General features: G+C 40.3%; 1 protein-coding gene across 4 annotated transcripts; it reads left to right on the top strand.

Annotated features, from left to right (window-relative positions):
- The first annotated feature begins 76,115 nt into the window (after positions 1-76,115).
- On the top strand, positions 76,116-132,052 carry LOC148009568 (uncharacterized). 4 transcript variants are annotated; one of them, XM_087672433.1, is made up of 6 exons: positions 76,116-76,342; positions 76,483-76,894; positions 77,265-77,339; positions 77,417-77,467; positions 130,842-130,906; positions 131,035-131,308. In XM_087672433.1, exons 1-5 carry the CDS (start codon positions 76,215-76,217, stop codon positions 130,890-130,892), a joined length of 717 nt encoding a protein of 238 aa, XP_087528559.1. In that variant the 5' UTR covers positions 76,116-76,214; the 3' UTR covers positions 130,893-130,906; positions 131,035-131,308. The 4 variants fall into 4 exon arrangements, with proteins under 4 accessions (XP_087528559.1, XP_087528560.1, XP_087528561.1 ...); XM_087672434.1 differs by lacking the exon at positions 130,842-130,906 and adding an exon at positions 129,683-129,765; XM_087672435.1 differs by lacking the exons at positions 130,842-130,906; positions 131,035-131,308 and adding an exon at positions 131,471-132,052 and having other exon boundaries at positions 76,117-76,342.
- Positions 132,053-144,179: the final 12,127 nt, after the last annotated feature.

Here is a 144,179-nt window from a genome sequence, read left to right as displayed (position 1 = left end):
GAATGTACTCGAAAACCAACCATTTCTGGAGCCTTATGTTCATATTGTTTAAGGAAGAACCATACGGAGGATATCAGCTCTCTGAAAGAGATGCAAGAATGAAGAAAGAAAGATGAAGATGCAAGATTCAACTTGCTGGAATCCAAAATGACAATGCAGGACATTGGACCAAAGCTTAGGGAGTTTGGTCCTAATTTCAGTCCAAGGAGGTTTTCCTCTCAGAGTTATAGAGGACGACAGTCTGTTGCTGGCGATGGCCAGAGATCAGAGCTAGAGTGTTACAGATGTGGAGAAAATGGACATATCTCACTGAATTGTCCAAACCCTAGAAGGTTTGTGGATTACAAGCCCTTATGCAATCGATGCAAAGGAGAAGGCCACACTGCAACAAAAGACTGTCCAAGTCCAGCTCCTATGAAATCTACTCCCGATACCCAATAGAAGACCCAAGAACTTGCTTTCAATTTGGTGGAATTGGAAGTTATTGCAATAACATGAGCAAAGAAAGGAGAACCCATAGTTCCAAAAGAGAATCTTTCCTCTGCCAAGACCGTGAAGTTTAACCTTTCTAGGGAGAAACAAAATAGTGAAGTACAAAACAATGTAGTACAGAGCACTATAGAGCCACAGAGAACAACATAGACAGTTGCAAAGATAGGACCAGAAGTCCAGGAGATAGAGGATGCTGAAGTACCTCCTCAAGAAGAAAAAGCACAGATATTGTTGCTCCTAGAAGAAAAAGGACACTTTTAAACCAAATTTAACATTCCGAGAGTTGTTGATGTTGTCTGCTAGTTGTCAAAAGAAATTAAAAAGCATATTGACAAGAAGAAGAGGCCTAAGAATTGCTCCCTCCATGACAACCAAGTCCAACAAACCCTCAGAACCCATAAAGGAAGTAGATGTGGCTAATGCCTTCTTGGATCCTAGAACCCTAGAGGTTGGCATATGGATTGAAGGATGCTGTATTGCAGATGCATTGATTGATGGAGACTCATCAATAAACATAATGATGAATGTGACAATGAAGGATCTAGACTTGCAAGGAATGCAACCTACGCAGTGGATTATTAGATTGGCAAATCAAAGCAGAATCAAACAGTTGGGCATCCTCCCATTGCAGTAAGAGACTATTGACTAACATATCTGGTGGTCAAACCAAATTCCTACGGAACCTCATATCCTTTGCTATTTGGGAAGACCTTGGCTTTTTGAAGCAAGAGCAAGGACGAACTAGTTCAAAGGAACCTAACCCTAGGCAGAGGACCCAACAAAGTGGTGTTAAAGTTGTATGGATTGCAAAAAGGAAATGGATCCATGTCCATCGAAGTCGTAACTGACTCCCCCAATGAAGTAACATATGGTATATCAAGAGATGAAGAGCCTAGTCAAACAGATCTTTCCCAAGAAAATAGAAGCACAGTCCCTAACAATGGGTACTGTAAGCCAACTACCGAAAGAAGCAAAGTCTTTGTCCATGGAAGAATACCTCCTGCCTGAACTCGAATTGACTTCTGAAATCACCTCTGACAGCGAGATAGAAGCATGGATGTATTGTTCTTCCTATTACATGGTAGTCGCAAAGATAGAGCCAGAGACAGAGATAGGAGTAGAGACAAAGACAAACACAAAGACAGAAGTAGAAGCAGAAGCAGAGGACATAATAGAGAGCTTGTTCTTCTCTTACAAAGCCCCCACTAAGGCAAAAATAGAACATGAAGAGGACAAAAGTGATAATGCAGACGAAGATTAAGGAAGCGATGAAACATCATTATAGCTAAAGGAAAGGAAATCAATTGATCTATTAGTAGCGGCAAGTGAACATGGGTTAGGCAAAGAAAAATGAAAAAATTATTTTCTCAAACCCCTAAAGGAAAAAGGGAAGACTGGCAAAAAAGGAAGCATAAGGTGCTTGCTAGGATTTTGAAAGGATTTGAAGATCTAGCCAAAGAGGGTTATAGCCCTGTAGATTTCTATTAGCAAGTCTAATTACTATGATAAAATGTGAATACTTATTTAAATGATGATTGCTTTATATGAAATAAAGGGGGACCACCCCGGTGGCATAAGTATTCCTCAATGATCGATAACGTACTATAAGTACCATGAGGGAAATGTGAAAAGACCCTATCATATACTGGGAGTGCAATAGAAAAATTAAAAATCAATGCAAACCATCAATTGAAGGGGCAAGGTTGAGAGAGCATGATAGCTTTCTCTAATGAAGCCACTAGTGTTCAATATAACACATATGCGAGACTAGGAAGGTATGGTAGCTTTTTTTAGTGAAGGTACTAGGATTCAATAGAACTCTTGAGTAGAGCTTAGTGTTGTCAGCTTTTGCTTAGCATAGTTATGACTTTAATGGTGTATCTTTTGCATAATGGGTCAGCAAGTCAATGGAAACAATGACTTAAACCATTAGGTGCAAGGACAAGGAGACAAAGTTCCTATGTTGTTTTTATTGGACTTGAAACCAATCAATCTAGCAAGTTGAATTGAGCTCTCCATAGAGGCCTTGGAGGACTGAACCCACATATGTGGCAAAATACAAGGATGATTTGTGGCTAGGGGTGAACTAAAGAGCTATAACTTTGTTGAGAGCCTACGACTAGGCATATGTATGCCTTTCAAGCCTTTTGCATCAGAAGCGTGCAAGTGCTTCTTTAATAACTAGCTCATAACAGTGGAACTAGTGAGTTTTTTAAAGAGGAATGGCCATACCATGGGAAGTTGTAGGGGCTTTATTTCTTTTACAATTGAGTACCCCAACTATGATGGAATAAATGGAGGGACACGGGTTTTGTTTTAGTCTTATTTTCTACCCTTTTAGTGGAAAGAGAAGCGCTTTTGGCTAGCATGAGGGATTCTATTTCATTATCTTTCGAGATAAAAAACTAACATGTCCCCTTGTCATAAGGGTTCAAGGTACAACTACCAAGGATCCCACAGCTTTATTTTGTGCTCTTTAACTTCATTCTTAGGAAACCTCTTCCAGGGCTATGAGCTCATCGACCTCGTAGCAATTAATTTGAGAGATGAAAGCATGTTTATTAATGCATGTTAACATGCCAGTTCCCATTTTGATCCCATTTGTTTTGAATTAAAGGTTCTTTGGCCATATGCACGAGTGCATTGAAAGCTTATTCGAAAAAAATACTAGACTCTAGAACATATCTTTACTAAACCTGAAGGAAGCCCTTTATAAACGAAAGAAAAATAGATTTTCTAATAGTCAAATCTCTATGAAAAATATTGTGAATTCCAATGAAGGAAGGTGACCTAACAAGGGTCACCTGTTAAATAAAATGATATAAAGCTTGTTTCTTACTATAGTACCATAGCGCAAAAACTTGAATTGTAACAAATATTTAAGTAAGACCTATGAGGAGTAGGGAAGCTCAGTGGTTACCAACTTGATTTGTTTATGCCTATAAAAGAACCTTTTGAAGATAATTCACAGAAAACTATGCAAAACATGAGAAATAACTGATATATGGAGTGAAAGTGACCAGTGAAAATATGTCAGTTTTTTACTCATGTAAATGAACTGTTTCTTGGCAACTTATATAACCTTTTGAGAGTCTTATTTTGGTTGTGGTAGACCAATAAATTTCTTGTTTGACCGCCAATCCAGAATCACTCATGATAGTCTCATGTTGTATGGCTCCATGCATTCGAGAAAAAATGACCACATGCAGGCTCTTCTTTTTCCTTTAAAAAATGGCGATGTCTATATAGCAATTGCTGCTTGTTGATTATTTGATTGGTTTTGACTTGTCAAACGACGTAAGTTTAGTTAATCTATTTCCACTTAGTGTCCATTGGCCATAAAACAAAGAAACACTGAGCACATCATATACTTTGTGCTTGGATTTCGACCCTAAAAAAGGGGCTTTGGCCCTTGTCCCTGTTCCAGAGATTTTGCAATCGGATGCAAGAACATTTTGGCATATCCTAATTATGACTTTAGGGCTTTCGCATATTGTCCCTTCCTTTTCATGTCCACCCTATGATTAACTTTTTAAGGTGCAATCCCAAGGGTGTATAGGGTTCCCCTATTCTAGAATTCCATATCCTTTGCATCGGCCATAAGTCTTTTGCTCTATGTCAAATGTGCATTTGAAAAATGAAAAGAAACAAACAATCCCTTTTCCTTGGCCTATGTTCCATGTTATGAATACAAGAGCCAAAATATTGTCATGTTTTCTTGTCTCAATGCTTCATATGCTAACCTAGTGGTTCCGTGCTATATCTACTTTAGCTTGGTTTAGCCTTCGGGGTTGTACTATGCAAATTGAGTTTGCTTTGCCTTGTTTGTTGGGCGAATAAATGATAGGTTTGTTTGCTTTGCTATGGTTTAGTTTTTGGCTTTTTGTAATTAACAAGATGTAGTAAAAGAATCGGTTAAGCTTCTATTCATGCTCTAAGTACAATCCATTTGTTATTTGGTTCATTTAGGAGTAAATGAGTTATTTCTTAATTGTTTATCGATTTATTAATTGTTGGATCGGCACTGAAAATAAGCAATTTCCACTACACATAAATAAACTTTATGGACTATCTTGAATTTTTGTACATGATAGTTTGCTACTTCCTATAAGGAAAAGCATGATGGCTTGTAATTTGTCAAAGATGCACGGTGCACTGCTTAAGAGTATTTTAGTGAAACTAGATATAAGAAAATTAGCAGTATCATTATGAGAAATATGGATATGGGAACTAACTATAGGTAAAGAATCATGAGTTTTTCTTTGATTTTTCCTTTCAAAGGGATGTTCAACAAAATGAAATTATGATTTTCACAAAAATTACTTAACAAAAGAAAGCTTAAGACAACAATTAAACAACATAACTTATGAATAATATAAATGTTTAATCCAAAACTTTTAATTCCATTTGTAGCTAAATTAATCCAATTCTTGCCATTGCAAGCCTTACAAGAAATGGGAAATAATGAATGCAAGCTATACAAGAATTGCTTGAAATAAAGGCTACAAGCTATACAAAAAATACAAAAAGCAAGAAACTTCTTAAAGTAATAGCTACAAATAGAAAGACTAGAAAATTGCATAAAATAACGATTTAAGGTAAAAACACTAAAACTAATATAAAAAATACATGATCCTAAACTTACATCGCAATATAACGCATTAGAAAATGGTAATCCTAAGTAATTAAAGCATAAAACAATAACCAATATTAATTGATTTTGTTCCTTTTGTGAAGGTTGTGATAAACCATAGAGTGTGTATTGTTCAAATGGCTATGAATACTAGAAACGCAAGAGAAATGCATAGAGATAGAGATGTTGGCTTCGAGATCTAAAATATGTGATGTTGGTTATCTATTTTTATTTTATTTATTTTTAGCTTATTTCCCTAATCGTCTCTTATTTATACTGAACTTTCTAAAAATAAACAAATAAAATTTTTAGCATTAGATCATTTAGTAATTGGGTGTTTCTTATACTTTTTATAATTATTCTACTCTATAGTTTTAGTGAGGTAGCTATATGCCAAGGAGAGCTTATTAAGCATCCCATTATTGACAAATTACATAGTATGTCATGGCCAACTCCAAAACACAGATTCAATCAAGTTCTGGAATCAAATTGGAGCTCTATGAATGATTTAAAAGAAATCCCAAATACTGAGGAGGGAAAAAACATTTGTTTTTTATACTTAATCCCAAAATGCTTGCTTGGAATTTGGGCATGTGGTGTGATTTGATAGATTTATCTAATGAGCACTATCAATTCTTTTTAGAGAATATGCAGAATATAATCTATTCTTTCATGAAAGAATTTTGTAATTTGGGGTTCTTAGATATTCATCCTTTTAATGATTTTTATGGTTATAAAGGAATATAATACAACAATATGTTTACTTTATGTAGACAAATTACTAATTTACCATATACAAAAAAGAAACTTCAAATATATCTTTAGTACTCCCAAAATAGTAGAGGAACTACTACAATTTTTAGAGAATTTTATAGGGATATAGCTCAAGGAAGGCTGGCTTTGTTTAATAAACTATTGTTTGTGTGATGCTGTAGCTCAAGGGAGGACCCCTTCCCATTGCCAATAAGATCCTTCCACCCACACCAATAGCTTAATAAGGAGAGCACCTCTGATGGTTAATCGTTCGAATCTCTTTTGGTTTGCCTGTTGTTGCAATAACGTCATGTGCAATGGCACTTTATCCTTGCTTTCCACTACGTTAGGCACTTCTTCTTTATTTGTTGATAGCTTTCTAGTTTCAGATAGTTTAGGTTTCATACTAGGCAAGCTGGAAATTGCTTTTGTTTCAGCTCCATCTTTTGTTTTAGTATTGACCTTTTTGTTTATCCCCTAGTCTTTTAGTCCATTTATTAACTTTTCTAGTACAAAAAACTTGTAATTCCTTACTATCTCGCATAATTGTCTTGTTTCATCCTGAATATGAAGTTAGCTGCTACAAGTTGTTGGAGTCTCTTTGGTTTGGCAACCTGTACTATGTTTGCAGCCTAAAGGATTGATAGCAATGATGCTTTAAGTCCATTTATTAGTTTTTTCTAGTTAAAAAAAAACTTGTAATTCCTTACTACTAGCATAATTGTCTTGTTTCATCTTGAATATGAAGTTGGTTGCAACAGGTTGTTGGAGTCTCTTTGGTTTGGGAGTTGTGTGGCAACATGTACTATGTTTGCAGCCTAAAGGATTGATAGCAATGATGCTTTTAGAGGCCTAAGTAATAATGTCATATGCAAAGGCATTTTATCCTACCCGGTTAGTCCCTTTTTTATTAGCTTTTTCTAGTACGGTTAGTCTCCCTTTATTAGTTCTTTCTAGTATGGTTAGTCCTATTATTAGCTTTTTTCTATCTAGAAAACTCATAAATTTTCACCACATTCTTGGCATAATTGTCGTGCTTCCTCCCGAATATGAAGTTAGTTACCACAGGTTGTTGGAGGCAACAAAAATAGTACAGATTGCTAAGTAGCTCCCAAAGAGCCTTTTAAAGGATTGATAGCAACATAGGTAATCTTTGCGCTTTTAAAGGCATAAGTAATAATGTCATATACAAAGACACTTTATCCTTCTTACCTTTCACTTTAGGTTAGGAGGATCACACACCTTAGGATCTTCTTTATTTGCTGATAGCTCTCTAGTCTTGAATAGTTTGGGCTTTGTACGAGGTTGGTTGGAAACTGCTTTTGATTTAGCTTTTGCCTCAACTCGAAGAGCATTAACTGCTCAAGAAGGCCCTTTCCCTACAGTTAAGGTAGATGCTTCCCATTCCACATGTGAATTGGTATTTTTCAAATGTCTTTTATACTAATTAAACTTGAAGATTCGTTCACTTCATTCAAATTTTCTTACTTTGATTTGGCAGGATCGAATGGGTCAAAAACAACTAATTCTTATAAAGGCATTGAACTTGCTTGGCTGGAAACTAGAGCAGGCAGTCTTTGATTCATAGTAGTGTAGCTCTTGACGTATGGGGCTTTCCCTTACTTTGTTTTTGGAGTACAATAGCTAAAGAGTGCAGTATTTGACTATTTATTAGGCATTTCCTTTGACTAGAAAAGTGGCCATTAGTTCACAATATGAATATTGTTTGCCAGGATGTCGCTAACAGTTTCTACGAGATAGAAGTATCGTTTTGAACATGCTGGCTCAGCAACAACTCCTGGTACTCTAGCTGTGGGAAGGATGGTTTGGTACTCGTTACTATGACTAAGCCTAGGGGTTGCCTTTCATAACAATGGCAAGTTCGTAACTGATAGGTGAAAATAGGGTTGTGTTTATAGAAGTTCGACAAAAAAGGAAAAGCAATGAATCCATTGGTTTCCAATTAGATGGAAGATTTGCATGAGTGATATAAGAATTCTTGTATAATAACAATCGAAAAATAAGAACCTATTCTTTTGGCCAATTCAAATGGTGACATAGCAATCTTTATTGTAAAGAAAAATTTGCTCTAAACCCATCAATTGAACTCACCATGACCCCAGTATCTCTTTGTTTTAGTATAGTTGCATTTTTTTGTTTTTAAAGTAAGTTAAGAAATCTCCAACACTCTAATAAGACATGAAACACCCAATGCCATTTTGACCTCAATGTGTGAAAAAGTGCATTTTTCTGCCATATGTATTGGAAATTACTAGGAGATGTGGTTGGATAGTTCGGATTGTTTTTGCATAATGCTGTGATCACATCACATTGATGATTGTAAATCACCGCTATGAGGCTGAATTCTCTTAATGAAAGTGATGACAGCCAAAAAACTCCATTTAAGACCAACACTTCAAGTGCTACAAAAAATAACACATCATAGTAAGACTATAACTAAAATAAGAAGTCTTTTCAAAAGCAATGGCTTTGGTTGTTGTAGGGTCCTGGTCTCCTTATCTTCTAACTAGTTAACTCAGTATCTAGAATGTAAGATGATTCGCCTTGCCTAACTTACCTATTACATTTTGCTTCTAATATGTGCAACAACAAAAGCTAGACAATGTTTAGAACGATAAGTTTATCACTACATTTTACTTTTAATATAAACTTAATGCAGTAGCAAAGGCTAGATAATGTTTAGAATGACATGGCTCTAGTCATTCCAAACAATGACTAGCTAGGATTGATGTGGCTAGCAGCAGACATACCTAATTTTGGTTAATACATGGATGTCGTCTTTAAAAATTACTTTATTACTACATTTTACTTCTAATATAACCATAATGGGGATATCTTTATGGCATTTGTGATCGAACTTAAAAATTACATTGGAAATGGGAAAATGTATAATCTAATCTCAGTTAAAAGATAGAGCAACTTGGAAAGGCCAACCAAATTAGATATAGCTGGTTTTTTGTGAAATTTATTGTAGCAGAGCATACAACATTTATGGTTTGGGATAGAGCACTCAATAGGCTAGGGTGCTCAAGCTTGACCAACCTCAAGGAAACTCCGAATACGTGCCATAGGTTTGTATAGATAGACTTTGGGTATTGAGATTTGAAGTCGAGAGGGAAATGGCCCGGATTGTGTGGTAATGTTCTTAAGCAATCACTTAGTGGAAAAGGAGGTAATCGAGCATTGCCAGTTAGGGAGTGGGCTTGGAAGCAGCCATCTTTTAAAGAAAGCATAATAGCTTTGATTTAGCTTCATAGCACCAAAGATGTATTGGAGCTCAAGGGAGCATCATACCATCTCTTGATTGGAACTTCCTCAAAAAGTAGTTAAAATGTTGGGGACAATCTCAAACCCCACTCCTACATGGGGCTCCCAGATGTAAACTAGCTCTTTATTGCAGCTAAATGATCCTAGAAAACCTTAGTGATGGAGTGCTTGTTAGAGACTAAAACTCCATGCATATTCTCAATACACGTAATAGCTTATCTCCTTTGCTTTGCCTTGAGCTTATGGCTTTTTTGTAGTAGCTAAAGAGGGTTTCTCAAACACAAATTTGTCAGGACAAGCAGAAGCAAAATGGCCACTACCTTTGCAGTGATAACAAGCATCTAAGAAGGTAGAAATTTTGACATTGAGCACCACTTTCATTCCATAGGGGTCATGTGGATGTAAGAACTTGAGGGGCTTGTTACACCTAATCCACAAAACATAAACCCAACTATTTGCCTTGAGGAGGCCCCATGATGTAGTAGTAGCAAGTAAATAGAGGACATTGCCAAGAGTCCAGGAGATAACGGATGGTTTGTCCACAAGTGAGGGTGGTAAATTAGTGAATTCGATCCATAATGGGCATTCATTGAACAAGACTCCATTAGGGAAAAATGAAGAGCACAATGATAAGACATATACACATTTTCCTTTTGAAGCTAATGGACAATGCAAGCACCCAATCACATTCAGCCGCCTTAGAGCCTAGTAAGGCCAGATAAAAGCCCTTTCCAACAAATTTGAACTACACAAGATTCACCTTGCCTTGGTATATTGCATCAAACCTCTTGTAGAAATCATCTTCCATCAATGGGACTAGCCAAGAGAATACATATAAATGCCAATAGACAATAGAGTGGTGGAGCGTTGATGAACTTTTCGAAAGATAGAGCAATAGTAGTAGTATGCACGTGAGCCCCTTCTTGGGCCTTGGCCTTGCATACTACATTGTGCTTCTCTGGATCTTTCTTTAGTGCTTTCTCCACCTCTACCATATCCAAACCATTATGCAAAGCTACCATTTTCTCAGAGGGCATCATCTTGGTTCTTAGGCACTTGCATGCATAGAGCCGGCTACATGCAAGCTTGCTTGTGCCATGTGGCCATAATGAGTTGACATGAGTTTAAGAACCACGTCACCTAGGAGTTACTCAACGTCTAAATTGCCGATTCATTTAATAAAGTATTTCTAGAGCAATAATGTGCTTGAACATATTAACATTTTGCATTCTCTCTCTCTCTCTCTCTCTCTCTCTCTCTCTCCCCACATGCACATGCACACGCACACGCACATGTGCACATGCACATGCACATGTGCGCGCGCACGCACGCACGCACGCACGCCCGCACGCACGCATGCACGCACGCACGCACACACACACACACACACACACACACACACACACACACACACACACACACACACACACACACACATGTCAAGTGACAAGGGCAGGCCTAACATGAAAGTTTGTGCAACTATAGAGGCTAAAGAGGAAAAATGCTATTGCATAAAGACACACTCTCCCTCTTTCCCACACACATACATGCAAGTTATTCCTTTCTTCTGAACTTAATTGTATTTTGCAATGTGGAGGCCATTCAAATGAGATGCAACCTTGGCAAATAACCCATTGATATATGTTGGTCTCTCATACATCTATATCTATACTATATACTATTCAAATTTTGGCTATGGTAATGTTTGAAAGAATCAAAGCTTATGTGTTATTAGCATGAAGCTCATGAATCTAGCTCTCAAGGTTACTGTAAAAAATATATAAACTTGTAAATTGTTTGATATGAAATACATTACAAACTATAGTTTAAAATAGATCTATGAATTCTTGTATATATAAAGATAGAGCAAATATTAGAAAGTCTACCCCTAAATAGAGTGTCGTGCGCGCATGCACGCACGCGCACACACACACACACACACACTCTCTCTCTCTCTCTCATGAATATTGTTGGGATTTACACGTCAATCCCAAAACTATGGCAAAATGTTAAGTTTCTTTCAAGCATTCTCCTCTATACGACTCTCTTGTCTGCCTATCTTGCTCTCTCCTTGCCACCTCTTGCCACCACCACCTCCACAATTGATGAGAGAATAGGAGATGATGAAGTATAAAGGGGATAACAAAGAAGAGAATGGAAGCTTCCTTTCCTTACACATGCATACACATGTGCATGCACACACGCACATGCACACTCACTCACTCACCCACCCACTCACTCACTCACTCACTCACACACACACACACACACACACTCTCTCTCTCTCTCTCTCTCTCTCTCTCTCTCTCTCTCTCTCTCTCTCTCTCATTTTCAACCTCTTTCACCTAGCTATATAGTTGGAAGGAGAAAAAGAAGACAAAACAAGAAGTCTCAAGCTTGCATACACAATAAGAATGAGCTCTTTATTCATTTTTACATAGTATATACATAGAGTTTCCTTTTTTTCTTGGTAACTCAATCCTTTCATCCCTCTCTTGTCCACTTATAATGCCCATCTTTAGCCTAGGTCTTTGCAACTTGCCCATAAAATATGAAAATATATACACAGGATTCTTATATTTAATGTAGGGGATATTCTAATGTATACATGCTTGCATGACAATATAGTTTTACCTACAAATTTATACAATTTGAATGAGAGTGAACTAGGTGCTAAAATTTTACAATAAACATTCTTTGCATGCTCTAGGTTTTCTCAAACTAACTCTAGAATGATTTGGAACAACCATGAGATTACAAGCATGAATATAGATGCAATTTAAAGAGATGTGTCAATCTTAAATATCTCCAAAAAAAAAAATCTAGTATTCTTCTAACTCTTGCCTTGGTGTCTTCTTGCTATTTATAGCTTCTAGATATCATTTTCTACTTTTTGGCTATTATTTTTTTTAGTAGTTGGTATTTTTTGCAACTTTTAAGAATGATAACTTTGGCAACTTTTTGGACTTGGATATTTACTATTTTTTGCAATAGTTGTTTTTAGCAATTGCTATTTTTAATAATTACTAAAACCAATTAACATTTTTCTTCTTAGATGAATATTGGTTCCTAAGCACTCTCTATCAAAAGTAGCATGTTATAGCATACATCATAGATGTGGAATGGTGGGACTTGAGTGCTAAAGTTGAATGGACAAGCAATGGTTGTCATTGATGGGCATGTGGCTCATGTTGTGGGACATGAGGAATGCAATTTATATTTCTTGCTAGATGGAAGTTCAACCATAGCATTGGTGGATGACAAGGCTATGCACAACAAATAGTGCTAATGTTGATGTCAACAGACTTGATTGGTGAGTCCTTACCTGATGAACACCACTTGAAGTGCTAGAAAGGAGGAGTCGCAAGCTACTAAAGGATGAATGACTTATTTTGGTTGAAAAGATGAAGATTTAGGATTCTCTACAAGCTTTAATACCTACAATTGAAACCTCACATGAGGTCACCTCCCCCAAGGGAGTGATAGCCTTTATCTATATAAGGCATATGTTGTTGGATTGGGAGATTGGTATAACACTAAAGATGAATGGAAACTCTCTAGGTATATCTCACACTTAAGGATTAGTATGTACATGCATTGTAGAATAATACATGAGTATATGTGCTAATATATAAGTATAGAACACAACTTCTCTAATTGCTTCTTAATTTTTGTGCAGTAATGGTAATCTCCATCATTAAGGATAGGAAATATTATTAATGTCGAGATAAAGGAAAACCTTGGAGAGACAAGACTTTTGAAAAGAATCTTAGAATTCCATCCAATGAAGTATATGCCTCCATTGTGACTCAACCAAAAGTTGAAATGGTAGTTGGTGCATGATGAATTTGCTCATTGTGAACTACCTTTTTCACCTTATTATTGCGGGTTCATCCTTTTGGAACTTGGGGGACGGGGGGGCTCGAAAGTTATAGGGGAGAGAAGGTGTAATATTTTCATGCAATTAAAAGCTAGTTGGTTAGTTCGAAAGTTAGTTAGTCAATTAATAAGTTAGTAAGGTTACTAACTAAAGGCTAGCTAAAGTAAAAACTAACTAACATTAATAATTAACAATTTTTATTTAATTAAAAATATATTTAAAAAATCGAGAGTCATAATGCAACATTTTTTTAGATTGACAAGGACCATAGCCATCCTTCACGGAAGTTACAATGTGAACGAGAGTTATGAGCCATGTTAATCACTAGTGTTAATGTGTATAGTATGGATGGTCCAAAAATATTAGATTTTGGGCAAAACTAGCATATTTTAGATATTATCCTAAAAAGATATGGAGATTCCTAGAATTGTATGTCATATAAAAAAAAAGCCAAGTGATGTTTTAGCTAGTTTTGGAGATTCAATACAAAAAAAGAGGGATTGGCGAAATCGTGTGCACCGCAATCGCAGTTTGCAGGTAGTAGACATCACTTCGAATAGGAAAAGAAAGAAGGAGAGATCTGAAAGATTTCTAATCAAGTGTCTTTGGGTTTTAAGCCCCTTTTGGAGCCAAGGGAACCATCAGATTTATGGTTTGAGCATCAGATCACTGATTTTTCCAAGATCTACACCCCCCCACAAAGAGCTCTTTTTCTCAGCCACAACCCCTCTTCTCTAATTCACTATAAATATGAGGCATGGGGAGGCACAAGGAAGCAGGAGTCCCCGAGAGGCTACGAGAGAGAGAGGTAGAGGGATACCCCTCCAAGAGATTGAGAGAAGGAGCTTGAGAGAGAGAGAGAGAGAGAGAGAGAGAGAGAGAGAGAGAGAGAGAGAGAGAGAGAGAGAGAGAGAGAGAGAGAGAGAGAGAGAGAGATAGCTCAATTTTCCCCTATCTCGGTCTTTGACTAAGCCATCTTCTCTTACACTCTTCTATCTCGAATCTATTCCACCTTCTTTATTTCTCGAATCTACTTGCGGACGATGGACCCCAAGCGAAGAATGTCATGTGCGGATGGCAATCCCACAACTAGCAACGAAGCTTCGGGTGAGGGTATCACTGTCGATACAACTACGATACTGGATGTAAATAATACATTTCTAAGTTGTTAGTCGCTTGCTTTGATTTCCGCATGAGATACATCAGGCCCCGTACTATGCCACACGAGAATAGGACATCGAAAAGGGTAGATTTCATCTCACATATTCGAAAGATGGAGTTTGTAAAGTGCAGGTATCAAGAGAAGTAAATTGCATCGAGGTGCCATGGGACAAATTTGTACGTAGCATAAATAGCATATAAAATTACAATGTATTGTCGACTTCCTCTTCTTATAAAAATAGATATGTTTTTCGCCACACTAAAGGTATGTTGTAGTTTGCACGCTTGACGGATTGCATGGATGTAATCTAGCCTAAAGGAACTTCATCCTAGAAACTCTAGATCTTTGCCCAAGCTCTTGTTAATAGCACGAACTGATAGCTCATATTTAATAGATTGGATGTTGACGATGTGCATAGTTAGTACACAATGGTCATAAGGATTAAAACTAGGATGCCTTGAGATGTGTCTAATAATAACCACTACTTTTATCAATCCAATTCGGGGATGGACTACATACAAACAAAGTCAAAGTAAAATACCTTTATATTGTTGGAAGAAGGTTGGATTACTTATCAATGTAAGTGATCAATAGAATTTACATCTTGTATAGTTATATGAGACCTTAACATATATCTTAGCCTTGTAGCTAGACTTCTAGGTCAGAGATATTAGCTAAGCTAATGCCATCATTAGTGTGGACCAGCACTTTTTCCATTCCCAACATGTTATACACGTCCCTTTTTGGTCATCTTTCAACGATGTTGTGGTTCTTGTTGAAAGTACAAAGGAACTTCATGCACTTTTCATAATCCACAGCTTGCCCAACTTTCTCTAGGTACTTCTACAAATTACATTGATTCACAACTACTTTATGGTCTGCTCTTCCATCACTACATCTTCCAAATTCATGATGTGTCTGAACTTGAATTGGTTGTAGGCCCTTGTCTCCCAACTGAGGGGCCATACTTTGCTTGCTCTTTCTCTGAGAATGGCAATTTGCTAGTTTTCTCATGTCCTGCCATTGTAGGTGCCTGTCATGAAGCCACAGCTCACCATTAGTGTTCTTTAAATAATTTCTTGCAAAACACACATAGGAAATGGTTGTGTGCTTATGGAAAACTAAAATGCTTAAATATAGAAAGGGAATTTTCCTTCAAACAATCCATGCATTCCCCGAAAAATTTATGACACTTTTCCTCAATCATAAGTTGATTTTTATCCATTCTTTTCTACTTTTGGATGTTGATTGAGGTTTATGGTTTATTGTTTTTATGTTCCACACCTTATCCCCCTTATCCCCTCCTCCCTTGGAAAGGAGAAGAATCCTTCCTAGGATTAGAGGTTGAAGGGTTACGACCATTCAACGCATGCTCACGGTGTTTTACTTTTGCATGAGCCAAGCTTTGAAGTTTGGATTGTACTCCATGTGAGCATAGTGGTCCATGTCGATGGGTCAGATGCTTGGTGAGGACATCCATTAGGAAGTCACCAAAGTTTATTTGGCTAGAAATGTGTAACTCCTCCTCCATCAACATGCGATCTAAATAGGGGTGGATCATGATGCGCTCTTCAAGGGGTCGATTGCAAATGGTGGTCAACACCCTATAGGAGGTCGGAGCGACATAAGTTGGGTCATACTCTGACGTTTTGATGGCACATCTCTGCTCCGCGTTGGTCATGATTTGACAGCCCTCTAGCTCCCATTGAAGTCAAAGATCATACCATTTTTGTAGGAAAGAGGATTCATTGACAGTAAGCTATTTCAACTCTTCAATTTTCTAGTCCGTGTGGGTAGGGATTGTGCTCTTGTCATATGAGGTGATGACTCGTCATTTGTGCGCTTTCTCACGAGAAATCTCAGTGGCAATCACCTCCTCAACTGCCTGGGGAGCCTTAATGAGTACGCATTTTGATTCTTCCCAAGAGCAAGGTGACATATGTACCTCCAAGGCCAAAGGCTCTTCTAAAAGGCCTAGGTCTAGTCCATCATAGCTTTTAGCAAGTGTAGTAAATGTAGCATCCAAGCATCAAAGGCAAGTAACCAAGTCATCTGCCGTATTTTCAGCTAAGTCTAAAGCCAAGGTAAGAATTGAATGTCACTCATAAGAGGGTTTTGGGCCTATGGGAGGTTGAGGTTTGACTAGACTGGACAGGTTTACGAGTGAGGTTTGCGGTTTTGGTTGCTCCTGAGGGAGTGGTTCAATCACTTGTGCACAAGGCATGGCTTGTAATGTAGATGTTGTGCTCCTAGCTACTTGTGAGTCCTTAAGGGCACTAAAAGTGCTAGGCTAAGGTATTTTGTAGGCATCAAGCAATAATTTTGGTCAATCCTCTGCAGGCTTAATGAGTTTGGGCTCCGCACCTTGAGTTGTTCGGGATTTTGGCTTTTCATATGTCATGCGGGCTTGTGTGGGCAAGCTCGAGGGTTGCACTTGAGTAGTGTGCTTGTTGGAAATCTTGGCTTTGGGCACCCATATCCAAGTATTTCTCTCATAATAGCCTTGCGCTTGAAACAAGGTCTTGGAATCCAGCGCGGCTTGATCGTTTGTCGATGCCTATAGTTTCTTCTCTGCCTCCTAGGTTTCGAGGGTGAATTCCTAGCCTTGAGGTCGTGTTTGGTTTCTTTTTTGTGGCAATCCTTGATGTTTAGGTACCCATTTGAACTTGGGTTCATGGGCTTTGGCTTTCATCTCCATGATTTGCTAACATTGAGGCTTGGTGGGTTATGACAAGTCACAACCCCCCTTCTTAGACTTGGTGGTGGATTTCTCTATCAGTGGCTTTGCGATCTTTGATGGAGCTGCGCTGCCCTTGCTAGAAGCTTTCACGATACATACATTGCCAATGGCAAGGTGAATGCACTGTGACTCATAGTTGACATTGCAATGGGCTTGTTTTCTAAAGGTGTGCTTTAACAATGATTCCTTACTGGCATCTTTTGTGTTTGGAAACACATAAAAGATTATGGGTATACTTGTAGACTCAATAGAGGCTACAACTTTACACTTTTCCAAAAGTGCTTATGATTGGCCCCCAAAAGGGCTAATTTTAGCGCCCTGGAATGTAGTTGTAGTTAGCCAATTTGGATCCAATGATCACGAGTTAAGATATTAAAATCAGATCCCTCATTTATCAATGTATGGAAGCTATGTGTTCTGTTGAGTGCTGAAATGATATGTTTTTTTTGGTTGATTTTTTGTTGTTTTTGTTGCTGAATGGTTGTTTTTGGTGATGGATTGTTTGAATTTGAAGATGTTTTGAAGTGTTTGGAATGGTTTGAGTATGTTTGTAGGGTTTTTGATGAGGATATGTAGTTCTATAGGGTTCTTTAATTTTTTCCATTTAGTTCTATAAGGTCCGATTTTCTTCTGTTTTATTTCTATTTTGGTAATTGAGATGGTTGAATGAATGTTTGAGAGTTGTTTGAGGTTTTGTTAAAAGGTTTATGAAAGATTGAATTGGTTTTGGTTTGGTTTTTATGATTTTTATTGTCTCTTTTGATCTTCTGTAAGGCTTTGTAGCTTTTGTAGTTCTATTGTTATGTATTTCTGTTCCTCTGTGGTCTATTCTGTTCGTTTATGTTGAGTGTTATGTTGGATGTATGGATGTTTTGGGAAGTGCTTTTGTTTTATGAAAGGATGAATGGAAGCTCTATTCAAGCTAATTGAAGTGAAGAAGTAGCTACTGAAGATTCACATAAGGTTACAGAAGAATAGTGACAGCAGCCAGATCTCATAGGACACTATGATGTCTCTAGTGCCTTTCATATTAGACATACCTTTTGGGATGTGTATCCACGACCAAGAGAGAATAATTGAGTGCCATTCTTGAGTATTGTAGTGAGGCTATGATATATTATTCAGAGAGTAAGAGTGTGTGAGAAAGAGAAGTGAGAGAAACTCAATTCTATGCCTAAAAACAATGTATCTACTATGAGAGATAGAGAGAGAACTATGAAGACAATGAAGATAAATAATATATGATTATTTCCATTCAACAATGGTGTATTCCTTTGTGTTCTTGTTTGTTACGATGGATTTTATGAAGAAATTAAAGATTATGGTTGATTCTATTAAATCCGTGGGAGATATCTACTATGATTCTGCGTGAAGATTTGTTCTTTTCCTTGTTTTGGTTCTAAAAGGAATGAAATAAAAGCTTATTGATGTTACAAGATAGATTTTCTTGTAGTAGAAACCCCTTTTCCTTGTTGTTCCTCTTGGGGCTCCATGTTTTTGGTATGCAACCAGGGAAACTTGCCATCAACAAGCATTAGAAGAGGCTAAAAATGAAGGAAATGGCATTGCCAAGAATAGGAAAATTCAATGGATGCTTGCAAAATTCCTTCTTTCACTCAAGAGTTAGAGATTATTATTGTCAAAGCCACTTTCTACAAGAAGTTCATCCCACAATGGCGGAAACATATTACCATCATGATGCAAGCTCTATGTGGTGGACTATTTAGCATTCATTGAGAAGTTTCTAGACATCATCAAGTGGGAGATCGCGAAGAAGCTTCAGGAGTCGTGGTATGTAGAGGTTCACAAAAACAAGAAAGAAAAGAGTTGGAATTTGTTCGTGGATGCTCAACAGCAAGATACGTGGGATGCTTTTTGCACTGACAACCTCCTGTTTGTTCAATTAACAACCCACTGGAAGTTGATAGACAGAGTGTTCTTTACAACATACACTATTGAAACCATCACAAGCTGGCATTATTATAATGATGCCACAACAATGATCCTAAGAAGAATGAGTTTTGATACTTTCAGAATGAAATATCTCCCCCTCTGTAGTGATTTGAAAGCTGAATTCAGAGATGTTGAAAAGAAGGAAGTAGAAGAGATGTTGGCCGGAGAATCCTCCAGAGATAGACTGAAGTGCCCCTCTAATTCTATTCTATTGAGTACAGACCAACTGGTTGGAGCCAACCCCCTGATGAATGATGCAATCAAGAGGCAAGTGTTAGAACGAGTCTAGAGGTATGTGAGAAGAGAGAAGGTAAGAATCAAGGCTGAGAACGAGCTTGCAACAGAAGCCTCCTTTGACGCCCTAAAAGCACTCTTTACAGAAGTCCCCATGGTGACTCAAGGTCCCCTTCCTAGTCAAATTTGTCTTGGAAATATTGATGACAGACTAGAAAATATAGTCCCATTGCCAATTTTTAAGGGAGAGTACAATGAAGACCTTGATCTTCATGTAGCAGAATTTATGGTAGCATGTGTAGCTAACAATGCTAGAACCCTTGAGCATTGGTTAGCAATATTCCCCGCCACTTTCAAGGGCGCGGCGTTTCAATGGTATGAAAGACAAGCAGTAAGAACTTTTGGCACATCAGACGACTTAAGTTGGTCTTCCTCACTAAATTCAAGCGTGAAGGTTTTGAAGAGCGGATGCAAGAGGAGTTCATGAACCTAAGTCAGTCCTCTAGAGAAAGAGTAGAAGCTTATATCTCGCGAATGGAATCCATCCTGAAGAGATGGACTAATCATCATTTGGATGAAGGTATCCAGAAAGGAGTGTTCCTCAGAGGTCTACAACCAAAAGTTCACAAGTTCATGGAATTAAGAAGACCAGTTAATCTACTAGCTGCAGTGAAAGGTGTAATATTGTATGACGAAGTTGAAGAAAGGTTCTCAATGACTCCAGGAAGAGGAGTTTTACCTCCTCCCATGCCAAGAATGGTACACCCATCAAATGCAGTCCCATGGATAGTTTCCTACCCCTACTCCCAGATGCAAATAGTGCCGCAGTAGTGGCCACAGTCAACAATGCCTCAAATGATGGTTCAACCACAACAATAGTGGCCTCAAGCAGTTCCTCCAATGGTGTCTCAACAACAATGGAACCCTACCAACTGGAATCAACAACCCCAAGTCTCAAACAAGAGCTCTGAATCAGAACCAAAACAGAGGACCCTTTGGATCAACCCAACCAGTGTATGCAGTAATAACAGAAGCTTCTCAAAACCCTACTATAAGTACTCCAAGAAGTGAAAATCTGAAGGACCACTTATCCAACTCAATCGCAAGTATCAAGAAAGAACTTATGGATGTGATTACAGAGTAGCTACAGATGCTGAAGGTATTACCGCCAATATATCCACTCCTGTGAGAGGTGGGAGAGATGTGATGCATTCTAATGCATGGTGCAGAAAGTGCCATCAAGTGGGACATTTAGCCACTTAATGTGCCCAAAAACCAACCATTCCCTAGAGCCTTCTATTCATACTATTTGAGGAAGAATGATACAGAGGATATCTACTCTTTGAAACAGATGCATGAACGAAGACAGAAAGATGAAAATGTAAGATTCAACTTACTAGAATCCAAAATGACAACATAGGACATTGGACCAAAGCCTAGGGAGTTTGGTCCTAATTTCAGTCCAAGGAGGTTTCCCTCTCAAAGTTATAGAGGACGACAGTTTGGCGATGGTCAGAGATCTGAGGTGGAATGTTACAGATGTGGAGAAAAGGGTCATATCTCACCGAATTGTCCAAACCCTAGAAGATATGTGGATTACAAGCCCTTATGCAGCTGATGCAAAGGAGAAGGCCATACTGCAAAAGATTGTCTAAATCCAATCCCTGTGAAATCTACTTCTGATACCCAACAGAAGACCCAAGAACCTGCTTCCAATTTGGTGGAATTGAAAGTGGCCGCAATAATGCGAGCAAAGAAATGAGAACCCGTAGTTCCAAAAGAGAATGTTCCTTTTGCCAAGACTGTGAAGTTCAACCTCCCTCGGGAAAAATAGAACAATGCAATCCAGAATAAGGAAGTACATAATACTATAGAGCCACAGAGAGCTACATAGACACAAGCAGAGACAAGGCTAGAGGTCTAGGAAATAGATCGTGTCCAATGTGTGTATTGTCATGGAAACCACCTGCCAACTGAGTGTCAGGACCCGAGGTCCTGACTTGCACCAATTGCAGTAGGTTCAGCCATGATACTCTGTATTACAGGCTACCGAGGAGAGTCCTGTCCTCACAACCATATGCATAGCCTTACCTAGCAAATAGGCCGCAAAATTTCTTCAAAATGGGAGCCCCATTGGCTCTCCCGGCACTTAATGATGCCAAACTGGCCATTCCTAGGATGGAGATAAACCCCACATGCATACTAGACCACCTGGACCCTATGTAACCCATCCTCTGAGCGATACTCCAATCCACCATATGGAGAAGTCGAACGACAAAGAGCCTTACATGTACCCCTACATATCGTATGACAAAGAGGGCAATGCAATCCTTATGGATTGCCGACCAGTACTGGTGATGGCGTTAGGAAGGGGTAGAGGCAAAGGCCTATGAAAGCAAACTCATGAACCGATTTCTTATTGGAATTGTGGTCACCCAAAACACATCTCCTCATGCTACCCCTAACAGGAGCAAGCTAATCGGGAAAAGGCCAATCTTAGATGCCCAGAGTGTGGAATCACTCACATGTTTGCCAAATGCCCTAAACGAAAGCCACCTTCTAGAGCGGCAAATGAGCCATGTATACCACTGGGGCTGTTTGGAGTTGAGACATTTAAAGGAGAAGACACACCCATCCCATTCCCTGTCATGACCCACACACAAACACAACAGGTCAGCATATCACTGCCTAGACCCAAAAACTTAGATGCAACCTCAATTGGAAAGAAGAGCTAGGTGAAGGAGAAAGAAAGCTAATGCAAAGGTCATGCTACAAACTGAGAGTGCCATGATGCTACCTGCCGAAAAAAGGGTGACAAATACAAAAGCAAAAACGTCAGCTCCAAAGACGGCTAAGAAGGGGAGTGCAAAGGTTAGGGAATACCCAACCCAAAGCGCCAACTTGAGGCCATCAAAAGGGTCAAGGAGTGGGTAAAAGAAGCCCAGGAGCACCTGAAGGATGTTGAGCCCATATTGGAAGAAGAGATTGATGATCTCTCGAGCGTAAGCACACCAACCTCACCTCCACGACAAAAGTCAAGGGATGTGACCGTACCACAAGCAGTGATGCTTAAACAAAGCCTACACACTACGAGCCAGCAAATCAGTCAAGGCCATTGGCCAAGAAACACAGAATTAAGAGAGAGGCAAGGAGCTAATGACCTCCTCGCCACACTAGTGACCACCCTGGTGACTCTAAGCCTAGGAGATTTGCTTAGGCAACATCCAACACTATGGCAATAATTGAAGTTGTGGATTGAAGGACCAATGGAGCAAGAGACAGTTGATCTACACAATCATAATGCAGTAGCTCAGATACCCAGTCTCACACTGCACTCGGTGCTCAAGTCCTTGCACATCAATGCTTTTTGGGAAGGCACCAATATGCATACAGTCTTATCGGTCCTAGCTCTAGGAGACACCATGAGAAAGGGAATTGTGGATACGAGAGTAGGAGTTAGTGTGTTGAGCCAAGCAGTACTCCAGGATTGGGATAACCTGCCTATTGAGAATACTAGGTCCAATGTCACCCTATCCAATGGAATGAAAGTGCAGCCATTAAAGAACTGGCCATTGAATATCGCATGAATCCAATTCTCTGTTGATTTTATAGTCATGAAGGGAGTGGACTATGACATCCTGTTAGCCCGGCCCTAGATGCGCAATGCATGGGTCATAGAAGACTGGGGTAATAGTCTAATCTTCTTAGGCAATCGAATGAAGGCAGTAAAAGTAGAGATGGATACATGGAAGACCATACCAGATTCGACCTGGATGCCATCTCCACCGTACTAAAGGGTGATGCATAAATTAGAAAATCATACGGGCCACTCACCAAGTACATCCCTTATCTCCAGAATGAGCAAGATTTGATGTATGTGCTAGCCACGATCAATCTACCATTCTCAGACAGTGAGGAGCATGAGCAAGCTGCTAGGACACCTAATAAGCCTAGAAACGCATCCTCAGTGCCAATCTACATGATGGCCAAAAGCTCGAATGGATGATCCAACCCCATTGAACTCCACATCCCAAGTAACAAGCGAGAACTCCTGGAGATCGTAGAATATTTTACAAGCAAGCTAGCTAGCAATCTAGCCGCTAATCTTAAATATATCCAATATCTCTTGGACAACCCTAAGTGGTAATGGACCAAAGTGCACGACTTAAACTTAACATACAATTAGGCCTTAGTCACCGACGAGAAGGAAAGGCTCTATCAAGACCTAGGAGATGACAAGCAATTAGAGAAGGATGGTTCTAGCGAAGAATATGAGGATTGTTGTTCCTTCAATGATGGAAGCAAAGGAGAGATGGATACAGTGGAATATGACACTGAGAGAGGGGTGATAGAGCATATTCGAGCTGATTCCAACCCGCATAGGAAGAGTGCACATATTCGAGATGACTCCAGCCCACGTATGGACAAGCAAGCATTGCCCAGCCAAGTGCCTTGCCAGTGCTTAAGACAGAGTCACCATCCAAACTAGGACCACCAGGTGAGACACCCTCTTCTAGCGAAGATGGAGAGTTTGTTTCTAAGTTAGAGGTGAGTTCAAATAGTGATCTTGAGGTTCCACAACCACCTAAGACCAGATAAACCAAAGGAAACCTGCCACTCCACTTGAGGCACCGAAGGTTGGAGCGACACAAGTATCCTAGGGATATATAGGCTCGAGAGAAAAGGAAGCTGCAAGGCCTGCCAAAGCGATTTACTAACTTTAAGAAAGGTGATAGAATAGTGATCTTGCTAGGAGCCAAACGACAAGGGCAAGCAAGTGAACCAATAGAAGGACCAAGGAGGTTAATCTAGCCAAGGAAGGGGAGACATCCCGACCTGTCTTTATTACGATGACTTGATCGATGAAGAGGAGGCAAGTCTCATTGCTCTCTTGCGAGATGGACGTCTCTGCTTGGTCCCTCGATGTGTTAAAAGGGGTAGATTTGAGTGTCGTAACTCATAATATTCCCATGACCCGCGATGCAACACCGATCAAGTAGTGATCGTACCCTATGAATCGCAAGCATGCTCACACTGTCAAGGAAGAAATTGACAAGCTGCTAAGGGCAGGATCATTTACGAGATTGAGCACATAGACTTGATTTCTCCCATAGTGATCGTATTGAAGAAGAATGGCAAGATCAGAGTGTGTGTCAACTACAAGAATGTAAATGCTGCTACCAAGAGGAACAACCCATTGCCATACACCAAACACATGCTCGAGAGAGTAGCGGAAAAAGAGGTCTACAATTTTATGGACCGCTTCTCAAGATACAATCAGGTGCAAGTGCATCCTAACGATAGGCACAAGATTGCATTCGCCACCGAGTGGGGCATCTTCACCTACGTAGTCATGCCTTTCGGGTTGACTAACACACCTGCCACTTTTCAAAGGCTCATGTGTGCAATATTTAAGGACATGCTTAGGAAAGAGTTAGAGAACTTTGTTGACGACTTATGTGTTCACTCCAATTGGAAGGAACACTTAGGCAAACTTTGAGTAGTATTTGAACAATGCAGACTATATCATCTCTCATTGAACCCCTTAAAGTGCTAGTTCTAGGTAAAGCACAGATGCATCCTAGGGCATGTGGTGTCCAAGAATGGAATTGCCAATGACTTCTCGAAAGGCAGTGTTATTGTTGACCTTCCACCCCCAACCAATTACATGGGAGTTCAGTGCTTCCTCGGCCCTACAGGGTACTATCGATGGTTTATGCTGAACTATGCATCGATTGTTAGACCCTTGTACAAGCTGTTGATAATATTTGAGTGGACTCATGAATGCTAGCATGCATATGAGGAATTGAAAAAGGCTCTAATCACTGCACCAATCTTAAGGGCCCCATACTGGAGTGTAACCTTTCATGCTCATATCGACGCTTCGAAATTTGCAATTGGAGTTGTGTTGTGCCAGCCTAATGACCAGAATCTAGACTATCCAATGAGTTTTGCTAGCAAACAACTCATTGATACACAAATAAATTACTCCACAATTGAATGAGAGGGGTTAGCCATGGTGTTTGTCGTAAAGAAATTTCGGCATTATCTTCTAGCTACGCCTTTATTTTCTTCATTGACCATCAAGCCTTACTGTATCTAGTGAACAAACCATGCACTACAAGATGCATAGCTCGATGGCTACTTTTGCTTCTCAAATTTGACTTCTAAGTTGTCATACACAAGGGAAAGCAACACTATATGGCTAATCGTATGTCTCACATACCAACGGGAGAAGCCACTAGACAAGGCATTGGAGACGATTTGCTCGATGCACATCTATTCTACCAATCTAGCGAAAGAGATCTCTTTAGAGCCAACTGACTCCTCCTGTTTGTAATCTCGTTGGTTTGACAAACACGTCAAGTATTGAGATTTAAAATAGCGAGATCTCTGTAGAGGCATGGCTAAGCACACTGACTCCTCCTGCCCCCGTGTCTACGATTGCTTTTCGTGTAGTGTCTCCTAGTGCTAAAACTGGCAAGATCACATGCATCTCAGTGTCTTCCCAGAAGGTGTTGACATGTAAGGACTTGGGCACTAAGTGCAGTGTCAAGCTCGATATCCATGTCACTATGTCATATTTATGCAAGTCAATTGTCCTTTGTTGAAGCGGTCCTTCCACTTATTGTTTCAAATCTTGCCATAGCATTGGATGTTGCCTAAGCAGGTCTCCTAAGCTCAAAGTCACCAGGGTGGTTATTAGCATCGTAAGAAGATTGCTAGTTGCTTGCTTATCTCCTGATCCTACGCCCCTTGGCCAATGGCCTTGGCTAGCTTATTGCCATGTGGCATTCAACCTCTGTCTATTCCGCATTGCTTACTTAAGGTGCAGCGGCTTCTCTCAACTTTGATCGCATAGATGAAACCAGTGTGCTCACACTTGAGAGATCATCGATTTCATCCTCCAAGATGGGCTTCGTGTCCTTTAAGTGTTCTTAGGCTTCTCTCACCCACTCCTTGACCTTATCTATGGTTTCAAGTTGGTGCTTCAGATTGGGGTCTTAGCACTCCCTTTTTTTGCAGTCTTCGGAGTAAATGTTCCTACCCTTTCATCCATGACTTTCTTCACAAGGGGTAGTGTAGGGGCACTCTTAGTTTTAAGTGTGATCTTTGCTTCGCTTTTTTTCTTTCTTCGCCTACGGATCTTCTTTCAAATTGAGGCTATGTCTAGGTTGCTAGGGCCCTAGTAGTGATATGCCAACCTGCTTTGTTTGTGCTCGAGCCATAACATGCAATGGGATGGGGCATAGCCTCTCCATTGAGGATAGTTTTCATCTAGGGAAATCGACAAATAGGTGGGTGGTTCCACACTCTATGCATCTGAGGTCAGACTTTTCTTAATTTGTGTGCTCCCTCTTGAGGCAGTGCGAGAACATGTGCCATGGGTGACCACAAGTCCAACAAAATATCAGCTCTTGGGTCTACCCCCCTAGGCCTCTACCTCTACCTCTACCTAATGCTATCACCAGCACCGGTCAATAGTCCATAAGAATCAAATTTCCCTCTTCATCATATCAGACGTAAGGGTTTACATATGCCTCTTTGTCACCCACACAATGGATTGTTATCTTGATTTGCGACAACTTTGCTGCTGCAAAGCGGCGCAATAGGGAAGTGAAGCTGTCGCGAGCTATCGCACGGCAGCTTCACTTCCCTATTGCACAATAACTTTGCCATCCTTGAGTGTAAAAACACCTTACAATTCGCTTCCATTGCACAACTATAACATGAACGCATACTCTTCTTTTCCACTCGACCACAAACAAAAGACATATGAAATGCATGTTTTATATCCTTGAGTGCAAGAAATCACATGCTTACTCACTGTCTTCTCTCTATCCTAAATCTCTCTTACCATTTTTTGCCTCTCTCCCTACCCCTTTTCACCCCCTCCTCTCTCTGTGACTCTTCTCTCATATATTTGTTACCCATCTCTCTCTCTCTCTCTCTCTCTCTCTCTCTCTCTCTCTCTCTCTCTCTCTCTCTCTCTCTCTCTCTCTCTCTCTCTCTCTCTCTCTCTCTCTCTCTCTCTCTCTCTCTCTCTCTCTCATATCTTCTTCTCGTTCCCTCCCTCCTCCCTTTTCATCTATCTTCTCCCTCTGCAACCTCTATCTCTTCCTTTTGCCCCCTTTTTCACCTCTCCCCCTCCCTCCCCTTTCTTGTTCCTCTCCTCTAACCCCAACCCCTTTATCTCTCACCCTCTTTACATCTCTCCCCTCTTTGTTCACATATACACACTCTCTCTCTCCCTCTCTCTCTCTCTCGTATATGCATGTATAAAATGCTAAACATGCATTTGTATCTAAGTGTACAGACACTCATATATATGTGCAATGACCATGCACCAAACTTGTAAACTCATATCCTTCTCTACGCAATAGTTAAAAGTACCTCTATATTATCCTTGGATGTCACAATTACAAATCCAAGTGTATTCAAGCATTACAAACAAACTCTTTGTATTAATAATACACATAGGTGAAGTAGAGCCCAAAACCAAAGTTTGTTCCAAAGATTACGCCAATAACTTTGCACCACAAAGTCAAGCATCAACAAACCACAAAGTGCTACTCCTTGATTGTGCCTATGCATCTATATCCAAACGTTACAAAATGAGCCCCAATGTGAACAAAAAAAATAAAAAATTTCACATGGAGACTGACCAAAATAAAACTTTCTTTTCTTCAAGGAATCACTAGCACAATTTCCATTCTTCAACACAATATGGTTAGGTGAAGCAAGTCCCGTTGCCACTCCTTGCCTTGGCAATGATACAAGGGACATGACAATCTTTTCTCTCTTTCTTGCACCTAAAATTTTAGAAAGCCACATTGTAAACGTAAATACATCTAACGATTGACAAAGATTACTTAACTTTAGAATAACAATACATGGCCTAACACCTGCAAACCATTGAGTAGGCATTAGCATAGCTTGATGTACCATCACAAAGCAACTGAGGTCTTTAAATTCATACGTCACCCACCCCCTTGGTATTCTATCAGTGTGAGATCATTGAAACCTCTTGTCCTATTCAAGTTCACCCATATGCACTCGAAAACATTGAGTATATCCACAATGCACTACCTCAATAAAAATTGGTAGTAAAATCTCTATATTGACATCATCATATAAATGCTCGATGACCCTTCCAAGCGTACTTCTTATAATATCATGTGTCGTTACTATACACAAGATACATTAAAGTTCCTTTTGATACTCAAAAGCTAGATAATAGCCCCAACTTGGAGTAGGCATCTGTAAAAGTTGAGTAAACACTTAAATATAATGTAGGAAATAATCAATTACTACTCAATATATGCCAACCAAATGTGGCATAAAGGCCACTTCACATATGAGCCAAGCACTGACTATGAAGCTGTCAAATTTCAATGGATACATCCCTGTAAAAAAGCAAGCATACCATTGCACCCTCCAAAAAACACATCTTAGCATGCATCCTTACAAAAAAGCAATACACCTTATTGCATCTTCTGAGGTATATCCCTTTATACAATGTTGGTTGTGACATTTACAATGCTCCCATTTTCATCTAGCAAGACTCTCACACCACATGAGGATTTCACCCTTGAAAATGCAACATACAACTGTCCATGTGCAAATATCGATGTCTTCCAGTAAAGACCAACAAAAGACAAAGTTTGGCCCTATGACTTATAGATCGTCATAGCAAAGGCCAATCAAACAAGAAATTGCCTCCAGCTCATAGTAAACGGAAATTGCAAAGTGCTAGGAATAAAAGTGATTCTAGGAATGAAAACTCATTCCCCTATATTTGTTTAAGTTATTATCTCAGCATCTATCACCTTTCTATTGAATGCCTTACATATCAACCGTGTACCATTGCAAGACCTTTTCCCAGATTTGAGTTTCTAATCAGAATAATAGGTGCATTCATATTTAACAGCAATAGAGGGGGAGGAAACTCCCCCTCTATTGCTGTTAAGATCTAGTGTATTTAGATACGCTACAGAGTACAAAAATGAGCTACCATTATCCATATCTGCAAAATCGAATCCGCACTATAGTAATGTATAACCTCTCCATGCATCAATTATAATGCATGATGATTCAAAGAAGCCACCTCTATATTATGTACTGCAAGTATACCACACTCGTTGAAATGTGCTCCAAAGTCTCTCGCAATGGATACTTCAATGTACACACTATCAACCAAGGTTTCAATAGAGTGTCCTTTTAATACCATGCCAAATGGAATATGTAACTTATCACAATTCTTTGTAATACCACTCCATCCCCTATCCTTGAATCCAACCAATAAACCCATTATCCATTACATCACCAACTGTTTACATCCGCATATTCCCATACAACCTTAGCACCTTAACACACTATCACAAATGAGAGTAACATAGTGTCACATTAACAATATCTTCACAGGAGCCCTTCATAACGACAGGTAGGATCTATCTAAAATCACCTCCAAGTAAAGTGACATTTCCACCAAATAGTTTATCACAACTCATAATATCCCTCAAAGTTCTATCAACTACCTCAAATGCATACATGTGCATCATGGAAGCCTCATCCCACAAGATAAGGCTTGACCATTTCAATAGTTGAGCAAGATCGCTCTAAACAGGAATATTACAAGTGCACCTTGTAGAAGCAAAGCAACTATGCCAAATGATGCCATTGCCAATGCTATATGATAATCACTGCATAGCCTAGCAACCAAACATTTATAAAGAAATGTCTTCCTAGACCTACCAAGACCATCCAAAAAAAAAATCCCCATAGTTTGCACCAATAGCATCCATAACTACATTATATGCAACTCTTTGTCCATCATTCAACATTACCTACATAGAAAGACAAACTCTACGTTGCTCCAATATGTCATATGCCTATTGATATTCTAAAAGAGGGTTAGCACACAACCAAGAATCTGTTCGATGAGGTTCTAGCAATCCATCAAAGTCAGATTATCTTTGTCCATGCTGCCGTAAAAGGTCTTGAAGATGCAATAAAGCCTTGTTTGATGCCTCTTGGTGTAGAATTCCAAAAGATAAATGCGTATGCTCTAGCTATAATTTATACAAAATATCATCTACCATTGGCACCATAAACCTATCCCAAAGCTGACTAGGCTAAGCAAGCTCAGAAATTACCAAATTTGCAACAAATAAAGCACGTAATTGGGCACCAATTTGCACAAAGGTAGCTTCTTCCAAGCACATAGCACACTCATCATCACCCTCTAACACACCCTTTGCAATGCAAGCTTCCTTAAAAGTATTGTACATCACATTGCCAATAATACACAAATCCTCAAAAGACTTACATCCACAAGACACTGTTAAGAGCATTCGCAAGTAATAACGCTCACCACATGTAGACAGCACAAAGTATATTCGACCACATGTATTTCCACTCTTTCTCTTCATCCACACCTTTCGTTGTGCATTCCACACCCGATACATCTGGAAGTCTTGATAGTGAATAGCTCAAGCCTCTGGATGAACACAATTGCATGCAAACCACTCTGTAAGAGTGGTTTTCTTAATATCTTCAGTTTGCATAACATCTTATATATTGTCTGTACCTCAAAACACCAAACAATTCTCACTAAGTAAGTGCACTTGCAACCACTATATATCAGGCTTCTCATTGTGCAATGCATAGTCATATATTCACCAACATCCTTCTAAAGCAAAAACATATCGTGCATCTAATAACTCTCAATCTCGTCCACTTCACAGATGCTCATACCATTCAACTCTGAGCTTCCAACAGAAAACTTGATGGTTGCACGATCATGTCCCTTGTATATATACTTATACAAATAATTAACGGCTACCACTATTGAGCATACCTCAACATTTATATATGCATTATATTTCTTACTTAAGGATTGTATGGAACAATCCATCGATTATCAATAGTATCATCCTTTATTGTGATCGTGTTTCCATCATCCCATCTTCTACAAACAAGATAGCCACAACTATCAACAATTGTCACATTCACAAACCTCCAATGAATTTTTTTTGTACATTGGCCATCATGCATGCAAGGGCTCTTGGGATTCAGCGCACCACAAGGACCATGGACATTGCACTTTGAGACAGTTTCAAACAAAGCTAAAAACCTTGCTTTATCAGGAAATTCAACACAAAAAAACCTATCATAATGTCATGCTTTGGAGGGTTTAAAAGGGTGCTCCAAAATCAGTAAAGTATTAGAATGCGATAACCCTCACTTTTGAAACTCAATCACACTAACATAGCCTACAACATTTCCAAAAAATTTCCTTTTCAACAATGTATGCATCATATCATCGTATTTTTTATGAAAGACCCGAGAAGTCAAATCAGGACAATCATAAGCAGTTTATCCAAGCAACAAAGCATTAGTTATCTCTGACCACTTGGGATTACATGTCATTGTTATAAAGAGATCTGGTTTTCCCTTACTTCGCACTATAGCCATGGCATCTTAACACAACTAATACATGTGCCTTGGCCCACCAGTAAAAGAAGATGGCAAAACCACCCTTTTACCAACAGAGGCACCAATAACTTGTACTGGCCCATTATCCATCAAATCCCATCATATCTACCAAGCCTTTATAAACTTCCGAGTGTAAGACTAATTGATTCTGACAACACCAAGCCAACCTACATTGCTCCACACTACAATAAGCATCAACAATAAATTCTTGCAACAATCGACCACCACACAACATGCAAACCTCAGTGTCCTCACGCACTTGTAGTCAAAATGCATAAAATTGCATCTGAGTAACACTGTTCTTATTAGATAATCCATGTAGATTAACTAGAATATTAACATTACTATAAGGCACCTTTACATGCCAACCATCATCACCCATAAGAAAAAGAAGAACATATAGCATTGGCATATACATCCTATGCAAGTTTGAAATAGCAATACATCGTCCAATCTCGACTGTGAACATGTATATCTCGATGATCGAGACTATTCTCATCGCCTTATCTCTACATGATAGCTACAACATCAGTTGCCACTGGAGCTGAATTTTGTCTATTAGCTTGCTGAATGCCAAAAATAGTCATTCTTAAATCATGCAAGGGATTGTTTTGCAATTGCATACCCACGAATCTAAAAGCTTGTGCATATACATTGTGTTGATGCATCATATACTAAAGGTCCCCAAGTAAATTAGGTAATAAATTAGGCATAGAACCCAATCGATTAGATAACTCATGCTCAATATCATAAACATAAAGTTGTGCAAATATTGGCCTTTCTTGTCATTGCACATTAGGAAGCAGAGGGCCTATACGATGATAAATGGAGCCATGCACTCTAAAGGTATAAGAATTCCCCGCAATAGACAAAAACTCATCAACATGGGCACCAAGTGACACAAATGCAAGAGCACTATTATACACCTATATATTATTCTTAAATATTCTACTTTGAGGATGCATACCATGCACCAAATCATGCAATGGTTGTGGGGGATGTTGCAATGGTTACAACATTACTTTTCCATTCCGATAACAATGTTTACCAAACAAAACTTATCCTTGCACTTGAGTCTCACATCTCCACAATTTAGCAGAACATCACTCACACATTGCAGAAAGACTTCCCATGGAATGCACAATCGAGTCTTAAAATAACAATATTGTAGTTGCAGGATGACTATCCATTACAGGTAAAGCATGCAAAATGGAACAAAAACCTCCATTTTGAGGGCTAAAAGTTGGAGCCTTATTGACACACGACTCGTTAATCATAAAAATTTTTGGATTTTGGCTATTTCCAATATTGCAATTATATTTCATAGCAAAAGCAAATTGTTGCTCCATCAATTCAAATTCCCATCTAGAATCCCAACGCGAGAAGGCATATTTTACATACTATGCAGCCTACTCCTGAACTCCCTCATGAATCATGCTATCATGATTTAGAGCTTCTCTGCATGAACTGTTTTGGCACCCAACCATAGTAGAACACATCTCTTTATGCCCCCTTGTTCTACATATAATTAGATATCTGATCCAAAGAGAGACAAATAAAAATTATATCTAAGCAACAAGTGATCCCCCAAGCCTATAACTCAAACCCAAATATATCATTCAATAAGAATGCAGAGTATACCCAAAACATCAAGATTCTTAAATTATTCCCAACACCAACAATCACGAAACTATGCCAGTACTTAGCAAAGACCTAATGAAGATTCAAGAATTACATTTGCCATAACGAAAATAGTAGCAAAGTTATCTCTTCACAAATTGCAAGAGATAAGAAATTTCTCTATAAGTTAATCTTTAGACTTGGCACATAAAAAATGATGCATTATTTCTTAGCCCATGAAATGCAACTTCACAAAAAGAAAGCACACAACATTACAAAAAAACATGTGTCGATGCACTTTAAAATTCAAATTTAAAAAGGCCAATAAAGACCATAACTGTATTACATTGCAAAAATCAATTAAGTTTTCTCTCTAAATTGCAAGACTATCCTTTATATAGATTAAACCTTAAGAAAGAGGCTTCACATTGTATGTACCCATTACATTTCAAAATCGATGCAGGCTTCACAAAAAGGAAGCATATATCACCATAAGAAAGTGGTGGCCTAAGCACTTTACAATAAGCAAGACAATAGTAGCTTATAAGTTTTATCCTGAGCAACAAATACATACTCAAAATAAAAAATGTGATCTAATCCAAGTCCTAACACATTGAACCAAACGTTGAAGAGAGAGAGGGGGAGGGAGAGAGAGGGGGAGAGAGGGAGGGAGGGAGGGAGGGAGGGAGGGAGGGAGGGAGGGAGGGAGAGACATGAACATTTAATGTAAATATTATAATTGGACCATACACTAAGCATTCTATAGAGAATATTACATCCATATGCATTACATTGCAAAAATCAACAAAGTTCTATCTAGATTGCAAGACACAATGCCTCTTCTGATAGACAAAACCTCAAGAAAGAGACATCACATCATATTCAAAGTACCCAATACATTTTACTCAGTCTATCTTTGCCACATCAAAACCAATGTAGGCCCCACAAAAAGGAAGCACACATTACCACAAAAAAGTGGTGGCCCAAGCACTTTAAAATAATAAGGAAGATAATAATAGCTTATAAGCTTGATCCTGAGCAAGTCTTCCTCCTTAGCTGTGGCTATTCATTTGACGACTCAATTGCTACAGTAGCAATTAAACCTATTGACATTCATTTGAAATTGCAAGAATGGTAATCGACAACCTCTCTAGCAAATCACAGGCTCATGGTTATCTCCAAGCCCCCAAAGCGATGCCCACATATCATTCACCAATAAATTCATCAATTTGCTTGTCTTAGAGACAATTGTCGAAAGTTCCCTTACTTCACCACCTAGACCACTCGAGACTTGTTGAATAACACTTTGGGTGTGCTTTGTCTCGTACACAACACTATACAAACCCTTAGCCTGTTCATGTAGCTCTGTGGAGTAAATGGCAAGTGCATGATCGACAAGTGTGCATAAACTCATTTGCAATTCCATCAACTCATTCATCTTGGTCTCGAGACGTTTAAAATCCAAAGGACTTGAAGCAGCCTTTGTGTTCCTTTGAACCCTTGCTGTTCTTGTAGATTTAGCAACACGCATTCCCTATTGCCTTGCCACCTCTTTCATTTTTCACACACTAATTTACTAACTCTATTAGACTCCACACTTTGGCTGCAACAATATATACAAATAATTATCTCCGAAAAAAGTACACAACACCTTGATGTAAATACAATTAGAACTATCTCCCATACCCATGCAAACGGTTCCAAGTAGACAAGCATCGAAGAGATGATGTCATGGCCATTCTCTTTAATTACACAATATCAATTGCATTCAATGGCATTGAATGCACTATGTCTAGAACATATGGCATTGCTTTGTTCCATGATGACTACACAAAACTTTCAAAAGAGTATAAGAGTTTGAATGCAAAAATCTCAAAATACTCAAGATACAATCGATAAACACATTTGCAATCAAAAAACCTAAATCAAAGTTGACCCAAACTCATGAGCATAACCACATGCGTAAGTGGCCATGCATTAGCACAAGCATACATGGTGCTTGCCAAAGGCCAACTAATAACCCCTCTCTCTCTAATGGATGTCCATTCATCCACATTTACACACAACTCTTGTCATCGAAGGCCTAGCAAAGCACCACTCAAACTTGAAAATATGCTAGTCTCGAGCATATTCGAGACTCAAAAGCAAATTAATAGACATGCATTAGGTCCAACATGGATAAGTAAATGCATATATGGCTATGCATAAGCACATGTGTACATGGTGCTCGCCAAAGGCCAACTACTAACCCCTCTCTCTAATGGATGTCTGTTCATCCACATTTGCACACAACTCTCATCACCGAAGGCCTAGTAAGCACCACTCAAACTTGAAAATATGCTAGTCTTGACCATATTTGAGACTCAAAAGCAAAAGAATAGACATGCATTAGGTCCAACATACATAAGCAAATGAGTACGTGGCCATGCATGAGCACATGTGTACACAATGCTCAACAAAGGCCAGCCAAGCATTGCCTAATCTCCCCCCACCTCTCTCTCTCCCCAAGCCTTGCCAATGGATTCATACGTAGGGCTTGCCAAAGGATCGAAGGTGCTATAGATCCAAAGGTGTTTGCGGCTCCAAATCAAAAGAATACCAAGGTGAGAGATGGAAAAAGAAACCATTAAAATCATTCTAAAAAATTTTTATAATCCGGAAGAGGTTATATATACACCAAGGAAACCATGGATTCGAGGATGTACTTATGCAGTGATTCATTCAAGTTAACATTGCCAAAAACCTATCAAGATAAACTTTGAAAGAAGCAAGTTGCACATCAAGGGAAATGTTCTCCAATGTAAGGGGATTAGCCTACGTCGTGATTCATATGGGTCAACATCGTTGAAAACCTATTAAGACAAACTTTCAAAGAAGTAAGCTACACATCAAGGGCAATTGTAAGAAAGCAATCAACCATGGAATGAAATCTAACTGAAATTGAAAATTAACTAAGCAACAACAAAGAATTAACAAGTCTATTGCACCAAGACATCCTCATCATGTATTAATGGTTGGGGATTCAAGAATACATGACGGCCATGGCTGAGTGCTTCATAGGCTAAGAAGAAGCTAACTCCAAGAAGATGGTAAAGCCAAGATTATTGAATGATCAAAAGATGTCTTGCCTTTGGCCTCTAGTCCCTTTTGTTCTAACCCTCTTTCCAAACTTAAGGGCTTTTCACACATGTACACATAGGCTAGGGCTGAATTTACAAAGGCTGGAATTAATCCAAGGTGCAAATATTAATGTTGTATTTTCCTTCGTGACAAACCATCCCGTCCTGAAGATGGTTTTGTCCTCAAAACCAAGAAGTAATGGACTAATCCAAGTCAAGGATGATAGTAATCATGCCCATTCATCTTCCAAGTGATAAGAAAGCACTGTCCATGAAAAGAAGACCTTTTTGCATGCCAAACTGTGAGAAAACTGGCTGCTATCCAAACAGGGCTGATTCACTAAAACTGCCATAACTTTTGATATATTGGTCCAAATGAGGCGTATGAGGTGTAGAAACGAAGTATACACTCCCAAGCATCACCCCATAACATCAAAATCAAATTTTGATGAAGTCAGGACAGTTTTATTGTCTGCAGAAATTTCATACAGCAAGCTGTCTCTGCACAGTCACTGCATATTGCATCATATATCATCCTGTAATAACCAAGGAAAGTTACTGACATAAGTGGATGGTTGCCAAGAAGACTCTTCAATGGGCAAATTCTTCCACTTAATGAGATACTCAATGAGAGTACGATTTCTGAGAACTTTCTCTCTCTTTCCAATAATGCTTTCAGGTTCATATATGATCAGTCCTGCCTCATCCAATGGTGGTAACTCTTCCAATACTTGTACATCGGGCCCAACATACTTCTTCAGCTGTGAAACATGGAATACATCATGTATTCTAGTAGAAGATGGTAGCTGAAGTTTATAAGCAAGCTCTCCAATTTTGTCCAAGATCAAGTATGGCCCATAAAACCTATGAGCAAGCTTATTGTTCCCACCCTTTAATGAAGCATAATGCATACCCAATCTCCAACCTTGAAGTCTAAATGTCTTCTTTTCTCATCTGCATAGACCTTCATTACCTCTTGTGCTTTCCTTATGCTGTCCTTGCATTGCCTCATGAGCAACTCCATTCTTTCCAACTCTTCCTTTGCTTGTGGGTTGATGTCTTCATGGAATAAAACTGATGGAAGTTGGACTTTATACCCATAAAGAGCTTCAAACGGAGACATCCCAATGCTCATGTGGTGCGTGTTATTATAGCAAAATTCAGCAAGGTGGATCCAACGATCCCATGAAGCTTGTGTGTCATGACAATAATGCCTAAGGTACACTTCCACCCAATGATTGACTCTCTCCGTTTGCCCATCAGTCTGAGGGTGATAGGCCGTGCTAGGAGTGAGGAAAGTACCCATAGATGAGAATAGACTTTTCCAGAAGTTGCCCATAAACTTCGAATCACGGTCTGATACTATTCTCATAGGCATACCATGTAGTTTGAACACATCTTCCATAAATTGCTCGACGACTTGCCTTGCTGAAAATTGGACTTTAGTTGGCGGTCTGATACTATTCTCATAGGCATACCATGTAGTTTGAACACATCTTCCATAAATTGCTCGACGACTTGCCTTGCTGAAAATTGGACTTTAGTTGGGATAAAGTGGGCTGATTTGGTCAATCTATCAACTACCACATAGATATTGTTCCATCCATGACTGGTAGTAGGCAATCCCGTTATGAAATCCATGGAAATATCTGTCCATTTGCCCGTAGGTATGGGTAAAGGCTGAAGTAAGCCGGCTGGTAATAGAGTGGAATCCTTATTTTGCTGACACTCCAAGCACTGAGATACATACTCTTTAACATCTTTCCATAGACCTTTCCAATAGAAGCTTTGATGAACTCTATCAAACGTCTTGAAAAGGCCCAAGTGACCAGCCATTGGCGATGAATGCATCTCTTGAAGCACCTTCAGCTTGAATTTACTGCTGGGAATCAAGTACACTTTACCCTTAAACCATAAGAGGCCATTATGCACTTTAAAATTAGGAAATTCAGCATCACACCCTTGCTGTAATTTCTGTAAAATATGGGCAGTATGCTCATCAAGCACATATTCCTCTTGAATGTCTTCAATCCAATCCTTATAGATGGTAGACACAGTAGATAGACTGCATGCCCACATTCTTGATAACGCATCAGCCACCACATTATCCTTCTCAGCCATGTATGATATTTCAAAATCATATGATTGCAAAGTGGCCAACCATCTCTTTTGCTTGGGAGAAAGATTGGGCTACGAGAGAAAATATCTCAAGACCCTACGATCGCTTTTGACTTTGAAGTGTGTCCCATAGAGATAGTGGTGCCATTTCTTGATTGCATGTAAGATAGCAAGCATCTCCTGCTCATAAACATGCATCTCTCTCTATTTGTCATCAAATTTTCTGCTCTCAAATGCAATGACACCTTGCTCCTGTACCAAAACTGCCCCCAAACCTCTACCACTGGCATCTGCATAAATGGTAAAAGTCTTGGAGAAGTCAGGGCAAACTAGTATGGGTGCTGAAACAAGCAATTGCTTCAGCTCATTAAAGCTCTTGTCAGCGATCTCATCCCAGAAGAAGGCCTCCTTTTTTAGCTGATCGGTAAGAGAAGCTGCAACATGAGCATAGTTCTTCATAAACCGTCGGTAAAAGGATGACAAACCAAGGAAACCTCTTAATGAAGTGGCATTGGTTGGCGTAGGCCATTCTTTGACGCACTGAACCTTCTTAGGATCCACTTTGATTCCATCTTCTCCCACTATATGACCCAAGTACTCAACTTCCTTTGTCATAAAAGAGCATTTAGTGGCCTTGGCAAACAGTTTGTGTATCCTCAATATGTCAAAGACCTCTTTTACATGCTGCAAATGGTCTTCTTTATTCTTGCTATAGATCAAAATGTCATCAAAGAATACCAAAACTGTTTTAAAGAGCAATGGCTGAAGTATCTTATTCATGAGAGACTGGAATGTGGCTGGAGCATTTGATAACCCAAAAGGCATAACCATAAACTGGTAAAGACCCCTCTCCATCCTGAAGGCTGTTTTAAATTCATCCCCTTCCTTCATGCGTATTTGATGATATCCCGATCTCAAGTCAATTTTGGAGAACACCTTGGCATCCTTCAATTCATCTAAGAGATCATCTATTCTAGGTATTGGATACCTATTCTTGATAGTGACCTTGTTGAGATCGTGGTAATCAATGCACATTCGAAAGGAGCCATCTTTCTTCTTCACAAGAAGGACTGGAGAAGCAAAAGGTGATTGGCTTGCCTTAATGAGACCCATTTCCAAAAGCTCTTTGACTTGGCATTCTACCTCTTCTCTTTCCACTTTGGAGAGGCGATATGGTGGTCTGTTGATGGGCTTTGTATTGGGCAGCAAGTCAATGGGATGATCCACTTCTCTTTTGGGAGGAAGAGAGGTAGGTGGCTGAAAAATATCATCATATTCTTTCAGCAATTTACAAAGACATGGGTCCATATTGTTGGTAGGAGAAGAGGGCTGATCCTCTTCAATCTTGGAAAGAAGAATGGTGAACATACGTGCCTTTGCATTTATCTCTTTCTTAACCTTCTTGGGGCTGATCATCTCCATTCTTTTCTTTTCAACTCCATGTAGTGTTACTTGTTGTCCACACCATTTAAACTCCATTTCCATGTTGTTGAGATCCATGGTAAATCTACCCAAAGATTTCAGCCAATTGCAGCCAAGTATTATATCAATGGGACCCATTTCTAATGCAATTAGGCTCACCGATGTAGTGCACAATGGGGAAAGGGTGATAGGTACATTTGGACAGCATTGATTGCTCTTCTCAAAATTTCCATTTGCCGCTTGGATTTTGAGTGATGTAGGCATTTCATGCGTATTCAATTTCAGCCCATTGAGTGACTTAGCATTAATGAAGCTATGTGTACTTCCCGTATCAGTGAGTATATGAGCGGTCCTTCCCTTGATTTGACCTTTAAGGCGTAGGGTATTATCCCCTCTTGAACCACTCCATGCATCACTTGATATGGCACATAGCGATGGATGTAAATCAGTCCATGAATCATCCAAATAATGACCGCTCGGGTCGAAAGGAAACCCATCCATCGGATCATAGAACTCATCATGGACATTCTCTTCATTTTCATGCGCCTCTTCTTGAGTTGTTGTGACATCAAGCTGAGCCAAGCTTCCTCAATAGATTCAACATCGGAATCATCCTCGATGATCATGTTAATCTTCATATTTTTGGCCTTGCATTTGGACTTATGATCGGGTGACCATTTCTCTCCACATTTGAAGCATAGTCCTTTAGCATACATATCTTTGAGCTTGTCATTCGATACATGTTTGCCTTGAGTAGGGGCTGAAGTTTTGGCACTTATATTTGTCCTCTTTCCATCAAATCTATTTTCAGCATTAGGTCTGAAATTACTGCTTTGTTTTGACCCAAAAACAGTAGGAAAAGTGGGTATCTTGCTGTAGGTATTGCTGAAAGTATTTGATGGATTCCCAATATGCTGAAAATCAGTTTTAGCATGCCCATAATGGCCTGATGTCCTTGGGAACTGCGTAGGCTGAAAAGAATGCCCTGTTTTTGGCTGAAAACCCTTGTATTTCTGCCCATAACGTTCAGCCAATTGAATGGCAGCTTGTAGGGATGTAGGATTCATGGCTCCAACTTCGGAAGAAAGAGTAGGTTCCAAACCAAATATGTATTTATTCAACTTGGCACTATCGGAGATCCCATGAACATACATCGAAAGGTTCAAAAACTGATTTGAGTACTCTCTAACCGAGAGACCATGTTGCTCAAGTGCATACCACTTCTTCTCTAACCGCTCTTTTTCAATAGGGGAAACAAAGACTTCAATCATAGCATTTTTCAATGCATCCCAAGACAAGAAGTCATGTCCCATCCTCGCCATATATCTCCACTAAGTGTGAGCATAGCCTTCTAGATGAAGGGCTGCAAATTTTACTTTGGCATTCTCGGGCCTTGGGTAAAGGGAAAAATACATCTCTAACTTGTCAAACCACTCCTCCAACTCCATGGGTGAAGGGTTCTCTCCCTTGAAGTTTGAGATAACTATTTTCTCCTTGTACTCTCTCTCGTATTGAGGAGGTTGTCCATTATGGTGCTGCTACCCACTATGGTGTTGTGGCCCAAAAGAATTGCCAAAAGATCCTTGCCTAGGATATTCATTATTTCCATGCCCTTGTGCATAAGGAGTTTGCTGTCCATAATGCATACCATGACTTTGTGGCTGGAAATAATGTCCTTGAGGCTGAAAGTATGTGTTGCTCACATTGGGAGGTTGTCCATGGTACCCTTGAGGTTGTCCATGCATAGGTGAGTTGAAAGGTGGTTGCTGCCCATTATTTTGCTGATTCCAACCATGATTTGACATGGGACTTGGCCTATTGGGCTGCACTTGAGTAGAGAAATTATGTTGTGGCTGTCCATAAGCATTTGGGGCTGAATTCACATGTCCATGTGGCTGCCCATAAGAGTTTGGGGCTGAATTAACATGCCCTTGCTCATAGCCACCAACATTTGCTTGAGGGTAAAATTGCTTATAGAAAGAGTTGCACCCATGGATGTCTTCATCATGCTTTGAGTTTGTTTGCACTCTCTCTTGAGGATCTTGCCCTTGTGGCTGAAAGTGACCCTTTTGTTGATGGAATTGTGGCTGAAGTGAAGTGGGCTGAACAAAATCCTTAGCTTTAGATGACTCTCCAACTTCAAATTGACCTACCACCTTAGGAGTAGGTGGTTTAGGTGGTTCTTCAGCCATATGAGGATGTGGGACATTAAGACCAGCTGTAGGCAACATTTTCTCACCAAGAAGTGCTACAAGCTTGTCAATACCCAACCTCATACCCTCAAAGCCTGATTTCATATCCTTTATGTCATTTGACAATTGTTGAAAACTATTTGAATTCATTGAGATATGAGACATCTCTATGGGTTGATTGGTAGGGGAGTGGGTGGAACTTGCATCGACCTCTTCGTTCTCATAGTGCATTCGGTAAATGGCATCTTGAGAAGTGTCATGTTCACCCCTTTCCTGTTGATATTCCCTCAATTCTTCATTGATAGTATCCAAAACAGGGTCTCTCTTCTTATTCCTAGCCATGGGTTGATTTCTGTCCTGAATTTCCTGCAGTAGAAAAACTTGATTATCTTCACTTCTAGAGCTCCAAATTACGAGGTCTTTGGCTTTGTTTGAAGCTTGAAGAGTCCTCTATCCAACGAGCTATCAAGTGCAGAAAATGGATGAGTACAGAAATTTCTGTAAGGGATTTTCTGTTGCTGTCTGAAAATTCCTGCAGGCAGTGAATACCCTGTTCTAGTCAATTAATGACTTGTACCATCAATACCAAGCATGTACCAACTTCATAAACCTGTAGGAGAGTCTCATACATCTGCCCATACTGAAAATGACCTCTGTAATCAGTAAAATGGCTGTCTAACTCAATGTAGACTGCAATCTTTAATGAGGGTATGCATACATACTCTGTCCCAAACTTTAATGCTGAACCATAGTGTCTTTACCATAGGATGCATACATTTTACTGCAGCCATATGTCTTTATACATTTGCCATACATTCTCCCATGCATTTGCCTTCCAAAACTGTCATATATTTGCCTTCCAAAATTGCCATACATTTACCTTCCTTGAATGCATTTGCCTTCATACATTGATACTTTCCATGAGTACCATACATTTGCCAATATCTCAAGAACTCACTGCCCATAAACTCATGTTGTAGGCTGATTTCAAGTGCCTTTGAGATTTGTACCTGCACCTAAACTTGAAAATGTGTGGGATCCGAGACCCGAGGGGTTTGCAAAGTTCCCTCTCGAGCCGGGTTGCGCTCCCCTTCAGGGTCCTCGTCGGTAGGGGAGGGTCACCTCTCTTTTGTCCTACCAACTCGCCCGGCATCCACTTTTCCTCGTGGGCATGTACATGGCAAGTGAATTCTAGCTCTAAAAATCAGTATGATATGCATGGAATAGGAAGGAAATATAATTGCCTTTCATTTGCCCTTTCATGATATGCAAGATTGGAATTGAAAAGGCTGAAATGTAAATGAGAAATGGAGAGGTATTTACCTCAGCAGTGACTCACTGCTTACAAAGCTTTTCTCACTTACCAATTGGGTAATGATTTTCTTATGATCAAGAGGCAAAATAGGCAATCAATTTCATGTCAGGGTTAGGCAATAAAGATTGAGTAATGAAGCTCAAGAAATTACTGATTTCAGTAAATGAAAGTAGATGGGTAATGCTCATTCATTATGGAAGAGTTTGAGACATTTAGAGATGGCCATTTCAGTAAATTGAAGAGGTTTAGTAAAGACAATGACTGACATAACCTATAGGCTTCATGTAATGCATTAGGCTATGAATGAAAGCTTCATTAATCCTCTTATTTCTCTTCAACAATTGGAAATGAGATCAGCAATTGGATGTAAAGAGAAATTAAGAGTGATTAGAGTACCTCATTTGATTGATTGGAGAAGAGCATTGTTGATGGAATGACCTTCAATCCATCATGCTTGACATAGGTGAGTTGAGCTTGATAATCCTTCTAAAATCAGTCCAAGAGATCTTCAATCTTCAAGAATAATCCCTTCCTTGATAAGCTTCAGCTTCATTAATCCCATGAAAGCTCCATGACTCCATGAATGCTCCAAATGAGGGTTGATGAAGACCGATTACCTTCTCTACTTGAAGTAGGTTGCAATAAGTAATAGAGAGGGCTTCAATGTGTCCAAGAGATCCCGAAATTTGAGAGGGAATGCCAAAATTTAATGGCATAAAAGCTTCATGATGTCCATTGAATACCTAGACCTCCATTGGCTTCAATCTCCTTCAATGTCGGTCCAATGTTGATGGATTCTTGAGGGGAAATGGTTGAGAAAGCTTCAGAGATGCTTTGCCCACAAAAGCCCCATGATTTGCTTCAAAATTTTCAGGAATCTTTGATGCTGTCCCAAACTGCCATAGCTAGGGTTTTGAAGAAGAGAGAAAACTCCAAAATGGTAAGAATCTTGAAGTAGCTTGTGAGAGACCTCTTGCCCAGGGTTAGAAAGATCATTAGCAATGCTCAAAGGCCATCATATTTCTGAATTTTCCACGCAGTAGGGGAGTGTGTGTAGGCGGCGCAAACAGCGTGAGGACATATTCATGTATGAAAAGTCCAAGACAATGCTAAGTAGCTATATTAGCTACTCCAAATGAAGCTCCTGAAGCAGGGAAGAAGGTCATGTAATCCATTCTCATGATAGGAGTGAGAGAGAGAAGATTTGATCTTGTCTTGGCCATGGATTCTTGTGGACAGCTTGAAGGAAAAGAGAAGAAACCCTTGTTTCATGAAAAGTAACTCTAACTTTTCCCTCCTCTAAGTCCTGTAACCATTAGTTTGTCCACTTACCCCAATTTTTGGCTCAAATCTTGGTCACGACCTGCTATTTTGGCTGGAGCCCGCCATTTCTTCCATTAGTAATGCCAAGAATCACCATCTTCATCCCTATTTGTTGTAGACCTTCACATGTAACTCCGGTTTGAAGCCTTCATGTCCTGTCAAGTCCTATCACTCAAATTCCTAACTATGGTTTGCTCTCCCTAGCCTAGGAAACTGAATCTAGTACTTGAAAATGACTTTTGCAAGGATCTAAGCTACTGCTCTAATACCAATGTAAGAAAGCAATCAACCATGGAATGAAATCTAACTGAAATTGAAAATTAACTAAGCAACAACAAAGAATTAACAAGTCTATTGCACCAAGACATCCTCATCATGTATTAATGGTTGGGGATTCAAGAATACATGACGGCCATGGCTGAGTGCTTCATAGGCTAAGAAGAAGCTAACTCCAAGAAGATGGTAAAGCCAAGATTATTGAATGATCAAAAGATGTCTTGCCTTTGGCCTCTAGTCCCTTTTGTTCTAACCCTCTTTTCAAACTTAAGGGCTGTTCACACATGTACACATAGGCTAGGGCTTGTTGTATTTTCCTTCATGACAGCAATGTTCCCAAGTGTGACCAAGCTCTCATTCTTATGAGCTACACATCAAGGGCAACGTTCCCAGGTGTGACCAAGCTCTCATTCTTATGAGCAATCAACTCACATACTCCATCCTCTATGTGACCTGCACTGTCAATAAGATCATTCATCTTCTCGTCACGATCATCCAAGGATCTAGCATGTGGCCAATATTTTTGCATATGGTCATATATCTCCCCTATATAGCCCTCGGTTTCTTCTAACTCATCATGTATCCTCACTCCATCACTAAGGTTCCCTTCATATTTCTCCTCCAATATTCTCTCAGTCCTCTGTAAATGGCTACCAATGTCCTCACTAAAAGAAATTGAAGCTCTTTGACGCCAAAATAGTGTTTTCACTTGCTTCTCAATCCCATCCAAGCGATGAACGACTCTCAAGAACTCAATAGAACCGTCATAGTCTCCAATATGCTTGAGTGCACGATGAACTGCCTTCTTTCTTACAACCTCTTTCACCTTGTGCATATTCATTTGCACACTTGGAGTGCATCGCACAACATTTCCTGCTATAGGCACATCTTGGTTTGCTACAAAAGCCTCCATGCTGTGCAAAACATATGCTTTAACATTGAGGTGCATATCAACTATTTTTAATATCCTAGACGGCATTAGATTAGCCTTCAAACACATTAAATTTGAAACATATGTGCTCTAGAGCATTTGATTGATCATGACAGGATTTGCTATAGAAGCCAACATTTGGAGCGAGGTTCCAATCTGTTTATCCCATACACATAACTCAATTGGCTCCTTTACTAATTTACATATAGGTCATATGATTAATTAACAATAGGATTTGCTATAGCAAGCAACATTTGGAGTGAGGTTCCTATCTGTTTATCTCACTCACAGATCTCAAGCGGCTCTTTCACTAACTTACATATAGGTCATGCACATGTCCTGAAGATGCAATTGGAGAATTTCAAGCAAATTCCCATGGCTTCCTAGATGAGAGATTAGAGTTTTTGTGACAAAGGATGTAGTCATTTGAATATCCCTATGAATACATCCATCATGATCCGAAACCCCTCTCTCAACCTTACCTTAATCTTAAGTCCTCTCTTAAGTCTAACAATTTATCTTTGTTCACAATCCATGGACAAATTAAAAGTTTCCTAAAATTATACCCACCTCATGAATAAAATAAACATAGATTTAAATCCCCATATTCTTGAGATCTTAAGACTTCAAGAATATCTTAAAATATTTATCCTAATCTAATGAATCCTCATATTTAAAGTGCATGGGTACGTGATCTCTATATAAATCCAATGTTAAAATATAAAACCCCATTATTTCAAACCCCCCCCCCCCCCGGCACACACACACGTGGTTTTTGTCTAGAACACCAAATCAAAACATTAAGACTTCATACCCCACATGAGACTCAGAGAGAGAGAGAGAGAGAGAGAGAGAGAGAGAGAGAGAGAGAGAGAGAGAGAGAGAGAGAGAGAGAGAGAGAGAGAGAGAGAGATGTGTGCTCCCCCTCTCTCTCCTTCTCTCTAGCCAACTAACAAAACTAACTAATGCAATAAAACTAACCTACTTCATACTGTATATGAGAGAGAGAGAGAGAGAGAGGTGTGCTCTCCCCCTCTCTCTCTCCTTCTCTCTAACCAACCAACAAAACTAACCAACCTACCAATAAAACTAACTTACTTCATACCGTATATAAAACACACAGAGAGAGAGAGAGGGGGGGGGAGGGAGGGAGGGGAGGTATGGGAGAGAAAAAATGATTGATTGATTTGTTATGGACTCAAAGAGAGAGAGAGAGAGAGAGAGAGAGAGAGAGAGAGAGAGAGAGAGAGAGAGAGAGAGAGAGAGAGAGAGAGCTACTTTTCTCACTCAAATGTATGCAATGTGTCACCCTATCCATTTATCGCAGCAAAGCCAACTCAACAACCACATGTTCACCTCTCTTTACTGGCATGTTTGAGCAGCCATGTGTTGGAGAAATCTCACAGGATGGGACATGGAATTTTTTGGCAACACTTCAAGCATCAATCAATGCACAGAATCAAGAAATCACATGCTTGGCTCTCGAGTGTCAAGCATTGGAAATCAAGAGTACACAGTTGGAACAAAGTGTGGAGGAACAGTCCAAGAGAATCACAGACTTGGAAATGAGTATGGTGACATGCACATGCATGGAAACACCAAAAACATGGGCCGGAGTAGTAGCACATACTCCCTCAAATGGAGACATGCATGTACTTCATGCAGAGGGTGGTGATGTAGTGGTAGATGATGTGGGTGCACATGAACATAAAGAAAGAGAAAAGCGAGCCCAAAACCTGGTTATTTGGGGATTGGTCAAAATAGATGATGAGACTACACTGTCTCTTACTACGGACGTCACAGAGTTTTTTGGTAAGCATTTTTCCATGGCAGATGTACCTATCTTTGGTGCTCGACGTATGGGCAAGAAAAAAGACAATGGGAAGGCAAGAGCCATTGTATGCACTCTATTGGATGCACATAAGAGAACTATACTTTTAGACAGTAGTCGAGTATACCTCAAGGGAATAGATTTTTGTGTAAATGAGGATCGCACCCCCATGCAATAGGAGGAACGTCGGAAGCAATACAATAAGTGAAAGAAATCTAGTGATAACACTTCAAAGGATGCATAGGAATACTACATGCATTAAGGTAGTATTCCAATACATGCACGCTTGTGAAGATGTTGTTTTGGAATTGCAGAGGGTTTCATAGCATAAAGGTGAAAGCATTAATGCTATGGTTGGTGATGCTAACATTGTATTCCTCGCCGAGACATGGGAGTGGGAGACATGTAGAATTCCAGATATCCTAGGGCACATAATTCATAGTGCATATCAGCCACATGTAGGAAAAAGAGGGCAAGGAGGAGTTGCATGCATATACAAATGTCATTTGGAAGAAATGATTGATGTATGTAAACTAGAATGACATAAGCGGTGTATATGGATTATGCTCAAGCACACTACACCGATGTACATTGCGGGATGTTACATTCCACACAAGGAGTCCCCCTTCTATGCACAACATGAAGTGGATTCACAATAATCTTTTGAAGATTTGAGTATGGATGCATGCACATATATGCAACAAGGACATGTGATGGTCTTAGGTGACTTAAATGCGTGTATTGGACATATGTAATTTCAGCCCATAGCACGTGATGAGCTAAACAAGGAAGAGGTTGTGGATGTAGATGCACATTGGTATAGACAGTGTGAGGATACATACATTAACACTCATGGATGTGTTTTGATGGATATGGCTAATGGTTTGCACATGTCAATATTGAATGGTGTGAATTGTTTCCCTGATACTGAAGGATACATGTGCTACTCAGCTAGTGGAGGTTCCAATGTGGTAGACTATGCAATGGTACACATGAATGATTTATGCATGATTAGAGAGTTCTGGTTAGGTGAAAAACATCCAAAATTGGATCATATAGCTTTGGGCTTGACACTTGATATTTGCCACCATGGAGGACGTGCAAGGGACACAGCAGGTACTGGTGCATCCCATATTGATGTAGACAAGAAACAACACCTGGATAGTCTTATGAGCAATCTTACTAGGAGCACATGGGCTGATCTAAGAGATGCAATGTTAAATATGGCTATAGAGGTTTTTGGGAAACCAAAAGAGTAGTCACAAAAATGTCAAAGGATTGCCATGCAAGAAATGGTTTGATAATGAATGTAAGGCGGCATGTAGAAATCTAAAAATCCTCCGCAAGGGACAAGAATAAAGTGAGACAGAAAAATGATATAATACTCTCATGTGTAAAAAGCGACGACCATATGTAGTGGCCAAAGAAAGTGAAGATGCTAGGGAGTTTGAGAAATGTCCAAGGCAAGCATGGAGAAAATTGCAAACCAAACGGTCAAAGGTTATGGAGGATTTTACAGATGTTGACATGCTATCGTATGTTATAGAACTTTACATGCATAAAGGGGTACAATCCATCAAATGTGATGTACATACGCAGCCATTTAGTGCTCTGCTCACTTTAGAAACATTGGAGGCAGTCCTCAACAAGATGGCTAATGGAAAAGCATGTGATACTTTGCACTTGAATGCGAAGATGTTGAAATGGACAACAAAGGAGACAAGATTGTTTATGTTGCATGTGATACATCATGCTTTTGCATATGATTTTCCCCAAGAATGGCAAGAGAATTGGATACAACTGTTCTATAAGGGAGGAAATCGCAATTTGCTCACAAACTACCACACAATTATGGTCAGTTCAGCCATGGCAAAGCTATTCAGCACTATCTTGGAAATGCAATTGAGTAAATTGGCAGAAAGTAATAACAAATGAGCTTATGGACAAGCAGGTTTTTCACCCTGGTCATAACACCATAGACCATTTGGTTACTTTATGTGTGCTTATGGATAAGAGTCGGCTTGAGGGAGCAACCTTGTATTGCTATTCTGTAGATTTTAAGAAGGCTTTTGACAGCATACCAAGGGTTGGCATATGGCACAACGAATGCAAGAATTAGGGGTCCAAATGATCTATGCATGGGAATTTACAGGATATATCAACGAGTGGTGTGCTACCTCAGAGGTCGCAACGGGATGTCACAAGTATTTGAGAGTAATATTGGAGTCAAACAAGGTTGCCCACTCTCCCCTATGTTATTTGGTTCGTACATTGATAAGCTAGAGGAAATACTTCTCACGACTATGAATGAAGAGGAATTCAAAGCCCGCATATTGGTATGTTTGCCATCTTGCTCCTGCTTTATGTAGACGATGTGGTCTTCTTTACATATACTAGGGAGCGTATGCAGTAGTTCATGGGGATTCTTGAACGGTTTTGTCAAGATAGTGGTTTGATGGTGAATGTATAAAAAACAAAGCTAATGACTGTTCGCACCAAGCAATCAAAGACTCCACCAAAAGTACATTATGCGGGGCAGTCTATAGAGGTAGTATCTACTTTCAAATACTTGGGGATTGAGATACCTATAGACCACAGATGGCATACATGTGTGGAGTGGCGATTAGCAGCAGGGAAAAGCAAGTATTATCACTTTGAAAACAATTGCAGCCGTACAGATACTAAATGCTGGAAAGTATGCTGTATGATTTTTTATGCATGTGTTCTACAAACGGTATTATATAGAGTGAAAGTGTGGGGGGGGAGCATCTCCTCATCTGCATGGAACGACATTAGAAGCTGCAAAAATCTTTTATTCGTAGTTATTTGGGCATCAAAAGCACCACACCATATGTATTTATGCTTAGGGACACTGGCCGTCGGCCAATCAAGGTACGTGCTATGATCTGAGTTCTAAGATATGCCATTCAAGTACGTCGAATGGATGATAGTAGGCTCCCCAAACGGGCATGGGATACTAGCACACGCCTACTAAAAACATGGAAAAGTAAAGTGCTTTCAATAAGATGGGTGTTGGATATGCGAAAATGGTTTAATGGGTGAGGAGTGGATAGATATCTAGATATGGCATCCGAAGATATATGCATGGGCACATTTCAATCAGACCTCTTACTTGCGTATCAAGCAAAATATCAAAGCAAGGGAGCAAATGGCAAACTTGCTTATTACAGTATGCATATCTATCCTTCATGTTGGGAATCCTACATGCAAGTAGAGGCAAGCGCGCAACCATACATAGCCAACCCACTCTCAGTGGTATTTAGATGTATTGCACGACTTCGAATTCCATCACACACTTTATTGATAGAGACAGGTCCATGGAGTGAGAGTCAAGGTTATGTAAGTTGTGTGGACTACATACTGTAGAATGAGAGAAGCACATGATTATGACATGCCCAGCTTATGCACACATACAGGCTAACTTTGATATCCCTCTATAGGGGCCACTTCACCAGTTTCTAACCACTACTCCTATATCAAAGTTAGGGGCTCTCATCACCCACATGTTACGCTTTCGGGAGAACCACGCTACATAGATCGTTCTTTCACTATAGCTACCCTTTCCTACCCTGGGGAAGGAGAATCATTGTATATCTGGAAAGGTTCCATGGGTCATAATTTGGCCTTCCATGGACGATAATAAGCTACTCTACTCTAGTCTCTCTCTCTCTCTCTCTCTCTCTCTCTCTCTCTCTCTCTCTCTCTCTCTCTCTCTCTCTCTCTCTCTACACTTGCGTCAAGAGAAAGAGAGTCCACAATTAAGTAATATTCAATTAATCAATCATAATAATAATTAATAATCAAAAAATATAATTAATAATCTCTCTCTCTCTAATAACAATCCAACATAAAAAACTCCACTTTCAAAAGCCGAGAGAGAGAGAGAGAGAGAGAGAGAGAGACACACACACACACACACACACACAGAATTCTTGCCTATAATGCCAAATCAAAACACTAAGACTTCAAACAGCAAAGAGAGAGAGAGAGACAGAGAGAGAGATGTGTGCTCCTCTCTCTCTCTCTCTCTCTCTCTCTCTCTCTCTCTCTCTCTCTCTCTCTCTCTCTAACCAACCAACCAACCAACTAACAAAACTAACTAACCCACCAACAAAACTAACCTACTTCATACCATATATGAGAGAGAGAGAGAGTCCATAACTAAAAAATCTCTCTCTCTCTCTCTCTCTCTCTCTCTCTCTCTCTCTCTCTCTCTCTCTAACCAACCAACCAACCAACTAACAAAACTAACTAACCCACCAACAAAACTAACCTACTTCATACCATATATGAGAGAGAGAGAGAGTCCATAACTAAAATCTCTCTCTCTCTCTCTCTCTCTCTCTCTCTCTCTCTCTCTCTCTCTCTCTCTCTCTCTCTCTCTCTCTCTCTCTCTCTCTCTCTCTCTCTCTCTCTCTCTCTCTCTCTCTCTCTCTCTCTCTCCATCCGCCATAGCTCTCACCGCCAAGCTTCTTCCTCTTGGGCTCTACTTCCCTTTCAACTGGTATCAGAGCAAAGGCATTGGAGCTTGCCTAGCATTCTCCTTAGCCCAGATTTGAAGAGCTTCAACTCAAGCTTCAATGAGAGCCATGGCACCTTTTCATTTGCAGGTATGTTTTGATCTCCCGCCTCCTCCTCGATCTTTCGGCCTTCATTCGGCACCTTGCAGGTCAACATTGGAGCCCCCTGACCCTTTCCAAGTGCTCAGAAGCATTGCTGAAGACCCCTAGCCCCTAGGAGCAGCCAGTGCAAAATGCGGCACATTTTTAGGGGGCTGGGCTCATCCACTCCTTGCATTTTCAGCTCCTTCCCTGGCTTCCCGACATTGTTTTCAACCTTCCCGATCATCTTCGGACTCCTCGGCATTGGTTCTTGGCACCCAGTGATCGATATGAGTTCTTCCACCTTCAGTCATTGTTGTATACACAGTCCCAGGGCTGTTAAAAACAGGACAGCACTTGACATTTAATATTTGATGCTTCTTGGCATTGCCCGTTTGATGCCTATTGATGCCCGGTGATGCTTGGATGTTATTGGATGCTATGTCTATGCTTTGGGACTGATTTGGAGTAGATTTTGGCACTGATTGAGCTTCGTCTGACATAAATATGCTGATGTAATACAATGGGCTGAAGCTCATTTACTTGGTGTATGCATTGGCTCTTGGATACGGGTTGCTTACCGGAGATTTGAATGATCATACCAATGTATTTGGAGATAGTCAAATGCTTCTTTTTGGTTCCGGAATGCTTTTGAGCTTGGATTAGCTCCGACTTGGTTATCATTCACTGGCATTTAGCTTCAATTGGCATGCTTTGGACTGGTTTATGCCTATTGTCACTCCTTGACATTTAGGCTTCTTGCATTTATGCTTTGGTCAAATATGGATGTCCCTTGGTTTTCCCATGCTTGACAATCACTTGGAGCTTCGTCTTTGGATGTATTTGAGAATTTTGGACCTACTGGGCATTACATTTGGTTGTCAGTTACATGCTATTTGAATGCTTTCAAGCTTATGCTTTACAAGTTTGAGATAGCTTGGGATTTATGCTCCGGATGTATCCTACTAGGATTTGGAATGTCTAATGCTATGTGTTCAATGTATTCGAGCTTGCTTGCTCTATTTGCATCTAACTGTACTTCCAATGGGAGCCTCTTGACATATTCGGATATACACAGAGTTTTACTTACACTTGAGCTTGAACTTGTGGGACAGTCACATGCATTTGCTCTCTTGAGAGCGTTATGTCTGCAGTTAGTCTGTAGTGGCTGATTTGATACACCTATTGGGGCCGCCACCTATCTCTATCAAAAGTTTGTCAGTTTTGTATGCATCTTGGATGGTTATGCATTTAGCTTCTTGCTCTATCAGTTGTGCTTGTGCTTGGTCTCTTCTCTTACCCCGAGACCCATTACATGCATGACTTCTAGCACTATGAGATGTATCTTGCCTGACAAGTTATTGGTTTGACACTTCTTGGTACCTTCTTCCTCCTTGACACACACTGTTGGATGTATCTTGCTACATGGTAGTTGTAGTGACATATGTATTAGTGATTGCTTTACTTTGGGAGAGTTTTACATACTACTGTAATTTATTCAAGCAAGCTAAAATTTGCAGATTTCGAGCACTTGTATGAGGGTAATACTTACTGTTTGATGTTATATTGGTCATATTTGGTGGACACGTGGTTCTCTTGGTGATATCCACTCTTTCAGTCAGTTTTAACAGTGGCTTTAGTGCATTTTCTACTAATTAGGGAAACCTAAAATTTTACATTTTTGCTTTGATTTGGGACACTATGGCTGGTCATCTGAAAGACACAGCTCTCTTTAACATTGCCAAGTTGGATGGTACCAACTATGGGTATTGGAAGTCCCAGATATGGCAAGTTTTGGTGCAGAAGTTGCAGATTAAATCCTTGCGTTTCAAGGGTGTTGAACCCAAGGATATGGATGATGATGTTTGGATGGAAGTTGATGAATTATGCAAGGCTACCATTATCTTGTCACTCTCCGAAGAAGTCCATCATAATGTTATTGAAGATGAGAATCAGAGTGCATGGGACTTATGGAAGAAGATTCAGGAGCTTTATGCGCAGCAAAGTCCTTCGTCACATATGTATTGGCTGAAGCAGTTAATGGACCTTTGCATGAAGGAGGGAACATCCCAATCATCTCATTTTAGCTAGTTTCATGCTATCATGAAGAATTTGTTGTCACAGGGTATTGAGTTCAAAGACAACTTGCACCCGTTATTTTTCCTTGGCACCTTGCCTGAATCATGGGATGTCTTCTGTACTAACATATGCACGAACAAGCTTAATGGGCTAAAAATCAATTGACTGAGAAAATCAACAGGAGAAAAAATTATGCTTCCCGCTCTTCATATGCATTGACTGTTAGAGGTGGCAGGCATGGCAAGCATGATAATGATCATAAGGGCAAGGACTCTCAGAAGTCCAGGTCAAAGTCACGTGGCCGCAGTAAGTCCCGTGGATGGAAGTCTAATCTGACCTATCATTATTGTGGGAAAGCAGGACATATTAGGCCCCACAGTGCCATAAGATGCATGATGATAAGCGCAAGGAAAAGGGAAAAGAGAAAGTGCATGAAAAGTCTTCTGAGCGCAGTATTGTACCTGCAAAGTCCAGTGTGAAGATAGAAGAGGTTAATGACACGTAGGCCACTGATTCAGATGAGGATTACATACTTGCAGCTTCTTCATGCGATGCCTTACAGGCTTCTAAGACACATTCTATGTATGTGCAGTGCTAGCTTTTGAATTCGGATGCGTCATTTCATGTGACACCCTGTAGATATTGGTTTCACACCTATCGTACTATCTCTGGTTCAATGAATCTTGGTGATGACAAGTCTCTTGACATTATAGGCATTGGAGATGTTAGGCTGCAGTTTCCTTCTAGCAATTCTTTTGTTTTGCATGATGTATGCCATGTACCTGTGTTGACTCGCAGCCTTATGTTAGCTAGACAACTTGATGATGCAAGGTATTTCGTATCTTTTGGAGACTCTACATGGAAGATTACCCGTAGCAAGCTTGTGCTTGTAAGAGGTGCCAAGTCTGGCAGCCTCTATCCCTTACTTGTATTTGGAGCTACCTTGAATCATGTTTTTTCTGTGGGTTCTATCCCCCATGTATCCCTTTGGCATGCTTGTTTGGGGCATTTGTCCCTTAAAGGAATAAAAATGCTACGTGCTTTGTAGTATCTTCCGCCTTCTTTTGACTCTTTGCATTTTGATTCTTGTGATCATTGTTTGTATGGTAGGCAGACTAGGAATACGCATAAAAAGTCTGGTAAGAAACATATGGGTGAGCCCTTGGCTCTTTTGTACACTCAGATGTATGTGGGCCCATGCCTTGTCAGTCACTAGGTGGGACAAAGTATTTTGTTACTTTCATAGATGATTATTCACGTAAGATTTGGGCTTATCCTATAAAGAGAAAATCTGATGTTGTAGACACATTTCAGCGTTGGCTTGCATTAGCAAAGAACTAGTCTGGAAATGGCTTGAAATGCCTAAGGTCAAATAATGGGGGTGAGTATGTATCACATGCTTTTGAGCAGTTTTGTGATGAGCGGGATATTAAGTGTTAGTTGACTGCCCCTTACACCCCTCCCTAGAATGGTATGGCTAAATGCATGAATAGGACGATTTAGAAAAAGGTCCGTAGCATGCTTAGCTAGGCTGGCTTACTGCAGCACTTTTGGGCTGAGACAGTTACTACTACAGTGCATCTCATTAACATGTCACCTAGCAATGGCATTGACTTTTAGGTTGCAGAGGAGGTATTGGCAGGCAAGTCCCCCCTCTTATGATCATTTGCGTGTCTTTGGATGTGAGGCATTCTGCCATGTGCCCAAGGACAAATGCAATAAGCTGGATCCTAAAAGTGTCAAATGTATTTTCATTGGCTATGGAGATGTAGGAGAGATGGGTTACCGTCTACGGGATCCGCAGGTGCGAAAAGTGATCCGCAGCCATGATAACATCTTTCATGAGAACAAAATGCATATGCAGCCTGAGAAAGTGGTTGAGGTACGTAAAGTTATCTTTCAGGAGGAGCCACATGCTCGCTTACCACCCACTCCACGGCGAGCTAGATAGCGTGCAGCTTCACTTGATGCTCGTGGCCTAGATGTTAGACATGTTGATGTTAGACAGGATGTTGATCAAGTTGCAGAGCTTGGGTTGAGGCGTTCTACTAGAGATAGACGAATTCCTGACCGTTTTGCGCCCTCTATGGATTATGTACTGGTTACAGATGCATGAGAGCCTCTCACTTATGATGAGGCTATGCACAGGGGTGATTGTCACTCTTGGGAGAGGCCTATGCAGTCTGAGCTTAACTCATTGCATAAGAATCAAACTTGGGACTTAGTTTCCTTGCCTCATGGTAAGAAGGCTTTGCATTGCAAGTGGGTGTACAAGCTAAAAAGTACCCCAAGACACCCCAAGCCAGCATACAAGGCTCGATTGGTTGCTAAGGGCTTTAAGCAAGAGCATGGTGTTGACTTTGATGAATCTTTTCTCCTATGGTCAAGATGACCACCCTACGCTTAGTCTTGGCTTTGGTTGCGCAACTTGACCTAGACTTGTACCAAATGGATGTCAATATAACTTTTTTACATGGGGACTTGCATGATGAGATTTACATAGAGCAGCCTAAGGGCTTTGCAGACCCGGCTAGGGAACACCTAGTGTGCAAGCTAAAGAAGAGTTTGTATGGCTTGAAGTAGGCACCTAGGGAATGGTACCATAAGTTTGATGCATTCATGCAGTCACAAGGCTACAACCGCAGTGCTATGGATTCATGCTTGTACACGAAAAAAGCCCATGACGATTCTTTACTGATTTTGGTACTCTATGTGGATGACATGCTTTTAGCAGGGACAGCTCATGAGGAGCTAGATGCTCTTAAGGCTCAGCTCAAGAAGAGCTTTGAGATGAAAGATTTGGGACATACCTCTCATATACTTGGGTATGTGCCTTACGTACAATAGATCTCATTGACTGCTCTATCTATCACAGAGGGAGTACATTCATAAAGTCCTTGAGCACTGTCATATGCAAGATGTTAAGCTTATTGGTTGTCCATTACCTTCTCATGTGAAGGTTTCACAGGATGATTGTCCACAGATAGATGAGCAGAGGGCCGAGATGGCCAAGATTCCCTATGCATCAGCCATGGGCAGTCTTATGTATGCCATGATAGCCACCCATCCAGATATTGCTTTTGCAGTTGGGGTTGTGGCACATTATATAGCTACACCTGGCAAGAAATATTGGGATGCCATGAAGGGTATCATGAGGTACCTAAAGGGCAGAACAGATATGTGTATTTGCTATGGCAGCAGGATATAGGAGTCATGGGATACACTGACTTTAATTATGTAGGACATGCAGATAGTAGGAAGTCCACTTTTCGCTATGTGTTCACTTATGCTGGAGGGGCTATCTCTTGGATGTCTAGGACATAGAAGTGTATGGCTCTTTCTACTACAGAGGTCGAGTATATTGTAGCCACAGAGGCTTGCAAGGAGACTATTTGGTTAGGCCATTTGATTACAGACCTTGGTATAACAAATGCTATGCCTACACATGCATTCAAATTCTATGAGTGCCATTCAGTTGGCCAAGAATTCGGTATTCCATGCGAAGACGAAACATATTGAGGTGAGGTATCACTTCATTCGCGAGGTCATTGAGGACATGTCTATTGACCTTGTTAAGATTCCGACTAAGCACAATCCTGTACATGTGTACATGTTGTACTGTCTTTTCTTTTCTTTTCTCTCTCACTAGGGCAGATTCACCTTTAAGTGGGAGGTTGTTGAGGATAAAGGCGCCTCCACCTAGCTGCCCATGTATTACTACACTAACGTTACCCACCATTGCACACTACAGGTGGCGGGCGGTCGTCACAATCACTTATTCTTTATTCTTTTAGTGACAGTTTGAATAAAGGAAGGCCTACGATCACACATTGTGGTTGTTGGAGTTCCCATTATTGAGTCTCTCTCTCTCTCTCTCTCTCTCTCTCTCTCTCTCTCTCTCTCTCTCTCTCCATCCACCATAGCTCTCACCGCCAAGCTTCTTCCTCCTAGGCTCTACTTCCCTTTCAATGTTATTCAGAATAATCACACACAAAAAGGGAACAATTACTTATTTGCTAAACCGAATTGCTCGAGTGCAGGAACTGACTTTTCTTTCAATTAGTCTGTTGATTTCAAATTTTATTGACCTTTTCCGCACTCACAAGTTGTTCCATCCTACTAATCTGTGCCTTTCCTTTATTGTTTTTCTTGTATGTTTGATTTGGTTTTCCTCATATGTTTGGTTTGATTTATCTTGCCCTTATCTTGCTTACCCTTTCCCTTTGGAAATGAGAAGAATCCTTCTTAGGATTGAAAGTTAGAGTGATGAGGACGTTCTGCACATGGGTATAGTACTTTGCCTGCGCATGAGGGAAGCATAAAAGTTTGGATTATATCCCACGTGAGCATACCAGTCCATGTCGAAAGGTCGGATATCGAGGTGGGTGATATAGGTAAGGGCATCGAGCAAGGAGTCAACGGAGCCCATGGGACTAGTGATGTGGAGTTCTTCCTCGATGAGGATGCGATGTAAGTAGGGGTGTCCCTCAATATGTTCTTCCATGGGTCAGTCATGAATGGTCGTTAACAACCTATAAGAGGTTGGAGCAACATAAGTTGGGTCATACTCCGATGTTTTAATTGCATGTCATTGCTCGGCATTTGACATGACCTGGCATCCCTCAATATCCCATTGGAGGCAAAGAGTGTACCATTTTCTCAAGAACGGGGAGTTGTTGGCTACAAGCTATTTCAAGTCTTCAATTTCTTGATCGTTGGCATAGGTTGCATGCTTGTCATATGTAGGGATGAGGCGTTGTTGATATGCTTGTTCACGGGAGACCTTGGTGGCAATCAGCTCTGCAGTTGCTTCAAAAGCTTTGACAAACACGAATTTCGATTCTTCCCAAGAACATGGGAATGCCCATATTTTCATCACCAAAGGTTCGTCTCAAACTCCCAAGTCTAAGCAATCATAGCTTTTAGCAAGCGACATGAAAGTCACGCCCAAGCATCTAAGGTAAGCAACCAAGTCATCCCCTGTATTTTCAACTAAGTTTGCAACCAAGGTTAGAATTGATCGCCGCTCATAAGAGGGTCTAAGGCCTCGGTGGTTGACACTTGACAAAACTAGAGAGTTCAACAGTTAATGGTCGCAACTTGGTTTGCTCCTTAGGTTGTAGCTTGGTCTCATGTTTTGATGGGTTGGGTTGTAGTTGTGGTTCTTAGGCTACTAGATAAGTTTGAGATTTGAGGGGTATCATCAACACGAGATTTGGGCGTTTTGGTAGTGGCAGCTGTGATTTTGGGCGATAAAGAGGTTTAGGCATTATTGAGCTAGGTCTTAGCAGTTCTGTGGACTTGGTGGCCTGCTTCTCTTATGGTTTGAGTGTCTCCGACTCATAGTTTCATGAGGCCAAGCTCGAGGGTTGCATTTGAGTAGCAGTTTTGGTTGTTTTGGCTTTAGTTAGCCAAATCGAGGGATTACCCTCATAGTAGCCTTGCGCTTGCAACAAGATTTTGGGGACCCATCATGGTTTGACCATGCGTCGTTGTTTACAGTTTCGCCTTGGCTTCCTAGGTTTCGAGTCCGGGCCCTTAGCACCGTGAGGGGGTTTGTTGACATCAGTGTTGGGTTCAGCAGGTTGCCAGCTTTGAGTTTTTGTAGGTTGTGACGAATCACGACCCCCTTCCTTAGGCTTGACAATGGGATTCTCTACCGGTCACTTTGTGGACTTGGAAGGAGTCACGCTGCCCTTGTTGAAAGATTATTCGGACGTCGCCAATGGCTAGGTGGATACATTGTGACTCGTAGTCGATAGTACAACGAGCTTGCTTCTTGAAGGTTCATCCTAACAACGATTCCGTGCCTACATTCTTAGTATTGGGAAACACATAGAAGATTATCGACATGCTTTCAGACTCAATAGAAAATGCAACCTTGCACTTTTCCAAAAGTGTGTAGAGTTGGCCTCCATAAGGGCTGAGCTTAGCATTAGTGGCCTGCAACTGCGGTTTGCCAATTTGGGTCCAATGGTCATCGGTTAAGATATTAAAATCAGCTCCCTCATCGATCGATGCATTGATGGTGCATGTGTACTTAGCAGTGACTGTCACACTTAGGTAAGTTGGTGCTACTGCTTCCTCATCCTCACCGTCCATCTCAATGATAGTGGCTATTTGTACGTGGACAGGGGGTGCTAGCATTGGAGGCTCATGCAATGGGTGCATGGGAGGGAAGTACTTCTTTATGCGGCTGCCATTGAAGAAGCCTATGCCCTTGCCCTCTCTTGCTAGTTCGGTTGATGGTTCAGACCTTAAAAGGTCCTAGCCCCCAAAACTTTAGCTTTTGCTTATGTTCTTTAATTGAGTACACCAGTACCAAGTCACCCTGTTCAAATTTGTGTTGCTTGACATGCTTGTCAAACCAGTGTTTGCGTCTTGCATTTTTCATATTAGCGCATGGGTGGCTAGAAGCTAGGTTTCCAATAAGTGTTCGAGTTCAATCAAGCATTCTATCCATGCCTCCTTCCCATCCCATCTTTCTTGAAGGGCTATCCTGAGGCTTGGTACAAAGAATTCAAAGGGAAGGATTGCCTATGTACCATATGTCAATCTAAAGGGGGTCTGTCCTACAGCCATCTTGTAAGACGTGCGGTAGGCCCACAAGGCTGCCATCAGCTTATTATCCCAATCATTGCATGAAGTAGAGATGACTTTGGTCAAGACGTTTACTAAGATTTTATTAATGGATTCGGCTTGACCATTTGACTGAGGGTAATAAGGCAAGAATTTTCAATGGATAATTAGAAAGGAGGATAGGCGATGAGCTATCACTTCGTTGATGAAGTGTGTGCCTTGGTCGCTAACTAGTTCGATGGGACAGCCGAATCATGAGATCACTTGCTCCCATAGGAACTTAGCAGTAGTCCTAGTATTATTCTTTCTCGTAGCTCGTACTTTTGCCCATTTTGTTAGATAATCGGTCGCCGCAATAATGTATTTGGCTTGTGAATATTATGCCGCAAGACTAATGGGTCCGATGAAGTCAATCCCCCATTTGTCGAATGGTTGTCATGCTATAATTGGGGTTAGCTCCATGTGATCCTTAGGAATAAGAACTTTAGTTTGTTAGCACTCATCACAATGCTTCACGAATCCTGTCGCACCTCGGAAGAGGGTAGGCCACCACAGCTGGGACTGCAACACTTTGTGGGCTATCGCATCTTCACTGAAATGTCCTCCTACAATTCTGTCGTGCGCCTCTATTAGCATGTCATGCATCTCATGCTCACACACGCATATGCGCAGTAACCTGTCTTGCCCCGGCTTGTAAAGTTGGCCTACTATCAACTGATAGGTTTGGATCTTCAAGATGAGCCGTCTAAGTCGTGGGCTTTTTCTATCAGTCATTCCGGTAGTCCGTGCCCAAGCACTCGAACTATGTTATCTTTCCAATACGGCATCATGTCAGCTCTAAAAATATATATTTCATTGGATAACAGAATAGATGCGCGTCTGGCAATTCATCCACAATGCCTTGTCGAGCCGCTTCTCCCATGGGGATATGAGACAGATAGTCATTCATGTAACGCTGCTTCCCTTTACGCACCACCACAGAGAAGTCAAACTCCAAAAGTAGAAAAAACCATCTAGCGATGCATCCAGTAGCGTATGGTTTGTTAACAAGATACAACAAGGCTTGATGGTCAACAAAGAAAGTAAAAGGTATAGCCAAAAGATAATGTCAAAATTTCTTTACGACAAACGCCACGGCCAAGCCCTCTCTCTTCATTGTCGAGTAATTTATTTCGGTCTTAATGAGTTGTCTACTAGTAAAGCTCACTGGGTAAAATCCAGGTTGTGTTCACCAGGTTGGCACAATACAGCTCCTATGGCGAATTTCGAAGCGTCGATGTGCACATGAAACATGAGTGTCCAATCTAGGGCTCGTAGAATTGGTGCTATGGTCAGAGCCTTTTTCAATCCCCCATACATGCATTGGCATTCCTCGGTCCATTCGAATATGATCAGTTTCTCATACACACTCGTCCACGAAGACCTCTAACTCCTTCCTCAGCATGTCTTTGAATATTGTACACATTAGTCATTAGAAGGTGGTTGGCACGTTAGTCAACCCAAAAGGCATGACTATGTAGGCGAAGATGCCCCATTTAGTAGCTAATGCAGTTTTATGCCTATCGTTAGGATGTACTTGCACCTGATTGTATCCAAAGAAGCTGTCTAGGAAACTGTAGGCCTCTTTGCCAGTCACTCTCTCGAGCATGTGCTCGGTGTGCGGCAGTGGGTAATTGTCTCTCTTTGTAGCTATGTTTACCTTCTTGTAATTGAGACACACTCCAATCTTTCCATTCTTCTTTAATACAATGACTATGGGGGAAACCTAGTCCATGTGTTCAATTTCATAGATGAATCCTACTCTCATTAACTTGTCGATTTCTTCCTTGACAACATGGGCATGCTTTGGATTCATGGAATATGGTCACTGCTTGACCAATGTCACATCAGGTGTCATGGGTATATTGTGAGTCACCACACTCGAGTCTACCCCATTGAGCTCTTCTAGGGACCAAGCAAAGATGTCTACATACTCCCACAAGAGAGCAATGAGATTGGCTTCCTCTTACTTAGTCAAGTCATCGGCTATAAAGATAGGTCGTGGAGTCTTCCCTTCCATGGCTAAATTGACCTCCTTGACTTTGGCAAGTCCCTCAATTGGTTCTCTTGCTTGCCCTATCGTTTGGCTCTCAGCAAGATCACTACCTTATCTCCCTTTTTGAGCTTCGTGAATCATCTTGGTAGGTCTTGCGGTTTTCATTGCTCTTTTGTCTGCATTTCTATAGGTAGCTTACGTCATTCCTTCCTTAACTATTTGCGTCTTAGGTGGATGGGTAGGTCCCCCTTGGTGCGCCTAGTTTTGGGAGGTCGATGTATTTTGGGATCACTATCTGAGTTGACTTCCGACTCAAAATCAAACTCTCCATCTTTGCTAGAAGAGGGACTCTCTCCTGGTGGTCGTAGCTTAGAAGGTGAGTCCGTTCGTAGTAGTGGCATGTCACTCGATCGGGTTTGGCCTACCTACTTGTAGTCGATTGCACCTGTGTGCTCCAACCAAGTTTGATTGCAATCCTTACGTTCAACTCCTTTCTCTACTCTAAGGGCACTCTGCTTGCGTGGTTTGGAGTCTACTCGTAGTTGTCTCCAGTGTCGTATTCTATGGTATCGATTTCCCTTTTGCTCTCATCACTGAAGGAACAATGGTCCTCATATTCGTCGTCAAAGCTGTCTTTGTATGGTTGCTCATCATTCTCTAGGTTCTAACATTTCTCTTCTTATTGGTCTAGGATTAAGGCTCAATTGTATCTCAAGTTTAAATCATGCACTTTGGACCATCGCCATTCAGGCTCATTTAAGAGGTCTTGGAGTGGCTTGAGATTCGTGGTGGCTGGATTGCCATTCAATTTGTTTGTTAGATATCCTAAGATCTCTAGGAGCTCTCGTCTATTATTCAGGGCTTGGGTTGGGTCTTCGATATAGGCTTCCGGTCATCATGCAGACCGGGCACTGAGGGTATGTCCTTGGGTTTTCCAGTTGCCTTGATGGCTTGTTCATACTCCTCAGTATCTGAGGATGGTAGGTCAATGGTAGCAAGAATATGCATCTAGTCTCGCTCATCCTCAAGGCACGAGATATACTTAGTAAGGGCCCCATAGGATCCCCTAGTATGTCCATCTCCCTTCAGCATGGTGGAGATGGCATCCAGGTTGACATACGTAGTCTTCCATGTGTCCATCTCCACTCTTATGGCCTCTGTTCGATTGTCCAGGAAGATAAGACTGTTGCCCCAGTCCTCCATGACTCTCGTGTTGCACATCCAAGGTCGGCCTAGCAAGATGTCATAGTCCACTCCCTTCATGAATATAAAGTCAACAGAGAATTGGATTCCTGCAATCTTCACTGGCCAATTTTTCAATACTCCGAATGGTTTTACCTTCATTCCATTAGCCAATGTGACGTTGAACCTAGCAATCTCGACCGGTGGGTTACCCCAAGTTTGGAGTATCTCATGGCTTAGCATACTCACTCCTACACCCGTGTCCACGATCCCCTTTCTAGTAACATCCCCCAGTGCTAAGACTGGCAGGACTACATGCATTTTTGTGCCTTCCCAAAAGGCATTGACCTGCAGGGATTTAGGCATGGAGCGTAATGTCAGACTCGATATTTGAGTTTCTACATCATGCTCAAGCACGTCTGTGGCAATTGGCTCATTTGGTTCTTCAACCCACTGCTTCAGCTCTAACCATAGCATTGGATGCTACCTAAGCAGGTCGCCTAAGCTTAGAGTTACAGGGGTGGCCACCAATGTATTGAGGAGGTTACTAGCCGCTTGCCTCTCATGATTCCGCGGTTCTTGGCCAATGCCCTGACTAGTTTGCTGGCCCAGAGCATTTAGAATTTGTCTAGGCGATCATGCTTGTGGTGCCATCATCTGCCTTGATTTTGGTCATGGGAGAGAGATTGGCATGCTTATCCTTGAGAGATCATTGATCTCATCTTCTAGTACAGGCTTAGAATCTTTTAGGTGCTCCTGGGCCACCTTCAACCATTCTTTCACCTTCTTGATGGCTTTGAGGTGGCGCTTCAAGTTGGGGTACTCCTCGACCTTAGCACTTCCCTTTTCAACCGTCTGTGGAGCTGACGTTTCTTCCTCTACGTCAATGACTTTCCTTCCAGCAAGTAGTGTCATGATACTTTCGATTTTAAGGGTGACCTTAGCATCTGGTCTTTTCCTCCTTCATCGCCAACTCTTCTTTCCAATTGAGGTTGCACCAAGGTTGCTAGGCCCTCGCAATGATATGTTGGCTTGCTTCATCTGTGTGCAGGTCATGATGTGTAATGGGATAGGTGTGGCCTCCCCATCGAGTGTCTCGACACTAAACAACCCCAATGGAATTAATGGCTCGTTTGCCGAACTAGAGGATGGCCTCCGCCTAGAGCAATTGACAAAGAGGTGAGTGATTCCACACACTCAATGCATCTTAGGTCAGCCTTTTCTATTTATTTTCTCCCTCTCGGGGTAGCGCGAAGAAATGTATCATGGGTGACCCAAGTCCAACACATGATACGTATGAGGTCTATGCTCCTAGGCCTCTGCCTCTGCCTCTTCCTAGTGCCATCACTGGTACTAGTCGATAGTTCATGAGGATAGTATTTCCTTCCTCATCGTATGATACGTATGGGTTTACATAAGGCTCATTGCCACTAGGCTCATCCACATAGTAGACTAGAGCATCACTCGGTGGGTGGGTCACATAGGGTCTCAGCAGTCTAGGGATACCTGTAGGACTTATTTCCATCCTAGGGGTGGACAGCTTGGCATCGTTGGGTGCAGGGAGAGCCAATGGGGCTCCCCTTCCAAAGAAGTTCGGTGGCCTATTCACAAGTAGGGTTGACTGGGTATGGAAGCCTCCAAGGTAATCGACAATGCATGGTGTCATGGCCAAACCTACCATAATTAGCACAAGGTCACAACCTAGGAATGTATCATTTGTGCTCCTAGGCCTCTTTCTAGTTCCATTACTAGTACTGGTCGATAGTTCATGAGGATAGCATTGCCTTCCTCATCGTATGATATGTATGGGTTTACATAAGGCTCATTGCCGCTAGGCTCGTCCACATATAGTGGACTAGAGCATCACTCGGTGGGTGGGTCACATAAGGTCTCAGCAATCTAGGGATACATGTAGGACTTATTTCCATCCTAGGGGTGGACAGCTTGGTGTCGTTGGGTGCAGGGAGAGCCAATGGGGCTCCCCTTCCAAAGAAGTTTGGTGGCATGTTCACAAGGTAGGGTTGACCGTAAGGCTACGGGTATGGAAGCCTCCAAGGTAATCGACAATGCATGGTGTCATGGCCAAACCTACCATAATTAGCACAAGGTCAGAACCTAGGGTCCTAACACTCAGCTGGCAAGAGGTTTTCGCCGCAATGCACACATTGGACGTGTGGGTGTGTTGGCCATCTCATAATCTCTTATAGTTTTGGCTAAGTCCATCCTAATCTCTGCTAGCTCTTGCCTCGAATCAGTGCCCTTCCCTTTGTCTTGTGCGCTTGGGTTTGCTCTCCTCGGCGTTGAGGCTCTTTCGGAACTCCTGATACTGGACTCTGCTCGATTCGAGCCTCTTGAGCCTCTTTTCTTGAGGTGGTCATCCACTCTAATAGCTTCTTCAAAGACCCTTGCCAGTGCGTCTGACTATAAGCTCGAGTTGCTGGCCAAGGCTTTGTGGAGCTCTTCACTTCGTATTTCATTAATGAATATTGTAGATACCACTCTTTTGGTTGGTCTCTCACCCATGGGGATTCTCTTGAAGAGGCTCCTCACATAGGTCACGTAATCTCGAATATCCTCTCTCTCTCTGCTTGATGTTCATGAGTCGCACTAGCAGATTATCGAAGTACCCAGGTTCGAAAAAGCTCTTGATGAATAGATTTTTCAAGCCATTGAAATCGGCATACTCTGTAACATCCAAACTCGTGTACCAAGTCCACCCCTTATCACCTAAGCACAATCCAAAATCTTGGGAGCATTAAGTAGGATCGGTGAGGTTGTTGGCCCCGCAGGCTTGCTCGAACAGTTCCACAAAGCTATGCGGGTCGTCGTTTGCTTCCAACTACTTCGCTACCACAAGAATTTTCAATTGGCTCTAAGAGCCTTGGTCAACCCCTAATCCCTCTAGTAGCAACGTTGCTAGTGCTACATCACTTTGTTCTGCTACCGTGTTATCTAGCAACCACTTCGTCAGGAGCTCGCTCAATGTGAGATCCCTTTCTAGCGCTCTCTCACTCTCCGATCGATTCCTGCCCGCTAGGGCTAGCACTCTCTGAATCTCTCGCATTTCCAAGTTTTGGCACAAGCTCCTAGTTTGTTGGTCCTGGTTGTACGCGGCTAGGCCTTGCAAAGCCTTGCGAGCCAGATTTCTCTCTTCCTCGAGGTCTATTATGATGTCCTCTATAGGTCTATCGTAGTATTCTAGCCGGGTTTGAGCATCGTATTTGTTCACTAACTACTGGACCACTTCAGGAATATCTTCTAGGTCAAGCTCCTCATAGCTTCTACGTTCTGAGCTACCCTCTTCCATGTCTATGACTTCCTATTGCACCAATTTGTCGATCATGTTAATAAGGTCACGTAGATCCACTTCCCCGATAGGGTTAGGGTCCTTGCCGAGTCTAGCTCTTCAGTCACATTATTCGCCTAGTCCTACTTTTGGGGATTCGATCACCCTTCTATGTCATGGGATCTTCTCCTACTGGTGGGTTCCTTCAAGGTTTTATGGGTGAGTGAGTTCCTTGTTAATTGCAATCAGTCCTCAACTTACCCTCACTCCGTGCGTGTGCGTGCGGGTGTATTATTTTCAGTGCACTATGCACAACCAGGCTTGATAGGTTTGTATGTTCCGTTTCTAGCTGTCCTCGCCGATTCTAGGGTTTTTCACTACGCTATTCTATTCAGCTCATTCAGGGTCAAGTTGTAGTCTTACAATCTGCCCACAACATCAGACAGAATTATAGACTGTTCGACCACGATTTCTAGATTTGTAACTACATGTGAGGCGTTTGGTGGGTTTTGCCGACGCGGTTCACGCATCTCATTAGTCGGGGTCTGTCAAATTTCCAAATTTTCTTTCTCAAGCTCTGTCTAGTTTACCAATGTCCGATTCTAGGAATCGAATAGGATCATGTCCTAGTGTCATAATCAGATAAGGTGTGTTCGATCAGACGGCTTGAGATGGTCCGATTGGGATACGTTCGATTCTCAGAATCGGACAAGGGTGCTTGGTCTGATTTGGAGGTGTGTTTGATTAGACTGGATATTGGGTCTGATTCTATGGTCCCATTGCTGCGATCAGACGATCAAACGGGGTGGTGTGTCCAATTCCTTCTCGTTTGATTCTCGGAATCGGACAGAGGTAGTATGTTCGATTAGGAAGTGGTCCAATTTGGAGTTGGTCCAATTTTCAAAATCTAATGAGCATGCCCGATCAGACTAGATGGGCTTGTGCGAGTCCGATTCGGGGAATCAGACACTGTGGAAAACATCTAATTGTGCCGGTTGAAAACACATCGATCATGTTTTGTCAAAAATCTTCACTCAAATGTTGCCACCACCTACAAAAACTTCCAAGAATCAAGAAGGGGTGTAGGCTAAGGGCATCCTATACCTGCATCTTGCAGTAAGCCCCGACACGTTTCGATCGATTTGACGTAGACTGGTGCTCTCTCTCTCTCTCTCTCTCTCTCTCTCTCTCTCTCTCTCTCTCTCTCTCTCTCTCTCTCTCTCTCTCTCTCTCTCTCTCTCTCTCTCTCTCAAAGCCAGGACTGCAAATGAGGCTTTCCCTAGTCACTCAGGACCTTAAACCCTTTGGCTAGCACCTTAGCCTTCCCTATCACTCCACTTACGACTCCGAGATAACTAAGCACTCTTTTTTTTCCATTTTTCCATGTTATGGCCCTGTTCAGGATTGTTTTACAGCAGTGAACCTTAAGCTTCCCACTCTGATTTCTCCCTCTTATCCTACTCTAAATGCAACAAAAATCAAAAGCAAAGTGTTGAATTGATTTCTCCTACTGAAACCCTTACTTCGATGCTCGATTTGAAGCGCGCAAGCACTCAAGCTTGAATCCATTGGTCCTGGCAATGGAACCAAAATAGAAGCTCAAGTTCAACCACCAAGACCCACGAATCGCTTATTGTTCAAGTGTTTCAAGCGAGCACTAATGGTTACCTCTCACATAGCTCTCACATAGCTAATGCGCTATCTCTCTCTACGAGTGTAGTGAGCTTACCTTGATGCCCAATTGAGTTACTTCCTCTCTCAAGCACTTCGATAGCTCCACGATTCATGATGCAAGCTCAAGCATCCTCAAGCCTCTTCCTTCAAGCTCCATCCTCCATAGCCACACACGAGACAAGAGAAGAAAAGAGAAGAAGAAGAAGAGAGGAGATGGAGGAGGGCTTCACCTCCAAGATCCCTCACTCTCACACACTCATTCCCTCACTCACTCACACTCCCTCCCTCAAGCACTCACAAGCAAGCAAGAGAAGAGAAGAGAAGAGAAGAAGAGAATCAATCTCTTTGTTCGCCCATTTGTTTGGGAATGAAAGGTGAAAGAAAAGCGTAGCTAAGTATCCACGAGTTTGAACAGTTCTCGCCGCATGTTACTGAGAAACCTTGGGTCCCAAATTGAAATGATTGCTAAATGCAAACCATGATATTTGAACACCCTAGAAAAGAACATATTGGCCACTTTCTATGGTGTTATGGAAGGTTAAGTGGTAATGAAGTGAGCATGCTTAGAGAAATGGTTCACTACCACAAAAATGGTTGTATATCCATGAGACTTTGGTAAATCTATGATGAAGTCCATATTGACAACATCCCAAGGATGAGAAGGAATTAGCATCTCTTGAAGTTTCCCTGTTGGCTTCATAAGTCACTAAACTTTTACCATTTGACAAGTAGGGTAGGTATGTACATATTCTGTAATGTCCTCCCGCGTCTTAGGCCAATAGAATAATATTTTAAGGCAGTTGAATGTGAGGACTTGGCCAGAGTGACCACCTATGGGGCTGTTGTGGCATTCCCAAAGTACTTGTTTTCTAAGGTCATCATCCTTGGGTATATAGAGAGCTCCTTGACAATAGATAATGCCATTTCTTAATTCATACATGCCCCAAGGAATGTTTCCTGTTGTCATATCTTTCAAGAGCTATTGATCTTCTTCATATGTTTCCCATTTCTCTCCTACTTGAGCACCAAATCTACTTTTAGCCACATTGATAAATTGTGGTTTTGGTGCACAGATCGGTCGCCGTATGCGCGCGTAGTGAGCATTCAGAAGGTCCCCAAGAACAAAAGAACTCTACTTTTTGCACACTTATCAATGTAAAAAGCTTGCACGACATGAATAAGAGACCAATTGGGTGCAATCTTCCCCCATGCCTTGTGTGAGCACTCCACAAAGCATGTATTTCATATATTCAAATAATAGCCCAAATTACAAAATAGCACGCTTTAGCTTTTGAGTTTGCTTTTGTGCCAATAAAGAATTAAAGCTAATGGGTGCCCAAGAAGTCAGGCGTACCCAAATACAATGTCCAATACAAGTATTTGAATCGTGCGCCCATGAGCATACAAAAATAATAAATAAATATCAAGTGCTTTGATAAATAAGTGCGACAAAATATAGGCGCCATGCCTAAGATATGCACCCATCAAAAATATTGACGATAACTTGAATACACACTATCCTCCAATGCTTTCCACTGCCACCATTGCTAGCTCTACACATCAACTGAAGCATTCACAATTCTTAGGAAAATAATACAATTAAACCGACAAAAGTGAATATATAGCAGTCTTCAGCTACATAAATAAATTGGTTAGAAATCAATCCTAATCTTAATTTATCACGAGTGCGCACTCTAAACTCATAAAGGTTTATTAATTTAAATATGTATTTTGCGAAATCACCCGCTATGGAATCACCCATGTACACACAAAATTAACAAAACGCCCGAAAAGGATAGGCATCCCCATCGACTTCTCGCACAAACAATCCACTTTGTGTATGAGCCCCGGTAATAAAAGTTTACGAAATCCACCGCAAAACCTCACGGAATCCACCGTGGAATATGCCTCCTGGCATCAGGTTTTGCTTGTGTGCTCAAAGAATTGGGCATCTTGTTAGTGGAACTCAATTTATATAAAATTTCTATGTCAAATTCAACGATAAATTCTTGCCATCTGGCTTGTTTAGAAGAAAGTTTGGGCTAAGTTTGAAAATACTTCAAGGATATGTCATCTGTGTACACCTTTGTTGGTTAATCCTACATATAATGCCTCCACTTCCTCAAGAAATACACCATTGCATACATCTCTTTTTCATGTGTTGCCCCTCTTCATTCAATTGGATCTAATTTCTTTGACTTATAGCATATTGGATGCCCATCTTGCATGAGCACTCCACCAATGGCATAGCTAGAAGCATCGGTGTGTACATCAAAAGGTCTAGAGGAGTTTGCCATTTCAAGCACTAGTGCTTCAATCATCACACTCTTGAGTTGATCAAAGGCTTGTTGTTCTTTATGTATCCATTGGAAATTGGCTAAATTGGCAGTCAAAATTGTGAGTGGGGCTATGATTTTGCTATATCCTTGAATGAATGTGCGACTAAATATTGTAAATCTAAGAAATTCTCTAACTTGACCCACTTTCTGAGGAGCAACCTAGTTCCTCACTGCTTGTACTTTTTTAAGGGTCAATGGCAATCCCATTTTCTTTGACCAACTATCCTAGAAATTCAATCTCATGTATTGCAAATTCACATTTTTCGGGCTTTACATACAATTGATTTGCATGGAGCCTGGTAAACACTTTCTCTAAATGTTCTAGATGTTCCTCTAGTGTTCTACTATAGATCAACACACCAGCTATGTATATTATTACAAAGTAATCCAGGTAGTCAATGAATACTTTGTCCATGAGTTTACAAAAAGTAGTAGGAGCATTGGTGAGCCCTTTTGGCATAACCAGCCATTCATAGCTTCCATAACAGCTCGTGAATGCTATCTTCTCCTCATCCCCTTCGGCAATGTAGATTTGATTGTATACAGATTTCCAGTCAATTCAATTGAAGTACCTTGCCCCTTGTAACTAGTCCAGAAGTTCATCCACCACTAGCATTGGGTACCTATTCCTTACTGTTGAATTGTTAAGAGCCTTATGATCCATGCACAGTCAGAGAGAACCATCCTTTTTGTTTTGTTGTTTTTTTAAAAAAAACTTTTTTGAGTTGGGAGCGTGTTATAGTGACAAAACTCGCCTATGTGTGTGGCTCATCATTCAATCACTGTAACCCGCTTAGCTAGAGCTCGAAGAGGAATCAAAACCTTTTGGTACTTGCTTATTACATGCACTATAGGCCATCCCAGTGCACCTTTTGCAACTTCCTTAGGGAAGATGAAGAATCACCTCCCTTTGGGTAGATCCCTAGAAGACCCATGTCCCAGAGCTCTGGGGCACACTAGGGACGAGGTCTCCGTGATGGGAGACCAGGTACTATGGGAGTTTCACCCACAAAAAATCCCCTCGTATAGGTTCTCACAAAGGGATTGCCATACCCATCTTGGGCTTCAGCTCGAAGGTGGTGTCTATCCCCACACTAGCTCCGTACCCATCATCCTATAAGCAGGACGTTGGACTCCCGAGCCAATCCTATGATCTACACTCCTGCAGGGAGACAATCTATTTGGCATAACATCCTGGAATTTGCTCATCACCTCTCTCACCTTCTCATCTCCTATTGTCTATGGTGTCTGTCCCTGCACTAGCTCCATACCCATCATCTTGTAAGCAAGACAAGCTGGAGGTTGGACTCTCGGCAAGAGGCCAACACTATGATCTACACTCTTTTAGGGAGGCAAAGAAGAAGGCAATCTATCTGGCATAACATATTGGAATTTGCTCAGCACCTCTCTCACCTTCTCATCTCCTATTGTCCAAATGATTTGTTGAATTGTTGGTTCCTCTTCAATTAGTCTCATCATACATAACTGTAGTTTTTCCCCATGTTTCAAATCCTTTTTCAATTGCTTGGTAGTAATTTCCATGGGGCTTTGAGCATCTAAATGCTGTTTGTGATCCATCTTAATTGCCTATCGATTCCATAGTTGGTACCTTGGGTTGAACATTTCTTTATTGCAAACTTAGTATGCCCTCATCCTATGCTTCATTGTTTTGATCCTTATCAGCCAACTTTGGAACCCATACTTCATGGTGCTTTCTTTTTTACTCGACCTTATTTTGTCCACCTTTGTGACCGCTAGCCTAGCATCCACTGCATTTTGGCTAGTGCCACATTTGTGGTCCTTGTTTTTTGTTCAAAAGTATGGCACCCGCACCACTGCTTGTGGGGTTTGTAAGTAGATTTTATTTTTCCTTAGACCCATTATTGCACAACATGGTTGTCCATCAGCCCATATATGCCTTCAAAGTCATCCGTTGGAACCATTATGAAACTCAAGTTGGCTTGCTAGTGCTCAATCTACACTAGAACTTCCTGTGCTATTTCACAATATGTGTATTTTCCTTGCACAAAAGACACTTCCAATCCTTTTGCCCTTGTAAGCCTCACACCTAGTTTAGTTGCTACTTGTGGTGACAAGAAGTTGTGGGTTGCCCATGTGTCCACCATCATCACTTGGTGTTGATCCCCAACCTTAGCCGAAACAAACATGTTGGAGATACTAGGAATACAGGTGGGCATGGATGGTGAGGGTTCTGCACCTATTGCTCCGACCTTAGTCTTTCCTTCCCATTCCTTTCCATTCCTTCCCCTCTTCTTCTATTTCAATGATTTGAACTATGGACTTGGGTGAATTTGTCTTTGCTTGAGCATATGCAAATCTAGATCCACTTGTTGAGGCCGTTGCTCCTCTCAAAAACTCCCATGAGAAGTGAGGTCCCCCACATAGGTTGCAAGTCAACGGATCTCCTCTACCTTGGTTTTACCAGTTTTCCCCTCCATAGCCTCCTCTATTTGTGTTGTTTCCTTGGCCCACACCCAAGTTTATAGTTCTAGAGCTAGCAGAATTGTTTGCAGGTGTTGATTTGGACCGAGCTCCATCATTGTACTCTAGCCTGAGGGGTTGCGTGCTATTCCATCCACTGTCTCTAGAAGCATTACCTTGGTAAGATCCTTGACCTTGTCTATTTCCCCATGTTGAACTCACGGGTGCAGTGTTGCCTCCCTGAGACGTACCGCGATCTGCCCTGCTTTGCCTACCATGCATGGAAACCAGTAAACCTCTCAGCCATAGTCATAGCCTCCATTACACTTTCTAGCTCTTATTTTTCTATTTGCCTTCAAACCCACAATTGCATTCCATATAGAAAACCATGTAGTTTTGTAGTAACATCCATGTTTGGTAGTTGAAGCATGAGAGCTCTATATTTTTGCACATAGTCTCTCGTTTTCCTATCAACTTGTCTCAGGTTTCTCCATTTATGGCTCATTCTTCGGCACAAAGTATTGGTAGTTGAAGCATGAGAGCTCTATATTTTTGCACATAGTCTCTCGTTTTCCTATCAACTTGTCTCAGGTTTCTCCATTTATGGCTCATTCTTCGGCACAAAGTAATCTTTCATGTTTCTCTAAATCTCATTCCATGATAATTTCTTGCCATACTATTCCTCCTCATACATTAACCATTTTGAAGCCTCAACATCCAACAACAACAGGGCTGCTACCAATCCTTTTCTCCTGCTTGACACCTTGAGTAGCCTCATGTACCCATCCACATCACGAATCCATCTATGCAAACTCATAGAGTTCCTTTCTCCTTTATAATTCTTTGGAGCCTTGGGTTTTGTACTTTCCTAGTTCATCGGACAACAAAGAGTCATCTTGATTCTTCTTATCTTTCATTCTATGTCTTCTATGATCACCTTCATTGTTGGTCTTGGCTTGAGACTTTTCCAAAGCTTTAGGTGGTGGCTAGTAAGTCTTTCATCATCTCTCGTATGGCCTCCATTGGGTCGACATTGTGCCATGGCACACCCCTATCTTGAGGTGTTGCTTCTACCTCATTATTAGGTTATGTTGCATATCCTTCATCTACCTCATTTGGAGGTCTAGTTGGAGCCATTCCTAGGGCCACTGATATTTCTTCTCGGTCATCTCTATTCCCACCTTTGTTCTTGTTGCATCCACACATGTTGATAAACCACAACTAGCTTACCTACCTAAATTGCTTCCGCTCCAAGTGAAGGTCTAGGCTTTGTGTGAGGAGAGTTCTGATACCAAGTGTGACACACTAAGAATGCGACCCTAGCAAGTGGAGTGCTTTTCCAACTTTGCGTTTGTCACCTACGGTTGGCACTGTGATCCCTTATAGTCAATTCACCGCCTTAGTTCACATGAAGGCACTTTGCTAGAAAATAACATAACTTTCAAAAGAGTTTTGAGAGTGAAAGAGAATAGTTGTATTATGAAGATGCAAGGCCGAGTAGAGGGAGGAACACTTGGACATTTGCAAGATTAAAGTTTGTTTGCGCACTTGATCTCCCTCATAGATGTTTCTAGCAGCAATGCCATAGTATAGCTACAAAGCCCTTACACCCAACCCCTCATCCCCTCCCTTCCCCACAAAAAGTAGCTAGTACTAAGGTTGGTTATACGCCAAGTGATGGATGGCCAACCCCCACCTAGAGTGTAGGCATGTACTCTTTGAAACTGGGCGCGGACATGGGTATCATACCTTTACACTCCAAATAGACATAGTTTGTAAAAAAATAAAAAATAAAAAACTTATAAAATTTTTGATTGGTTGCAAATGTAAAAAGTGCACGCTTGTCTGTTACTTTACAAAGTGGGTAGGGGAGACTCCCCGTCCAAAAGTGGGCAGGGAATTTACATGTTTAGCAGGTAAAAAACAGGTCATGTCCTCTCCAATATGTAACCGACTGTGGATGCCCAACCCTCAAGTAAGTATTTTGGTTGGTTAAAGCTTTCATTTAGTGGGAGTCCAACCCTTAAGAAAGTGGGAGTCCATCGTTTAGTGTGTAACCAGCCTAATTGCCTGTTAACTTATTCTCTCGTTTTCTCTTCGGACAAAGTTCGATGTGCAAGGCAAGGTGGACACTTCTTAAAGCTCTCGGCCGAAACCTGTCTCTTCATTTTGAGAGGCAACACCATCGATGGGGTGATGGCGAATGCGGGAGAAGGTGTGGTGCTGGCGGATGCAAGCTCTGCACTGGCAGAGAAGCTTCTTCAGGGCTGGGCTCTTCTTCAAGAACATTGCCCGCAATGTCTGACGCCACTGGTGCGCAACAGGTACACACACAGAGAGACACACACATACACACACACTCTCTCTAAAAGCAAATCCGCCTCTCTAATTCCACTCACGTGTGACTTGTTACTCATACTCCTTCATAATCGTTGTCGTCGTCGTCGTCGTCGTCACCATGCAGGCAGCGCAAAATGTACTGTGTTTGCTGCGGCCGGTGGGTGGTCTCCCAGTCGGAGTTGGCTCAGCAACTGTTGCGTGAGAGAATAGAAGAGTCCGACAGGAGAGGGCCTGATAACAACCAGGCATCTCCGCCTCCACATCCAGTCTCGCAAGACCGCACCACTAGCATGGCTGCTACTGCTGCTGCTAATCCTTCTGAGAGTAACCATCACATCGATGCTGATCATAATCATGTGCCGGTTGTTGCTGATTGGCAAAATCATACACACACTTCAGATCCACCTCGAAAAAGCGGTAACACTTCAGATGAACAAGAAGTTGCACAGACTGATGACCCGCATCAAAGAACCGATAACACTTCAGACGAACGTGGACTGAGATTTAGGTCCTGTCCACAGATCACAATCCCCATGGTATGTCAGTTATTGGCTTTGTTTTCATGCACTGAGTGACTGCGACACTCTGAGCCTCATGGTAGGAGATTGATAAAGGTCAGTTCTAAATACACTGCCATATGGTTCAGCTCAAAGTTCTAAGAAAGCACAAAATAAAGAGAACAAGTTGTGCAGCCTGATTCTTGGTCAGTGCTCAAAGGGAGGGAGCTGTGAGGGGGAGGCATAGAGGCAGGCAGGGAGTGCCAATAAGCATTTTGATCCTATATTGGCACAAAGAAGGTTACTAAAACCAAGGAGCGTCTGTAGCTGTTTGTGCACGTAGGTGTGGATGTTTGAAGGAGAGAGTGTGGAAGAAATGGAAAGGTAACATTAAATGATGATTTGACAGCTCCAATCTCATTCTTCAAAGGGACTTGATGCAACTTTGTCGAGCACTATATCAATATTGACGAATAAGCTAGAGGTATATTATGGAGAATATTGAGGTTTTCATTGTCTATTTGTATTGTATGTTTTCAAAGCTAGTACTACTATATGCAGGACATTGGGTATGCTTTAACAAGTTCAAAAGATTTACATGAGATTCGAGAGGTTTGTTTCCTTTTCTCCTGAGTCATATGTATTAGTGCATTATGCATTATTAAAGTTTTATAATTAAGTTTTTGTCAGATAGTGAAGTTGTGTTATGGATCCATGATCTTTCTTTGCGACATCTTATGCTAATGTAGCTATTTATTCAATGTACAAAAGCTTGTACAAATTAACAAGTGCTTTTCTAAGACATTGAAGCTTGTACAGATTAACGAGTGATTATTGAATTTATGGAAGCTTTGCTTGGATTTAAAAAGTTTGTATAGACTATGTATTCTTGATTGAAAACAAAGCCATCCAAAATGGCAAATGAAACATAAAGTTGTCTAAATTGTAATCATAAATTAGGGTGGACATTGACTACTATTCAAGGTGCATACATTACGTGTTCAAACCATTGCTTTGGTTTATTATCTTGTTGTACGTGTAGGGTGCAACAAGTAGGGTAAGAAAGCTAGAATACCAAACTTGAGAGGTTGAATATAATGGCGACAAATACTACTTTGGTGGCATAGATCAAAAAATTTATGGAGGTGAAAATAGTAGGGCTTGAAGGTTTTCAAATAAAATGCATGCATTGTGTTTTTTCAAAGTTCATTGTAAATTGTGACTTTATGTAGTATGGTAAGTTCTAGGGAAAATTATGAGCATAGGAACTAAGGACCATGGGTTGTCAAGTTTAGATAGCTAAACAATAAGCTCCAAGGAAATTATTTGGATATTTGCTAGGGTTTCTAATGACTTTGGGAACAGGGCGCTTGACCTAATAGCATTAGCGATGTGAGCATTGAGCAACATGTCTCTTTTGTTATAGCTATATATTGGAGCTTTGTGATAAAAGGATGAAATGTCCCTATAGATCTCAAAGCTGCACACATCACATGGTCCAAACTATGCAACATAGAAAGAAACATATAGAGATGAACATTAGACTAATGTCCTAGCCGTTGAGCTAAACGAGGTTGCCCCTAAACTTGAGATGAGCAGCATGTCAGGCCAAGCTCCCATTGCAAGGAGAAAGTCTCATGCCTCCAGCCATCCCATTTTGGGATGTGGATGGTGTCAATAAATATTATGACAAGCTAAAAAACGCAAAGCATATGACAATACGTAGAACACAATTTGTAGAATGCTAGATGAGAATGTATGAAGGATAATGAAGATGATACAATTAGGAGGCCTCAAACCTCTGTATCTCTAGGGCTAGGATAGAGGTGTTTGAAGGAGATATTGGAGTTTATTGTCCTTGAACGGATTTTGAAAGGCAACAACAACAGTTTGAAAGTATCTAATGATTAGGAATAAAGTTGGTATCACTAAAATGTAAACCATGGTATTGAAATCGTAGATTTACTAACTAAATGATAATGCTAGTAATCCACAAAATGGGAAAACAAGTTGGATGGACATGGGAATTCAAGGTTTTGTATTTACTCTTGTATAGTGTATTATTACATTGAGGATTGTGTCATTATTATTCATTCTTCAATGCTCATTATTTGAGTTACTCTTCATCTTTGTGTTTTTCTATTACCATTGTGTTTTGTTGTACATTTGTATTTTCTTTGGTATTTGAGTGTTTCTTCATAGTTTCCCAGATAGGTAGCATATTGAGATAGACTAGCAATGACTCTAGATGGGGTGTGGGCAGTGATGTGAGGGTAAAAGACTGATGATAGGGCTATGTTTGTGAACTATGAGGGATAAAGGGATGCAATAACAACTGAACTATATCTATAGAGGATTTTGGTGTATTTCTCGTATTGTTAAAAAACAAAGCCTGGGTAAATTCCCTTCCCTCCCCTCCCCTCCCCTCCCCCAAAGGAATGCATTTCTGCTTAATTTAAGTTCTTGGCGAAGAGCGCGGTTTACAATCAGCTTGAGAGTGAGAACTAGTAGTTTTGACTCTCACAAGGTTATTTAAAGAGGCACATGCATAGATACATCACTTAATACATAATAAAAACAATAGATTTTTTTAGAAGATGTGAGTAGAAAGAGAATTTAGCATTTTTCCATCGTTGATTATTCTTGGATTCCTATTTTCTTCCATATTGTTCTCTCATCTACAAAAGGTGCTCCTCTCCTCCATGCTTCCATACTAGTTCAGTAAGCATTTGTCATTCTCATTTTCCTCTCTTGGATCTTCAGTCTCGATGATGATTTGTGAAGCTCTCTCTCTTCCCTATTTTTTCGCACTCTATCAAGGCTCAAGGTTCAAGCCTCTTCCATTTCTCTCTCTCACTCTTGCTCTTTTAACTTTACTCCAATCCTCTCCCTTCCTTTTAACTTTTAAGAGTCAAGACTCAAGCATCTCGCTCTTCCTCTCTTTTATACTCTCTCTTGAGTCTCTTCATTTGACATCGGTATCATGGCTCGTGAGAAACATGAGACCTTCAATTTGCACGCTATCCATGTGGAGAGGGACGCGAATCCAATTCTCGCCATTGGATGTGCAAGTATTGTGGAAAGAGCTACACAAGTGGTGTGACTTGGCTTTTCCAACATCTTTTCAAGATGGTGGAGCAAGTTGCTTCATGCAAGGAAATTCCTCAAAGCATCGCGGACAAGATTCTTACCAAGATGAGAGGGGGATTCACTAGAGGAGGAGAAAGTGGTATATCGGTATCAACTTCTATGTCTACTAATGAGGAAGCGTCAAATGTGGGCGTATCTTCAATTAATATTTGTGAGGCCTCTATCATTAGTAGTGGGAGCTCCACATCCGCATCCAGTTTTGGCAAAAGACAGAGTGGAGGCTCATGTGGCATTGGAGAGATAATTCTCTCTATGTGGAGGCAATAACTTGCGGATGTTGATATTGCACGTATGGTGATTGAGTGCAATCTTGTATTCAATGTCCTAAAGCAAGAGCAATGAAAGAAGATGGTAAAAGCCATTGCCAAATGGATCTACGTGAAGGATGGACTGATGTCATGCATAATGACATGAGGACAAAAAAGATCGATGAAGAGATTTGGGTCTCCATTCTCACTGACGGATAAAGTGAGGATAAGAAATGGAGTATCATCAACATACTCGTCTCATGTCCACTTGGTACTTACTTTTTGTGGGTTATAGACAACGGCAAGAGGAGAAGGAAACTGATGGGTATATTTATCTATTGCTACATTCGGCAAGCTATCATTGAGGTATACATTGTCTTTTAAATTTGTTTCACTTTATTTCATTATTCACAATTATCTCTCTCTATTCTCTCTAATATATCTATATCAATTTTCTTCTCTCCTTAAGCCTCTATCTCTCTTAATTCTTAAAAGTTGAATGTTTTGAGGTTCTACTCTCTCTCTCTCTCTCTCTCTCTCTCTCTAATTTCTAAGTATTGTAATTTGTGGTTGCAAGTAGGCTCCTCGAATGTGGTGCAAGTTGTTATTGACAATTCATCGAATTGTTCGTGCATGGGCTGTTTGCTTGAGGTTGAGTTTCCCATGATTGTGTAGACTCCATGTGCGAGTTATTATTTGGACTTGTTCATGGAGGAGATCAAGAAGCTTAAGTGGTTGAAGATGGTGGTTTGCAAATCTATATGAGTTGTCACCTTCTTAACGATAAAGGTAAAGGTGGTTGCGATGCATTGCAAGTATAGTATACTTGAGTTGAAAAAGCCTTCTTTAACTCGGTTTGTTTACATGTGGTTATTGCTCGAGTGCCTCTATGAGATGTGGTTCCCGCCTTGCGCCAGACAACGGTGCCTACTCTATGGAATGAGTGGAATAAGCATGAGATAGAGAAGGCCAAAGCTGTGCAACGCTTGTGTCTCAATGAGTAGTTTTGATAGAAAGTCCATGCCATTGTCATTGTTGTAACTCCCTTTTGTAGGGTGTTACGCATAGTGATTGTGAGGGGTTTAGCATGGACCTGTTCATTTACTTTTTTAGAGCGGCTTTGGTGGAGGCACGTGTTTTTCTAGTGATCACAAAGACATAGCGTGCATATGTTTCTAGAGATAGTAGAGAGAAGATGGACATGGATGTATAAGCCAATCCATGGTTTTGTAGCATTGGTACATTTGGTCTACAAGTTACTGGTGACCATAGACAATAGAAAGCTCCATTTAGACCAACTTGTATATTTGACTCGTTTGGTTTCTGTGGATGACTACAATGTAGTGTTGGAGGAGCTAAAATGCTATGTAGATCAAAGAGGGTATGTGGCTTTTGCTCCTCCCACTTATTGGAGAAGAGAATCACTTGTGATACCATCTATTTTGATGGTAGAACTTTAGGAACAGGTTGGAGATCCTTTAGCCCTTAGCCATGAGAGTTTTTATGAGAGTTCTTACTCAAGATTGCTCTTCGGGTGTATGTGAGAAAAATTGAAGTGCCTATTTTCTTATTTACACGAAAATTCGCAATCAACTTAGCATAGGACAATTAGAGTAGCTAGTCTATTGTCACATCAAGTTATGCATGATGAGGGCTATGATGAGTGTGGGCAGTCTAAAGTAGATAAATACTTAACCATAAAATTTAAAATTTGATGTTTTAAACTTTAAACTTTAAACTTTACAATTTTAACTTTAGCATAAGCCAAATGTTTTCTTTGTTTATTTGCTTGTTTACTTCTTGGGCAACTTTGATAGTGGTACGAACTTGATTCATTGTTGTTTTCAAATACGAAGGAAATTTATCAACAACCAATTTTTTATCTTTAGTTCGAATGATTAGAAGAGGAATCACTTTACTTTGTATTATCTCATTTGAAGCTTTTCTTATGGATGAGTGTATTGTATTGTTGTAAGCAAACTCCAACAATGGAATATACTTCTTCCATTGTGATTTATGTTTACTAATATAAGCTTTTAACATATTCAAAAGAGTGGGATTTAATACGTGTGTTTGACCGTCAATTTGTGGGTGAAAAGATGAGAAGAATTTTAAAGTGGTTTCTAAGGTTTTAAATAAGCACATAGAAAGTTACTTGTAAATTTAGAATCTTTTTCTCATATCATTTTAGAAGGCATTTTATATAATCTAAAGATATATTGAATGAAAATTCGTGTAGCTGGTGAGGATTTCAATGTTTTATGATATGGAATAAAATGCGATTGCTCGTTGAATCTATTAATTATAAGCCATATCATATCATGACCTTGAGGTGCTCTTATAATACTTGAGATGAAATCCGTGGTGATAGATTTGCATGCATTAGGCATTGGAAGAGATTGTGGTAATTGTAGAGTCTCCTTTATATTATATTTGGATTTTTAATACGCTAAACAAGTCTTAAGAAAGTTGTGTGTTTTTGTAGTATTAGTCATTAAAAGAAACACTTAATTGCACTTAAAGTAATGTTGTGTTACAACTCTATAGAAACAGAATTTGTATCCTTTTTGATTAATTTGTCTATATAATGATTTATTAAATTTGTTTCCTTTGCACTAATTAGATATAAACAAAAGTGCATTGGAGCTGGCCATTGATGAGTGGTCACAGGTTATGGTGGACCCACGCGGTAGGTTAGAGAAAAGATAGTTCACACTTCCACCTATATGGTCCGATTGGGTGCCTGTGACTAGAACTCACGCATATCAGGGTTAGACTCGCACATAGAAAGGATTGATGCCTTGAAGTGTGGGCTAGATCTGCCAGAACAGACAGTTACAATCAACAAGATGGCATGATCATGAAATGCTTGTATAATGTGCATGTATGGGCTGAAAGCTTGAAATGCACATTTCTTTGCATAGGAAAGTCACATGAAGATTCTGATACCGTTTTTGCGATGTATACGGAAAAAGCTTTTATATGACACCAATATTGGGGGGGGGGGGTCCCTAAATTTTAGGAGATCCCTAAATTTTAGGAGGTCCCTAAATTTTAGGATCCTCGAATTAGTCTAAAAATGCTAGTCCTAAAAAATAGGGATGTCATTCTAAAAATAGTAAGTTCTGTACTCTGACTGTGCTTACTAAATTTAGTTGTTTCTATTCTTGACAGTACTCAGCCCAAAAAGGAAGGCCATAGAGAAGAGACAAGTATCAAGACACTTGTCACACAAGTTTCCAAGTGTCCACCACTTGTCACATCTCATGACATGTGGCTGGACACTTGTCTTGTGCCACTTCACTTTCCCATTTTGTACTAGCTCTTGCCTCTCCTAGAAATAAGAGCTCGTTTTTCTTCATTCAGTATCATTTTTCTTTGCTGTAAATGTCAGAAGTGGAGCGGCGGTGGAAGCATAAACATGTGCTGAAATAAACTGCTGAAACACAAGACAAAAAGAGAAAAGAAAAGAACACAATACAGATGAGAACTCAGATGTATGCACGGGAAATGGAATCCATATATCTGAATACGAGACAGTCGCATACAACAGTGAGTCACTGGCTGTGTGGGCACTGGCACTGGCTCCTCTCTCCACAGAGTCTGCAGATGGTGAAGATGAAGTGACTGACTGAGGAGGAGCCACTGAGTATAAATAGGCTGAAAAAGTGGGGAGCAATAATGCTGGTCGGACAGCATTTAATGTTGGCCGACTGGTGCATAAAATGCTCCACTGGCATAAAATGCCACACCAGAAAAATACCTAAAATACCTAATAAAAATGCCCAGCCCAGATCAAGCTCAGACTCACACATGAGCTGACAAATACTCTGCTAACACCCTCTCTCAGATCATGAGTGATCCGATACAATACAATAGTACAATGAAAAGGGATCAGAAACTATACAACATAGAACCACCAAGTAGAACCATGGATACCCAAGCAGTGGGTGATCAAGCCACCACCAAGGTGCCTCGGAGAGAACCTGATGTCGATGTCGATCGTACCAAACACCTGAAAATAGAGAAGATCATAGCATGTCTCTGTGTCCATCACCAATGTCTCGCAGTAGCATACAAGACCATCCTGTCAAAAATGCCTCTGAACATAGGTGACCATGGAGTCCCCGCCTTCAGCCAGACCGCCAAAGTGTCCCCTCGTGAGCTCCAGACGAAAGCCTCCCGCTCTCTGTCAGATAACCAGCTCAGCATGAACTTGGATGTCAATCCCAGCTCCAGGATTTGATTCCACCAGATTGAAGTCGATGCGTCAGGGCGTCCCTCTCCGGAACCTGTGCACCTGTATAAAAAATATAGATGAGGCGCGGTTGCCCCACCTGAACACCCGCTCACACTCCCTCTCTGGCACAAGAGAGTCGTGAGGGATGACCTCATCACCACCACTAGAAAGCAGCCAAGGAAGGGGCCACCAAGCCCTTCCCGCGATCCAAAGAAGAGGATCCCTTCCGCGCCTTGGACTTCACGCTGGTCGGAGGATCGGAGTCGGAGTCTGATGAAGGAGAGGACTCATCGGTAGAGTCAGCATCCCGCTTTGTCTTCTGCTCCTTCTTCCTGGAAGCCGCTAACTTCTTGCAGTCCTTCCACAAATGTCCCTTCTTGCCATAGTGGTAACACTGGGCCTTCGACTTCTTCTTCCCGTCACCCCTCTCTGAAGCTACATAAGCCTCACCTCCATAATGTGCCGGAAGCCGCCCCTGTAAACTCAAGGATGCCTCTTGCTCAAGAAGCATCGAGGTCATATGTAACTTATCATCAGTGGAAGTGCACGGAGGAGCCATATGGAGAGGATAAGAAGAGAAGTAGAGAAGAGATAGAATTGAGAGAGGAAACACAGCCAAAACACAAGCACAGACTGCAGAAAATGAGAGTTCGCTTGCAATATAACCCAAAATCTGATCAATAGAAGACAAAATCTGCTGTAGAAAGTCAAAAAATCAGTCAAAAACTGCCAAAAACAGCAAAAACGGCCTGAAGTAACAGTCACCCAGCCACGAGAGACACTGAGTCAGCAAAACGCAGGCTGTAAACTGGAGAAAAACAGGTAGAAAACTGTCGCCAGCAGCTGCAGATGAAAAACGCAGGCAGCAGAGGGTGCGTAGGCAGCAGGCGATGGCAAAACTGCAAAAAACGCAGGCTGAAAACAGCCCCAAAACAGATCGCCTGGCTGCGACAGCAGTCGTCTGATCAGCAAGGGCACAAAACAGTCCTGAAATCAACAAGAAAACACAGCAGAAACACCAATCCTGAAAACTGATACCATGTTAGAAGTGGAGCAGCGGTGGAAGCATAAACATGTGTTGAAATAAACTGCTGAAACACAAGACAAAAAGAGAAAAGAAAAGAACACGATACAGATGAGAACTCAGATGTATGCACGGGAAATGGAATCCATATATCTGAATACGAGACAGTCGCATACAACAGTGAGTCACTGGCTGCGTGGGCACTGGCACTGGCTTCTCTCTCCACAGAGTCTGCAGATGGTGAAGATGAAGTGACTGACTGAGGAGGAGCCACTGAGTATAAATAGGCTGAAAAAGTGGGGAGCAATAATGCTGGTCGGACAGCATTTAATGTTGGCCGACTGGTGCATAAAATGCACCACTGGCATAAAATGCCACACCAGAAAAATACCTAAAATACCTAATAAAAATGCCCAGCCCAGATCAAGCTCAAACTCACACATGAGCTGACAAATACTCTGCTAACAGTAAACTCATGTACAGCATCCACAGATAGCCAAAAACTGGCCCCATCCATCCCCATCATCATCCCCCACTTCTCCATTATCAAATTCTTCCATATTCCCTCTTCTATCACTGTTGTTTTACAGGACAGCAAGCCTGTAAATTCATTACAGCACCTCCTTCTCAAGCTCTTTCTTCCATTTTAGCAACAAGAAGCAAGCCCTATCCATGTACTACTGTTCAACGATGGAGAAAGGCTGATTTCCCCTCTTTCTTCTCTCATACTGTAAAGAAATCAGTTCTTATCATTGCATAATAGATAATGCATGTGTGTTTGTACATCTTTGCATGATCTTGTGAGAGTGAGAATTACTTCTCCTCACTCTCAGGTTGATTGTAATTGAGCTCTTCCCTAAGGGACTTGAGTTGAGCAGAAATACATTCCTTCGGGGGGAGGGATTGCCCATCTTCAACCCTCAATCTTGTCTCCATTACTTTTACATTTTCATGGCTGTAATTTTGTGAGTAATTTTCATTTTCAGCTTTAAGTGTTCATTCTCTTTTATATTAAATCTCGAAAATAAGCGAATATCATAATTGTTAAGCATACTACATTGTTGGGGGCATTTACAGTGGTATCAGAGCTTTGGCTCAGTCCTCACCCCAACACTGGTAGTGCTTACAATTATAAGTTTGTTTGTTTTCAGCCCTTGCATTGAGTGCTTGAGCATATTTTTCTTAGAGTTTCAATGGATCAGTCGAGTGCTATCCTTCAAGCCATTCAAAGTCTTAGAGAGGAGAATCAATAAATTCGTGAGCAACTTCTTAAAATAGAAAAAGTTGAGAATTCCAAAGAATTCGAGAAAAGAAGCCCATCTGTTTCAAGGAGACAAAGCCATACCAATGAAAGGAGCCGATCAAGAAGTCCAACTACTTCTAAGAGGCAGTCCCATTCTACTTCAAGACAAAGAAAGAGATCGCATCGAAGCTCATCCTCTTCTTCAAAGTCATCTGGTGCCTACTCTAATGGACCCTCTTTTAGTGACAAAGAGTTACACCCTTCTCGTGGAAGGCCTCATCATCGTCAAAGGCGTCGACATTCTTCACCCTCGTCTCCATCTTCATCCCCATCAACCACTTCATCATCTTCAACCTCAAGATCCGGGCATGGACGAAGGCATAAGAAGAAGAAGAAGACTAAGCCACTATCTCAACTTGAAAAGAAGATCAAGTTCAGTATGTATGATGGTTCCCGAAATCCTGATCTTCTTCTGAAGTTTATTCGTCAATTTTAAATTTTGTATGGTCGTGACAAGTATAAAGAAAAAGAAAAGATTAAGTTTGCAGCTTTACATTTGACCGATTTAGCCCATACTTGGTGGACGGGGTTGGAGTATGATCATGCTGTCCCAAAATCATGGCGGTCCTTTGTTCGCATGATACAAAGCCAATTTCTTCTTGTTCATTTCAAAAGAGATGTAAAAATGGAATTGGATCGGCTTTGGCAAAGGAAAAATGAGTCACTTGGTGACTATACCAAGAGATTTTGGGAGCTACTTTTGAAGGTCCAACATTTCAAGAAGATCAGCAGTTCGGAAAAGCTTAGGAAGTTTCAAGGAGGTTTGCATTTTAAACTTCGTACTGCTCTTAATCATTATCATTGTTCTAGTCTCAGGGAACTCATTGACCATGCTGAGACATGGGAAATGGAGCACAATAGCAACAAATCATTCCAAAAGAATGATAAGAAGAGAGTAGCTGATGATGAGGAGTATTCAGCCCCAAATGAAGGACAAAAATAGCGGCAAAAGCAGCCATCAAATCAAAAGAAGATGAAGCCCTATGCACCTCCTAATGCTTCTCAATTTCGCTCCAATCTATACCCATAAGCAAAGCAACTTTCTGAAGAAGAAAAGCAACGCTTCATGAAAGAAGGGAAGTGCTTTAAATGTGGACAAACAGGCCACATAGCGAAGCAATGTCCAAACAAGGGACAAAGCAAGGTTTCTGACAACAAGCCTAAGTTCCAGTGAAAATCAATGCTATCAGTGATGTAGTTGCAAACACAACTCACACTCCAGAGACGCGCAAATTATTAAAAGCTTGGGGACAGTTGCAAGGTAAGCAAGCACTATTCTTGATAGATCTTGGGGCGAATGAAAATATCATTTCCTTGCAATTAGCTAAAGAGCTTGGATTAAAGAATGAAGAGATGGACACTCCGGCAGAAGTTCGCCAAGCTTTAAATGCTGACGAAGGTGACACAGTGAAGATTGTGACATCCTACATTGGCAAGCTCAAGTTTCAAATTCAAGGCTACAGTGACGAAGATACCTTCTGTATCGGAGACCTTGATGGTTGCGATGTGATTCTTGGCATGCCCTGGAATCATAGAGTAGATTCAACCATCTTCTCTCAGAAAAAGAAGGTAGAACTCACCAACAAAGGCAAGAAGTACAAGATCCAAGCTGGAGTTTCTGGAGACACCATACCTATGGTAAGCCATATGCAAGTCTCTAGAGCAATTAAGGATTGTGTTCAATGTTGTTTGCTTTATGTCACTGATGTAAAAGATAATATGAATGCTGAAAACCAAGAGCGACTTCAGCTCTTGGAAAAGTATAAAGATTGTTTTTCGGAAGATCTTCCTTATCAGCTTCCCCCAGAAAGGCTAGAAGACCATCATATTGATATTATTCCGGGCAGTTCTCCTCCTAATATAGCACCATACCGTGTGAGCCGTCCTCAACAAGAAGAAATCAGAAAGCAAGTCGAAGACCTACTCAACTGTGGGCTAATTAGGCCAAGTAGCTCACCATTTTGTTCACCGGTTTTTCTTGTTCAAAAGAAAGATGGTACATTCAGGATGTGCATTGATTATCGAGCCCTCAACAAAATCACTGTGAAGAATCGGTTTCCTATTCTCAGAATTGACGACATTTTGGATCGTCTAGGAGGCTCAAAGGTTTTCAGCCACATTGATCTAAAGAGTGGTTATCATCAAATTAGGGTAATACCACAAGATGTACACAAAACTGCTTTCCGCACTTCATACGGTCTTTATGAATTCTTGGTGGTTTCTTTCGGATTAACCAATGCACGAGCCACCTTTAATCGAATGATGGAGCGCATCTTTAGAGAGCATGGACAATATGTCGGTACTTTCTTTGATGATATTCTTGTCTTTAGCAAGAATGAAGAGAAGCATCATCAACACTTGGAAATTGTTCTACAATTACTTCAACAAAATCAACTCTTGGTAAATGGTAAAAAGAGTGAATTTTTCATGCATAAAATAAATTACCTGGGGCATGTCATCTCTTCTGAAGGGATTCAGATGGATCCTGAAAAGATCAGGATAATCCAAGAATGGCCTCATCTTCATGATGTACATGAGGTGCGATCGTTTCTTGGCTTATGCTCTTATTACCGCCGCTTCATCAAGCATTTTGCACATATGGCTTCTCCACTTCATGACCTTACAAAGAAGAAGATCTCTTTCCAATGGAAGGAAAAAGAGAAGGCAGTCTTCACAAGGCTGAAAACAGCTCTTACTTCTGGACCTGTTCTTATCATTCCAGATTTGGTAAAACCATTTGTGGTGGAAGCAGATGCTTGCAGTGATTGTATTGGTGCAGTGCTAAATCAAGAAGGCCATGCCGTAGCCTTTGAAAGCCGCCGTCTAAATGATGTGGAGAAAATGTATGACATTTATGAAAAGGAGCTTTTAGCAGTGGTTCATGCTTTAAAGATATGGAAACATTATCTTTTAGGCAATGAATTCCTTATTAAAACTGATCATCAAAGCTTGAAGTATTTCAAGACTCAAAAGCATTTGTAGGAGAAACATGCAAGATGGGAAAATTTCTTGTCTATGTTTCATTTTCAAATTATGTACACTCCAAGGAAACAAAATGTAGTTGCTGATGCACTTTCTAGAGTGCCTCGCATTGCAACTATTACAGTGGCTTATCATGAAGATTTTCAAACGATGAAGAATACTTATGATGAAGATACTGATTTTGCAGCAATTTGGTCAAATTTACAGCAAGAAGGTTCTCATCCAGATTATTCCATCAAAGACGGTTACCTTCTCATGAACAATCGCCTTTGTTTCACTCTTCCTGTTCGACAAAAGGTGCTTAAAGAAAGTCATGAACCCCCTTATGTAGGGCATAGAGGGAGGGCAGCCACTCTAAGTGCAATTGAGCGCTACTTTTATTGGCCAACATTACGAAGAGATATACATAACTTCATTGAGGCTTGTCTGGTATGCCAAAAATCCAAGTATGATAGACAGAAGATTCCAGGATTGTTGCAACCTCTTCCAGTGCCCAAAGATCCATGGGAATCTATCACAATGGATTTCATCTCAGGTTTTCCAAGAACACCTCAAGCTCATGATATGATTTGGGTCATAATTAATAGATTCAGCAAACGATCACATTTTATTCCATGTCATAAAACATTGAAATCCGCACAAGCTGCAAGACTTTTCATTCAACATATCTTATCTTCAGATTACATGGTATGCCTTTTGAGATCATTTCAGATAGAGACTCCAAATTCATAAATAACTTTTGGCGTGCTTTATTTGAGAATTTGGGAACCACTTTAAAGTTCTCCTCAGCTTTTCATCCTCAAACTGACGGCCAAATAGAGGTGATGAATCTTACTCTTTTGGATATGTTGAAAGCTTATGTTAGTGAACATAAGTCACAATGGGAGAAATATCTTCCATTATTGGAGTTTGCTTACAACAATACAGTGCACTCATCCACAGGGAAAGCTCCAAATGAAATAGTACAGGGTAAAGTGGTTCCTCCTCCAATTATTCGCACTAAAGATAAGATTTTTGCTGTTGATGAGTTTGCTTCAGATTTAAAAACAGCAATGGATCAAGTTCGAGCCACTATCAAAGTTGCCCAAGAGCGACAAAAGAAGCAAGCAAATAAACTAAGAAGACCTTTGGCTTTTGAAAAAGGTCAATATGTCTTGCTAAAGTTTGATAAAAGCAGGCTCAAACAAGGTTCCGGTCAAAATTCATCTTTTTCGGAGCTCTCCAGTAGATACTTTGGACCCTTCAAAGTGATTGAGAAAATAAATGAAGTTTCTTATCGACTTGAGCTTCCTGCTCATTGGAAAATACACAATGCTTTTCATGTAAGTTTGCTAAAACCTTACATAGGACCAGAACCAAAGGAACCCATTACTGAAGATCCCCCAGAAGTTGAAGAAACAGAGCAACCTTGGAACCTGAACAGATTTTGTTTCACAAGGATCGAACCACGAGAAGTGGCCTTGTGACACGAAAATTCTTACTAAAATTCAAGAATCTACCCACAATAGATGCACAGTGGGTAGATGAAAAATTCATGAAGGATTGCCCAGACATTTTTCAGCCATATCAATAAGCTTTTCAGCCGAGGACAGCTGAATAAAAGCCAGAGGGTTGTCACAACTCTATAGAAACAGAATTTGTATCATTTTTCATTAATTTGTCTATATAATGATTTATTAAATTTGTGTCCTTTGCACTAATTAGATATAAAGAAAAGTGCATTGGAGCTGGCCACTGATGAGTGGTCACAGGTTATGGTGGACCCACGCGGTAGGTTAGAGAAAAGATAGTTCACACTTCCACCTATATGGTCTGATTGGGCGCCTGTGACCAGAACTCACGCATATCAGGGTTAGACACACATAGAAAGGATTGATGCCTTGAAGTGTGGGCTAGATCTGCCAGAACAGACAATTACAATCAATAAGATGGCATGATCATGAAATGCTTGTATAATGTGCATGTGTGGACTGAAAGCTTGAAATGCACATTTCTTTGCATAGGAAAGTCACATGAAGATTCTGATACCGTTTTTGCGATGTACACGGAAAAAGCTTTCATATGACACCCATATTGGGGGGGTCCCTAAATTTTAGGAGCTCCCTAAATTTTAAGAGGTCCCTAAATTTTAGGAGTCTCGAATTAGCCTAAAAATGCTAGTCCTAAAAAATAGGGATGTCATTCTAAAAATAGTAAGTTCTGTACTCTGATTGTGCTTACTAAATTTAGTTGTTTCTATTCTTGACAGTATTCAGCCCAAAAAGGAAGGCCATAGAGAAGAGACAAGTGTCAAGACACTTGTCACACAAGTTTCCAAGTGTCCCACCACTTGTCACATCTCATGACATGTGGCTGGACACTTGTCTTGTGTCACTCTACTTTCCCATTTTGTACTAGCTCTTCCCTCTTCTATAAATAAGAGCTCGTTTTTCTTCATTCAGCATCATTTTTCTTTGCTGTAAACTCATGTATAGCATCCACAGATAGCCAAAAACTGACCCCATCCATCCCCATCATCATCCCCCACTTCTCCATTATCAAATTCTTCCATATTCCCTCTTCTATCACTGTTGTTTTACAGGACAGCAAGCCTGTAAATTCATTACAGCACCTCCTTCTCAAGCTCTTTCTTCCATTTTAGCAACAAGAAGCAAGCCCTATCCATGTACTACTGTTCAACGATGGAGAAAGGCTGATTTCCCCTCTTTCTTCTCTCATACTGTAAAGAAATCAGTTCTTATCATTGCATAATAGATAATGCATGTGTGTTTGTACATCTTTGCATGATCTTGTGAGAGTGAGAATTACTTCTCCTCACTCTCAGGTTGATTGTAATTGAGCTCTTCCCTAAGGGACTTGAGTTGAGCAGAAATACATTCCTTCGGGGGAGGGGGGTTGCCCATCTTCAACCCTCAATCTTGTCTCCATTACTTTTGCATTTTCATGGCTGTAATTTTGTGAGTAATTTTCATTTTCAGCTTTAAGTGTTCATTCTCTTTTATATTAAATCTCGAAAACAAGTGAATATCATAATTGTTAAGCATACTACGTCGTTCGGGGCGTTTACATGTTGTTTCTCTATGTCTTGCATAAGGAGACTCATGACTTTTTTAAAGTACTATTTATCGAATAAAAAGAGAGACACAAAGGCGATTATATTAATGAGAAGCTCACCATATTTAATGGAATAATCTAGATGAAAATCTCCTTGCTATAAATTGTTTTAAACTATTGTAAAATTTATATCTTAATTATAAGTGTTTTTCATTACTCAATAAGCCATTGTAGTAGTTGCAATGTGAGGTACTTTAGAAAGGGCATCAATAAATATATTATGTTTTTGAAGCATGCATATTATTTGAAAATGAAAATGTAGTTAATAATCTTTTTAATCTTGTATGTCTCTCTTGTAAATGCTTTTGAGTCTTGAAATACTTCAAGCTTTGATAATTAGTTTTTATAAGAAATTTATTGCTAAAAGATAATGCTTTCATATCTTCAAAGCACAAATCACAGCTAAGAGTCCATTTTCATAAATATTATATTTTTTATCCATATCATTTATATGATGGCTATCAAAGGCTATGACATGGCCTTCTTGATTTAAGATTATACCAATATAATCATTGCAAGTATTTGTTTCTACCACAATTGTTTTATCAAATCTAGAACTTGAAGAACAGGTCGAGAAACAAGATTTCTTGTCAGCTTTGTGAATATTTTTTTTCTTTTTATTCCCCTCCATTGAAAGGAGCTTTTTTTTTGTAAGGTTATCAAGAGAAAAAACTATATGTGTAAATTACTTTGATGAAGCGGTAGCAATAGGAGTATTATATTGAAAAGTGAGAGCTCTTTTCAGCTCTGTGAAGATTGCTTTTTTTTTCTCTTCATTGGAAGTTGTTTTTTTTTTTTGTAAGGTCACGAAGAGAAAAAGCTATATGTTTAAAATGCTTTGATGAAGCGGTGGTAAGAGAAGCATAAGCCAAGAAAAGATTGCATCTCATGTATATCGTGAAGATCATGTCATTCTTAAATTATCTTGATCTTTTCAAAATCCATTTGAATCCATTCAGAATAGATGACATGGCTAAGACAATCTATGTACAAAAAATTAAAGTTTAAAACCATTTATCAAGAGTTCATTTTGTCTGAGCAATTGTAGAATAATCTCCAAGTATTGACAGTGATTCTTTTCATTTTTGCTAAAAACAAGAATATTATTAAAGAAAGTATTATTATATTATTGGTGATTTTTAAAAATGTGCTCCATCATTCGATTGAAGGTGATTGATACATTAGTTAGTCCAAAAGGAACCACTTAATTTATAAAGACCAAAGGAAATACAGAAAACATGTTTGTTTACATCTTATGGTATTACCATAAACTGGTAACAATCACTCTTTAAATCAATGTGGTTGAAAGAGAATAGGAAATTAGTGGTTCATAGTGATTTTTTAGGGCTCAATAATCAATGCATATTTTGAATGCGTTATCCTTTTGAACAAGCTACTTAGTTGATTAGTCCATAATTGAGTAGGTCTACGACTTGCTTTTTGATTTTTTCTTGTTGAGGGCCACTCACACGATATGGTCCTATATTAGGAGGAGAATTGTACGGAATAATTGTTAATCCTAGTACAGAACAAGAAAAAAGAAAAACAAAAATAAATTTAAGAAAATTTCGAAATGCAGGCCCTATGAAGCCTATAAAAAGGAGAAAAGACAAAAGGTGCAAAAGCAATCTCAAAAAAATGCAAAAGACGGAAGGTGCAAGTTTAAATAAACGACGCTCGTAAAATTTTATTAAAGAGCGCCAGGCTCCCTCCTGCGTTAATTGTAAAATCTAGACGGGCATAGGTGAAGGGATAAGGTAAATAGAAGGGAATAGGAAAAGAGGACCTTGGCAAGACACTTGGTCATGTAACAAAGGGGATGAGCATCGAAAGGATTTGGGGCTTGTATATAAACTCAAAAAGTGAATGAGAAGCTCATTCTTGGTGTGTGGCAAAAGTAGCTCTCTCCTTCTTCTCTTCTCCTCCTCTCGCTTGTGCTTGAGAGGGAGAATGTGTGTGATGGAGTGAATGTGTGAGAGTGAGGGACTGAGGTGGAGAAACTCAACCATCGTTTTCTCTTTTCTTTTTCTTCTTCTCTTATCTTCTCTTGTCTTGCGTATGCGACTATGGTGGATGGAGCTTGTGTCGAGTTAAAACACGCTTTTCAGCTAATTAGCATTCTTAAACAGCCCTTAAACACCCTTAATTAATAAAAATCCCTAAAAAGAAAAGTGGTCCGAGAGAGTTTCAGTGATCTCCTAAAAACCCTAATTTTTGGGGCACCCCTCTACATCTATAAATAGACAGGCTGTCCCCATTCAGCCTCATCCCGTCCGTGCAGGTTTCACCTTCTCCAGTGTTGATTGCAACCATTAGTCTATCTCCATGTGGCTATCCAACCTTCGCGACTGTTGCCACCTCTCCCTCTAGCCTCGCAGTTTCTTGGTGCCTTTTTCCAGTTGTCGCCCACTGTCTGGCACCATCTCCTAGGTTACGTTTGGCCTCTAGCTGCCATCACCAGTATCTCCACCATTAAGCGACATTCTACAGTTTGCGTTTGTAACTTCTTGGAGCCGCCTGGCATCATCTCTTCATCCACCACGAAAGGTAGTAAAATTTTCTCTTGCATCAAGCTACCCAATTGACAGTAGACTTTTCTTTATGCTAGGCATATATTTGACATCGTGTGAAATGAGCTCTTGGTCGTTTTCAAGGGCCAAATGAATAGTGTCTACATCCTCTATCTCACATGCATAGTTGTTGCCCAAGTAAGCCTTGCCTAGGCAACCTGTAGTGTATTTAGAAAATGACTTCAAAGAGGGAGTAACATGAAAAGAGGCACCGTTGCCCACTATCCATGATTGTGATAGCCCATTATGAGTTGAAAGTAAGGTATCAATTACTAAAGGCTCCACTGAGTGATCTAGTGGTACGTAGGTTTAACAAGGTCAAATACCATGTTAAAATATTTGGTTTTGAAGGTTATGTAGCTCACCATTGTTCTTATATGGTAAAGGTGATTAAGGATGTTAAGCTCACTTTTTTTGAGGATGTTGTTGGCCATTTTCATTGGGATATAGAATGGATGAGGAGATGACTACATTAGAAGCCAATAAGACTTGGGATCTAGTACCATTGCATAAGGGTAAGAAAGCTAGTAGCTATAAGTGGGTTTACAAAATCAAGCATAATATAGATGGTTCTATTACCAGGTATAAGGCTAGGTTTGTTGCAAAATGCTATGCTCAAACATATGGCATAGATTATGAAGAGACTTTCAGTCGAGTTACTAGAATGGCAACTATTAGATGTGTGATTTCTTTGGCAATAGCTAAAGGTTGGAGTTCACAATAAATGGATGTCAACAATACATGCTTTTTGTTGATGTGCATATCAAATGTTGCTGCCATAATATCTACATCATTGCATGCGGTTGCAACAAGTGTCTCTTCAGTGTCAGAGAGCTCTTTAATGACAATACTAGATGCAACATTTTCCTTTGCAACTTCTTTTGAGGGAGAGCTGTCATCATCTTTCTTGTCATTTTTCTTTTTTTTTCCTTGCTATTTCTTTTTTTCTTGCTCTTTCTTGTTATGTTGACAATCGGGTCTTTTATGCCCTTTACGTCTACACAGATAGCAAGTAGCATTATGCTGTTTGCCCTTGCTTTCATTCATACTCTTGCCTTTATTTGCTGCATTATCCCTCTTTTTTGACTTGCCTCTAAGATGATACGCTGAACCAGTGCTTTTTCCATTGAACTTTCTTTTGATCTCCTCATTGAGGGAGAATTGTTGTTAAGTGAAACCAAAGACTCCTAGTATCAGGCAAAGTCATCAACAAGAAAATGGCCTTAAGTTTATCATTGAAGGGCTGCAAACTAGAGTCCTACAACAACTGACTCAAAATCCCTGTGAAAGCACTCAAATGCTCAAATGCTAGCTTAGACTCATTCAATTCCATATTAACAAGCTTGTGCATGAGATGCACTTGATTCATTGGAGTTGTATTTTTATAAGTATCCATTAACTTTTTTCCATATGGCATAAGTCGTATCAAGACGCTTAATGTCTGTAAGTATATCATCAGATATAGCCATTTTAATGTATGCAATGGCCTTCTTGTTGAGTCTAGCCCAATTCATCCTCATTTGTCATAGCTGCAGGCTTGGTTTCCAAGTCCTTGAAAAACAAAATTCCTTGCATCATGTCCTTCCATAGATCAAGCTAGTACCATCAAACCTCTTGATTTCAAGGAGGGATTTAGTGTTATTGCTGCTAGAAGCATTAGTGGCCATTTTTCAGCAATGTGCCAAGTACTAATACTGTATTTTATGATGCAAATAAGAGGCTGAATATTCAGCTAATTTCAGCCCAAAATTTCAGGAAATAAGAGTAAGATTTGGTCCAAATACATGTACAGCAGTAGAAAGGATGGCTTTCATCAATATAACTGAAATTTCAGCATACATTCCATGCATATATCACTGCAAGGTGACTCCCACTTCAGCAATATCACCACAAAAGTATATATGCAATAATCCTAGATCTGCAAATGATCACTAAGATTGTTGCATCGTGAATATTCAGCAATAACTCAATAAGAGCTGCCTAACATGTGTATTGCATATATATGTGTCCAAAAGCACTTCTAATGCGTAAAAACCACCAAAACTCTTTGTAATTTCTTTGAAATCTCACAAATGGGAGATAATAGACTCGAATTACACTGCTTACAACATCAAGATTGCTTTAGGAATGTCCTCAAAGTGCATTCCACACATCAATTTTGCCAAAATTCACAAATTTTAGCAGAAGCCCCAAAATTTCTTTGACCAGTTTGCGTCGATTGCATTAATACATGTTCTCGAGAGCATAGAACAAGAAAATTTAGTAAAATTTCACAAAATTTATTAAAACCCCAAATTTCTTGAGTCCAAATGTGCATCAATGTCAGTAAATTCGGCTCAACTAAGCAAAATTTCACTGATATTTGAAAAGCCCAAAATTTTTTAAGGCTAATGTGCACAATTTTTGCAATTTTCAGGGTCAAAGGTCACTGTTATTTATGGACAGCATAAAATTTGGAAAAAGCCTCAAATTTTCGGGCACAAATGTCTGAATTGTGTTTACATTGACGAATCTCCATCAGCGAGTAGGGACCTTGCTTTGATCCCTTGTTTTTTGCTTCCTTTGCTTTGCAGTAAACAAGCATAATCACCACTTATAGGAGGAAGGAGAATGGAAGGTTGCCTATGAGGATTTACAAACGAAAAAAACTTTCACATGCTAACCCAAGTAGTAGATGCAAAAGAAAGATTGTGAGAATCAGCATTCATGAAAGTATCTACCACTAACCTAGGGGTTGCTTTATATGGGAAATTTCAAAACATGGTCAAACTAGATGCTTAAAGGCTCATTATCAATAATCAATAGGAGATCTACAAGGAGGCGACATTTATAGATTGCATTCTACAAATTGACAACCCTATTCAGCTCAAGATCCAATGGCCACAAGCATGTTAGAAAGCATGGAACATGTCAAGAAGGTCAATGTAATGATTAGAGAATCAACTAGACAAGACCTCATACATTTGAAAAGTTGAAGGAAAAGATGACTTCAAATTTTGTGCTTGTGTTACGTGATCTAAGGAAGTCATTTGTGGTTTAGTGTGATGCATGTCGTAACATAATTGGGGCTGTCCTTATGCAAGATGGCGGAGTTGTGGCTTATGAGAGCCGAATTCTCTATAGTGAGTGAAGAAGTTGTAGGTCTGTGAGAAAGAGCTCTTGGTTGTAATTGATGCATTGGCTACGTGAAAACATTATTTGTTGGGGGCTGATTTTACAGTGTAGACAAAACATTAGACTTTGAGGTACTTTTAGACATAGATAAAGTTGTCAGAGAAACATATGTGATGGCTAAATTTTCTCTCTATGTTTTGTTTTTAGATTGTATATATTGATGGTAAAAATACTGTTGTGGTTGATGCACTGTTACGTAAGCCATAAATTTTAGCCGTCGACATGGCTTATCACACTAAGTTGGATGTCGTGAAAGAGCAATATGTTGTTGATTCGGGCTTTGCTAATGTTCATGATTAGCTTTGCAATGGCCAAAGGCATGAGCACATTATGCTTAGAGATGGATTTTTGATGATCCATGGACAATTGTATGTCACAAATCAGTTGAGGTCTAGAGTTATCACTGAAAATCATACTCCTTTGTATGCATGACACAAAGGTATTGATGCCATAGTCAAGGTAGTGAAGCATGTCGTTTATTGACTAGCTTTAAGGTATGATATAGAGCAGTTTGTCAGGATATGCACCATATGTCAAAAGGTAAAGCTTGATAGGCCAAAGATGTTGGGCTTGTTGTAGCCCTTACCTATTCCGGATAGGCCTTGGCAAAGCATTGCAATGGATTTTATTTTTGAGCTTCCTAGGATACTTATAGCAATGATGGGATATAAACTATTATTTGTAGGTTTAGTAAACATGCCCATTTCATTTTAGTGAGGAAGGAAATAAAGGCTAATCATATGCCATGATTATTTTTACAGCACATCTTTAAGTATCATGGTATGCAAGAGTCGATCGAGACGCTTGAATGATGAGTTAATTTTGGAAGGGGTTGTTTAAGAATATGGGTATCACATTGAAACTCTAATCATTTTTTCATCCGTAGACTGATGGTCAGTCTAAAGAAGCAAATTCCACAGTATTGGATTTTTTGAGGTGGTATGTTTCAAATCATAAGACATAGTGGGAATAGTATTTGCCATTGGTTGAGTTTGCTTGCAACAACACGGTGCATGGTTCCAGTGGCAAAGCTCCATTTGAGGTGGTTGAGGGTGGCAAGAAGGTACCGCCTATCTTACAGACTAAGGATAAGATCTTCGAGGTTGATCATTATGCGGAAAACTTAGATGCAGCCTATGCAAATATAAAACATGCACTTAAAAGATCATAGAAAAAGCAAAAGAAAGCAGCTGATCGCTATGGATGTGTTTTATAGCTTGTAGAGGGTGATTATATATTACTGCATTTTGAGAAGGCAAGGCTAAAAAAGATGGAAGAAAGAGACATGTTGTATTTGAAGTTGCGTATGAGATACTATGGGCCCTTCTTGGTGTTAGAAAAGATCAACAATGTAGCATATCAGTTGAAATTACCTCCATATTGGTGGAGACACAATGCCTTTCATGCCAGTTTGAAGAGGCCTTTTCGTGGTGATGTATCAGAAGATGTGTCTATTGAAATTCAAGGTTGAGGAGTTGGATGAGAGTTTGACACTTGAGCAGATCATGGCACACAAGGAAAGAAAGGTTAGAGGTAAAGTTTCTAGGAGATACTTGGTGAAGTTTCAAAATATTCACAAATGGATGTGAATGGATGGAAGAGGATGACTTGGTAAACCATTCTCAGTTGTTGCAATTAAAGCTGACTTGAGTTGAGACTCAATTAGGTTTAGGAGAGTAGGGGTGTGGAGGATTATGTGATGCTCAAGGAAAAGCAACACTTCCACTCCACCAGTTTTGGATAGGTCTCATATATAGTGGATCTTAGATGTATTCGACATGCTTCCAAGGTATTGAGTTGACAGAGTGTTTGCCATGAGATCATTATTTTGGTGTGCTAGCCATTTTAAGATGTATGGAGACGAGTATGGTTGTTATCGCAGCTCTGAGACTATGCTTTTGTATTGGTTTGGGATCAATTCATGATTAGTTGGGCATTTACTTTTTGCCTTAGTTTTGAGATCAAATTTTGATGAGTTTCAGCTCAGTTTTTGATTAGTTTGAGAACCATTTATGATCACTTTTGGGATTAGTTTTGCATCAGTTACCAATCAGTTTTTGCAATTAATCTATGATCAATTCAGGCTCCATGGACAGTAGCATGTTAGTGAATGCCATTGATAGTTTCAGCCATGCTTTACTATGGTCGCAAAGTCCAAGGTTGTTAGGTCTAATTAGTACTGTCCGATACTAGTATGGTACTAATCAGATAAATAAATCTTGGACCTATGTCCGATGAAAAAAATTGTGCATATAATTTAATGCCTATACTTAATGTTGGGACTCAAAATAATGCACTCTAAATATTTAGAGACTTTATACAAGGAGTTTAGATATTAAGAGTTAAGGATAGAGAGGATGGTTGATGGAGAGTTTGAAAGTGAAGGTAGAATGGAGATATCACGAAAGTGAGCTTGAGGGAGTGGGCTAGAGAGCTTGAGGAGAGGAAGTTTGAGAATAGAGAGCTTGAAAGTTGAGCTTGAAATTTGAATTTGAAAAGAGAGAGAGAGAGAGAGAGAGAGAGAGAGAGAGAGAGAGAGAGAGTATTAATGTCTCTAAAAGGCCAATGTGGCCTACCAGACCAAAGCAATACATACAATGATAGTGTGTTTCTCATGTGGAATGAGAAAATATGAAAAACCATGCCTATAAGATTGACAAGTGAAATAGTGTCCTATAAAAAGAAAACATGTCGATGATCTAAAACTGAAAGTAGAAAAAGGAAACTCTCCATTAATGAGATGTGTGTCCTCTAAGGAGATGTATCTTTGCATGGTTGGGGTGTCTTAATATTTGTGTCTTGTGGTGCTCAATGATGGCTCCAATTTGTTTTATGGTAGACGTGGGTAGCCTAGACCTGCTGACCGCCAGTTGTAATAAGTGCCAGTGTGTGGTGACACTAGGGACTAGCATTAATTAATTAATTAATGCCAGTCTAAGGGTCAACTAAGATTGGGGACCACTCTAGGTTGTAAATGGCTGAGTCAATTTCATTATGGATGGGCACATTTAATTTTAGAAGGACTGAAATTAATTTTCAAAATTATTTAATTTTGAAAATGAATTTAATGGTTGAATAATGCTGAAAAATGGGTTCAGAAGGCTGCCACTTTGTAAAAATGCCCATGCAAATTGAGAAAACGTTTTTGGGGGTTGGGTCTCAGCCATTCAAGTAGTTTTGAGCTAGTAGGAGAGAGAGAGAAGATTGCTGATCACTTTATGAGCAGAGAAACAGCAATTGGCTGCAAGCCGCAGCCATGTGGGACCTTCCAGGGGTAGGCAACAGCTGGGACACACCTTCTAGGGGATGGCGACAGCATTGCTAATCAAGCAACCCCATTTTGGGGGTGCTTGGCAATAGGTGACTGCATTATATGCAGGCTCGAGCAGGCAGGAGGCAGATTTTAGGGTTTTCTCGTGAAGAAAATCAAATCTCTCTCTCATCTTGGCTTTCTCTCACCTTCTCTAGTCCATTATCAAGAGATCTCAGCTTATGTTAGCCATTTGGAGCTTATCTCAGCAAGATTGTGTGGACAGCAAAGGGAATTTTGTTGTGAGTACCAATTTTTTGCAAAAATTAGGGTTTAGTAGCTAACTTCGGACCCGTGCCATCAATAGAAGGCATTATACATTGAAATCAGCACCTGCAATTTGTGGTATTGTCAGGGATTTTTGATGCTCATCCATTGTAAATTTAGGGTAGCTTTTGGCCAATGGGGGTTCAATTAGAGTAAGTCTTGGGTGAAATGTAAGGGGCAAATTGCCCAATTTGTTTTATGATTGTTGGAACAACAAAGGACTTTTGAATCAACCAAGGAGATTGTGGAATCTTGGCTTGTAATAAATCCATTGGCAATTGAAGATAAAGAAATACCGAAAGGGTGCTAGTTTTAGGGCCAACAAGGTATCCATTGTCCAAGAATTTTGAAGATAAATGTGTGCATTTCAATTTATGTTTATCTGTTGAGCACTGTAATTAAGTGCTTGATTAGGGAATTATCACCCTCTCCAAGGAGGGTTGGTTTTAGATTGGCTCCTTTCATTAAAGTAGATGGGTTTTTTTCCTTCAATTCTTAGGGTTTCTCAACTCTTTCTAGTTTGAGAAGTTACTTGTGAAAATATTGATTCTTCTCTTTAAGGCTTTAAATGGTTTGAAGGGTAGCACTTAGATCTTCAATTAGAATTCTAAGAAAAGTATGCCTAAGCACTCAATGCAAGGGATGAAAGAAACAAACATATAATTGTAAGTGTAAAGAATTACCCTGATGCAGAAACATAAATACAATGGTACAACAAAGCACAAAGTAAAGAGAACACAGCTAGGGTTAGCATAACTTAAAGACAATGAATACCGTGAATAGTATGAAATGAGTGAATTTGAATAATACAATGCTCATGCAGCAAACACACTATGTAGTGAATAAATGTTGTACCTTGAACTCCTGCGTCTTGGGGACCGAGGTAGAGGTAATGCATTGGAGAGTGTATCATACTTTGATGGATCTCAAAATGCAGCAATGTAGCCTCCAAAGACATTTGGTAGTAGTAAACATAACAATGTGGATATTGGAGCAGTGTCAGATGGGGATAGGAGAGAGAAAATCAGCAAATGCAGCCTCTAATAGTTGGGCGACAGGCAATGTGGTGTCAAATGCTATAGCGTGGTGTCAAATATAGCTTCTAAATGAATTTACTAGCTGATGGGGATGTTGCCAGTGTGGCAAACGTAGCGAGAAAGCTGTTGCAAGGTGTAAATGTAGCATTTGGAGGGTAGGCGACAACAGGAAACTGCAAGGTAGAGGTTGGAAATAGGTGCCAGATGGGTGAAGACAATATCAGATAGCTCCGGATGAGATGTGCTCTACAAATAGGGTGGGGGCAATGAAGTTCTAACACTTGAAACCTACAAAATCGAGTTTGGATTGAATGGGCGGATTGCGAAGATATGCTAGGGTTTGCACTAAGGAAACACAGCATGTACAACCAAGATTGAAATACAAAGACTCAGACAGAGACAAGCAAAACTCAAACCCTAAACGCAAAACACAAAACACAAAAACTCAAACATAGACACACACATAGAGAGAAGAAACTTTGAAGTGAATGAATGTCGTAAATGAATATAAGAGTGCACAGAATACCAAAGGGCAGAGCAATGCAGTGTTGGAGAGTGATGTCCACCAGAGACGGATCCCAAGTGCAGTAACCACTAGTTGGAGATGAAAGAGTGCCGAGGCAGAGAACTGTAAGGCGATAATAAGAGAGGTGTTTGTTGATGTAGAGGTACTGCAATAGTTGCTTGGTGGGAGAGATGGCATGAGCTTGTTGCTTGGCACTAGATGCTGAAAATGTAGGCTGATCAGGTGCTATGATGATACAACAAATGGAGACCTTTAAACAGCAACGCGATGGCTGAAAATAGGCCACCTAGGGCTGGATAGTGATGGGCTATAGTTGGTAATGGCTGGACAACAAATGGTAGGTGGTTGATGGCTGAAATCTGCATGGTAGAGTGAGAAATGTGCACCAAAGGATGAGGCTTAATAGTGGGCAGTCCATGTATTTATAGATGTTGAAGGGTGTCCCAAGAAGGGTTTTGAGGGACCATTAAAACTTTCTCAAACAATCCACCAAATTTGCATTTTTCATTAATTAAATGTGTTTTGGGATTGTTTAAACATGCTAATCAGTTGTAAAGCTTGTTTTATTTCAACAGGCTCTCAAGCCCAAAACTAAGCCTAAAAGGAAAAGCCAACAATATTTGTCCCAAGGCGTCCTAGCCCAAAGTAGCCACCAAGGTATCGGACAAAGAATGTACATCGGCTGCCCAATGGTCTATCAAGATTATAGAGGCGATGGTTATCTTACCAAGGGAGTCCAAGTAGTCATCCCAAAGAGGACGTAGCATTGGACAAAGGGTGCTTGTTGGCTGCTCGATGGCCTACCAAGCCCTACAAAGGTTGATGAAACCATATTGTTTTTATTTTTAAAAAAGTGAAAAGTTATTTGTAGGGTTGGCGGTCGATTAAGAACAATGACCGAGAAGATAGGAGTAGGGATGATACATTCAACACATCACAAATTAGTACAAGCCTACCCAACCATTGGAGGATGTTGATGGCGAGGAAAAGGTGATGAAGTATCATGGAAAGAAGGCCCCAAAGTAGCCAGAGTATCGGACTAAGGATGTACATCGGTTGCTTAGTGGTCTACCAAGACTATAGAGGCGATGGTCATCTTACCAAGGGAGTCCAAGTAGTCATCCCAGAGAGGACATGGCATTGGAAAAAGTGTGCTTGTCGATTGCCCTGTGGCCTATAAAGCCCTAAAAAGACGAATGAAACTACATTGATTTTTTTTGTGGGTTTTTTTGGTGGGTTTGGTGGTCGTTTAACTAACAGTGACCCAGAAGATAGGATTAGGGATGGTACATTTAACACATCACAAAATAATACAAGCTTACCCAACCACTCGAGAATGCTGATGATGAGGGAAAGGTGATGAAGTATCATGGAAAGAAGGATGGTGGTATAATTTGATGATGGATATAGGTTAGGATCCGTCCATTGGTGCTTTGCACAATGGGATGCATAGTATGCTACATGCTAAAGAATGCTCATGCAATAGGTGTCACTTGGACAGTGTCCCTCTTGGAAAAGTTGTTCACTTGCCCAAGTGTCCTAGTACAAAGATGATAAAATCATGCAATGCGTAGGAGAATGTACAACAAGGAGGGAAGACCGATGTCAAAGACAAGTGCCAAAACGAGTAGAATACCAAGAAAGGTAGGAACCCCTCTCAACCTGGATGTTGAGGCCAAAGAAGGAAGAGGAGCTTGAGGATGTTGGACTTCATGTGGTGTGAAAAACCATATGGATGAAGTTGATGAAGCATCTCTATTAGAAAAGCAAGGATAGAAGTCATCGCCATAATAGCATCAAGAGAGATGCTGCAAAATCTGCCGTGAGAGGAAAAGCCTTCATGTTGGTAGAAGCACAAACCTCCAAGTAGATGGAACCATGAAAGGAATGGTACGCATCTTTTCTCTCTAGCTCAGGAAAGACTGGTGCAAGTCTGCATGTTAGCTCTATACTGAAATACAAGACCCTGCAAAAGAGAGAAAAGATTTGCAAGCATAGAGGTGAGTAATGAGATGCTCCAAAAAAGAAATTTGAAAAGAAAAGAAAGCAAAGCTAAGTGCAATGCAATGAGTATGTAAGTATACAATAGAAGTCTAAAAAAAGGTAAGGCTAAGTGTGTGGCCATCATTGCGTACAATGAGGTGGGAAAGTGGTCCTAGGTGCGGTAGATGCCTTAGGAATGGATGCGTAAAGTGCAATATGTGAGTCACTAGTAGACCAATGAGCCAATCTTTAGGAGTAGTGAAGGAGATAGGCTATTGAGACTATTTGTGTGGTGCATGTGAAGTAGCCAGTGAAGTAGACAATGCAACAATGGTGGGTGTAGCCCTAGTGGATTGGCCAGCTGGAGTGGGGGAAGTCGCATTAGTCTACTGTGGTTTACGAGGTGGAAGACCTCGAGCCTTGGTACGACACTCCTCGTTCTTATTGCCCCGACCTCTGATAGTGTGTGCAAAATCTGTTTTTCTTAGGAATTTGTTGACAAAGGGGTCGTGTTTCTTTGGTTCCGTTGGAGAAAGTAGCATCACTCTTGTTTTGGCTTGCCTTTGCACCTTGCGAGTTTTTTCCACTGTTCATTTTTCCTCCCAAAGAAGAGGCAACCAACCCTTGCCCCTCTAAATGTGTGTGTGTGGAGGACGTCTTGTGGACTTGATCGTGCATCCTCGCATAACGCAAGAACTAGCACTTAAACTCATAGAAGGTTGGCAATCTAGATAGGGAGATAATATGTTGGATAAAATGGAAGTATTTGTTGAATAACTTATTCAAGAAGAACATAACTTGATCGTCGTCACTGACTTTGGGGAGGCAGTAGTAGCAAACTCGGCGAGTAACCGTCGATACTCAGCCAGCTTGACTTCAGATAATTCCCTTTCTTAATGGAAAACTCTTGAAGCTCAAAATTGATATTGATATGCTGAGTGCGATCTTGAGCCACATAGTGATTAATGAGATGACTCCAATGCTTAGATGCGAGGGGAAAATGCTGTAATTGAGAGTGGAATTCAGGAAGCAACCCTTGCGTTAACTCAATACTGGCTGTGGCATTGCAGGCTCTCCATTGATGGATGTGATCAGGGTGAGCTAATTGAGGGTCCGACATTCGGTATCAATGACGAGGTTTCAAAGTATCTAAGAGTCAAGCACTTGTTGCATAAAGTTTGACTAAGAGGTGAAATTCGACCTATTAAAACGTGTCTCATATGTGAAGGCATCCTTATCCATTGCAATAGGAGTGGTAGTACTAGGAGATGGAGAAGGTGTGGAATGGAGGTAGGGTGAATAGGGGGGATAGGGAGGGGGAGTGGAGTACAGTTGGGAAGGAATCTTGAGTGCTCACTATGCATACAAGAAGTGTGCATAGCGGATCCAAATGTAGGGATAGGGAAATTGGAGATGGGCATGGTAACCGCTTGAGGAGCCCATGATAGAGGGATATGGACATAGGAAGCAGAGAATGGAAAATCCTGCGTAGGAGAGACCTAAGGGATGTGCGAATGGTATTCCATAAGTAGAGGATAGATATCCCTGTGTCCAAAAGGTCATGCGAGAGGTTTGTGAGTGTTCGGGGTAGTAAGGGGGTCTCTTATCACAATCGTCCCAGAGTGGAAGGATGTGGTAAAGTGGGGATATGTGAAAGGTATAGTGCTAAAGGGTGGCATTCCCTCGATCGATGCGCCAAGAGGTGGAGTGAAATGGAGGGTAGGTAGATAGTGGGACGAAGAATGAGAAAGTGTTAGGAGCAAAGATGGAAGATCCAACCCCTCGTATACTTTGAGTGAAAGTGGAATGTAATCCAAGATTTTGGAATGAAAATGTGAGCAGATTGAAATGTAGAGAAGATAGTGGTGGGATGGAAGGGAGTTGAGAAGTATAGTTTACTTGCTAAAATGAAGTAGATGGTAGAGATATACTTATGAAGGCTGTTTGCTTCGAGAGCCTTCTCTATTAAAGTTAACATATTGAAAATCATTCGGATCTTGCACGCCAAAAGGAGAAACACAAGAGGGTTTTGGCTCATGACGACTCAAAAGGATTATTTGAACCTGATACAAGGCTTGGCTGTGATGAAGGAGATGGATCGCCAAACGTGTCGAATGTTGTGGTCCCTTGAAGATCAAGGAGATGGCCAATCTTGCCAATTGGTCTAGATGGAGTAGTAGCACTCGCTGGAGTGTAAACGGAACTATACATGATACGTAAGTACTTCTGAAACTCTTTATCGATAAGATGACCAGAAGAGAAGAAGACGGTAAAGATGAAGGTGTGTCTACCTCCTCCTTGAGACCATAGTGCCTTTTTAGAGCCTCAAATGATGGAGAAGTCTACGTCATAGGATCCGAAGAAGAAGGTGCTTGAGACATTATGAGTCACAATCAAGCTATGTGTGAGTCTTGTACAAAGGCTAGCCTTCACAATCACCGCAGGATACTTTATAGAAGAGCACAAGCTGCGATACCATGTGAAGATATGCTAGGGTTTGCATTGAAGAAAGACAGCATGTACGACCAAGATTGAAACACAAAGATTCAAACAGAGACGAGTAAAACTCAAATCCTAAATGCAAAACACAAAAACTCAACACTCAAACTTAGAGATAAACACACAGAGAAGAAAATCTGAAGTAAATAAATGTTGTAAATGAATATAAGAGTGTACAGAATGCCCAAGGGTAGAGTAATGCAATGTTGAAGAGATATATCCATCGGAGCCAGATCCCAAGTGTAGTAACCACTAGTTGGAGATGAAAGTGTGCCGAGGTAGAGAACTGTTAGGTGACAATAGGAGAGGTGTTTGCTGATGTAGACGGCCTGCTTGACAACAAAAATGCAAGTATTGCTGTAGTCGTTGGGTATGAGAGATGGCAATCGCTTGTTGCTTGGTACCAAATACTGAAAATGTGGGTTGATTAGATGCTATAATGACATAACAGATGGAGATCTCCAAACTAACTTGAGTTTTGGGACTGTTTAATGAAGCTAATGATAGTTTAGCTGAACATCTCCTCTTAGGCTCAAATTTGGAACCAAAAAGAGATTGTAAATACACCCAAGTTTTTTTTCTGTTCTTTTTTCAAGGTGTCCCACCCTGAAGCAACCAAGGCATCGAGCAAAAGGTGGACATTAATTGTGGAGTGATCTACCAAGACTACAAAGGCGATGATTCTCTTACCAAGGGAGCCCAAATGTTCACCCGAGAGCATAGTACGGGGGAGTTTCGGATACAGGGGAAACGAAAACGGAAAAAATCGGAGTTTCGGCCAAATTTTGGAAATGGGAAAACGGTGTTTCGAATTGTACACTATAATAAATACAGTATAATGTGGGTATGTAAATATATCAATGTCTATAATAACATGTACCCAAATTTCATACAAAACTTTGAGTCTTCATGTCATATAATTGAAATCATGATTCATTACACATGTCATGAGTCACGAGTCACGAGTGAAGATTGAGGAGTCAAGACTCAATGGTTGAAACATAAGACAGCTTAACACAATTAAGGCTCAATTTTCAAAACTTAAAGCAACAAAATGAATTATAATTTATGACTCATGAATCATCTATGATCTAAAGAGCAGTGAAGACTGACATTAAGAATAGTGGAGATTGACATCAAGAACAATGGAACAAGAATGAAGATGCATAATAAGTGAAATCAAGATACAATGATACATGTAACTATGTCATGTGAATACTCTATAAAAACCCCAAAGTTCAATGAGGCTACAAGTATCAATATCAATGAACAATTGGCAATTGCAGTTTGAACTTTGCACTACTAAAATGACTCTTGTATATCACGAGTCATGACTCATCCAGACTTTGAGGATCTGTGCACCATCTCCTTATCCGACTCCAAGGATCCTAATCGAGAAGTTGATGAAGCAGCCTCGGCCTCAGACTCTGGCTTTGACTCTAGCTCTGCCCTTGCTCTAATCCTCCTTTGTACATGAGTCTTATGCATCGGTGTCGATAGCTCCTCATAGAGCATGGAGTAGATATCCTGCTTCTCCGGTGATATCTGGGGGATGTTATGCATCTTCTCTATATCAATCTTGTCAATATTCATCTATAAAGGTGAATGAGACAAAGATATATCATATGAGAGAAGATTCAACATATTCAATGTTCATACATATCACAATCTACAATGCAACTTCCAATCAATGTCAAGTGTCAAGTTTAAAAAGTTAGTTATACATAATACTAATCATTACTAATTTACCTGTGAAGGCTTAGGAGACAGAGCGGTCCTCTCAAGAAGCTGGAGATTGCAATGGCAAAACACTAAACGCTCCAGTTGGGCAGTTGGGAGCTTGTTTCTCTTTTTGGTGTGGAAGAGGGTCCATGTGCTCCAGTTTCTCTTAGCAGGCCCTGAACTACAATCTTGCAAGAGGATCCAAATAGCAAGTTGTTTTTATTTAAATTTAAGAGATTGAGGTTAAGTAATTGGCAATTGCTAATATGCAAGCCATAAAATCAGCATTTGAGTGGGCAATAGATTATAGAATCTATTACCTATGTAAAATTATTTGAGCGGGCAAGTCAAGGCAATGGGATGTACATGGAGTTCATACTATGCTAGGAAACTTCTCCTCAAGTATACGTCCCACAAACACATAATTGCTTACATTATTTGTCACCACCTATACCGCAATTTGGACTCTTACGTCCATGATGACGTGTCATATATGCTTCCAAATGAAAGGTGTTGTGATGGTAAGACTTGAGGCAGAGGCATTGATGGCCTTAATGAATATGGTGCCTTTACATGAAGATACCAAAACATTATAAACATTTCTTCGGCGCATATCTGACCATCCATCACATAATATTGTGCATCTATATTTCATCCATGTCTCTTTAAGGGCTCCAATTGAGCCTCTATGGATGCTTTCTCCTTTTGAAGCTCCTGTGTGCGTAATGCATCCGCGGATGGACCTTTCCCACTCACACCCTATGCGGCTCAGTGCCTTGATTGCCATCTTCCATTGATGTACAATGGCCACATTGAAAGGGATAGCACATTGAATAAATAAGCGTGTGAGTTCCCTAGTTGCCTCCACAATTGCTTGTCTTTGAAGTCCTGTATGGATACTTGCACCATGCAAGGATCCTTTTTGCTAACCACCACTAGAAGATGGCAATGGGGTTCGTTTTGCACTTAGATCCGATACGGATATGGATGTACTTCTTTTTGATGGGCCACTGGCATCTCCAATTTGGCTAGCGCCACTAGGCCCACTAGCCTCTCCTTGCCCCACTTGTGCTTCATTAGCCCGATGTGGTGTTGGATGAGAGGATTCATCCTCTTCTAGCTCAATACCCATACACTTTTAGTGCTAAAGATGGAGACTTATCATTACTTGTGTCGGCACATTTGCGCAAGGCCCAATGTCTTTGTTGGGAATGCATGCCAAGTGGTCTTTCATGTGCATTATGCTTTCTGATTTCTCCAATCCACAATAGTTGCACCACCACTTATTTGATCCGCGGAGCCCTCATGTTCCTTGATTGGAGTGATGTGTCTCCAATATGGATCCGACGCCATGATATGATGATTAGCCTTTAGGTAATGGATTATCAGAAGAGGAAGAGGACGAAAAAGAGAAAGGAGGAGGAGGCAGTGGCGGCAATGGCGGCTGGAGTTGAGTGTGCGGCGGGAGCTGGAGTGAACATGTTGCTGCCTGGGGAGTCTCCTAAACCAGACTGGGATCGCGATTCTAACGCGATCTCAGCGTATTGGACAACCCAGCCCCGAAATGGACCTCAGGATCCTGAAACAGTGGTGTGTCGTTTCTGTTGCGGTCCGAAACGGCCGGTTTGTTTTGGGGTACACTACCCTAGAGAGAATAGAGCATTAGACAAAAGGTGCTCATTGGCTTACCTAGTGACCTACTAAGTCCTACAAAGGCGGATGAAAACACAATGGACTATCTTTTTTTTCTAGGGTTTTTTTTTTGTTTTTCAAAAGATTTGGCATTGAGTGAGTGTTTTCAAAAAGTTTTTCGTCAATTGAGTAATAGTGTTCCAAAGGGAGATAGGGATAGTAAGCGTTAAGTCCTTTTGCTAAACAAACCAACCTATTCTAACCACTACTGGGTGTCGATGATAGAGGAAAGGAGTTATATGGAGAAAGTGTCTATGGTGGGTATGTGGAGAGAGAAAAAAAAGTGCAGGAGGTAAGCTAGCCAAGCTAAGCAAGCAAGGGAGATTGCCTTGGAGATTGCTATGTGTAACACTACGAATGTGGACCCAGAGTGAACAACTCCAAAAGATTGAAAAGGGATAAATGTACACAGGTGCATGTTTACAAGAATAAAATGCCAATGCATTGGAGTTATGCAAAAGGCAATGCAAGTGTGATTGCCTCATGCAAAATGCTATGCAATGGTGTCACTTGGACAGTGTTCTTGCAGGGGAATTGTTCAATTGCCCAAGCATCCTTTTACAATCATGGTCATCCTGAGGATGTGGATGAAGATGCAAAGTATAATATATATAAAGTCTGAATCAAAACTGTAAACAATACCTTGACACCATCAAGAGGAGAAAGCCGTTGAAGAGTGCGAGAGGAAGCACTCAAGAAATTCGCGCATCAATTGAGGTGTAGTTGTTGAGTGCAGTGAATGAGAGTGAAGAGTCGAGGGATGGGTGTGTACCAGTGTGGTGGTACACCCAAATAATAAAAGAATGTATTTATACTTAGGGTATGGTACACTTACACCCTCAAGGGTGTGTTCACATGTGTAAAGTAATATACACACGGGAGTAGCATAAGGGCCTTTACACCCAACAACCTCCCACTTAAAGGTCCTAAGAAAACCTTCAACCAACTCCCATTAGCTTAAGATATGGTGGTAAAGGAACACCAAGTGGCTTAGCATCTGCCATATAAAAACAATCAAATACTTTGCTGATGTACTTTTCTTGTGAGAGAAACAAGAGCTGCTGCTCTCTATCTCTCGTCACACACATGCCCAAAACGTGTTTAGTTGCACCCAAGTCCTTCATGGAAACGGCTGAATTCAGCTGTCTTTTCAATGCATTAGCCTAGCTTTTAAGCTTACTAGCAATAAGCATATCATCCACATAAAGCACAAGTATTATAAGGCTTCCATCATCAGTCTTCTTTATATATAAGCAATGATCTGCATTGCTTCATTTAAACCCATGTGAGAGCATGAAGGCATCAAACTTTTTATACCACTGTCTAGGAGCTTGTTTTAAACCATACAAGCTTCTCTTAAGCCTACACACAAAGTGCTTCTTTCTTGGCATAAGAAAGCGTTCTGGCTATTTCATGTACAATTCCTCTTCTAGATCACCATGTAGAAATGCAATTCTAACATTCATTTGATCAAGTTCAAGATTTCGTAGATGCTACGATAGCAAACAATACGTGAAGAGTGGTCATTTTGACAACATGTGAAAAGACTTCCTGAAAGTCAATCCTCTCTTTTTATGTATAGTTCTTAGCCACAAGCTTGGCTTTGTATTTGGGTTTGCCATCCAAACACTTGATTTTATAGACCCATTTGTTAGGAATAGCTTTCCTACCTTTGTTCAATGGAATCAAATCCCAAGTATCATTCTAATACAGTGACTTTATTTCTTCCTGCGTAGCTAACTTTCACTTTTTCTTTAACTCACATGGTAATGCCTCTTTATATGTGAGAGACTCGCATATAAAGAGGGATCAAAGCTTTGTATAGGTCTCCCGGCACATGTAGACCTTCTTACCCAATGATTTGTGTTATCAAGCAATAGATCTACATCCAAAGGAATGCCAATGACCTCATTATTTGGCTGCTGAATTGCATGTTAAGGTTGTGTAATACATTTTCAAGCTGCTGTAATTCATTTTCAGCATGCTAATTTTGTTGTCCAAACCGATTTTCAGCATCCCTTTGCTGCCCATTTTTATCAGGATAAATGACAATTCGCTGATTATCATAACCAGTATCAAATGGAGCTGAATTTTGAGTGGGCTGATGGTTGTTCAAGTTGCTAATCATGTTGAAATTTTACTTTTTTTTTGTCCAAGTCATTAGATCTGGTATTTTTCAGCAGCTTTGACTCATTAAATACCATATCTCGGCTGTGCAACACCTTTTTCATGCTTGGAATCCAAACTCTATAGCCCATTTCACCTTCATCTCTATAAACCATGAAGACATCTCTATGGGATTTCATATGAAGTTTGGTTTTGCGATCAACAGGTACATGTACATAGCATTCACAGCCAAAGACCCTTAAGTGGTTATATGAAGTAGGTTTGCCAGACCAAACCTCTTCAGGGATGCCACTTTCAAGTGCACAGTGTGGAGATCGATTGCAAATATGCACCGCGGTTTTAGGTGTCTCTCTCCAAAGATGATTGTGGAAGATTAGTTGTGAATGGTATGCACCGAATCTTCTCACATAACGTGCAATTCGTTTGCTTAGCCACACCATTAGATGACGGATTATAAGGAGTTGTAAGCTCCCATTTGATCCCATTGACATCACAAAACTTATTGAATTCTTTTGATTAATACTCTCGCCCATTGTCTGTTCCTATGCATTTTAATTTTAAACCCTTTTGGGTACTATAAAATGCATAAAACTTTTTAAAGGCGTTCAATGCCTTGCTTTTTTGCTTAAGCAAGTAAACCCATAGCTTTCGAGAATGGTCATAAATAAAAGACACAAACTAACGAAAACCATTGAGTTTTTATTGGTATGGTACATACATTAGGAAGGACTAAATCCAAGTTACATGCCTTCTTAGAGGCTCCATGAGAGTATGAACTCTTTATATGTTTTCCCAAAACACAATCATCGTAGAAAGTCAAGATTTGAGCTTTTTACATCAACTCTTTCAAGTGAAAAAAGTGCATGTAAATCCTTTTAGTTCATTTGCCCAAGATGCTTGTGCCATAACTCCATGTGTGACTGTACTTCGGCAACTGCAATGAGCTTTCAAAGAAGTGCCTTGTAGTAGAGATAATATAGAGTTTCCTTTCTACCACCTCTAGTGACTAGCACAGACGCTTCCTGTATCTTTCACATTCCACCACCAAAGATAGTGAAGTAACCCCTGTTGTCTAGCGGCCCAACAGAAAGCAAGCTCTTCTTAATGCCAGGTACATATCTAACATCATGAAGGATCAATTCCTGCCCATTTTCAAGAGCCAAGTGTATGGTGCCCACGATTGTGACAAACGGTCATGAGCTGACAACAAGGCTTCTATCACATCCCTTTTAGTGATATACATGTCTTCCACTGTCATAGCATGTGTATTTGAAGATACAACCAGCAAATCAGCATCTTTATCTTCTTCTATCTCCTCAATAACAACATTAGATGTACCACATTTACATTTTCTATTTCTTTAGGGGTAGAGCTTTCATCCTTCTCATTCTTTTTGCCTTTTGCATTAGCCTACTATACTTCTTGCGTTCTTACTCCTTTTTATTGTATTCTCATACGTAGCCTTGAGTTTCTCCCAAACTGCATAAGTAGTAGTAAGTCCCTTGATATCAACCAAGATATCATCTGTGACAGCCATTTTAATGTAAGTAATGGCCTTTTTATTCATTGTAGCCCAATCCTCATCTAACAAAGCAACATAATTATGTTTTGCCAAAGTATCATCACAATCCTTCAGAAAAAGTATACCTTGCATATGATCTTTTCAAAGATCAAAGCCATTGCCATCAAATTTACAAATCTCAAAGAGATTCTTTGTGTCAGATGTAGATGCATTGCCAGCCATCTTCAGCAATGAAAGACAGCAATAAAATGCTGAATAGTTTTAGCCAATAGCAAGGTTGCTGAATATAACAAGTACACATACATGTACTTCCAAAGGTATCCAAGAAGCATATGCTTTGTTGCAATTTCAGTCTCAAGTACTGATTACAGCATGTTTATGAGTCAAATGTGATACATTTGCATAAATGACAGCTCCCACTTCAGTAATACATCACCATAATGCCCAAATGTAATAACCTAAGTGTTGTATATACCATTGTTTCATTGCATAATGAGCATCCAACAATACATGTACCAGGAGAAGCTGCACATTTTATAACATTTGAAACATTCCAAGTTCAAATTTCTCCCACTCAGCAATGAATCTATTGTAATTTTACTGTCAAGGCACAAATTGGCTCAAAATGCACCACTAATGTGAAAAGCCCCAAAATTTTTGTAGTGAATTTGCCCCAATTGCATTAATATATCATCTCGAGTATCAAATACGGGCAAATGTTGCAAAAATTTCACAAATTTTGCAAAATCCCCAAATTTAAGGGTCCAAATATACACAAATTATATTGAAATTGGCTTAGCTGAGCAAACACTTGTACATGGAAATTCCCAAAATTTTCTAAGCAAATATACACAATGTCTACAATTTTTGGGTCGAATGTCACTGTTTTGCATGACCGGTATCAAATCTGAGAAAAGCCCCAAATTTTCAGGCATAAATTTGCATAGATTTGTGTCTCGTGCTTGCGCACATGAATCCCCGTTAATAAATAAGGGGCGTGCTTGTTGGAGGGAATTGAAAAATTATTAAAAATACTAGAAAAAATGACGAATGGCCCAAGCGTTAACCTGTGACATGTCGGTTGCTTGTGTCGGCTGCTGTCCATTGCTTGCAATTGACGCCGCCTGTTTGTCGTTAGTCTTGCAAGTTGTCGCCTGTCCTGCCAGCTGCAGTTTATGGCTTGCGACTGATGTTTTGTGCCATCGACTGTCCACGCTAGCCTATTACGTGCCACATGCTTGTCACTTGTAGACCTTGTTTGTTGCTTGGTGCCGACAACTAACACTTGGATGCGAGATGCCATGCTTGCCGATTACTGGTCACTACTGTTGGTCAGACTGACAATGACTGCTTGTTCCAGTCCTTGAGAGTGTAGACACGTTTTCCAATGCTTTGATACCAGTTTGAAGAGTGCGAGAGGAAGCACTCAAGAAATGCACGTGTCAATCGAGATATAGTTGTTGAGTGCAATGAGTGAGAGTGAAGAGTCGAGGGATGGGTGTTTACCGGTGTGGTACACACAAATAATAAAATAATATTTATACGCAGGGTACAGGACACTTACACCCTCAAGGGTGTGTTCACATGTGGAAAGTAATTTACACACGGGAGTAGCGTAAGGGCCTCTACACCCAATAGCTGCCCCTTCTCAAACTGGAAGGAAAAGTTGGAGGGAAGCATCCTCTCCTTGTAAATATGAAGAAGTAGGGAAGAATAAAACAAAGTCAATCTTGGGCAGTAAGAACTGTAGCACCGACTGATTGACTGCCTTGGGTCAATATACTTGTGAAATTGTTTGATGAAGGCACAAACTCTAGGTGAATGGTGCCTAGCTTAACTTGCTCTCTGGTGAAGTGGAAATGTACACCAACATGCGGCGCTTGAAGTGTGATGATTGGGTTATCATCTAGTGTAATCTCACTTTGGTTGTTGCAGTAGATGATAGTTGGTATAACATGTGAAAACTAAAGCACTTCTAATAAACTTCTTAGGTAGATGGCCTCGGTGGTACCATCAAAGTGAGTCCTATACTTAGTCTCGCTTGTGAAGCCGCCACCATCTCTTACTTACGGCTAGCCCAAGAGATGGGAGTGTGCTCAAGGTAAGGATATAGTTATCATTGGAATGCCAAGTGTTAGGATTTTCTGTCCAATCAGAATCTGTGTTTCTTTGCATACATAAACCCTAGGTCAGCCCTTTGATGAGCACACCCATAGATTTGTAATAGAGAAACTCCTTCGATTGATTGATACTAGTTTGCTCAATCAGTATTTCACTGCAGCTAGGATGTCATATTGGATTAATCAGATGTCTTTGAATTTTGAGAGATTTGAGATGTATCTATTCTTATGGCCTGACTTATAGATAAGTGGATAGTGGGATCAAGAGGTGTGGCCACTTGCTGCATCTAATCTTGGAAATACTGATCCACCAAATTGAAGAGCATACTTTTGCTATGACACAAAAATATATCCTCTAGATTACACTATGTTCTTTCCCAAAAAGTAAGACTACAAACCAAGGTTTAGTATCTCAAATGTAGTATAGAGCTTGGTTGTAATTTTTGCTATGGTAGTAGAATTTGATCTAGTGATAAGTAAATCATCTACGTATAATAGGATATAGTTGACTCCCTCTGAACTGATATGGATGCATAAATTCGGGTCATAAGGGATAAAATGAACTCCATGAGTTCGAAGGAACTCATCCATCCTTTGTAACCAAGATTGTGGTGCTTGCTTTAGCCCATAAAGAGCTTTGTGCAGAGCAAAAGACCTTATCTTACCTTATCTTTTCGGTCAAGAGAAGAAAATCTGGGTGGTTGCTCCATTTAAACTTTCTATTCGGGTAACCATTCGGAAAGATACTTTTGATATCTATCTGATAGATCGACTAACTTGGTGAGTGTTTAGCACAACCAACAAACGGAATGATGTCAACTGCATAGTAGGAGCAAAGGTCTCTTCATAGTTAATGCCTTGCTTCTGTCGAATCCCTTGCATGACAAGGCGAGCCTTGTACTTGTCCTAAGACCTATCAACATTTAGTTTGGTTCTAGATATCCACTTCATCCCGATGACTTTCTTATGACTGGGATGATCCAGTGAGGTCCAACTCTGATTTTGGTTTATATTCTCTATCTCCTTTTCCATGGCCTCTCACCATTGGGGTTGTTGAAGAGCTTCCTTTCAACTATTTGCTCGAAATGTGCTATGTAATCAGTTATGAATAATGATGCAAATGAAGTCCAAGGTGCAAGCCAGACAGATCGTGTAGGCCCTTCGGAGTGCAATCCGGTGGATGGATGTTTGAATCTCATATGGTTTGCTTTACCAACGAGATAATAGGTCTTGCAGAGAGAGATGAGAGTTGAAGAATTTGTTGGAAGGTTAGGAGGGATCTGAAACACTATCTCCAATGGAATTATATGAGGAAACAATGTGGAGTGTGTTGTAGAAGACCGCACAATATGCCTCTCATAAAAAAACTACATCTCTCCTAACCTTGTTTATTGGAGGATCGAACAAATGATAGGCTTTTACTTTGGAGGAATATTCGACAAAAATGAGAAGATTAGCTAGGAGAGTGAGCTTTCCTATCTTATCATCAAGGATATGCATGTATGCGTGACTTCCAAAGACTCTAAACTAGGAAATGATAGGTCGAGAGCCAAAGAAATGCCTCATACAGAGTCCTTTGAGAGATTGCCATAGTCGGGCACTGGTTGAGGATGTATATTGAAGTGTTAACAGCCTCGACCCAAAGCAGCTTAAGGAGCCCTGCTGCGAACACAATAGAGTGTGTCATGTTCATGATGGTCTTGTTTCTACGCTCTATGGCTCTATTCTGAGAGGGGGAGTTGGTAGAGGTAAGTTGGTAAGAGATACCATGATCTTGTAGAAACTGAGAAAACTCACGGGAGATAAACTTGCCACCACTATCACTCCTCTTTCATCCTACACGATGACTAGTTTGGTTATAAACTAGTAGCACCTAAGCAGATAAATAGGGTCAGACTTATGCTTGAGAAATTATATCCACATGTATCTTGAATGGTAAGGTGGTAGTGGATGTTGGCCCACAATGATCAACATGAATTAATCTAGGAGCCATCTTAGCTCTATGTGTGGATTGTTGAGGAAATGGGAAACGGTGTTGCTTCTTGAGTTGACATGCGTTATAGATATCTTGAGATAGCCTCAGGCATACGGAAGGCCCCCAATTATCCGACGATGTAACAACTCATAAAAAGAGTTGTATTTGAGATGTGCTCAGTGAAAATGCCTGAAAGTTGTTGGCTCAGGAAGGAACTAGGACATGTGGTACAACCACTAGGTTGTGCCTCATTGCGAGCAATTGCTAAGCCACTTTGAGAGTCAAGGACATTGATTGCAGTTTCTGTAAAGAATATGGCTCGTCCCATATAGTAATGTTGCTAAATGGATAAGAAGTTCACCCCAAGTTGGGGGACATAGTATGCCTTATTTTGTGTAGTGAGATCTAGGCCTTGATCAGTGACAAAATTGACACGACTGCAAGCTTGAATCTTGATCATCGGTTGGCAAAATTGATGTGACCATTAGCGAGAATCTTGACCAAGGAGTTATTTTCGATACTAACTATCCTAGCTATAGGGGGTAGGGAGATGAAAATATCTGAGACGGGGGGTCATATGAAAAGTAGCTCCACTATCCACAATCCAAGGAGTAGTTGAAGTACTTGGTTTTGGCGAGTGGGCCTTTGCAATCACCTTGTCAAGAGCAACTTACAGATGTGAATGAGACACACATCCTCAAATGTCTTTGAAGAGATGATGTGGGCCTTTTGCAGACTAGTGTGACCTGCCCTTTGGCGTTGAGAATGATGCCCTTTGGCGTTGAGAATGATGTAGACTACGATGGTTGACTGGTGGCAGTGTGGATTTGGCCTCGCTATTGCCCTTGTTGAGCATTGTCACCACCTTACTTTCCTTGTTGGGGGTTGTTCAATTGAGGGGCGGGGGTTTGAATCTTGGATTTCGGTGTTGTCTCTCTTTCCTTCGATTGACACTCATCGTCAAAGTGGCCTATTGATAATGTTGATAATGCTATTCTTCTTAGGTACATTTTGCCACCCGAGTTTAAGAGAAGATTGGGTGTTTCATTGGGTCTCACGAGCTAGATTTTGAGTTTGATTTTTCCTCTGATTTTGATTTGAGTTTTGGTTTTGTTTGTTCTTTCCTTGCGGCCTCTTTTGAGAAGCAGCAATGAGAGTTCTCTCTATAGAGGTCATACTATGAAACTGATCAAATAGTCCAACATAATGCAGTAGATGACACTCAAACTCGTAGAATGTAGACATGGTGGGCTATAAGATCACTCGTTGCAAAAAATGAAAGTATTTCTGCAGCTACAATGTGACGTGATCATCCAAGGACTTAGGAGCCTTTGTGGTAGAGAACTCAGCAAGACGTCAATATTGGGTCGAAAAGTTTTAGAGCTAATGGTCAAGATTTATTTGATGGGTCTTATCTTGAGTTACATAGCGGTCAGTCAAAATGTGCTCAACACTTTGATGCTAAAGCAAAATATTGAAGGTGAGAATGAAACTCAGGCAATAAGTTGTGCATTAGCTTGATAGCAGTAGAGGTATTCCTAGCCTTTCGTGAGGAGATGACATCGTATGCAACAAGTGCAAGATCGGGTTGGGTTTCAACCCTTGCACAATATCCCATAGGTTTTTGGAAGTTAAGAACTTGTCTCATCAGATTTAACCTAGTAGTGAACTTAGACCTGTTAAAATGAGTCTTATCAGTAAATGCATATTTGGTTGATGAGGAAGTCAAACCATAAGGTGTTTGATAGGTGGGATAAGAAGAATAGGGTGGCTAAGGAGAAAGTGGTGGTGGGGGTATATAGGAGGAGGATAAATAGGTGGATAGGTTAAAATAGGCCGGAAGTGTCCAATGGGTGCCAATTGATGCGTAGGCATTGGAACATAAATGTTTCCATAGGGTGTTGGTGGAGATGGAGGCATAGAGACACGTGAGCCTTGTCTAAATGTTGGTGGAGGCATAGGAATTGTATATTCCCTGGCCATGAAAATCCCTAAAGTATCTTGACAAGAGCTGAGTCTCCATCGTGGATACACCATCTAGTTGAGAATAAGACGAGGTTCTAAAGGTTGTGCCTAAGGGTGAAGGATCCCCCCCAATGTGGTGTGTGATGGCATACAAGATGCACTTAATGGAGATAGAAAGAATGGTGCAACGAAAGTAGAGGATGGGATGGGTGGGAGATGAAGTGGATTGGTTGATGTAGTTATTGGAAAGTATTTTGGCTCAATTTGTTCATTAAATGTAGTGAATGAAAATGAAGATGGTTCACCTTCTTCAAGATCACCTTGAGAAAGAAAATTGAAGTGAAAGAAGGGAGAGAACTTACAGGTGTTTGAATTAATCTTTTGTACTCATCACCTTTCTTTGAGTTACAAAACAAAAGACTTTCTTTTTTAGGACTCATGAACCAATGGTGTGATTGGATAGTCCCTTCTTCATAAGAATCACCTATATCTTGTTGAAAAGAGAAGGTAGACTCAAAAGATGGAGAAGTGTAGTATGCGTACCTGTTACAGGAGTGAATGAAGATGGAGATGTAAATGGCATTGATAAAAGAGATAGTGATGGAGTTGAAAGCGGTAAAGAAATGAAGGGTTTGCACTCCTAGCCAGTTTTTATGTCAAGATGACTAGTCCTTTGTGGAGCTTCTGTCCTTCCTGCAAAATCATTAGACCAGTGCACTGAATCTAAAGGAAAAAACTCAAATTTACCTTCAATTTGTTGTTGAGCCTGATACATGAGAATGAGGTCGTACTTGTCTCTAGAAATCTTGTATGGTCTTTGGACTTCATGCTCATGTAGTGTGATGTCTCTCTGGCCATGGATGTTGGAGGAGCAAGCTATAAAGCCCACTCTTGCTTGTTTCTTGATGATTTGGCTGGAGAGAATGAAGTGGTGATGTCACGTTCGAATTTATCTTGCCCTCTTGTTCTTCCTTGTGGCAAAGGCCTCTTGGATCAAAGGTGTAGGTTTCTTCAGAGAGATCGTAGCTTTGATACCATGGAAAGAAATACCCTAATGTAGAAACACAAATACAATTGTACGACAAAGCACAAACTGAATAAAACACAATTATGGTTAGGGTAACTCGGAGATTGAATAGTGAATAGTCTAAAATGAATGAATCTGAATAGTAGACTTCTCATGCAGAAAACCCACTATATAGTGAATGAATATTGTATCCCAAACTCTCATGTTTGGAGGACCGAGTCAGAGGTAATGAGTTGGAGAGTGTATCATACTTTGACGGATCTCAAAATGCAGCAAAGCAGCCTTCAAAGATATTTGGCAGGAGTAAATGCAGCAATGTTGATGTCAGAATAGTGTCAGATAGGCAAAGGAGAGAGAGAACCAATAAACACAGCCTCTAGTAGTATGGTGACAGCAAGTAAGCACCAAGATGAGGTAAACGCGTAGTGTGATGTCAAACGCAGCTGGGGATGGGGATTCCACCAGTGCAGCAAACACATCCAGAAAGTTGTTGCTAGGTATAAGTGTACCCTTTGGAGGATAGGCGTTAGCAGGAAATACCAACAAAAGGCATAGATCTTGAGGTAGAGGGTGGAAACAGGTGCCTGATGGGTGAAGACAATGTTGGGTAGTTTTAGTTGAGATATCCTTTGTGAATAGGGTGTGAACAAGTGAAGTTTTAGCATCTGAAACGTACAAAAACGGGATTGGACTGAATGGGAGGGGTAGGTTGTCTATTTATTGAAAGTTTGGGGTCTCCCAAATTAGGGTTTGCATGGACACTGAAACTCTGTTGGACTACTCTTGGTTTAAAAGGATAGTTAAAATTCATTAAATAGCTTAAGTTTTGGGGTTGTTTAGTGAAGGCTAATGGTAATGCAGTTCAATAGTATGCACTACTAGTATTGGCATGAGGATTGAACCAAGGCTTTGATACCGTTATAAACACCCTGAACAATGTAGTATGCTCAAATGCCATAAGAAATGTTTATTTTCAAGATTTAATATTTCAAAAAATAGAGAGAATAAATATTAAACGTTGAATACGACAATTTACAGCCATGGAAATGAAAAAGTAATGGAGACAAGATTGAGGGTTAAAGATAGGTAATCCTTCCCTCGGGTGGAATGTATTTATGCTCAAACCAAGTCCCATAGGGAAGATCTTAGTTATAATCAACTAGAGAGTGAGGAGGAGTAGTTGTACTCTCACAAGATTATATAAAGATGTACTTAGATACATACATACAACGTTTACTATGCAATAAAAACAAGAGATTTCTTCACAAGATGTGAGTAGAAAGAGGGAAAATTAGCCTTTCTCCATCATTGATCGACACTATATTGATATGGCTTGGTTCTTGTTCTTGGAATGTTTGATGGTGGAGGAGTGGAGGATAGTGATCTAGATGGATGGGGCCAACTTTAGGCTATGTTTAGTTGCTGTACAAGAGTTTACAACAAATTGATGTAGAATGAGGAAAATGAGCTTTGATAGGAGAAAGGGGAAAGCTATTGTAAAAAGCTAAAGTGGAGTAGCACAAGATAAGTGTCCAGCTGTTGTTGATAACATATGTTTCAAACTTCAATACGTGTACGGATATGAACGTATGATTGAAGTATGATTCAGACCTATGGCTTGAATTGTTAGTTGTCCTAAATTTTTTAAAAAAACTAGAAAAATATAAGACTAAGAAGTTGAACCTTGTTAGGAATTGTAAAACATTTCAGCAAAGCTCACACTTTGAATAACAAGCATAAAAGATTGTGATATTTGATAAGGGAACTCTATGAATTTTGAGAGAGTTCGTATAGGTTGTGAAGCACTCAGCACAAAACTATGGGGGCATGGGTTGAGCACACATTGCCTTGTTTTTGCACATGCTGAGCACACTGCCCTAAATCTGAATTTCTAAACATGCTGCCCTGGTTTTGCACATTGCACAGACGATGAATCTTGCTGGCACATGACCAGACTGAGGCATACATGTTGCATACACTAGTAATCTACATGAGAAAATATCGAGACTGCAGGAAAAAATGTCATCAGGCAAAAAGTGATAGTTTTGACTAATTGGCAGTCATTTTCAAAAAACCCAAAAAATAGACAGGTATGGAATGGCTTTTCATACGTTTGTATGCCAGAGGTTTGCAGACTTTTGGGATGTTGAATCATATATGTTGTATCCAACTATATGTTTAGTCACGTGTCATGAGGTGTGACAGGTGGTGGCACACTTGTTTCTTTTCTAAGACCTTTCTTTTCGTGCTGAGTATTGTCAAGAATAGAAACAACTAAATTTAGTAAGTATAGCTACAATACAAAACTTACTATTTTAGAATATCATCCCTATTTGTTAGGACTAGTATTTTTAAGCCAATTGAGGCTCCTAAAATTCAAGGACTTTCAAAAATTTAGGGATCTTCCTATATGGATGTCATGTGAAAGCTCTTTACAAATATATTATAAAAACAATGTTTAAATCTTCATATGAGTTTTCTATGCAAAGATATGTGTATTTTAAGCTTTTAGTCTATATATGCACATTTTTAAAACATTTCATGATCATGCTATCTTGTTGATTGTAACTACTTTTGGCGAATCTAGCTCACACTTTAAGGCATTAATCCTTTTGGTGTGCGAGCTTGACCTTGATATGCTTGAGTTCTGATCACAGGTGCCCAATCGTGTCATATAAGTGAAAGTATGCACTATTTAAAAAAAAAACCATTGTGTAGGTCCACCACAACTTATGACTACTCATTAGTGGCCATCTCTAGTGCACTTTCCTTTATATGTAGTAAGTGCAAAGGAGACAATTTTAATAAACAATTAAATATACAAAATAGTAGAAAGGATACAAATTCTTTATTTGCTGTGTTATGATAAGATTAGTGCAAAACTTAAAATTAGTGGCCTATCAATGGGGATGTGATTTAGCTTTGGAACTCTCTGTGCTGGGTTTAGGATATTGCTTGGTTTGTGTTAGATATGGATAGGTCCATCAATAATTAAGGTTTTGTGAGTCAATGTAAAATTGATTAATATATTAGTTTTGTGCATACATTAGTCAATTTAAATGAATCTTAATAAAAGTTCTATTTGATTTATTAAAATGAGCTTTGATGTTGGCCAAAAGTTAATATTGGAACTCCTAACTTATGACTTAAAGCTTGAATAGCTGAGTTATAATATTACTTTAACTTTTCGTGTGAAAATTATTTTGTTAGTAGGAAAATGGGAAGAAAGATGTAAAACATAGCTTTGCATCAATAGTCTGCCTTTATTTTGGGGATCTTGTGGTTGCCACCTTGGGATTTGTTGTCTATTGCTGTTGTTGGTGGGCTGCCCTAGGTTGATTGTGTTGTCTACCATGCATATCGTGGAGATACACCAGGGTTTGCCAAGGAAAATACAGTGTACGACAACAACTCAAATACATGAACTCTTACCATACGATCCCAACATCTACATACGATCTACTTCAAAGGAGGTCAACTACGTGCTTTTGTATGTCAATGATCTATTGATCATGGGTTTAGACACATCTATCATTGCACATATCAAGGTACAACTTAGCTCCATTTTTGAGATGACAAATCTTGGTCTTTTGTTTGATTTTTTGAGGATGGAGATTGTGCAACATTGTGAGCATATCTTTTGTCTCAGAAGACAAAGGGGAGTCTCGAATGTGGGAGTGTGCTGAATCTAGAAAATAAGAATGATGGCCAGTTATTTGAGATTGGCTATTTATAGCCATAAATCCTGATAACTGGTTGAAAGGTTTACCGCTTGTTTTTAAGGGTTTCCAAATTCCTCATTTATGCCACTTTGGACATGAATGAGTTGGTCCATCCAAAAATCTATCCACTTGCCTTTCCCTTTGTTGTTATCATTATTGTGAAAATGAGGTCCACCATGCCTTTCTTCTTTGCGGTATGTTGCTTCTTGGATGAAACACTTTTTGGTACTTCATTGTCGAGGTCTAGGGCCTTTCTCTTTGAAGGTTTGGCACGGGGTTTTGAGGGTTGAGAAGCTGTAGGGTTGGGACTACGCCCATTCTCTATACTTTGGGATGTGTGTGGAAGTGCTTTAGAAGAAGGGCTCAGTGGTTTAGGAGCCAAGGGAGAGGATGTTCTAAAGAAGGGAAAGGTAGGTGAGGGGGATGTTAACATGCTAGTGAAGCTATTTGGGGGGGGGGGATGGAGAAATAAGAGGTTGAGAAGGCTGCTAGATAGTGCAATAAATGCTGGCCGATCAATGCAAACTGCAATAAATTAAGCATAAAAGTTGTGAGCAATAGGAAATGTTGGTTTCCGAATTTGTCGAGTGTGAATGTTGTCTCTATTCACTCAAAAAGAAATGCTAATGGCTGGAAAATTGGATCAGCCAGTACGAATAAACTAGAACTGATTGAAAAAAGAAACGCATGGTAATGCAAGCTCTAGAAAGACATGTCTCCTTTGTCAAAACAGATGAAATGATAGATAGACAAACATAATGTTAGATCTTCTAATGTCCTTGTCTAACTCAAATTGAGGCCCACATGTAGGAGATGATTGTGCAAGAGACAAATGATTGCTGATTCCCCCTCTCAGATCTTGGGTATTATTGAAGGCCAAAGTAGCAAGAGTGCTAATGTTGACGAAGTCTATCGAAGTAGTTTATTAATGAAGAAACTCCTCATAATCTTGGGAACCCCCTCTAAGACACAAGGGGCTAGGGAATCCACAATTGCATCACTGATATTGTCCCCCTTTGAAAGGGATGAGGCGTACAAGGGAACTACTAGAGGAGATAGTGGGAAATGGGATGGAACTTGTGGGATTGGTAGTGCACAAGCGAGAATGGGTGCAACAATAGACAACTGCCTGAGAGTACCTTATACAATGAATGGGGTGTATAGCTCTCTCTCTTGTCAACTTCTTGTTGAAAGAACAAAAATCCTCGATAAAAACGCCTTGCTTAGTGAAGACAATCCGGTATCAAGTTTAATAACGCCATGCATTGAGAGGAGTGGAAAGCCTAAATTTGGAACATGCAGGGCTTTCGAAATGAAGCTTGATGGATGGTTAGATAATAGGAGCAAAGTGCAACACCATTGATACTAGATAGGCATTGAAGAAATGTTACTAACAATGACTATACCCTTTGATGGATAGAGATCTTGTAGCAAACCTCCTCAAGGAGTCATATGACTCAAAATACTGTTGTCAATGAGAAGAAGACAGCTCCTCCATCTCATGGATAGGAAGAAACATAGACTCATAAGTAATAGTTGAGGTAGAGGTACTTAGATGATTTAGCTCTATCCTTTGCACCCATACGAGGGTGGGGATATTCCTTCCAATGCTTCTCTTGGGGATGGGGACTCTTCCCATAGTGTGGGCATTTAGGCTTCCCCTCTGAATCAGATCAGAGTCCAAAGAAGTCTTCGAGTGCTTAACCTGCTTCTTCTTATTGTTCTTTACCTTCTTGTTGTTGTTCTTGTTACTTCTTTCGAACTTGCAGTAAAAGCTTTGTAGAGCCAAATCTACTGGCTCCCATCTCCTTTAGTTGCTCTTCGTGCTCCAAAACAAGGGGAGCTAACTCCTCCCACAAGATAGTGTTTCAAACTCTAGAGGTAAGCAAGTTGGTATAGAAGACATCATCCTTTGGAGATGGGAGATGAGTGTGAGAATTAGCCATGTCCTCCAATGAAATTGTCTTGCCAAGGGATGCAACCTCATCCTGCAAGTCCTTCATCTTGTTGATGTTATCCTTCATGGAAGGAGGAGTTTCTTTTCTGTGGTAATACAGTGGGCAAAGGTCTTCAACTGGTACAGAGAAAAGGTAACTTTGTCCATACCTCCATTACAGTCCGAAGTTTGCACACATGCACATGGACATGATCTTTTGACCCAGTTTTTTTGTTTGAAACATTTTTACTTTTAAATTTGAATTTTTATGTTCTAAACGTTTGACTGTTTTACTTTTAACATTTAAATCTGTTAGTCTTTATGATGTTCTGGTTTTTATGTCCAAAACATTTTTGGTTTTTATGTTTGAAGTGTTTCTGGTTTCTCTGTCTTACTTCAATATGTTGCATGTGTTTTTTAGTTTTTTTGTGTTTATATGTTTAACTATCTGGTTTCACGATTAGATGTCATTAGTCTTTATGTTTTCTGTTTTTCGTTTTAGTCCTTATGTTCCCTGTGGCTGTGGTTTCAGGATCATCATTTTCTTTTTCTTTCGAGGTTTTTGGAAAAAAGTTTTGTTGTTGTTTTTGGGGGCAGGGGTCCCCGCCTTGAACTTATACCCGCCCTTGTTTCCATTTTGGCTGACAAGCAGTATGTTTTAGGTTTTAGCTTTCATTTCTAGCGTTCATATTCATCTTTTATTGAATGTGTTTTTGCATGCTTGTTTCTTTTCATTAAAGCCATCTATAGTGAGAGGATGCATGGAATCACATTAAATTTGCATAGCTATGAAGGTACTACTATCTTTAAACTCTTGCTGGCATCCAGTAGCTACTAAACAGTGAGGGGCGGTTTTTTGCAATGTAAGGATCTTATTATATAAAGGCTAAAGTAGTATTTTGTACAATATACTACAACCACATCCCCCCCTCCCCCCGCACACCCCACACACGTATTTTTATATATTTATATTATTTTTCCATTTTGGACCAAGGCTGAAACTCTGTTTTGTGACTTCAAAATGCTTTTGTTTCATTGTTCCAGAAACTTGTGGCAACTGTGTATGAGAGAATCTTTAAGTCTCTCTATCCGTATATTGTCTTTATTGAATTGGGCCACTCAAAGAAGCCAAGATCATGTGCACTTCCTCAAAAGTCATTGTTAGGCTGAAGGAAGTCTGCCCCAGCCATCACCCAATCTGTTGCTGCTGTCGTCAGTCTTTGTGGAGGTCTTCTCAGCTGTTGCCATCATCTTCCAGGGTCTGCCTAGGCTCCAGCTGGTTGGAGCAGTCACCAGGCCATCAGCACCTGTATTTTCATAATCTGGAGGTTTTTCAGCTACTGCCATCATCACATGAGCTGCTGCCATCTTTGTTTGATCAGCCACAGCTTGTGTTTTCACTGCTGTTCATATACAACCAGCTGACGACATCATTCCTCTGTGTTGATGGAGCTGCCATTTAGTCAGCAAGTCTGCATTTTTGCTGCTAGGAGTTATTTCAGACATCTTGCTGCCTAGAAGACTGCGCTTCACTCCCTCCACTGCTGCCATGACATCATACTCACTTGTGGACTCTTGCTGTTGCATTTCAGGATCTTTCACACTCTTGGTGCTGTTCTTGGTGTCTTCAACACTAGTCGCAGCTCATCTCATCCAGAGTCCTCAAGACATGGAGGTTTGAGGCCGGAGTTGTATATGTACATTCATATTCATGCTCATTAAATCATATTCATTAGCATTGTGTTACATTGTTGTCCTACATTTTGCGTTTCTCTTTGTTTTCCATATTATTTCTTTGCAGCATCTGTTCCCATTCATCTTGAAACAATGGGGTTGCATGCTCATCATTCACGTTTGTTGCTTCTTGTCCTGGAGACATTTTCACTCTCTTGCCGTAGTTGTTTGCTGTTTTCAGCAAGCTAAATCCTTGCTATAATCAAATTACAACCACCCAAAGTGTGTGTTTGCATCTCAAGATAACCACAAGCTCAGCTCCTTAAAGAAGATGGTGATGTCTTGGTGATGGAACCATGAAACTAGCCTTCAGTAACCCAAAAGGCAGCGTGTGATTGCCATTGTAGACATTCAAAGTAAGGATGGTAAACAGAAAGTGCTATCTTGAGGTTGGAACATTGAGCATGTGGCCACAATGGATGGCTGCAAGACTTAACTAGCCTTCAAGTATAGTTAGACACTCAAACTTGAGATTGATTGCAGCATGTACACCTCAGAGAATGGGCACACAAAGCATCCAAGGGCTATGGAAGACAATGCATGCCTTGTGATCTTGCTGATAACTTGAAGGTTCTGAAGTCTTTTGGGGAGGGGAATAGCATAGTAGTGCCAAAACTTGATTGGCAATATCCTTTGGGCTGAATGCTGTTGCACTCTTTCCTTCTAGTCCCTTGCTTAGCTCCTTGCTAAGAGAAAGTAGTGATGATGTAACCTTCGCGACTCCTTTTTTCCAAAGACAAATATCACTAGAATGCCATACAAAATTTCCAAATTATGAAAGCATGGTCACAGGGATAGTTATCTTCTCAAGTGGCGGCTTTCTAGGGAGGATGTCTAGTACAGTGACCATAAGATGAGCCTGTCTGGCAGTGTTTGTCTAAAAGACTAAATTGTCAAACTTGTGGAAGGGCCCAACTTTCGGGAAATGTAACCCTTACCTTCGGTTTTTCTGTTCTATGTTTCCTTAGTTCTCCCACCTGTATTTCTTGTTTCTAATTGTGCTCTTCGTCCCTGCAGCCTTCCACGTTTTGCCTCCAAGCTCTCTTTGTCTTCAGTCTTGAGTGCTGATTAGTTAGTAACAGGTAGCTGTGTTTTAGGACTATTTATTGCATTAATGAAATTTGCTCTAGTTTACTTCAGATTCTTGAAAGTTGAAATGTAGAAATGACTCAAAAGTGGAGGGCTTTATCATGTTTGTCTGTGAAAACAGTTACTTTGCGCAGTTCGGGAGTGTATTCAAAGTATAAAGGATGTGAAGGAATGTACTCAAGGTTGGACCAGGACTGAACATATTACACTGCGGCAACCCAGTTATCAGTAGGATGAAAGCTACCATTTTGCAGCGGCTGGAAAACTTAGTACACTACCTTATAATATGATATGTATATATTAGATGTGCTGTTGGTACTCTTACATGTTTCCTCTTAAGTCTTTGCTTTACATTTGAAAAGCTTTTAATGTGAAGTTTTCAAGCTTTGGAGAAAGTTGCAGTCGGTGATGTACTGAGATAGATGCTAAACACACAGATAGTGGTACATGTGTAACTGCACATGCAATTATTTTATACTATTTTCTCTGAAATTTGAACAATTGTGCCTTTGCTTGTATAGGATTCACTAATATTACAGACTGCTTCTTTGTTACAGTGAGGATATTGTTCATGTGGCCTTGTTCGATCATATGGCCTTGTCAGAAGAAGGAGAACCATATCGTGTGGATTCAATGACACAAACAATAAGACTCAGATTTTGGATCGAAAAATGATGTAAACATTCAATGGTGTTTAACTTGGAATTGCTTATCACAATCTGGAAGGCTCTTAGCAACAATATAATTAATAAGAAGCTTCAAAAAGTGGGAAATGTTATGCAAAGGGTTTTGAATTCCTGGATAGCCTGACGAGACAGCCTATTTTATGGTGGATTATGATTGGAGCAAACTGCTGTCAGAGCCTTACTTCTAATTACTGCTGTGGGAGGAAGAAGGCTTAAAAAGAAAACTGTGAAACTGAATGTATCATGTTGGTCAAAATAATTACATCAACATTGCTGAGGACAGGCATAGCCAAGATTAGTTAGACTCAAGTCAGCAGCTTATAAGCCACTTTACAAACTTGCGTTTCCCCACTTACAACTTTCAAAACAGCAGCTTATAAGCCACTTTATAAACTTGCATTTTCCCACTTACAACTATCAAAACAGTTAAGGCTCTTAACTACACGTAGACACTATCTTCTCAGGATCCAGTTTGTCCTCTTTAGCTCTTGAAACTCTATTTCTGTTCCTATGGCTCTGTAAAATAGGAACAGAAATAGAGTTTCAAGAGCTAAAGAGGACAAACTGGATGCTGAGAAGATAGTGTCTACGTGTAGGAAAGAGTCTTAACTGTTTTGATAGTTGTAAGTGGGGAAATGCACCCCTTCTCCATTTCATTCCATTGACTCTTGCTAAAGGGGGTGGGTGGCTGCACCTACAAACATGGCAAATAGGTGCATTGGTTTTTTCAACCATTGTAATTCTTCCTAGAAGACTTGTTGGCATCCTGGCATGCTTCTTGAGTTTAGCATGCAGCTTGTCACACAGCCACTGTGCCTGTTGCTTTATTGTTAGTCCTAGCCCAAGTGGGCCCCCGAGGTATTTGAATACTTGATCGATCTTGATTACTTTGAAGCTTGAGTTATCTACCAAATCAAGTGTCTTCCAAACTGACAAAAATGATTCCAGGTTTATGCACACAAACTAAGGACATAGAGACTTTTGAATTGATCATAGACTTGCAATAAACCTTTCACATTTAGACTCCTTCACAAAAAGGATGTTGGGCTTGTCATGAACGAAGAGTTAAGCATATACACGGTCTCCATTGGGTAGGTTAACCTCGTTGATTGCATATTGTTGGAGATTTTGGGAGATCATTGAGTAGAGGTTCAACTGTCATGGCAAATGGTAAAGTGGATTAGGGACAACCTTGTTGGATTAATTGTTTAAGAGGCATGCAATGATAACCATGGAAGAGGGATTAATCCAATTAGGGTTTCCTAATCAATTTTTAATGTTGGTCTTTGCATGCAATGTGAAAATGTCATTTTTTCAATGAAATTTATAGGGTGGCCTCTCGATTTGGATCTTCTAATCCTTGGGGAGTGCACCTCTTTGTATTGCTCTACTCCACTGTCCAGGGTCATTGCCTCGGTATTCACTTTTTCCCTTGATGGGGCTACTTCTAGGCTTCTTGTGTCATACCAATCCAAGCCCACTCCATCCATACCATAAAATAGCATGGATGTGTTGTTGTTGCTCCACCTAAGATCCCAAATATGCATTTTAAGGCCTTCAAGTGAACACTTAAATACCATTCCAACTTCGAATGATCCAATGCCTTATATCTCAAGCTATTGTTCTTTTGCCTTGTGATTCAATAACATTTGAGATATCTATGTGACAAAAAGCCCTTTCAAAGTCTTATGGCTCTCATTGGGCACTTCTACTGTACCTGTTTACCAAAAATCATTATGAGTCTAGATGCTTGAGGCATTCTCTTGAGATGACAAATGCCTTGTATGTTGAAGAGTTGTCTTCACGAGTGCAACATAACTACGTTTCACTTTGTGGTGTGTTAATATTTGCTCCTCATCTAGTTTTAATACAAAGATGAGTCTCTCCTTTGTATTCTTTTGAGCTATAATCCAAATCCTTACATTGCTTGTTTAGCCTAAAAGTAGGCCTTATTAGCTTGATTGAGTTATATGGATACATAATTATTACATAGGGTATGCACAATTATTGGGCGAATCCATATCTCAACGCATCATGTAAGTATTGAGATATATAGCTAGGAGGGTATGGAGCCAAAGACAAAGGATTAAAATAGTTAGTGCATGTTATATTATGATATTTAAGGCATATATAATTGTCTATTTTGAGAGGGCTTTGGCCCTTTGTAAAATGTAATGCAATTTGAAGATCAAAGGAATGTGGAATTTTCTTTTGGAGCTTCGCAGACCACCTATTCTATGGGATAAGAGGCTATGACAACCATGTCCACCCAAACGAAGGTTTATTTTATTGACTTTTTCACTAGTATACAATCGAGTTTGGGATCGTGTAATGAAGAGGGAGGATTGAGGAGGGAGAAGAGAGGAGAGAGAAGACTAGAAAGGAGAGAGAAGAGAGACTAGAGAAATAGAGAGACAGAAACAAAGAAGAAAGGGAAGCCATGAAATCTAGAAGGAAGGTGAAGAGACTTGATTATTTGATAAATTGATGCGCTAACTGTCTCTTTACACCTTATATACTTTGTTGGTATGAACATGTATTTTTCCCATGCTAACCCCTTGTCCATCCCACTCCTTAAATTCTATCCCAACCTTGAAGGTTTTTTGCCCTCAAAAATAAAAAGAGGACTTATTAGTGCAGCGCAATAGTGGTGCTGCAGAGTATTGTATTTATAGCATCAAAAATAGTAAAACGTAAATGGAGAAGCTCAAATCTATGTGAAATTGGGATGTATAGATATGTATATGATATGGACATCATGTGGGAGTTGCCAAATGAGTTTGGGCACCAACTCTTCATAGTTGAGGTCCTACACACAGTGGACAACATGCTGTCCCTAATAGGCATGCAATAGCAAATCAGCCATAACTTTCTACGAGCTTCTTCAAACGAGACATGTAGCATGTCAAAATAAAGCTCTTGAGGCGCATTTTCACTTGCATAGATTACACTTGGCTATCATTAATGCATGGCCAAACCTAATTTCAATTTTTTTTTTGGTTATTTGTAGTCCAAACTTGACTAAAATTAGCTAGTCTTCAGTCAATGTAGCATCGTCGAGATAATGAAACTCCTCCAAAATAGATGCCAGTCTCCATGAAGCTTCTTCCAAGAGTAAACCTTGCCATTCAATCAAATATTCTTTGATTGATTGAGTTCGAAGTTTCATTTCTGGTTGTCCAATGACTTTTTCAAGAGTATAATGAACAATACCCTTTTCATCCATGGGTGGTAGCTCTTCCACATAGTCCTTGGAGAAGCTAATCAAAGGTTTTAGGTGACTCACATGAAAGACATCATGAATCTTAGTGGAGGGAGGGAGGGAGGAAGTGAGTTGGAGTCTGTAAGCCAAGTCACCCACTCTCTTGACGATCTCATATGGCCCATAACAGTAGTATGTCAACTTATTGCTAGAGCCATCCTTGAGTATATAACACAACAACAACAATAATAATCCTCATTATTAAAACATGGTTAGTGCTAGTTTAAAATGTGTAGCCTTTATCATATTTACATCTTACAATTTTATTTTTCTAAGTGCACATATGTTTAATGAAGTGCATGTATGTGAATGTGATAGTTTTCATAATAATTTACCTTTTCAACATAAAATAGCTTGATTTTGAAGCAAATATTTTTGCACATTGCTTTATTTTAATTGAATGTGCACTCATATTGTTTATGAGGGTAACCAAATAATGGGGACATTACATATGCATCGTGTCTGTTAAGGATTTCTTTTGCTATTATAGGACTAGCCATGAGTATTAAATGACTAGAGCCCCACTGGTTTTCGTAACATTAGAAGGGCCGAATCTTTCTTGTATGTTTGACCTTTTGTCTAGGCGGTGTTTCATATTCTAGATGAATGGAAGTTGTAACGGCAAGATCCAAAGGAGAATACATGCAGGTAATAATGACACTACAACAATCATGGTACATCTTTCAGTTACATCCCAAACCAGCCATACCTAGCCACAAATATGTCTATGAATAGTAATCCATAACTAGCCTTAACCAAATAGAAAAGCTTCTTATCACAATGTAATAAGATGATACCCTCATCCATCCAGTAATCCTCTTTGAACAATCAACTTTAATCACAATATTATGTGGATAACAACAAATTATGTTTACATAAGAATATCTTAAGAACATAGAAAAATTCCTTATCTTTATGACACAACATATCCATGCATACTACAAGTTGGTGTGTACAACTTGATGCCAATGCATAATCCCTATCTTAAATAACGTCACACCCATTCTTCATTTTACTTTTTTATATTTTTGTTGAACCATCATATTCGTTTATGGGGAAAAAATATTAAGAAAACTCTTAGAATCTCTAATGATAGTAATCCACCCTAGTCCTTAGACCCTTTTTATAATCCCTTGTTAATATCAATATATTTTTAAGTCATTATTTAAATGAAGAACACAAGGAAAGAACCTGGATTTTGAGAAGGGTGTTTGTATGCCACTAATTTGCCACATATTATAGGAATGAAACGGGAGCGATAAAAGATAAAAAGGGATAAGAAGTTAAAGCTTCACATGTGAGCTAGAGATCAACATATCTTCATTTCTCTACATTCGTCTGTGCTTTGTGTGTGTGTGTGTCTGTGAACCTTTTAGCTCTTGAAATTTTCAATAGTATCACCACATTAAAAAACATGAACAATACATCTGTCATCCATAAGTTTGACAATCAAGCCTATTTCAGCAAGTAAATTGATGGTTTGATTGGCAAATTAAAAAATTGACGTAAATTCATTTGGATCTCTAGTACATATAAAGTATTTGAAAGTGTGAAAGTATTACCATTAATAGTAGTAATTTTTTTTGGCAATTGCTTTAACAACATAAGATGAGTTATTGGTATACTCTCCTTAGGGTTAATTAAAGAGAGGTGAACAAATTGCATTCCACAATAGTATGCTTAGTGACACCATTGTCAATTACCACACATCTAGATCCACAATAGTCATGTAAGAATCATGTAGCAAAGGGTCATAAATGTAAATTCTAAATGTTTATCCTACCAAAATGTGAAAATTTGAATTTTGGAGGTGTATGCAACAATCATACTAGCCTCAACCTCTTTCTTCTTAGCCTCTTTCATAGCCACTTTAAAATATTCATTGATGATATACTCTCTTGCCTTATAGTATATATGAAAGATTTTACTATTATCATTTTATATGTATGATATTGTAGATTTCTATTTCAATTATTATTAAAAATAATTATCTTTTTTCCCTTGTTACAATCTAATTTCCATTCAAAGGTTTGCCCTTTAAGAAAAATAGAGATTTGATTACAAATTTCTCCAAGTAGTGGAAATGAACATGATACTCTGTTTTGGTATGACAAAGAATCCAACGATCTTGAATAATCTTGAAAGAAAACAATTGGATCTAGGGTTCATGACCAAGTATGTTATATATACGTCCATGTGGAGTCATAAAGTTGAAAATTTGGCTATAAATTCTTTATGAATGAGCTCTTTTAAAATGTAGACATTGTGTTGTCTATTGCAGACCTTGTTGCACAAAATTTGCCATAACTTTTCAAAGAAAGCTTAAGTTGAGCACTTTAAATACATATAAGGTCCACCCCTCTATCATTAGTTGAGAATTCAAATTAGTCTAAAACGAAGATTTGTGCATGTAGTTTACAATGAAATAGAGCCCATATTTAACTCATTCTTTAGCTGCAAAATAGTATAGTTAAGATAGGGAAACGTCTCCAAAATGGTAGCTAGTCTCTGTATAACTTCCTCAAGTGGTAAACCTCGCCACTTGATCAAGTATTCTTGGATAGATTGAGATCTAAGCGTATTTTTTCATTACCCTATGATACCCTTAGATATATGTTGGATCAAACCCTTTTCATTTGTCAGTGGAAAGTCTTGGAAACCAACAAAAGGTTTGGCTGATATGGAAAGCATTATGAATTTTTGTATAATAAGGGAGTTCTAAGTGATAGGTCAAGTCTCCCTGTTGAGAGTTGAAATGACTTGTTTTTTGGCTGATTTTTGTTGTTTTTGAGAGTTGAATGGTTGATTTTATGAGATGATTGATTGGTTTGAAAGTATTTTGAGAGTGTTTTGGATAGGTTGGAATGGTTTTATTAAGCTCATGATGATTTTCACTGGAGATATGAGGTTTTGTGATGTTCTGATAGGTTCTGATAGCTTCTGTATACCTTGTGTATAGCTTCTGTTTTGTTCTGATTGTCTTCTGTATGAAGCATGGATTGATGATTGATGAAGATTGAGATCTTGTGAAAGCTTATTGAATAGTTTTTGAGAGTTTGGAATGGTTTGAGTATGAGTTATGAGGTTTTGATGACCTTCTGTAACCTTCTGTAGAGCTTCTGTCTCTGTACTGTCTCTGTACTGTAGCTGTTCTGGTACTGTTTTGTATGCTTCTGTATGTGTTCTGATGGATGAGAGTGTAGCTTGGAAAAGTTTTCTAGCCTTGGAAAGAGGTGAAAACAAGTGCAAAAGAGCTAAAAGAAGTGAAAGAAGTAGCTGTTGAAGACTCAAGTAAAGACTGAAGTGAAGTGACAGTGGTGAGCTATGAAGGGACACTGTAGTGGCTCTGGTGACTCTTCATATCAGACATACCTCTTGGGAGGAGTATCCACGACCTAAGGATAATTATTGTGAGTGATTATGAGAGATTGTAGTGAGGATATGATGTATTATTGATGGAGAGAGAGAGAGAGAGTCAGAGATAGCCAAATCTATCAAAACAAAGTGATTGTATATGAGAGATTGAGAGAGAAGACTATGAAGATATTGAAGATGAATACTATGTGATGTATTTCCATTCAAAGATGGTTTATTCCTTTGCTTTCTTTGTTATATTGATGGATTTTGTGAAGATATTGACGAATATGGTTGATTCTATCAAATCCGTGGGAAATCTACATGATGCTGCATGAAGATTTGTTGTGCCTGGTGTTCTTTTCTTCATTGTGATCATATATAAAACCTAATAAAAAAGCTTGTTGGTGTTACAAGATAGATTTTCTTGCAAGAGAATTCCCTTTTCCTTGGTTTTTCTCTTGGGGCTCCATGTTTTTGCTGCGCAGACGGGGAATCTTGCCATCAACAAGCACCAGAAGAGGCTGAAAATGAAGGAAATGGCATTGCCAAGAAGAGAAGAATTCAATGGATGTTTGTAAAGTTCCTTCTTCCACTGAAGAGTTGAAATTTCTCATAATCAAAGCCACTTTCCACAAGAAGTTCATCCCACAATGGCGGGAACACATCACCATCATGATGCATGCTCTATGTGGTGGACAGTTTCCTCTTCTTGTTGAAGCAGTAGAAACTTGCATCTTGGTGGCAAACTGTTTGGGAACAAACTGAAGAGCAGAAACAGAGAGAATGACCATACATGGAAGATTTGGCATTCATTGAGAAGTTTCCAGATATCATCAAGTGGGAGATTGTGAAGAAGCTTTAGGAGTCTTGGTTTGTGGAGGTTCACAAAGACAAGAAGGAAAAGAGTTGGAATTTGTTTGTGGATGCTCAACAGCAAGATACATGGGATGCTTGGTGCACTGATAATCTTTTGTTTGTCCAATTAGCAACCCACTGAAAGTTGGTAGATAGAGTGTTCTTTACAACATACACTGTTGAAACCATCAGAAGCTGGCATTACTATGATGATGGCACCACCACAATGCTTGGACGTATGCATTTTGATACCTTCAGAACCGAATACCTTCCTCTGTGCAGTGGCATGAAAGCAGAATTCAGAGACGTTGAAAAGGAAGAAGTAGAAGAAATGTTGGCAAGAGAGTTCTCCAGAGACTGAAGCCTTCTGTTATTCCTCTGTGGAGCACTAACGACATAGTGGAGCCGACCCCCTGATGAATGACACAATAAAGAGGCAAGCGTTAGAACGAGTCCAGAGGTACGTGAGAAGAGAGAAAGCAAAAATCAAAGCTGAGAACGAGCTCGCAGCAGAGGCCGCCTTTGACCCCCTTGCGGAACTCTTTACAGAAGTCCCAATGGCACATCAAGCCCCTCCTCCTCCTGCTGGAGGTCCACTTCCAAGCCAGATCTGTCTTGGAAATATTGATGACAGGCCAGCAAATGTAGTCCCATTGCCAGTTTTTAAGGGAGAGTACAATGAAGACCTCGATCTTCATGTAGCAGAGTTTATGGCAGTATGTGTGGCTAACAATGCCAGAACCCCTGAGCATTGGCTAGCAATATTCCCCGCCACTTTCAAGGGCGTGGCATTTCAGTGGTATGAGAGACAAGCAGCAGGAACTTTTGGCACATGGGACGACTTGAAGTTGGCCTTCCTCACTAAATTCAGGCGTGAAGGCTTTGAAGAGCGGATGTGAGAGGAATTTATGAACCTAAGTTAGTCCTCTGGAGAAAGAGTAGAAGCTTATGTCTCACGAATGGAATCCATCCTGAAGAGATGGACTAACCATAATCTAGATGATGGCATTCAGAAGGGGGTGTTTCTCAGAGGATTACAACCAGAAGTCCGTAAGTTTGTGGAGTTGCAAAGACCAGCCACACTGCAAGCTGCAACCGAAGGTGCAAGAGTGTACGATGAAGTGGAAGCTAGATTGGCGATGAATCTAGGAAGAGGAGTCCTACCTCCTATGATGCCAGGAATGATGTACCCACCAAATGCAGTCCCAGGGACAGTGCCCTACCTCTACCAACAGATGCCCCCAGTATCACAGTACAGTGCACCAAATCCACAGTGGCCACAATCAATGTCTCAAATGATGGTTCAACCACAACAACAATGGTCCCAACCAATTTCCTCAATGCCAAATCAGCAGCAGTAGTGGAACCCTACCAACTGGAGCCAACAGCCAACAGTTCAAGCAGGAGCTCTGAATCAGAATCAGAACAGAGACCCCTTTGCACCAGCCCAACCTGTTTATGCAGTGATTACAGAGGCTTCTCAAAACCCTACTGCCAGTACCTCAGGAGGAGAAAGCTTGAAGGATTACTTATCCAACTCAGTTGCAAATATCAAAAAGGAGTTGATGGATGTGATTACAGAGCAGCTACAGACGCTGAAAGTGAATACTGCTAGCATATCCAACGTGGCAGGAGCAGGAAGAGATGTGATGAGGTCAAATACTTGGTGTGGTAAGCGTCATCAAGCAGGCCATTTAGCCACTGAATGTACACGAAAACCAACCATCCCTGGAAAACCCTACTGCCAGTACCTCAGGAGGAGAAAGCTTGAAGGATTACTTATCCAACTCAGTTGCAAATATCAAAAAGGAGTTGATGGATGTGATTACAGAGCAGCTACAGACGCTGAAAGTGAATACTGCTAGCATATCCAACGTGGCAGGAGCAGGAAGAGATGTGATGAGGTCAAATACTTGGTGTGGTAAGCGTCATCAAGCAGGCCATTTAGCCACTGAATGTACACGAAAACCAACCATCCCTGGAGTCTTTTGTTCCTATTGTTTACGGAAGAACCATACAGAGGATATTTGCTATCTGAAGGAGATGCATGATAGGAGAAGAAAGGAAGAGGACGCAATATTCAACTTGCTGGAATTCAAAATGACAACACAGGATATTGGACCCAAGCCTAGAGAGTTTGGTCCTAATTTCAGACCAAGAAGATTTCCAACCCAAAGTTACAGAGGAAGACAGTCTGGCGGTGGTCAGAGATCAGAACTGGAGTGTTACAGATGCGGAGAAAAGAGACACATTTCACCAAATTGTCCGAATCCCAAAAGGTCAGTGGATTACAAGCCCTTATGCAGTCGATGCAAAGGAGAAGGCCACACTGCAAAAGACTGTCCAAGCCCAGCCCCAGTGAAAAATAGCGTTACTGATAGTCCGGCCAAGTCCCAAGAGCCTACCTCCAATTTAGTGGAATTGGAAGTTGCTGCCATCATGCATGCAAAGCAGAAGGAACCACCTATCCAGAAAGAAAATAATCCTCCTGCCAAAATAGTGAAGTTCAATCTTCCACCAGAAGAACAGAACAGAACAGAGCCTGACAGTGCCGTACAGAGCACTACAGTGCCACAGAGAGTCACAGAGACAGTTCCAGAGACAGGACCAGAGGTCCAGGAGATAGAAGAGGAGGAAGTACCACAAGTGGCAGAAGAAGTTCCCATGATGCCCCTATTGGAAGAACAAATGAAAATGAAAATGGGTGTTGCCCCATTCCCTAACCGGTTAGAGAAGCCAGTGGATCCTATTAAGGAATACGATCTGGTCAGAGATCTAGATACCTTTAAACCAAACCTCACATTCCGACAATTATTGATGTTGTCTCCCAGTTTGCCGAAAAAGGTTCAAAAGTATACTGACAAGAAGACGTGGCTTAAGGATTGCTTTCTCAACAGCAACAAAGTCCAACAAAGCTTCAGAGCCTGTCAAAGAAGTGGACGTGGCTAACGCCTTCCTAGATCCGGGTACCCCAGAGACTGGCATGTGGATAGAAGGCTGCTTCATTGCAAATGCACTGATTGATGGAGGTTTATCAGTGAACATTATGACGGATGTGACAATGAAGGATCTAGGCCTACAAGGTGTGCAACCAACCCAATGGCTCATCAGACTGGCAGATCAGAGTAGAATCAAGCCTTTGGGCATTCTCCCATATGTGAAGACTACAGTGGCTGGAAAAGATTATTGGCTAACCTATCTGGTGGTGAAGCCAAACTCTTATGGTACATCCTACCCTCTGTTACTGGGCAGACCATGGCTTTTTGAAGCTAGAGCAAGGACGGATTGGTTCAAAAGAACCTTGACCTTGGATAGAGGACCCAACAAAGTGGTGCTGAAGCTCTATGGTGCTAAAAAAGGACATGGATCCACCTCCTTAGAATTATCTTCTGACTCCCCTAATGAGGCTATAGATGGCACATCAGCAGACGAAGATGTTGTCAAACAGATCCTTCCCAAGAAAACAGTGGCACGTTCCTTAACAGTGGATACTGTAAGCCAACTCCCAAAAGATGCAAAGCCATTGTCAATGGGTAAATACTTCCTGCCTGAACCAGGAACGATTTCCAAAATCACTTCTGACAGTGAGATAGAAGCATGGATGTACTGCTCTCCCTGTTACATGGCCAGAGCAGAGCCAGAGATAGAGGCAGAAGATGAAACAGAGAACCTGTTCTTCTCTTACAGAGACAGAGCCAGAGACAGAGACAGAAGAGGATGGAGATGGTATTGAAGAAGACGGTTATGAAAGCGAGATGGAAGAATCTATCCCACTTGAAGAGGTTATAGATGAAGAAGAAGTTCCAGAAGCATCAGAAGCAGACGAGCTCATGTTGTGGGACAGAATGGCGATGGTACCATTTGGTCTGGTAAATGGATCTTCTCATATGCAAAATCTTTATAAGAAATGGTTGAAGAAGACCAAGCCGTCTTTCAGTAGTGGCTCATGCTGCCCTCACCCACCTTTGCCAAAGAAAGATGATGATGATGCACCGTGCCAACAAGCACCAGTTTCACGATTCCAACAGGCATCAGAGGGTCCCTATTATGTGACATTCCTGGATGTGTCATCAGAAGATGAGTCTTCAAGCCAAGAGGTAAGTAATCGTGAAACCAAACCCGAAACGGCTCTAATCCCATTTCAACATCTCAAGGAGCAACCTAAGTCTCCACCAAAAGAAGAAGTTGGTTCTAGTGGGACATCAGAAGAGGACACCACTCCCTTGAAGGAGTCGGATCTGTACCCAGAAGCAGTCCGCGGGACCTTCATCCATGAAGTAGAAGGTGAAAGGCAGTTAACCTTTGTGGATGCAGATGGCACTAAACGCCACTTGAAGGTGGGTAGCAACCTACCAGAAGAGGAGTTGTCAACTTTGTACAACTTGTTGAAAGAGAATTTGGACGTGTTTGCTTGGTCCTACAAAGACCTAAAGGGGATTGATCCCACAATATGTCAGCATCATATTGACTTGGAGCCTGATGCCAAGCCAGTACGGCAACGACAGAGGCAAATGAACCCAAATTATTCCACATTGGTGAAAGCAGAGCTGCTGAAGCTTCTGGAAGCCGAGTTCATCTATCCAGTGGCAAATAGTGAATGGGTTTCACCCATCGTGGTTGTACCCAAGAAGAATGGCAAGCTTCATATATGTGTGGACTTCTGCAAGTTGAATTCCAAGACGAAGAAGGATCACTTTCCTATCCCTTTCACAGACTAACTGTTAGACACAGTGGCAGGACATGAGCTTTATTCCCTTCTGGATGGATTCAGTGGATATAACCAAGTCCAAATCGCAGAAGAGGACCAATCCAAAACAACCTTCACCATAGAATGGGGGACCTACGCTTATCGAGTGATGCCGTTTGGGCTCTGCAATGTCCCTGCTACTTTCTAGCGCATCATCATGGCCGCATTCCAAAATCATCTGCACGACTTTATTGAGGTATATTTGGATGACTTTTGTGTCTATAGTTTGATCCGTGAACACTGGGGACATTTGGAACAATGCTTTGACCGATGTCGGGAGTATGGGATTTCCCTCAACCCCGACAAATGCATCTTTGGGGTCTCTTCTGGAGTTCTGTTGGGCCACATTGTCTCTGCAC

This window comes from Lygodium microphyllum, chromosome 30 (assembly GCF_053477565.2).
Source record: "Lygodium microphyllum isolate KBCC chromosome 30, Lygodium_microphyllum_v1.1.10, whole genome shotgun sequence".
Classification (NCBI taxonomy): domain Eukaryota; kingdom Viridiplantae; phylum Streptophyta; class Polypodiopsida; order Schizaeales; family Lygodiaceae; genus Lygodium; species Lygodium microphyllum.
The sequence above is the reverse complement of the archived record's forward strand: the minus strand, read 5'-3'. Positions and strand labels throughout refer to the sequence as shown.

Excerpts from the sequence above, each read along its gene's own strand:
- LOC148009568 (XM_087672432.1), top strand. The coding sequence starts at position 76,215 with ATGGCGAATGCGGGAGAAGGTGTGGTGCTGGCGGATGCAAGCTCTGCA. Across the intron at positions 76,343-76,482 it reads ACGCCACTGGTGCGCAACAG|GCAGCGCAAAATGTACTGTG; the intron begins GTACACACACAG and ends GTCACCATGCAG. Across the intron at positions 77,340-77,416 it reads TATTGACGAATAAGCTAGAG|GACATTGGGTATGCTTTAAC; the intron begins GTATATTATGGA and ends TACTATATGCAG.